Genomic DNA, 144,179 nt, shown 5'->3' with positions numbered 1-144,179 from the left:
CAACACTGACAAGAAGATGGGGCGATTATATTAAGGTAAATTAGTTGTTATTGTCTCGAGTAAAGCGACAATAGGCTCACAATTACAGATCTCTATGCAGACCTTCACTATCACACTTTCACACGTGCGTGCACGCGCACGTTGACGCGCGACTATACGCACACAGATTGGCTCTTGGGGGACTTTTTTCGCACCGAATGTTTATCCTTTTTTAACTCCAAAACAACGACATGTTAGGCACAACTTCATGTCTTAGGACAGGTTTAAGGATGATGTCAGGCGTTTTTAAACTTCAGCTTCTGTGGTCAATTAATACTCAAAGTAAATGAGTAAATTGGTCTTATAGAAAAACAAATCCATTTGGCAACCATAAAAAGGAGGTATCAATAATCATATCATAATTTGTATTATTTTAAACACAAACTTGGATCTCATAGGCTACTAGTCACACCCCCCTCCCCACACACACACACACACACACACACACACACACGCACACACACACACACACGCACACACACCTAGCGTCATCAAACATCAAGCATGTTTCAAAGGCAAAACATGATACATTTTTATGAAGTGAAATGTGATATGGTTAATAAGGGATCCTTTTTTTTCAACATATAAGGGAGAAACAGAGTCACCTGGTGGCTTGAATTCGTACTACACCAACAGCTGCTCAAGGCCAGATGACTGTCACAGTCAGTCAAGGTTCTGCTGTTTTTGTCGATGTGCAAATAAAGACTGATCAAACACAGCCAAGGAACCAACAATGTAGGCTACTTTGAGGGAAATTTCAGTTCAAGTGATTTGACTTTTCTGATGTATGGATAAAGAAAACGGTGCCGAGATGATAAAGTTTGATATTAAAGAAAGTAATTTCAGTGTAATGGAGGAAAAATTAAAGCATAACAGTTCTTGAACCCCCTGGCAGCCAGCAGCTCTGAAACTCCTTCCTCACACATTAATAATACAGAGTGCAATAACCATTTGAAATGCATTCTTCCCAGCATAAATCACAGCTCCAGTCTGATCCAGATGAATATTGGTTTTGCCACAGAGGATTTCCAAGGGACATGAATGAAGATGATTCAGGAGAGGGGGAAAAAAGGCATTTTTTGCTCATTATTTCAAAGGCGTGTTAAAGCTCCAGTAGTTTAATCTGAAGGGGTGCGATGGCATTATCTTAACAAAATAATTCTGAAAGCCAGATGTTATCTAGAATATTTATGTAATCATCTTTATCTAATTCCTTATGTAACCAAACCTGTTGTTACTGCATAAATGATCATCTCTGAACAGCATTGTGACGCACAACTCTTTGACTCTTCTGTGCAGCAGCATCGTCTCAGACAAATTAGAAATTCAGTAACAAGATGAAAATGCTGTTTTGAAGATTACAATCATTATTGTGGATACTTTTCATGAATTAATGACCAATGTTGTGCCAAGTACACAAACTGCAACATGACCAGAATCTTCATTTTGTGCTTTTGTGTAATAAGTATCAAATCAGTTTTAACCAGAATGATTTTCATGACGCTTTTGAAGCTTGCTTAATATTATTTCCTGGAAACTTATTGCTAGGAAATGTTTGAACAATTTTAAAACCCCATAAACACAGTATTTACTTATTTAAAAAGTATAATTAATTGGTTCTGCAACATAATGCACAATGTTATCTTCAGCCCTCTGCCTCCATCTGTTGGCCAAATGGAGAACTTTGCTGTGCTTCTTCTATTGCACTCCATTTTAAACATTTATAAGCAGCAGTGATTGCTTAACCTGTCTATGAAGGTTTGGTCACTCTCCAGTTCATTTGAGAAGAATCATCCATGTATTACTTATTTGCGCAGATATCGCCTGCTTTGTAAATGCTCTCTTCTGGTAAATAGAAAGCAGCAGGAAGCCACAGATTCATTTGAAGGTTCTCAAATTCACTTGATTTCCTTTTTAATATTTCCAGTAACTTCATTCATTCATCATTCTGATGGTCTGCAGCTTCACTTAGATTTTCTTTTTCCTTTTTTTTCCCAATATCTTCAATGGAGCAGTTTTCTGGCTCATTTAGTTTGATTGAAACATAATGTTGGTAATACTGTGATTGGTCCCTCTTTCATACAGCCACCTTGTGTAATATTGGATATAATTGTATGGTTTATTTGCAAGTGGTCTGTGATGGAAAGTATCTCGATGAATGAATGTACAGCTCTGGGTATGAAACTGTGTAAAGTAATGAGGAACTTTACTTTAAACAGATAGCTCCACTAAATTTCAAAGGGAGATATTGGAGGCTACGTATTTCTGTAAACAAACAAAATACTCCATATATTCTTGAGGGATGCTTAGATCCTAGAAGCTCTCGGGCAGTGTATCGAGTGCTTTAAATTGATGAAACTTAAAATCGATGAAACATTAATGCATGAACAAATATAATCTAATATTAAAAGTGACAACAGTGACAGGGTATTCAACACGTTTAAAGAATAGTCATCTTAAAATTGGTTCATAAGTCATTTGTGGCGCGCCTGTAGCGTAATGGTTAATGTGTGCTCTCCTTGTACAGAGGCTGTAGTCCTCCAGGCAGACGGCCTCTCTCCCTCATTCCTGACTTTATCCACTATGCAATCTCTACACTAAAGGCACAAAAAGCCCCAAAATACATCTTTAAAGAATAAGGTATCTTTAATTGCACAAGTGTCCTGCTCAGGTAAATAGCATATGTAGAGGAAAAAAGTGAGAGAGGACATAGAGTGAAAACTTTGGGTTCAACTCCTCCCATCACTGTTTTAAGATTGCATACATGTCATTAACTAAAATTAGTTGATATAAAGTTGAAGTCTATTTCATAAAAATTACATTATGAACTCAGCAAACTGAACATTTTATCTTCCAATTTACTCGTCTGGTATCTCACTCCAAATGATCTGTGAGAGCCCCCGAGAGCTGCCCCCGGGACACCAGAGGACACTATGAATACCAAACAGCTGAGATCCACTTACACCCAGAGAATTAAAAAAAAAGCTGGAGAGCAATATTCATGAAACCTGTCTGAATTATTAATTACCATTTCAAGTTGCAGAGATGGAAACTTTATAAAGATCTTGTTGCTGATTTTCTCCCAGCTTGATAACGCCTTTTTGACCACAAACTTAATGTGGATCTTTACAGAGGCCTCTGGTTAAAAAAGAATTATAGATGCTTTAGAGAAGAGAAGCTTTCACATACTTCTAACTAAAGCTTGTTATGTCCTCAGTAAGGTTTACACGTTTAAAGCCCTATAAATGTGCAGCTCGAGTGTGGAGGGCCCAGTCACATGTACCTTAAGTGAATAAGTTGACTCTATTTTGTAATTTAGTGATGTCATCACTAACAGTAGGCACATATAAGTCAGACAATGATGCTCTGTTTGGTTTATCACACTGGCTGTCTTGTCATTGGTTATGAGTTGAGTTTTTTTTCTCCGTCCTACAGTGTCCAGACACAAAATGCCTTCAAGATGTAGTCACAACATTTGTATATAAAGTTTTTTTTCAGATAACTGCAGGCGGAAATTGTTATATGCACTTGTGTGTTTTTTAAAAATATTTTTCTTTATATAACTTGATTGTTTTGATTTCATAGCCAGTACATGTTTGTTTGTTTTGATTGATTTTGTTTTACATGGCTTTTCATGACTTGCTGTTTGCTGCAAAAAATGTGGTTTGATTCACACACAAAAAAAACCCAAATCAAGTATTGTAAAGGGTTAATAGAAAAGGCTGCTGTTGATGTCCCTTCATTTAGTTTTAGTGTAAACTGCAAAACCAACATTTACAGCCTGAGTCCTTTTTTAAACCTCAGTTTTTACAGAAGGCTTCAAAAGGAGACATTTATTCAGTCAAATGTGGTCACACACATACTGACATGGCTTGTTTCCCATGGACACTACGGTCTACAGAAACTAACGGCTGAATAAGCCCTGTGTCTCTTGTACCTTGTTAAAGAATCTCACACAAGCTTTATTGACACCCCAAGAGACCGTTTCAATAAAATAATAGTTACATAAATGTCTTGCAGACATCATAAACGTTTAAAAAATGTTTGAGAAAAAGAGGGGATCTGAAGCATAAAGGTAAAAAATGCATAGATATCTCAAGGTATAATCAAGTTTTCTTACATGCACAACAGCATAATTTCAATGGCGGGGTTAGCTAGTTCCAAAGGAAACAGATGGCATCTCTATGGATTCTCTTTACTGTATGGTGGCATCAATATACATCAGGTTAATGACCATCTAAGGATGTAGGCAGTGCAAAGAGTCATCAGCCTTCATAAGTACAGGCCTCTCAGGGATTTCTGATAGCTGTTCCAGGGTCAGACCGGTGACATTGCTCTCTGTTATGGCAGAGCTCAATGGCAGTCTCTCTTTCTATTTCTCAGGTTCAATGTATTAAAGCATTTTATACCAACTGAACAAAAGTTCAATGAAACAAGGTCATCATTTTAAAAGCACTTTAATGGAGTTTATCTATCTACCTGTTATAAATTGCTTCTGTGCTTGTGTGGGGGATCACCTTCAACATTATTCCCATTGTTAGCATTCAGCATATGAGTCACTGGTCGCCTTTGCTGTCTGGTTAAAAGTTTCAATCTAATGTCTCAATAAAGTTCACATGAGGCACTGGTTATTAGCAAACAGCTCTCGGATCACCTTGGCATTCAAAACAGTTGTAGTTCATTCTAAAACATAAACTATAAAGAAACTGCAATGCAATCACACAGCTTCACACACATATTAAAGATTACACATACCTGCATGTTGCATCTTTGTTAAAATCCCATTTGGATATCTTGACCAGAGTTCAAAACTAAGTAGGTTTTTGCTTAGACTGTGGATAAGTTTAATAAAACAAGTAGAAAACAATGAAGCCAATGTAACCACTATACTAGAGAACCTGTTTTGTTCTAAATTCTAAATCAAACACACATACACAAAAAAGGATATTTCTGTATGAAACATTGTTTAGTTCCATTCTCTCCTCTAGTGGGTGCTATAGAGCACTGTAGGATTTTGTGGCACAACTTCACCAACGACCAAGGTGCATGAACAGTGACAGGCTTGAAAAAGTCAAAAAGCTCCAGCAACACTTGTACTTTTTTTGAGATCAATTTTATTAACTTATTAGACTGACACTTTTCAGCTTTTGGCCTTCTTTTCGCCGCAGCTGTTTCAATGTCTGCAATCCATTCCACCCAAATCTATTTGTACATCAAATACAACGTGTCATTTTCTTTTTATATATGTTCTCAGCTATTTACAGTCTATGCGTTCTCAGTCACTATTTGCTTTCAAATATGTCTGCGCTGTTTGAAGTGAATTGCATATGATTTTGAAGTTGTTCGAGTCCACAGCAGAAAGTGGTGCATTTCTTCTCTAAGACGGTGGTTTCCTTCTTTTGGAACACAGTCTCGTGAATCTACCCTCACAAGACTGACCCTTAACACAAATGTGTAAGCAACAATGTGGTAGCCTATTCAGCAAACATAGGTATACATCTTTAATATTGTATGTACCATTAAAAACGTTATGTATGAATAGTTCCTGCAGTAAGTACAATTACATGTATGGTAGGGCTGGGTATTTCCCACAACCCCATGATACGATACGTATACGTCCCTAGAAATACATTAAAATATTTTGATCCCAGAGCTATGGTTAAGGTATTAATTGTAAACTGTACCATAGGGCAATTATCTTTCAAAACTGTCATCACAGCTTTGCAGCCATATCGATTCTGTAACATCTGCAACAATACATGTATTTGCAAGGAGCACATGACAATATATTGCCATATCGATTTTTTTTGAGCACATCCCTAATGTGTGGTACTGTTTTGTGCAAGCTCAGTTTCTCAGGGTTAAATGGTTTTCATGTGGTAATTATTTCTCTATTTGAAAGGCTCAACAGGTGTGTGAGGTCACCCTGCACAGCTACTTGAATCACAAGAAAATCTTCTTCCTTTGTACACTGCTGCTCAAGATGACAGCATGAGAGAGGACATTACCAAAGGGCTTAAGGGGCTTTGTGTACAGTGACTGTGACTTTTTCATAGGCTATAACTTGGACTAAAGTGATGAAGTTGTCAAGGGTGATGAGAAAAGAATGAGAAAGAAAGCATACACATATTTTCATTCAATGTGTTTGGGTTTTGGTGGATGGGATACAGTGATCTCTAGAGGTCTGTGCTTAAAGAACAATACAAGGATTGCAGAGACAATTTCCTTTAGTTTCAATTAAAATAAATAAATCAAACAAACAACATACAAACAAAAACTATACTACCTTTTGATTGCTCCATGGCAATTTTCAATAGTTTGTGAAACACAAACACTGAATAAACAGTTAGGCCTATTATAAATATATATGGGGACAAAACTCATCCTTAACCTTTTTCCCAGTTTGGGATCAATAAAGTAATTCTATTCTATTATCATTCCCCAAAATCACACATTCATTTCAGCACATTTATATTTGAACTACTTTCATCTTTGAGACATTTTGGAGACTTGGGAATTTCATTTGTATTTTGTCTGTCAAAAATAAGAAGACAATGGATTAAAACATTGAACAGCCAATTGTGCATTTATTCTGGTCTATGAAACTAAAGGCACGTTAGAAAATAAACATGTAGGCTAGCCTATTGATGTTTTTAGGGATCTACATCAAAGATTTCAGTTATTGAAGTCCTGCCTGTTTTTTCTAACTCGAAAACGTACAATTTGCTAGGTGTTTCTAATTCTTGATTTAATCCCGGTCTTTTTGTTTTATGTACAATATCATAAATGATTCTGAAACCATGGAAAGTTAAAGTTTAATAAAAAAAAAAAAATCACAAAGGATGTCGATAAACCAATAACTAGTACTTTCTCTCTGCAGCGACTCGATGGTTCATCCACTCACTGCAGCCTCACATTAACCACACCCCTTCTCATGTTGCAGCAAAACACTCGACGTCGTTTTTTTTCCTGTTATTTTCCCAGCATACATCTGCAGAAGTACAGTGACGAACCCTGTGTGACGAACACACATACCGAGGGGAAATTCGTCACTGTTTCAAGAACCGAGTCTTTTGTGCCTATTCATTAGCATGCACATCTTTTCTTTAAACCAATCCGTTATTTTAATATAAGCAAGGTTTCGACCGGGGGTGTCCTTCAGGTGATCATTTCAAATACATGGGTTATATACCGCCTGAAGAAGACCTCTGGTCGAAAAGTTGTGATACAATAAAGTTTCTGTGTGGCAGCAACACACAAACAGGCATACACCTACAAAAAAAATATTAAAGATAAAAGGTTTCCACCGAATTTCCCCCTGTGATCAATGAAGTATTTCTGATTCTGATTCTGTTTTATTACAGCGAAGACAGTTGTTACAGAACAATTCAGAAGATTAAGTGATAAAATAGGAATATAACCTGTTTATGTAGCTCATAAAATATCAGTAGAACCTTTTAAAGCAGACTAAAAAAAGGGCAGTTATGTAGTAAAAAAAATATAGCTCAACATTTCATATATTACAGCTTAATTCAAATGTATAAATAACAAACTAGACAGATAGATAGTAGATAGTTAATTGCAGGAACTCATCACTATTAATGATTTTAAAACTCGGCTCACAAGTTTTTTAAAGGCTAATTTTGGAGTGTGTAAATGTTTCACTGCATAGTATTTTATCATCATCACATAATTGTTCTTTCAGTGTGTATTGTGGTGTTGTGCTTTGTTTTTGTTTAACATGATCTTCTCCTCCTCCTCCTCCTCCTCCTCCTTCTTCACCTTCTGGACTGTTATTTGTCTCTTTTTCTCATGTCTGTGCTTTCTTTTTGGGTTTGTCTTATATTTCTTTTTTGCTGCTGCCTTGCTCGAAAAAGAGGTCATTTGATCTCAAGCAATTCTGCCTGGTAAAATAAAGGTTAAATAAATAAAAATATGAATAATAAAATATGAATATTAACAACAATTTGATTTCTGTACGACATATAAATACATTTTTTGTAATATATAATTATTATCAAATAAAAGTTACGTAAATGTGTCCTACCTTTAAATAAGTTTTTGTTTCGGTATCTTCATGTTGAGTCGCTGCTGATCGGATCGTTCACGGACTTCACACCAGCAGATGACAACAACAAAACAGACAGCGCTACAGAGAGGGTATTACAGTTAGCTACCTGAGATAAAGGTGTTTTATCCCGCGTGGAACACCGTCTCGACTGGAGTTTGCCAAATGACAAAATTATTTTAAAACAATATGGTTTGTCAGCGCAACTAAACATGGTTGTTATTTACTCTTTTCTAGTGTAGCCTAGCTGACGTTAGCTCGCTAAGCTAGCTCTATGTATGCCAAGATAAAACAGGGAAGCTAGCTAGCTTAGTCGCTAGCTTGTTAGCTAGCCAAGTCGCCTGGACGAGGTGGATACCAAGAACGGGGAGATGCGAGCTAAGTGAGGTAAGACCAACGCAATAATGTGTAATTAATTCAGTGTGGATTGTCACGCTTGTAGCAAAGTGCATGTCAGCTGGCGATGGGGGCTGTATTGTGTAAGACTTATCACGTTTGTCAAATTAGTCGACGTTAGAATTTGCTCTCTTGCGCTAGCCTGACAGCTGTGTTAGCTAATAGCCAGTTAGCGCAGTCAGTGGGTTATTATTGACCAGCTAGCTTGCCAGCAGCTGCTTGTGCCCCCTTGTTTGGCACTGAAACCATGACTAACTGAAGGCCTCAAGGGTTTTATCAACGCTTTAATGTCAGTGTTATTTTGGTAAAAGTTAAAATGTTGTGTACGCACCCTGAATGATTGGAGGCCGACATTAGAGACTACAATCAGCGTAAACACAAGTTTGTCATTGAGAGCAATTAAGTGTGTAAGTTGTTTATCACCACGCTAACAGTTTCTAGTGTTTAGTTAACACTAAATATGTGTTATTCATCTTGGTATCTCATCAGCCCACCCTTCTGGTTTACCATTCCCCAGATAAACATCAAGACATGTCAACTATCTACTCAAGAGCGTTTTGAAGTTTAACTTGTATGACAGCAACATATTAGGTGACCTCATTCATATTAATCTGTTGTCAGTAGCAACAAAGACGTGGTGAGTCAGCTGATATGCTAGTTACTTGGTGGACAGGACTTTTCACGGGCTTGACAAGTTTAAGGTGGAAGGAGGTGAGATTTGGATGATTGTTAACACCTATGACTAGAATAGATGAATAGATGTTTATTGCCATTTGCACAGGTACAGGACAGTACAGGTACATTGGCATTCTTGTGCGTTTCTCCCTGAGTCAGCTTCTACAAAAAAGTTAAAATTATATATAAAATAGACTAGCATTGTAAGAAAAAAAGAAAGAGTACAAAAAAGTAAAAATAAATAAGTTGTATTAACAGCTAAGTAAATTAAATAAACTGTACAGAAGTTATACACTGATTATAATAATACTAACTTTATTTGTATAGCATTTTTTAAAACATGGGTTTTTAAAAAGTGCTTTGACACATGCAGAAGTAAACATAACAACAAAACAAAAGAGCTCAAATAACACCAAAAAACCATGGCAACAGCGTAACCATCGACAACAAAACCCTTACAGTAAAAGACAGCAACCCGACCGACACCAGAACACAAACATCAGCTCAACCCAAACATCACCAGAATTCAAGCAACATAATAACTCAATAATTCAGGCAACACAGTAACCCAGGCAACTTAGTCTGAGACCAAGAGGATCAAGCTGTAAGAAGATAAATGAACAAACTACATTTCATTGATGATTTATGAAATTTTCCATGAAAATGCATACTCTAGAAATAGTGTTAAAAGAGAACATTTTTTAAAGGCAGTTGTCTTATTTTTTTGTATAATGGTTTAAGTAAATGGAAACATCACCTCTCACCCTCTCGTTTAAAGATGGAAAGAAAAACATAAAATGTGAAAAGAGTTAAATTGCTATCTAATGTTTATGTTCTTTCACAGGGTGGCCTTGAATGACTAAATGAGCAAGATAAGCACGAGCGAAGAACTCTGGGAGATTCAACATGAAGTTGTATGTGTTCCAGGTCAACAATGGCAGCACATTGACATTTGATACAGATCTTGCTGTCCAAACGTAAGATATTTTACCAGTGTTACTCAGAAATAGAGTTAAATACATCTCTTCTATTATGATCTAATTACATTCTTCATTTGTATCAGTGTACTGGAGCTCAAACATGCCATCCAAGCCAAATACAAGATTGCAATTCAACATCAAGTCCTTGTTGTCAATGGAGGGGAATGTATGGCTGCAGAGAGGCGGGTCTGCAGCTACAGTGCTGGCACTGTGAGTGATCATAATTTGTTAGTGTGCTGGAATTACAATGTGATGTTTGGATTTCAGATGTCTCACTGTCTTATTGTCACTGTTTATCTTTAGGAAACCAACCCCATATTTTTGTTCAACAAAGAGATGATCTTGAGTGACCGGGATCCAACGATCCCCAAAACCACCTTCTCAATAGAGAGTGAGATTCAGGTTAAGGTGGAGGAGTCTCTACTGATGCCAGCTGTCTTTCACACTGTTGCCTCGCGGACACAACTTGCTCTGGTAGTTAACTGTTTTTCTTTTAATTACATCATTCTGTCTTGGGTATGTCTCTAGTACTACTCATTTATTTAAGATTCATGTCTTTCCTTGTGCACTACCTTCATAAGATAACACTTTTTAAAATAAATGAGCTATATCTCAATATAACTAAACAATTGACTAACTTGTCTTTTATGTCTTTGCCTCTCCAGGAAATGTTTGAAGTTGCCAATAAACTTAGTTCTTTCTGTGAACGTTTGGTTCATGATGAACACCTTCAACATCAAGGCTGGGCTGCAATTATGGCCAATCTGGATGACTGCACTCTGTCATATCAGAAGTTGCTTGTGAAATTTGACACTTCATACATAAATTATCAACGTGATTTGGAAGAAATTAAGGTGAAACTTACAAAGTAAGTAATGGAAAAAAAAGAAAGAAGAAAATAACAAGATTTTTTACTCTCTTGTAATCTTATCCGAGTTTTTAATTCATAATAATGTAAAATGTTTGGTAATTAATATCTGCACATTGTTTTTCTAAGTAATTTGTAAATTAATTAATAAGTTAACCGATATTACTGTGAATTAACAAAAGCAGTATTACTTTTATTCTAGAAGGAAAAGAAAATGATAAACTGTAATCGACATTTTTTTATGATTGCAGGTTAGGGACAGCAGTCGCTGTCATGGCCAGGATACCTCTGCTTGAGTGTTTAACAAGACACAGTTACAGAGAGAGCATGGAAAAGTCCAGCTCAACTCCAGGGAAGGATTCAGATGAGACAGAAGAAGAAAAATCCACCGACTCTGTGCTCTGTAATGCTGGTGCACAAAAGCCCTCCAAGTTTTCAGCCTCTCTCTCTGCTTCTGGGACACCCACATGTGAGCAAACTGGAGACCACGAAACAAACAAGATGACTGACAGTGGTGGTCTGAGAGCTGCGCTCTTAGACGATGACACTCCAGAGTTTGCAAACCCGTCCTCCTTCAATGTTACACTATTAGACTGGATCAATGTGCAAGACAGACCCAACGATGTGGAGTCTGTTGTGAGGAAGTGCTTTGACTCCATCAACAGGGTGAGTCCTAGCTGTATGAAGCCACATGTGAAATAGTGTTGTTTATTGTTGTCATTTTGGATGTTGAAGTTCATCCAAATATAACTAATTGTTGTTTCTTTTAGCTTGACCCACGGATCATTCAGCCATTCCTGGCAGATTGTCGTGACACAATTTCCAAGCTAGATAATCAAAACATGAAAGCCATCAAGGGGCTTGAGGACAGGTTGTATGCTCTCGACCAAATGATTGCAAGCTGTAAGAAGTTGGTGAATGAACAGAAAGAACTAGCTCAGGTACGTAGTGTAAGAGAGAAACATTACTCAATGACCCTCTTTGTGTGGTGTGTTTTAATACATTTTGCATACATGTTGTCCCCTGCAGGGATTTTTGGCCAATCAGAAGAGGGCTGAAAACCTGAAGGATACATCTGTTCTGCCTGACTTATGTCTGAGTCACACAAACCAGCTGATGATCATGCTGAACAACCACAGGAAGCTGCTAGACATCAAAAAGAAGTGCACCACTGCCAAACAAGAACTTGCAAACAACCTTCAAGTCCGACTCAAGTAACACTGAAAACCACATCTTCTCAAATATTTATTGCCTACTCTACTTGTTTTATAAGTCACTTCTTTATGTACTTTGGTTGTTCTATTGAGGCTGAATGTTTTTTAAAAGTCAAGAGAATTATATTTTAAACTTGAACACTAATAATTCTGTTTTAGATGGTGCTGCTACGTGATGCTCCACGCAGACCAGGATGGAGAGAAGCTTCAGGCTCTACTCAGACTCCTGACGGAGCTGATGGAAAGAGTGAGGGTGGTGGATGCCCTGAGCACAGTGCCCCAGATGTACTGCTTGTCAGTGGTTGAAGTTGTCAGAAGAAAAATGTTTATGCGCCACTACAGAGAGGTCAGTGCTAAGTATCGTTATTAGACACTTAGACACACATTCAGTCGTACCATTAAAAGAAGGGTTCTTCTTTGTGTCACTGAACATGTTTTCACATATGCACTCCTGCAGAAAATACACTATGGGGCTGTCAGGAGAAACTCTGGATAAAGTCAGGGTGAAAATTGTGGCTGTTTTTGTTCACACATGCAGCTCATCAGGAGTTTTGTGCAAGTGTGAACAAGGCTTCGATCTGTAGCTTTTCCTCAGAAATCACAACAAGCTCTAATTGGAATGTTCTCTAATTCAGGCCTATGTTGGTTAATGGGGGCCAGAGTTTACATTGTCTTATATCTTATATCTTGTCTAGTGAAAAGGAAAAGGAGTGTACCTCCTTGGGGTTTTAGAGTGAGTGTGAGTTTGGTGTGCTGCCATTTCATAAGCATAGGGCTAGAACTTAATTAGCACTTTAATTCTTAGCCGAAGGTCCCTGTCTATAAATTAAGCTTAACCTATAATCCCTGCTGACTTTTTAATTGTTGTGTCTAAATTCACAAATGGACTGGGAATAGTTTGATGCAAAAAGGCTATTATGTAATTATTTTTTCTTCTTTGTAGTTGGTTGTTTTTGTGTTTTTAACCTTTGTGCATATTTTTGCTTTACTTTTTGAGTGTGTAAACATTTTGCTCAAAAAGTCCGGACCTTTTTTTTTTAAAAAATGTATGAAGATTGAGACTTCATAAAACATTTTTTGGGTGCTTTTAATGAGATATACATGAAAACGAAAGAAAGTTGTCTCATAGCCACTCTGATATTACAAACCTTCTATGGAATGCCCTGAAAATGTTGAATGTTGACATTGCAAGAAACATAATTAAAGCTTGGTTGTTTGCAATGGCTTTACTAAATCTTAATCTTTTTTTCAGTGGGCTTATGCACTTGTGAAGGATGGAAAACTACTGTATGAGGCAGAGAAGTTCAAAAGGGAGTCCTTTGGGAAACTCTTTAGTAAGTATTTCTTGGAAACGTTCAGCCCTGACATTAGAGTAGTCACTGTTGAGCATAATGTTCCTTTTGAAATAAGTCACAAAAACCCATTCAAAAACAGAGTTTTCATTAATCTCTTTATTTCCTCTCAGGGAAGTCTTTCCTCAGAAATCGTTTGTTTAGAGGACTTGATTCATGGCCTCCAACATCATTTTGTGTAAGTTAAAATTTCACACTATATTTAGAAAGCATGTGTTATCCTAGCTGTTCATTAACCTGTCTGGTCTTTTCTTTTGTTTATTATTGTTTACAGACACGAAAGCCCAGAAGGTTTGATGATGAACTTCCAGACATCTCAGTTGACGACCTGCAGTACTTGAAATCTTGTTGTCCTTTAGAGGTGCAGCCTTTCCTTATGTAAGTCTCTATCCTCAGGTATTAGAATGGTTTAACCTTGTTCTGTGAGAAATGAAAATATACAATTAAAGAAAAGAAGGATAGATCTTTGGTGTCATTGCTTTAAAAATACAAGACTTCCCTAATGAAATAACATTTAATCTATTTCTGTGATTGAAAATGAAATTCTGATTGATGTTAGGTCTCTGAGATTTAATAGAAATATACACGTGTTATTTCTGCCTTTCTTTACACTGAGATCTTAAAACTAGTAAATAAACAGTGAAGTCAAAGTAAGTCAGTGAGAACATATAGCACTATCATACAGCCGTGAAGGGCCCTGCATAATTATCCATTCCTTTAAACTTTTGCATTTTATCTATCAGTTTTGAACTTGAATATAAAATATTTTTTTTAAGTGGCAGAGGTTTTTTCATTACTTTAAAATGCTTACATAAAATAAGTGTTTGTTTTTTTAGATAGCTGACTATCAATAGTTAATCATATTTAACTTTAACAGTTTTTAATTCCATTTTAACAATGTGAAGCAATTCTTACCAGTGTCTCTGCTAAATAAGTTCCTTATTTTCTTCCAAAATTATAGCAGTTTTTTTTCCAAACAGGAAGTAAAGTACCTGCAGCTTAAGACAGTACAAAAATAGAAGGATAAAAAATGGAATTTCAAACATTTGAATAAAAAAGGTGATTAATTATAATTAAATATTGAATTTCAGCGATTAATGAATATGAAAAAATTGGATAGTTTGACAACCCTTATAAAAAATACAGAGCGCCTGAGTGCTCTGCTGGGAAATCCCCACTAAGATCAGGTGTGAGTTTCAGTAGACAATTTAAGTACCAGGTTTTAAAACTTTAAAATCTGAGAGAATGATTTTTTTTGAAAGGCACACTATGTTGGAGATGGTAGAGCAGGGGTTCAAAGCTGTTCATGAGACCATTAGTAAGATAAAAAAGTATTATGTGACTATTTTAAAAGTTGACTTTAAAGCGTTTAAGTAAGTTGTATATTAACAAGACTAAATTGATTTGAGAAATTTGCCTCAACATTTCCTAACTTGCAGAACGATGCTCAGACTGTTGATTTAAATTTTAACCCCCTTAATCCTTTAAAATTTTTCTGCAGGGTACCTGCAATGTGTGACGTTGAGCCCTTAAATCGACATATTGAGACGCTTCAGCAGCTGGTCCAAGCAGCACAGAGCGTAGACGAGATGTCCCGAACCATAACTGAGCTGCTCAGTGAACAAAGGGTAATGATACTGTCACTGAAAACCTTTATTTGTGTTATTTGGTAGGGTTGGTCACTTTAAGAATCAAAAATGTTTCTTTTATACAGCACAGGATTAAATCTGTAATGTTTTGTTCGCACTGTATGGTTTTACTTTTCTTATATATAATGTAATTCATTTTTCCATCACCTCTTCTGTCTTTGCAGTCGTCCTACTGTCAGAGCGCTCAGAGATCAACTGTGTTGACCCCACAGTCTGAGACCACTCCTGGGACCTCAACACAGATGTCCTCCAAAACCCCGTCCTCCCTTAACCTTCAAGGGCCCCAACATGTTCCTGTCCCAGCTCCTCTGGAGGACTTATCCCCGGACAGCATTGATGCACAAACATTTGACTTTGAAACCATTGGCCATCCGAACATGGATCCAGTCCTGCAGCAGGGCTCCCTGGACTTGGATTCTCTAGCAGAGAGCCCTGAATCTGACTTCATGTCTGCTGTTAATGAGTTTGTGATTGAAGAGAACATGACCTCTCCAAACCCCATCAGTGACCCTACCAGCCCTGAGATGATGGTTGAGTCTCTGTACTCTTCAGTCATCAACGCTATTGATAGCAGGCGTATGCAGGACACCACAATACTAGAGCGGGAGAACTCACGGATCGCTGTCCTCAGACAAGTTGTTGACAAGTATCGATCAGCTGCAGAGGAGTCCCATTCAAATTTACAGAGTGTTAAGGGTGACCTGTGTCACTTAAAAGGCCTGGTTTTAAAAGAACAACATGACTTCTGCTTTGTTTTGAGGAGTATGAGCACAGAGGTGCAACACATTGTGAACAACATTTCCCAGACCCAGGAACTGCAATTAAAAGAACAGCATCAAAATGAGCTTCTTGCTGTTCGACAAGAGCTGGAGAAGCAAGTTCAGACACTCACTGAGGAAAATCAAGTAAACCAGAATATCGTCAGAGACGTGCAGCGTGCAATGCTGGAGCTAGAGGGGCTAATGGAGCGCAAAGAGAAAGAACTTACTCAGCTGGAGCATGAGAGAGAGCGGTGGGCTGAGACGGAGAGTAACCAGACTGACCAGATCAAACACCTGGATCAGGTGATTAGGGATCTAGCTGAAGAGATCAAGACTCTTTCAGTCTCAAAAGACTCTCTGACCAGCCAGATTGAGAATCTGTATTTTGAGATTGAACGCAGCCAGCAGACGATCAGGCAGGAGTTGGAGGTTAATGAGCAGTTGCACTTAAAGGAGCTGGGGGACAGAATGAAGCAGGAACACAGAGCAGAACTGGAGACATTTACCAAGAACAACCAGGAAGCTCTGGAACATCTGGCTTCTGAAAGTAGTGCAAAGTTAAGTGAGGCAGCCGATCACCACGCCTCTGCACTTAGAGAGAAGGAAAACCAAATTAAGGACTTGGAGGCTCGTATTACTGAGCTCGCAGAACTCCGCTGCAAACTGGAGGTAGAGCTAGCCCTCAAAGAGTCGGAGACAGAGGAGATGAAGCTCTTAATCGAAGAGGCCAAGACCCAACAGGCTGATGTGCTGAAGTCCCAGGTAGAGGCAGAGACCAAAGTCCTCAGCGAGGAGCTGAACGGTCTAAGAAAACAGCTTCAGGTAAAGAATGAGGAGTATGAGGTGGACCTAGCAGAGCTGAGGACTCTTATGAGGATTGAGAAGGACCACTGCATCTCAGAGTTGGTGGAGCGACATGAGGAAGAGACAATTTTGTTGCGCACTGAGCTCTCCTCCCTGCAGCAGCAAGCCCGCGAAGCTGAGAGGAACCATGCTGAGCAGCACCAAAGTCTGAAGCAGGAGTTAGACCAGCGTGTGGCCGCTCTGAGCGAAGAAAAAGAAAAGCAGCACAGGAGTTTCCAAGAAGTGGAGCAAGAGTTGAGGACTGTTGTCAGCAATTTGCAAGCTGAAAATGACCTGCTATCAAACAAACTAGAGCAGGACAGAGAGAGACAAGCAACTGAGAAAGATTTTGAGCAAGAGGAGGCGTCTAAGGCTGCATCACTTGATGCTTTTAAAGAATTAGAGCAGCAGAAGGAGGAGATGGAGAAGAGACTTTCAGACAAAATTAGACAACTTGAGAATGAGCTACATGAGAGACAATCCTCTAAAAGGTAAATATTTGAATGTAGTAGAGCCTGACTGTTCTGAATATTGATTTCAATGCTTTTATTTGAAATGACAATCTGAGGTTAGATAAATCAATAGTCTTAAGTACTGGATATTAAGAATAGATAAACATCTATTCTTGTCTTTGTGTATACTTGTAAGTCCACATGTCTTGATTCCTTTGTCAGAACTAATGTTGGTGTTTGCTTTTCAGTGATGAAGGGTTGCCGCTGCAGGCTGAGGGCCATGCAGATGCTGTAGCACCTCTGTCTCTGGACTCAGCACTACAAGAGCGGCTGCAGCAGGAGAGGGCCTCCCTGCAGTCCCAGATGGAGCTCATGGAGAAGAAGAAGAATGAGGAGATACAGAACCTTAAGACATCACTAATCGCAGAGCAGCAGGTTTGTGTGTTTGGTCGTAAATAGATGGGACAAGTACTAGTGTCTTACAATGCTTACATGTTGTGATAATGTATCCTAATTTTCTTGCACAACATTTAACAAGCTTTGTTCCTCCCTGTTTTTACTAATATTTCATCCATCCCATTTATATCATCAGGTGAAAGCCATTTTGTGTTGTGTAAGTTATATTGTAAAAAAAAAAAATCAGGAAACCCTTTATTGTTTGGAATAGTTGTAAATATTGACATTGTCACTTTCAGCTACTTACATTCATGTCAACCCACCGCTTTACTTATCAGCAAATCAGTCCTACACTCATGGATTAGACACATTCTTGTTTACTCTTTTGTTGGCTTCATACAGACAGATAACAAAGATGTTTTCCATCTCTACAGATGGTTCACTTGCCACAATTATGAGCAACAACTTTGCTATGTTGTCTCTTAACTGATCGCAACATTTCTATAGATTGCTTTTATAAAGAAACCCATTATTTGAAAGAACAATTGATTCTATATCATTTTCCTTTCCATTTTATTTTTTTAAGTTGTCACAAGGTGTGGTTAAATGTAAAATGATTAGAACTAAGATTGTCAAAATCTCATTTTTTAACGATCAATGGCATCAAAAAGCACAGCCGCTTTAAAAACAAAAATACTACAGATCTTCAGTTATCTTAAAACCCCAATCTTCTGCGAGCAAGAGCATTTTTAGCTGTTTACACTGCACAAATACATTGCCACTGTATTGGTTCAATATAGACAGTTTACAGGAACTTGACTGCATTTCTTGGTAATAAAAAACGATTACCAAATATTGGGTGTCTAGGACTTCTTTTTTGTTGCCATGCTATCAAAACCAGTACCAATGTCTGTTGAATTGTACTTATACCATATCAAAGTTTAAAATGCTGGTACCGTGACAACCCTTCAAGGTAGGGCTAATACAGAAAAAATCTCACTGAAATAGATAAAGCTGGAACTCGCATGGCAACAAGCTGATGTGCATTGGCAGAACTTCCTCTCAAATAATTAGTGCTTTGGTATAAATTATCTCATGTTAAATCCCTAAAGGGTCCTTTTCTTGTCCTTCTGTAGACTAATTTCAACACTGTTCTCACTCGAGAGAAGCTGAAGAAGGAGCAGATTATCAAGGAGCTCTCAGAGAAGTTGCAAAAAGTCACCCAACAGCAGGAGAAGGACAAAGGTGAGTGCAACCATTTTTTTTATGGCCGGTGAGAAAAGCTGTTTGTGCATATTGTGTCCTTGTACTGCTGCTAATGTTTTAGGTTTGTTGAAGGGTTTGAGGCTTCGTTTGGAAATTGTGGCTTCTAATTTACTAATGAATCTGAACCTTTTTGCAGGTCTGATAGAGACGCTCTCCGAGGACAGAGCAAGTGTCATGCAGGAGAAGAAACACTTGGAAGAGGAGCTCAACCGCCTTCGCAGCACAGCTCTGATCTCGTCCACCTTCTTCACATCACACCCCTCAGCTCAGGAGGTCACGGAGGCCGGAGCAGCAGCTAGAGCTCTGCCTGTTGCCGGTGCTTGTTCCTCGGAGCCCATGACTGATACTGACAGACTGGCCTCTGTGGCAGCCATTAGGGATGACGAAAACGTTGATTCAGCGGTGGAGGCTAGCATGGTGACAGTCCAGTAAGCAGCTTCTCTCCAATAAACATGGTTTTGTCGACAGCTTGAGATAAATTGTAGTGATATTAATCTCACCCTATGAAGTTTACATGCACACACAAAAAGGATTATCCGGAACAAACAAGGTTGAGTTAACACATTAACATCTCTAATCTTAACCTGATACATGTATTTGTCCCTACTACACCCAATCTTTTCATAAAGACTTATAAATTACAAGTGTATAAAAGTAGATCCTTAAATAGTATCATGTGTAGCTGAAGCCAAATTCTTCAATTCGACTTAAGTATTGTGATGAATATAAATACATATATCTGTATGCCCTGCCCTTCATGCAGTACTTTCCCAATTCCTTTAGTTTAGTCTAAAAAACTGTTACACACATACTGTGTACATAGCAAAGAAACCAGGTTTCATAAGCAGCAGTCTAACTTTGGTATTCAGGTGAACTTTTCTTCTTTGAGTATACACTGATTGTATTTGCTGTTCAATCAAAGGCTAACTTCTCTAAGCAGTCAGCCTTCACTTTGACTTCAGTGTTTCAGCATCATAGTCCAGGGATTTCTGCCTTGACATACTAACACTATAATCAGTTTGTAAACATTATTCGAGACATACTTTGTTCATTCAAAGTTGCATTTTTTTAAAGCAAATATGAACTGAAACCTGTACATATAATTGTTAAAAATGTACAAGTTACAGTTATTAGCTTTCACTAGTTTTTAAAAGTGATACAGGCTTATTAAGATTTCTGTACTTTTTGAAATATATTTACGTTTTTTCCTTCATCAATTATAATATTGAATGAAATATTGCAAGGTAAAGCCGACCTGGATAGAGGCTGCATTAATATTCAGTATAGTTTTTTATTATGAGGACATGGAAACAGGACGTAGTGAAGAAAGATTTCAAAAGACCATCCTTTGGTTTAATATCCAACTATGGATGGACTGAGAGGACATTTGACAGTGGAAGGAAGAAAGGCAGGCTAGGAGCAGAGAGTGTAAGTTTTTTCTTTTGTTGTATAAATGTTATAAATGACAATTTTTAGATTAATCACAAAAAGAAGTTACAATGCAGAAAAAACAATCAATTTATGTTTCAATCACTTTTAGTTTTCCTCGGGCCTTTTAATGAGCATTTGTCAATAATCTAATTGCTTTCCTTCTTTTTAGCGATAACATCCTGATGTCGGAGGAGAAGCAGCGGATACTCTTACTAGAGAGGGTAAATACACACTGTGTGCTTTTCACTTAGCACAAGATAGCATAAGACCCAGTGTTTCAGGATGTCTGTTTGTTTAATCGATCTGATTTATTTTTCAGACTTTACACATGAAGGAAGAAGAAAACAAGCGCCTCAGTCAAAGACTGGTCAGTATCTTATCTCTGTGGGCTGTGTAGTGCCTTCTCCACTAGGTGGCAGTAGCATCAAAGAGTAAAATCCTGACTCGGGGGCCAAAGACCAAAGTGAAGAAAAATGATTTTTTACAATGAGTGTCATCAGAATATGTAGAATTAAGGATTTAAAAGGAATTAAATGCTTGAAACTCAAACATATATGTTAAAAATAAAAAATACAGGTTTTAGTAAAAAAAAAAAGTATTTAAATGAGATCTAATTTATTCCACAGGATGGTACAGCTGAATATATATTTGAGTATTTTAATTAGTATAGGTTACAAGTGCAAATACTTTTCCTGATCTTTTTCTAAAAATTAACCAATAATAGAAATGTTTGAAATGTATCTATTACCTTTTCAGCCAACATTGTGAGTCCCCCTGTGTAACATGTGTAACGTTGCCCTAATCCTTTCCTTTGTAGATGTCTCAAAGCATGTCGTCTGTGTCTTCACGGCATTCAGACAAAATCGCCATCAGAGAGTAAGTGAAAGGAGAAATAACACACGGCCTAAACGTGTGCTTGTTGATGTGTTTTTTTTTTTTGTTTTAGCATTTTTTTTGCTTTTAGCTGAAACTCTGACCACAATTTTAATGCAGTATAATTATACACATTATTGTATAATTGCCATTAATGTGTTGTCCTTTTTGTTATTAGTTAGCAGTACTCTGTGTCATCATCCCTTTATCTTTTTGTCCATCTTTGTGTGCTGCAGTTTCCAGGTAGGCGATTTGGTTCTAATCATCCTGGATGAAAGGCATGACAACTACGTGCTGTTCACAGTTGGTCCCACCCTGTACTTCCTCCACTCAGAGTCTCTCACTGCACTGGACCTCAAACCAGGTCAGCTTCACACACACCTTTTGTGACCGTAATCAGAGCTGTACTGTTGACAGTTTCACATTTACTAATGAAATGAATGTGACACTGGTGTTGTTAATTAGATTTAATATGGCAGGAATATATTTTTTATAATGGTACTGTTTTGTATGTGTTATTAAAAATTTGACAGTTTATCCTAGGGTTTTGGTATTCTTTCATTTACTTTTCAAACTTTATGCATTTGCACATTCATTTGTTCAACAAGTGCTCTTTATGTTTAGCATCAGGGACCTCAAGACGACCGTGGGTACTTGGAAAGGTGATGGAGAAGGAATATTGCCAGGCAAAAAAGGTATTTAATAAACCTAAACTTTTGACATTTTTGTACTTCAAACCAAAAGTGTAAATGATTAAACATTTAAGAACCCAAAAATTGATTTGGTGATATAATACGTTTTTTAAATACATTTCCAAACTTATTTTAGATACATTAATGTCTCAGTTATGCTGTTTGCTCATGAATGTGCGGTTTGAACCTTCTTTCTGTCTTACTAAGCTTTCTTTCCTTCTGTCTTTTCTTCCTCTAGGCCCAGAACAGGTTCAAGGTTCCTTTAGGAACCAAGTTCTACAGAGTGAAAGCTGTTCCATGGAACAGAAAAGTATAATAGCCAAGTAATGAGCTAAATGTATATTTATATTGCTTAATTTTTGAACAGAAACTTCACATCATAATTCATAACTTGAATATCGAAAGACCTTAAAAATGGAAAGAATTACCATCGTCGTCATGCTCTTTTCAGTTTCAATTCAAAATACCACCTGCTACCACATCTTTTGTTTTCTTTCAACCCAGATTTGTTATTGTGGACCAAATGCTATTAACTTTATTAGGGCATTGCACTATACACTGTTGCATTTTGCCATTTGACCTGTGTGTAAAATTGAACAAAATTTGGATGTTAAATATTAGTTCTCATTATCAGCATTTGTCCTTTTGTGGGAAATACTGTGTCATTATCAACATAATAAAATACAAATATACATTTATTCTAAATGTTTATGGAGGAATGTTCATGGCATGCATATTGATATATTTTCTTTGATTTACTTATCCAGATAAATGTTGTAGTTGGAAATGTAGTTAATGCTGTTTGTTACTCACAAAGCAGTGTGGCCCTCTGTCAATAATGAAATGTACATTATGGCTGACTAATGAAAAAAACAAACAGTCGTTTTTGCAATCCTTGAAATGCACTTTCAAAAACAATGCTTTTGTTGATTTGAAAAGGGAAGTTAATTGAGCTGTCAGAACTAAGTAAATATATCAGCACAAACTTCTCACTATCATAGAATATTGACATGTAGAAAGGAATATTTGTGACTGTGTTTCATTATCAGAGGACATTGTACATTACCCATCAAATCACACATGTAACAATAAATGACTGTATTGTAAAAGATAGAGTTTTGAAACAATAAAGGATTGATCCCAAACGTATTCTGCTGTTGAAGATGGCCACTTATTGTTCCTAATATGAGAATACATGAGATTATATGTGGGGCTTCATGATGCATTAAGACAAAACCATAAAATATTTCTCAGAAGTTTACCAAGTTCATGGACAAAAATATTTTTTTACCACAACAATAGACAACTGCTTTTTTTCTGAGACTCACTCACCTGCTGAGATTTTTTTTTATTAACTAATGAGAAACCCTTTTTATTTTTTTATTTTAAACCTGCTTGTATTAAATTAAATAAAAACTACCTTAAGGACGTACAGTATATAGCTTTTTTTTAATGATGCTTTAAAATGTTCTGGGGGATTCAGAAGTCGATGTGGAATAGCACAGTATAGTGTATTCATTTGATTTAGCATTTTTGCTTTTGTGGAAACATTAATGTTGGCACGCTGCTGCAGGAAACAGACTTCAAAAAGGCTTCAAATCGGGGCCCAAGAACGATGCGGCCCTCATGGAGAAGGAAGCCCACCAACATCACTTTCCCAGTTCACAGCGGGGAGCATAGCAGCTCTCTGCCGAGCACTCTCTACCATGTGGGTCTAGGGGTGTTTTAACAATGTTTAGCTCTATTTTCTCCATTTAGCATAAGCCTGTTGTCACATTTGGATGGCTCCTTCATAAATTGATGGTGTGATTCCTACAATTTCGGGACAGGCCTGAATGACAAAATATGCAACACAACATTCGATACCGAGGTGGCTGGCAAGCACCAACCATGTGCACTGGACAGGCTCTTAGTGTAAATGTTTACAACCCCCCACTGAGCTCAGTGCTGCTGGGAGTCACTCTCATCAGGCTGAATGGGATTTAACATTGCCATGTGTAGTCTCTAGCTAGTTCCACCATTAAAACTGCCTTTGACGTGCCATCAAACTTCTTTCTATAACACTCGACTACTTATCCTCAGTAGTGTTTCATGAAATTGGGGGCTGTTTGGGGCTGTGTGTGTTGTTACTTACAATGAAGACCACATGTCTTTTTTTTGGATGGAATTATGTTATTTAGCAGGAATGTACAATTTCATTAAATTTAGTTTTGTTTTTTAATACAAACATATTTATTATGTTTTAGAATACATAAAGAATAATTAGCTTTGCAGCTTTTATCTTTGACTAAAAAGGATTTATAAAGAACGAAAAAAAGAAGTTATATAAATGTGGATGATCATAAAACCCAAATAAACATGTTGTAGAAGTATAACAAATACACATATACCAACTTAGAGCAATAAACATATGCAATTTTCAAACACCTGTAGGTAAACATTTTTTTAAGAGGATTCTTATTTTCATAGTATGTCCTTACATCACAGTTTTTATATAATAAATACACAATGTTCTTTCACCTATTTATGAATGTTCTAATAAACAACATGTTAATGTTTTTTTAGGGGGTGGACAAATATCATAAACTAAAATGATGTTGACTATTATTGAATCATTGTTTAAGCCCTATTAAAGAGGAAATAACTCTAAATTTGAGCACAACTTCATATTTTATTTACGGGTTTATTTGAATTCATCACTTTTATTGCAATCATGCCAAAAGTTCAAAAGCAACCTGAACTATCTCACGTCTTAAAGCATGAATTCATCACAAACACACCACAATCATTGTATGAGGACAGGTTTATTAATGCAGCTTTCAAATGCTATCAGCTGAAATTCAAAGACACATTATAACAGCCTTTCTTTGCGTGTCAACATGTGCTGCAGGCACTAAATTAAGGTTTAGATGAGTAAATGTGAAAAATCAAAATGATGTCAGAGACAACTCACAAAGAATGTCACACAGTCTCAGATCTCGCCCTTTGTCACTGATATCCTCTGTATTTGAAGATAATACACAAGTTGTATTTGATTTTCCAATATCTCTGACACTGTGCGAGATAGACGGAGCTGCAAATAAACAAGCATTATTTGTCGAGTTAATATATGCATGAACTTCAAATGATGGATAAATGAAAATAAATAGGAAAGCCTTAACATAACATTTATATTTTCGAAAATCTAAATGGAACGAGTGTGTTGAAGAAGAGCCAAGAGGCATTAAGGCTGAAACTGCAAACCAAGGAGTAAATCGACTTAATGCCATCACATTTCCACCCTATTCATGCCTAAGAAAAGGGTTAGGGAAAGAGATTAGGTTATATATCTGCTGTCAGGCACTGAAGACACCAAGAAGAGAACTTCACCTAAACAGAATGATGATCAAACAGACATGCTTTAACAGACATGCTTCATAATCTCATCCTGCATTGTCCTCTCTCTGCCTTGAGTACAGGTTCAGTAGAAAATCTTAGACAGGGGCAGATTAAATGTGTGATGAAATGTCTGCGAAATATGTGAGGATGCGCAATATAAGGATGCTTGATTTTCTACCCACATGACGAACATAATCACTATTAGTAACACATATCCACATAAATATGATAATTCAAAATTTAAACACATTTATTGGGTTCATATTGGAAATCATCACGATCTGATGGCATAGTTTTATGGATAATTACCGCCATAGAGATAATGCAGCATATGAAAGGAAAGCTTTGAGGCTTCTCCACTCTCTGGGAGGAGAGTGCGTAGGTTTACTTGTGCATCTGAGCTCTTCCCAAAAGGCAAATGTGTGGAAAGTTTGGAGACAAGCATCCAGGCGTGTGGTTAACAAGATTGCATCTGCCAAGCAGAAAGTGTAGGATATCACTTAACTCCGTATTTAAAGGGCAAATTATTTTCACATTAAGGTCAATGCCGTCAGTAATCCTTCCAAATATAGACAGTACTATTTCATTTTCAGGAGAAAATAATTATTCAAACACCCTATAGTGCAAATCCCATTAATTTAGTGCATGACACAGTTTTTGATTTCCTACCACAAGACAAAGCTGAGAAGAATCCAGTAAACATTAAAATCTGTTGTTTTATTTTGGTAATCTGGCTGCTTACAGACAAGTAAATAATCAATACAAATAGTTCTGAAGTGTCTGAAAATAGACGGGCGATTTAAACTGTAACTAACAGCCATGCATTTTCCAGCTGCAGTGCAGTATTGAGGAAATGACACCAGCTTTGATGGGTTGTATAGCTTTTGAGATGAGCCTCTTTATGCCGCTTGCAGTTCCATTATGGCTTTGTTCGAAAGCTTGTTTACCTGCTGATAACATACACTGGTGGATTCAGGAGCACCGATCCAAAATCTGCTGCCAAAGTCACTCAAGTCTCATTGTACTGCAGGAGGGGAAGAATGAAATGTTTATGCGGAGGGGAATGCAAATGCTAAATGTGAAATCAAACTATGGGACCAATAAGGGATCAGAATAACTTTGCCAGGTTTTATTTTTAGCCCAGTTGCAATGCTAGCTTTGTGGAACACTCTTTCAGTTTAGCCTCTGTGCATCTGTGTGCTTAGGTTTTACTCAGAGGAGAAATGCTGTTCCAAATTTACTAAAATGTTTTAACTTTGGATTATAATTTTACCAGATAGGCTGAAGAGAGCAAATCCTGATTCACTCATGCTTCATATTACTTTAATTAAACTGACATAATGTGTTTGAAGGAAATCCCTGAATATGCTACTGTCTGTTTCTGATAATATTCAGTATCAAATAACCAGCAGATCAAAAACTGCTCATCAAATCTCCTTGTGCTACATCACTTGAATTTTTTGGATTTCACTGTTAGAAAAGCTATGGTCTCAGGTCAAAGGAATAGACCCTTGGTTTGCATATTAAAGAGGATTTGCTAGACCTCTGTTAGCCATGCATCCCCATGCAGGCAGGTCTCCAGGGGGCCAGCAGGGCCCCACAGACGGGGAACTAGGGGGCCAGGTGACCCTGTCTCTGAGGTTAGCAGGAAACACTAAAGAGGGATGGGCAGGGAGCTGAGGAGCCACTGAGTGCGAGTGTGCAAGGCTGGTGATGGCAGCTGTCAATGGTTTGGAAGGAGAAGCAGACAGATTGTGCGTTCTGTTGGTGCAGCCAGTTCGCCACCTGGCAGGCTTTTCCTTGTTAGAACTTCTTGCTGTTTCTGTTCTCATCAGAGAAATGTTTTTCCTCTTATCCTCTGTGTTCAGGGGAAGTTAAATTTGTCAAAATGTTTAAAGATGTTTACAGAAATGCAATTGTTTAAAGTATGCTCTGTGCATTCTACACAATTGCTGCTGCTCTTGTTTTCGATACAAACAGATGAACAAAAGCTATATCTCTGAATGCAAACCTTGCTTTTGGATGATGAGCAACAAAATGAAAAAAGCAGACACACGATATGAGAATTTAGAAGCTATGCCTTGACCTTGTGTCACAATATTTCACTGTGTTTTTTTTTAAGAAAGCGGGCGTGTTTTAAGGGGAAGGATTTACTTATAAAGAATAATCTGTAACTTTCAAATCCCATCATAGCTGTGAATACTGCTCCATGCTGTTCAGTTGTTAAGAAAAAAGCTAACGTAAACCATGAACAGCTTAAAAGTACATTTAAAAATCAAATTTGGCAGTCAGTCCTTGTTCCAACAGGATTAAAAAAAAAGTCTTTCATTTGATATAAATATATGCAAAGAGAGTGGTGTGGTGATCTGGGTGCCAGAGGTGGCGCTTTACTCTGGATATTCTGGCTTGGGCCTGTAAGGGACATAAATTAACATGAATTAACACATGCATGCAATAAGAAAATAATTAATTCAAGTTATCAGTCACCTCTTCCATTCCAGGAATCTGATTGACAAGATAAAGTAATGTGCAAACTGCTTTTCAAAGCTAACAGCCTGGAGCACCCCTCCTATTAGTTAGTCATTCCCTCAGTATCACACCCGGAATCTGTCATTTCACAATTTTCTCCTATAATGCATATGTGCCGCTCTCACCACTCCACTACAGCAACTGCCATCTAACAAGTTGACACAGAGAATGATACAATTCACGTCCAGTATTCAGTTCCATATACAGCAAGCATCTGAGGCAGACGGGTCAAGAATATGGTACATTCTGTTCTCTCTCAAAAATGCTTTTCCAGGACTCTAAAGACGCTGGATAAAGCTCCAATGATATCCTTTAAACACCTAGGATGAGTTTTTAGCACTTGATAGTGTAAAAATTGTTTGTATTACTGAAATTATACAGTATCTTCTTTTTTAAAGACCCATAACTGCCTCACAAGTTTTTATTTCACCTTTTAGTCTCTGTCATTTTGTAGCATTGTTATATAATAGGATACCAGTCATGCATTTAAATTCTTAACGTTTAACAATAATTGTATTCTAATTTTTGATTTTTTTAAAAATGTTAAAAAAAAAAAAGAGAAAAACAACAATTAGTGATTAATTTCATGTCCAGGGTGCAAAATATGACATGAAGTTTTAAGTTTTAAGCATAGATGGCATCATTATATGGGACCTTTATTTCATTCAATTATTTATTTTTAATCACCATCATGGCATTTCGAAAATGTAATAATATTATCTGTCTTCACAGGTCACATGTAGCTCAGTTTGTGTCTGAACAACTTCTGATAAACATGTCTGGTAAAGTATTTCCATCTTTTAACACCTTATTGCTATGTTAGCTAGCTAGCACTGTTGCATGACGTAGCAGGTTAAGTAAAGACCTGGTTGTGTGTGGTATTTTAACAAGATGACATTGTCAATTAATTGTATGAAATATCTAAATTAAGTGGGGAAAATTGTAGTCAAAACAACTTTTTATGAATAGCTTATTTAGCTAATATCTGCCTATTTGCTATAGATGTGTAGCCTATCCTTAATGGTGTTATCCATTATAAATTGTATAAAGATTAAAACTGTAGATTAATAGGCCATTTTCCAAAGTATTCTGATGTGCAATTGAAGCTAGTTTCGCTAAGTAGCTACTTATGTGTCTTCCTGGTTGTTTTATGTTTCTTGCAATTCTTAATAAATAGGTTTTATTGTTTGGCATTTATTAGTCTTTCTGTAACGTTTTATTAATCAATATGGTGTACCTTGGTTGAAGCATTTGACTTGCCTTAGTTTAGTTAAAGTAAGATGAGTCAGCAGGGGCACATGCTAGAAAAGAAGAAAGCTAGATAGTAGGCTACCTGTGTAAACTAGTTAGCGCCTGGTTTAGTCTATAAGATTAGCACCTGTTTTTTTTATAGCTAAAGCTAAGTATCTGTTTTCAATTGTGTAATGACTTTTTACAAAACAAGTTAAATGTTGTGTGAAAAACTCGACAACACAAGCAACAGTGATGATTAAGAAATGGGAGTGCTTTAAGAATGTAATTATTTTGCTTATGAATTAGTTTGCTGAAGGTTTGTCAAATTGCCACCCTGTTTATTAAGCATGACCAAATGTGCTGAAGCAAAAACAAGCTGCAAACCAGAAAGCACACTTGCCCAATTTGGTTAGAAAGGGGAAAAAAAGCTGTAGAGGAAGAAAGTGTGCACAAAAGTAGTTCTGTAGGCCTTGAGTGTGGTGTCAGCCGGTCCCAGTCACTGCGGCCCTCACCGTGCACTGTGCAGGCCTGACGGGAAACTGACCGCAGCTCAGGACATGGCCTCGTTTGTTCACGGTCCCCCCTCTCTGAAAAGAGTTATGCTGTCTGTTTTGAATGGACAGCGTTTTTCTTTGTGTGCTCGATCAAAACAGAGGGCAAAGTTAGTCAGCAAGTTGCATAGCTTCTGCATTCTGATTCTTCAAGCCTCTTTTGTATGAAGTTTAGCACAATGTTTTACACAGTGTGTGACCTGAATGGCATGCTGGAGGTAGGAACATTTTTTACCCAACTACAAAATAGAAAGGGATAGAATGTATTTTTGATATTAAAAACTACTCATTCATTTTTGTACTGTAGAACTAAAGCAGTAAAAGGCTCATATGGGGTGAAAAAAACTCAGCTGTAATACACAAAATTACAGAGTGCAGTATTGCTAAAATATTTATATGCTTTTATCTGATCTATTTCCTAACCACAAGGTATTTGCCTGCGAATCCCTGGCACTTTTGATATTACCTGAAGGCAAATGGTATATAGATTTATACAAGTTATTTACAACAACAGCCAAGCCATTCCTCTGGAAACTAGGCTGCAGATCAAAGGATTGTTTTGATCTCTACTTAGCATATTTGTTTAACCTAGCCAGTGATTCTGAAAAGTGCACAAGCTTTTCGGTGATATGCAGAGCACCCTTTATCCGTCTTTTTCTTCTGTTAGCTCTGGATTTAAGTACTTTCTGTATTTAGGAGACAACTGGATTTGCCAGCTTTTGAAATTTAGTTGCCCACTGCTAGCAGTCTTGGCACTCAGAAATAGATAACTAGGTATGTTCCACTGCTAATCCTGATCGGCCTTGTAATAGTATTTGCGGACTGTACAGCACTCAATTAGGGCATAATGTGCTATTTTTATTTCCTTTAAGTTGGATTAAATGTGAAAACATGTTTGTTTTTTTCCAGTCTCCTCCACTGTTTACTGTGTGGGTACTTTGCAAAGTATTGTTTTATACTGTTTCAATCAGCAGCACTCTCCAGACAGGATTGCAAAATGTCAGGAGAAAAACAATGTCCAAACGCTCTCTAAAAAAGATGCCAGGGCAATCAGGAAATTTTCTGGAATGCTTAAGAGAATGCATATGCACACAATGCCCTAATTCTCCCTTACTTTGGGTTTGGGAAAGATGAGCCCAGGTTTATTGAGAGCCAAAAAAGGGGGCAGATGGCTCACAAGAGGGATAAACCTGGGAAGTCATGCTGTAAATGTGTTTTACAGAAAACAATGAAAGGAGCGGACAAAGCGATTGTGGCAAAGTCCTTTGGAAAATGGAAAAGCAGCTCTCTAAGGTCCAGGACCATGGAGAAGCCGGATGAGCCGTCCGAGGAGAGTAAGGAGGAGAGCCTTTCCAACTGCACCTGTGAAGCCCCCCAACTCGGCAAGAAACCAGTTGGTAAAAGTAACATATTTACTTATTTCGATTACATTCATACGACTCTGTCTCTCGGCTTATTTTTCTTGTGGCAATGTTAATTATTATTGTGGTGACTTTTCTTTTTCTTTTTTTACATCTGACTCTATGGCCTGCCATATCCGGTGAACAAACAAACCACATTGTTGGGCAGGAGAATTCCTTTTGAGGGAAAGTGTGTCTCCGATGATATAGTGTTGCCAGAAAAAGACAAAGCAAAAAATAGCAAACACAAAAACAGTCACAGGTGCATGGGAAAAAGAGAGAAGCGAGTGAATGGTCACTGCGGTCCCCAGGAGGTCTTTCAGTGTTAGCCAGTGCGGTGGGTGGACTTCTGACAAGGACGTTGGTTAGCAGCCAGGTGGAGTGTGTAACTGAGAATGCCTCTGTTTATTCTTTTCACATGCTAATGTGGCTCCTATGTGACTTTAATGCGGCAAAAACTTTTTCCTGGAGTTAACATTTTTGTTGTGGCGATACCTGCTACTGTATCACAGTGGTGGGCTGATTCAAAGGCAAAATTCTCTTTAATATGGGTTTGGGACTGTGCCAGGGATGGTATAGGCTGTATGTATGTTAAGGTTTTATGTCAGTGGAATATTTTCTGTGCAAACAGTTACAGATCTGCCTTTTTCCATCCTGAAAATGATAAGGGTTAGAGCTACAATTGGAGGCATTTTGTGCAGTTTAAGCATGTGCATTGACATTGAAATTGACATTGAATATTTTGAGCAGGCAGTCGAGGTTGTTCTGTAGGGAATGGTATGTGACAAGGCACAACTTTCTATCAAAAGGGACATATAACTTCAAATTTATGCTGTATAATATTTTTTGTAAAATATATTTTCTGACTCTTTTGCTTCCTTTTATGTTTCCAAAAAATTTAAATGTGGACTACAATATAAAAAAAAACTAATAAATCAGGCTTCTCACTTTGTAATAAAAGACTGCATGAGATCCCAAGTTCTGAGCAAATGCACCCCTATGTGGACAAAGTAAGAACAGTGGGGTATTTAGATGAAACAAACAGGCCATGTAGTATTTATCAGGTCACTGTTTCTCCTTCTTGTTAGTGTAATAGGCCATCAAAATTGCAGCAAACATATTTAAAAATATATCTTAAGCTCTCATTAGTGGTTCATGTGGCAGCCTCATGTCTAATCCAGTAGCACAGAGAAGAGCAATATGGCCTCACGCTATGGTTCTTTCTATACCTTGTAGAGTACAATCTGTAAATAGCATAAAAGGCATTGCATCTGCCATCTGCACTTCTAGGAACTCTTCTGCATAGCCATTAAAACAAGCTGTCTCAGAGGACATCATTCGTATTTCAGCCTCAACCCTGAATTACTGTGTGTTCATTATAATTATAAGGGAGGAGTGTTGCCAGGCTAGCCCGCAGAATGCCAGGTGCACACTTCCATAATCTACCATTTTAAACAACTCAGAGCATTAACAACAGTATCTACATGCTATTCAGCCATTAGTTCACTCTGGCTTTCATGCTAAAACTCACATCAGTCATCTGAGCATTTTGTATGCTGCAACAGACATCATACAGGAAGGAAGTGCAATACTTTGTAGTGTTCCAGTTTCCTAAGCCTGCTTAGGTTATGTGACTGAGCCATGCCGCTGTGTGAAATTTTATCCCGATACTGGCACTGTATCCTTGTGAGGGAGTCTTGTAAAATAGGTTTACTTAGCGCCTTTGCTGGCATTTTCCGAAGATAGCAAATGCACAAACACTGTCCATGATCGGATTAACTGTTCAACAAAATGATGTAACTCTTTGTCTTTCTTGTGTGGCATAGGTTTCTATGCTTAAGTTTAGTGGTCATCCAGCGGAGAATAGACACATTTGAAATCCAGTCACATCATTATAATCCATAAATTGTGAATATAATAGATGACAGCCCTGGTTAGTCATCCTTATGTGACATGTGACTGCCCAGAGTGATTCACTCATCCCCAAAAAAAACACTAGATTTTTTTCCAGATTCTGCTTAAAACTGCGCAACAACATTCCTTAATTAACACAAGTCCTAATTTGTTAGGCATTTAATTTTGAACTTACCCTGATGTTCCTCTCCAGTGTTGAGGCGCAGGATTTAAATTGCATGTGATAAGTGTGAAAGATGTTTTGAAGCAACCATGTACAGTATAAAGTACGCTATGCCAAGTACACAGTGAACATGAATTTGCACCTGAGGACATATAGCTATACATCCAAAGTCACAAGGTATGTCAAGACAAAATGTTAATTACACAATTTATGACAGAAATCTTTTGAAATATCGCCACGGATCTTGCTTATTTACATTTTAATTACTACTATTACTTATTCTTATTTTTTGGATGTGACCATAGCAAGCCCAATTCCTCCCCTACACTAGAAAGAAGCAAAATGACTGTTTTCCACTGGAGGTTTAGATGCTTGTTTATCACTTTTAAATACCATCATCTTTGCTGAAATCCCCTCTCAAAAGAACCTTTCACTTGCTGGAATAAATTCAAATTAAAATTTAAATCCCTCTTTGCATTTCTTCAGCCTTTTTTAAAATAGCTGCCTCCTTTTAGAAAGCTGTTTATGTAGTGATCTGTTCATAATCCAGTTTGTTTCTCAACAGCGAAAAACACAGAAATCGTATTATCACTATCTTGGAGAGATGATGCGAGAAATCAGGAAGTATAAATGTCTGGATCTGGGGAAGTTTTCAAAGTTGTAAAGCTGAAGAATATGGCAAAAGCCTCTCAATAAAGTAGTCTCTAACACTGCAATTTGACTTGCAAATGTAGAGAAAAATAAAGTACATTGTGCCCTGATAACTTTGGCACATTTCTGCAACCTTTAGCATGGCTTATATACAGATAAACAATGTGTGCTCATTCAACAAATACACAACATGTTGTGTTTTAGAAATCATGTACACTGTGTTTTTTCACAAACTATAGATGGATGGTTAATCAGAAATACTGATATGTGACACACTATTGGAAGACAAAATGTCAAAATGTTTGCACTGTGTCTGACAGGTCATGTCTGTAAACAGCTTATTTTTATAAGAAGAGGTGCTCACCTTCTATTTAACAGAGAAAAAAACAATATCTAATCAGAAGTACAACCAATATAAACACAAAAACAGACATTTACATGCAATTCCTTTTGATAGCAATCCATTTCAAATCTAAAATGATGCAGAAGAGGCAATAGGGAAATTTAATTTGCCAGCGCTAGATTGGATTTATTGTTTGGAAACAAATTATAATTGTGTCTCAACAAAGTTACCCAAGATCTAAACAAAAGGAAATCAATGACCCACCCCCATTAATCACTCAAAGCCAGCTACTTGTGCTGAAGAAACTAACTTCATAATCAATTTCTTTGTTTTGCTCAAAGGGCATTTGCATTTTAGTTCATGTCAGCAAGCTTCCTGTATCTGGCGCAATCAAAAATTGCAAGCCATCCACATTAATGGAGTTTTTTTTCCTATTTATTCAAGTGCATATCTCTGAATACTCAAGATGATTTTAGCTTATTATGCAAAATACCCGACAAATATTTTCAAAATAGAAAGAAAAAATCTGTCGAGTGGCAGACTTAACTTTTCTGAGGAGTCTTGTGCTTTCAGTATCAAAGTAAAATATTTGTTCTTTTAGTATTAATAACCCAAATCCACCAATCTTCTTAAGATGTTGCATATGAGCACCCTCAGGACTTTTGAGACCAGACTGAAATGCCTCCTGTTATCTGTGTCTAGACATACTATTACGGCCACCAAGGTCATTATCAAAGCGCGCATTATACACACCTGTTACCATTGTTTAGATGCTTGCTTTTTGGCTGAACATCCAAGCTCCTATCTGGCCACTTATAGGCGTGTCTGCTTCATTGTCTGCCTGCCTGAGTGGAAAAGATGGGCAGGGACCCCCAGAGACGCCCAGATCTGGACCTTACCTCTCAATGACACAACACAATAGGTCCACGGCCTCTGAACTACAAAAGGCACACATTGAGTGACCAGTCAGGCATTGATTTCTTAGATGTGAGAAATCAGATACTGTCATTTGAGGGCAGTAAATGTAAGAAACCAGCAGTGACCATTAATGACAGATGCCTTTATAGTTGTTATTGATTGAATGGATCATTTAAGCAATCGGTATAACCACATATATCTAACCTTTGCCTGATCGAAGCGTATTTACAAATTACAGAAGATCTTTTTATTCCTCCAAAGTCAGAGTTTGGTCAGTTGTCACGTCAATTACAACTGGATATTTTGTCACATAGCCTCGATCATAAGCTTTCATTCTAGGGCAGGAAGTACAAAAACTAAGTAGTGACCAATAGTGACTGATTCATTCATTTTTATTTATAATAAGGTAGATCATTTACACCTGCATTTATGTGAATAATAATGAAATACAACTATTTTAATTTCTAGCCATTCTCGATTCAGGAAGAAGTAATTGTTAGTAGCCTTTAATTCGCATGAGGGTCACAAATAGCATCATTTTGACTTTTACACCACCAATGTCTAACTGGAGTTTTGGAGAGTTTGTCTCAATCATACACTTTAATTTAAGGCTGAAAATGCACGGAAGAAGTAGTGACTGAAACTTTTTATTGTAACTGATAAGGTTTGTTATTTATACTTGCGCTTATATAAGTAAAGAGGAAGTACAACCATGTTAATCACTGGCGTTCACAGTAGTTTACATTCAGGAATCAACTATACTTTTTCCGAATGCGTGCAAAATACAGCCCTTCATTTGGATTTCTACACAACAGTCCATGTTTGGCCACCTGTCACATCAAGTCAATCCGTATCCTTATCAAAATTCTAATTTTATCTTTTATGTTCAACACGAGTATGTTTCACCCTCTGAGAGGAAGACTTTGTGAGTTTGGAGAAGAAACTCCAATATAACAGAGCCCTACTTCCAAAGGCATCCGTTCAAGGCAGAGGAAGAAAAACTCCTATATTTGTCCATAAAACATTTGAGATGTTATTGAAGTGTCTTCAAAGGACACTGAATATACATATTGTAAGGTTGCCCACGGTCACACACAAATCGCCCCAAAGGGGATTGCTGGGAAGTAATCTAATCATTTCTTTTAACTGAGACACAGTGACATGCAGTGTAGATAATGATCCCCATGAAAAATGTACTGTATTTTCAAAAGAATATTCCCTGTCTGTTGACATTAACATAAAGATAGTTCTACATCCTGGAGCCATATCAACAACATGCACTTATGTGTGGTTCCTTGTATTTGCATATGCAAATGTTTTTATTTTATTTCAATTCGGTCCTTTTATGTGACTTTCTGTGATGAACAAGCGGCATCAAGTGGTTGCACAATGAGGGTTCAGAACCACCAGGAAGAAGCGTTTGTGTCATTTTAGACCAAGCTTAAAGCATTATAACCACAGTTTAATATAGATTTTTACACGTCGATCATATTCAATGGCACATTGTGAATATGCATTGTTGTTTGGCTGTACGGGCTGCCATGCGAAATTAGTCGCCGTGCTTTGTTGAAATTACGGGGCGGGGTGTTGAGTGAGGGGGTTTGTTGAAGTTATACTGCTGACATTTTGATCCTGCGCTGCATTAGAAGAATTCAGTTAAACATATTTGTGTAGGTTTACAGGAGTAAGGTATAGTGCTCAAAACAACAGGGTGCTGCGACCCTTCACTTTGCTTACATAATTTGCAGCAGAATGCAAAAAGCTTTTAGACACAGATGTGACCCATTGTAATACCCTTCTAAATGCAATCAAACACTTTCTACAAATATGAGCAGGACTTTTTAAATGTGAACCCTTGTTTGACATGTAATTTTGTCCAACCCACTCCTCTTTCATTTCTCCATCAGCTCTCTCCAGTTATGCCCACATTTTCAGTTGATGAAATAGCTTGACAAAACAGTAGTTTATGTTGCTCTGAATGAGGTCTCTCTCTCTCTCTCTCTCTCTTTCTCTCTCTCTCTGTTTTTTTTTTTTTTTTTTTTTTTTTACAAATTTGAACAGATGTTAGGGCCAAAAGAAAATGTTCCATTTTGTAAAAGCCGTGTAGTGTTTTCCTCAATATGTTGCTCTCTCAAATTTTGTTAAGATTGCTTTACATGAGTTGATTCTTTTTGTGTTTTCTTCCAAAAGAAATGATGTCTGGCTCATGACATGAAATAATCATCCCTAGAACAAGCTTCTTGTGTCCTCACAGCGAGATTGTCCACATCAGCTAACAAAGAAACATGTTATTTGATAAGATGCTTAGATAGACGGCTCTTTACTTTCATATGTTTGTATGATTATCAGGCACAAACAGAGAAAAGAGGGCAAAGCAGTGCAGGCCTGCTCTTCTTTGTATGTCTCTTTCACAGTGTACCATGAATTGGCTCTTGAAGACAGTTAGGAATTAGACTTTCAAATGAGGCATTAAACAAGGTGATGATCAACTGCCAAACCTTAAGTAATGATATTCTCCATCCTCAAGTCCCCGGCCTTGCATAACCAAATGCACAAATCACAGAAAAAAGAGCTGAAAATACATTATTATTACATATTGTGTTCACACGTCTGTCCCAGGGGACCAGGGGGGGGGACATAGCCGACAGATAAGCATGTTTGGGTGGCCCCTACCATCAGCTGGGGGAAAGGGGTACGCTCAGATCTTAAGGGGGGAGGGGGGGCTCCCTCATGGGTATCACTTATTTTAAATCCTGAACCACACCATCCCTGCCCCCCACCTCTTTTTTTTTCTTTTGCCCCCCTTGCCCCAGGCTCCACCCAGAAGTGTGGTTGCCTTTGTCATTGTAATCTGGCCCTGTTTGCTAAACGCTTGCACTGTTTACTCTCTGCTATGGGGGCTTGTATGAACAGGAGTCAGCAGGATGCAGGGTGACATCACTTTAGCTGGGGGGGTGTTTGAAAAGCTGCATTCGTGATTTTCTCGGGGCCCCTCTTCTTTTTTTCTTCTTCTCTGTCTCTATCCAGGCCTGTCTAACGCATGAGCTAACTCAGGAGGCTAACATGGCCTACAGGGAGGAATTACACCTAATTACTTGAATAACTGCTAGGCAGCAGCCTTCCGTAGTCACCAAAAATCATTTCCAGGTCTCTGCCTTTTACTGATAGCCAGACTTCTCGTGACAGGAAAAAGCTCGGACAAAGCTTTTACATTCAAATGGGCCAGGAGAAATGAAACAGACTGACAGGTACAGACATAAAAAAAGGGGGGAAATCAAATTAACAGACAAGGATTTCATATCATCTATTTTTGTTGTTGCCGTAGCGATAAAGTCGCAGACATTGAAACTGGTCTGTTGAGCCATTGTTATCATCCCTGGCCATCTGCTGCTGAGGAGTGACATTCCCTCTCATTTGCATGATGAGTGATGTATGAGGAGCTTGGGAGGGCATATGCCCCGGTCTTATGACAAAGCAAGTGAAAGTTTTTTTTTTAAAGACGGAAAATAAGGATCAATATATGAATAAGGCTGGATCAAGGAGTATGAAAAAAGGAAAAATCACCTGTGAGTGTTTTTTTGTGCATGTGAGTTTTTTTCCTGCATGTATGATACATCTTCACTAAGCGCACACAAATCTGTGCGTGTGTGTCTGTGTCCGTGTGTGTGTGTCTGTGTCCGTGTGTGTGTGTCTGTGTGCGTGTGTGTGTGTATGTCTGTGCGAGCATACACGCGCAGGAGTAGAGGCTAGTGTGCGCATCTGCCTTCTTGTGTGCCTGTTTGTGTGTTTTGCGGATGTGGGAGTAGAGAGAGGAGGAGGGGGGTTGGTGGCTGTTGATGTGCAAATGTGCATCATGTTGAAGGGCTGTGAATGGGGAGGTGTGACGTAAAAAGGGACCCGAACGCAGGTGCTTATCTCGAGGCTGTCAAAGGCACAGTATGTCATATTCCTGGGGACTACCTTTCAAAGCCACAGCACCAGCTCAGCTATCAAGAGACTGGGAGAAAATCAAACTTTTTGGATCACAGCACTAGGTTGGTGTCAAAGTTCTTTTTATTTATTATAATGTCAGTTTGGTCAGCGTTTATCAACACCGATACTCTGTATGGTGTTTGTGACCGGCAAGTCGTTCAGCTTTTATGCTGTCATGAAATGTAAAAGAGGAGCTGAAATTGAGAAGTGTTAGAAACTTATTCAGATTTACTCTGAGATTTACTCAACAGCTAAGCTTGTGTTAGTGGATTTTACAAGATTATGTGAAATAGCACTATCCTGGCAAACATTCTGAGCTGTGTCGGGGAGTATTTAGAAAATATTGCAGCGGTGATGAGCATTGTTTGGTGGATACAAATCAGTATTCTTAAAATCTTTGCTGGAAAGTGAGCGCAGCTTCAGTCCAGGTTACAGACAGTTTGAGAGGAGATTAAATGGCTCAAACTGTTTTTTGAGATGCATGACCTATTTTTGATCATGCAGATAGCATGAGATACTGTCTATCTAGATTAAATTCACAGCATTTGTGTGGAGTTTAAGCTTGTCTTAGAGGAGCACATGTTGGTATTGTGTGCAGAGACAAAGCATTGTCAGGTTGCCTGTGGCTTTGACAGTGACAGCTGTACATACAAGACCACTGAGCCTAATGCACTTAAACATTGACTCTGTGTTCCAATAACATATTTGAACAGTCACTGAAGTATTTTATTGCATCCTGTACTGTTTTTTCCCCCTGTAATTCACGTCGTTAGTCTTACAAAGTTTGAAAACTAATCCCTTGTGTTGAATTTTATATGGGCAGTTAAATATATTTTTTTTTAAATCTTCTTTTGTGTTTATGGAAGAGATTTAAATTTTTATTAATTCAGCAGGGATGAAGCATTACATTCTGATCTGAATTTTTATTATTTGCATCGTAACTATGGCAAAGTTGAAAAAAGCTATATGCTAATCCTGATAGTAGTTTGATCGTAACCGTCTTCATGTGAACTTTTGTGTTATATGCGGCTAAGTGTAAGCTTTGAACAAATGCAAGAGGGGCCAAAGCACTCCACAGTCTCCAGAGCAACTATTGATTCAGGAGGACGGATGCTGGTTAGAAAAGTTCATCATTTACTAGTAAGTTACGGCTGAGATTCTACTCCATGACCCAACTTTGAGTTGATCACTGCAAAACAAAAGTGGGAGTTTTTTTCTTCACACATGAGCAGAGTTCGGGCTTTCTCTTGATTTAAAAAAATATGTCCTTTTTAGATTTTGCCTTTTGTTCTTTCGAACAACTGAAAATGATTTATATTGCCTAAAGTCAAAAATATTCATGTTAACTGCCAACATCTGCTCTATCTGTCACTCATATCTATTCCTTTGTCTTTTAGAGACAATATACTCTGTAACCGCTGTGTTAACTTGTTTTTTTAGGTTTGGAGAATTTTAGTATAAAAACTGGGAGAATCTTCAGGGGTGAAATTAATTTAAATGCTGGTTGTAATGCTGCCTGCTAGCCACCATTCAAAACAAAACTCCCATCAGCTTGTTTCAGTCAGCTCGCATCTCTCAACAACCAAGAAAAAAGAGCAACAAAAGACATTAGATAACACAGTGTTATGAAACAGTGTCATATTTCAATATGAACCCTTTCTAAGTTCAAAGTTATTTCACGGTAATGTTTAAGAGAGAACCGGCAAGTAAGGTTATAAAGTTACACGTCTCCTTTTTCTTTTAATTAGAACAGCAGCCCAGGCATTAGCAGGGATGTGTTGGAAAGCAGTGATAAGTAAGAGCCATTATTCCTGTGGGCTCCCCACCCTCGGCTTCAAAGCAGGATGTTAGTTGCTACACAATACATAAATGTAACCTGTGTTCGCCTCCAGGAACTGTCCATGGTACCTGCTGCTCAGCAAACCTGCACTCTCAAACTTATTCACATAGTTGCAACTACCCTAACTTCTGTAATGGGGGGGGAAAAAAACGTGTCATTTTTTTAATTTATGTTGTGAAGAAATAAAAAAAAATAAAGCTTTTAATTTCAGATAGCTTAGCTAATTTATTAGTCAGCTGCCGCAGCATGAACACGATGTAAACAACAAAACCACACGAAAAAGCTTGGCATACATGTGAGTCTGATAAATATTGTGTTACCTGTTTTGGACCAGACTGAAACTTCAGTTAGTTAATCCAGGAAAATGAATTATGTGGATTTAATTCAACAAGGTCTCAGAAATGATCCATCTGCTGTTGAGCAGCTGGTCAAAGGATAAATGTAATTAATTACTTAACTTTTGAACACTATTCCAGAAAAAACAGAGCTGTTTTTGTTTGACCTGATGGAAAAAAAAATGTAAGGCGACAGTTTACATATACCCTTAAATTCATATTTTTACATCGTGTATTTAAAGTAGTCACTTGCTTAAAACCTCTAAGTTTAAACATGGTCTTGTGGAATTGTATAATTCATATATTTTCAGATATAATATATTGCTTAGAAAAAATATGATCCGTTATTTTATATAAATCAGAGTTAGGTCCATAGTAAATTAAATATTCATGTTATATAATTAATTGTGTAGAAGATCAATTCTATAGACGTACACTGTCATTTCTTTTCTTTTTTTTTTCTGGTAGTTTCTTTAGTGGTGGACGGATCCTATCATGACACTCTTAAACTAGCCATTAATGATCATCACAACATTTTAAAAACTCTTCACAAAATATTCGTTTTTAAATAAATGCAGTTATACGTTGTAGCTTAGGTCTCCTTTAAGGCAAAAGTATCTAAACATGTTAAAAAAGGTTTGATCAGGTTGTTTTTTTTTTTCTAAAGAAAGATGAAATAAAACACCTAAAATACCTCTTTCAGTCAATAGTTATTTTTGCTTGACAGGGCAGGACTATGAAATGTTCCCAATTAATATTACATGGGATTTCTTTTACGCCTTTTCTTTAAAAAAAATATATTTCAGCATTTACCTTGATAGTAATGTACCTCATTGGCTGTGGTTTTGTTTGTTGGCCTAACTATAAAGGATCTGCTTATACCCTTGTGGGTTGGGAAGAATTAGGATTTATGAATTTATTTCCTCTGTTGTATTGTTTAAACAGCTTTGGTTTAGTTTTGATCCCTTCCTCTTGCCTTTGAGGCTGTTCCACGGTGTCAGCTGTTGACTGATAGTAAGAGAACTGCCTCACAGTGTGAATGAAAGAAAACTAGCGGTTGGTAAACACTGATAAGGGATAAATAGAAAGCGGTCAGGCAGAGATAGTTCTGTGGGAGCCCAGATTGTGTGCGGTCTGTTAAAATGAGATTCTGAGCCTGTCCTTTTTATTCTTCCTCCCCTCCCCTCCCCTGTGCGGCGTTTGTCTGGAAAATCTCCAGTGACCCGGCTCGGCAGTCCCAGGCTGCAGTATTCTCTTTTTCTATTTGTTTTGTTTTCTAACAAGGGTCAAGTTGGCCAATAGACATGTCCCTGATGCTTATAGACAGCTGTCATGACTTCAAGTGCTCACAATAGTTACATTTTACACAAATTCATGGTTCTGCACCACTAAGCACTGCAGCTAGAGATTTGCTAAAAACTAAGAAATGTATGCTATTTTAAAAAAACCTCTTTTAATACCTATTGTTTTGATTTACCTCAAAATTGAGCAGAGCAGAGCAGTGGCTCTCTTCTTATGTTAACCCTTACATATATGCTCAGGGTATATTATCAAGTCAGTGCTACATGTATATATCACCAGTGATATTAAATACAGTCCCATAATATGATATAATAATGATTTTACACTCTCTTCTCTTTGGACCCTGAGGAATATAAATGTAATTCCTTAATTGAAATCACTCTGCTGTTTTATTCAATTGTTTTCTTAGAAGAAGCCCGCTCCTCTCTGTAATCAGTGTTTTTTTTTTCTTTCCGGGGTGAATCTATCTTTTATGTGATTAAAAAGACCTTCAGAGGTCTTACCTTGAGGATCTCCACGTGGTGTATTTACACAGAAAATAATTCAGCCTATTGTAGCCCGGCAGCTAATGAGATTGGTTGTTAAGTGAATGACACAAAGGCTACAAAAAAAAAAAAAAGAAAAGAAAAGCTTAGCGTTTCGGGTGAATATCACAGTGTCCCTGCACACACACTCACACTCACACTCACACACACAAACCAAACACACTCTCTCATCAGGCAGCGAGGCTCTGGACTGTACCCCGTACCCCACCTCGATATCCTTCTGCTCCGTCTCCTCCCCGATGTCAGTATGAGAGGCAAAACAAAGGCTAAAAGGGGCATGGTAAGTCGAGCTCGCCGTTCTGCCCTGTCGGACATGTTAACATGAGTGAGTGTAGATGTAGGAGACAAGTGATGCTGTTTGTCTGTGCGAGGATGTGCTGTGCTGTGTAAGCCTCAGGCTCAGATAAGTGCATTCATTGAAGGGTCAATAACAGTGATGCTGGTTTATGTGACTCAGAAGAAGACCTCCACGTTTTTTTTTCTTCTTGACCATTCTTAACTTCTGGATTGCTGCTAAAACTTTTCTGTCTGAGTCTTTTTGCGTGCGGCTTTCTCATCTGCACTTTATGTTTTGTGAACTGTATGTCAAAGCTGTGTTTGGATTTTTAGTCACTAAAGTGTAAAGGTTTATTTTTTTATGTCTGAGACGTAGTTTAATGTTGTTGACCCTTGAGTAGTGGTTGATTAAGTGTTGTCTAAAGATTAATTGAAAGATCACTGAAGTGTTAGCAGAAAAAAAAGCATGAGAGGATCTTTTTAAGCATCTGGACTTTATTTGTATTGCTGCTGAACAGTTACATAGTAGTTTAAAAGTGAATAGACGTTATTTTGACAAATTTTGAACGCTGTGCAGATATCTGTTACCATCCATCGGACTCCTCTTCTTTCTGATCTCTGTATAGTAGCATCGGAGCATCATTACTGATTGCTGTAATATAAAAATTGTAAGTGCATTAGCTTATCATGCTCTACTGTCAGGCTGGAAAAGTGGGTTAAAGTCCATCGTGTATATTAAACCCTGGACTTAAGTCAAATTTACATTTTGTTAAAGATTACTCCTTTTATTGATGCACATAATCATATTCATGGACCATCTGCTGATTTGGCAAGCATGGATCAAACTCACAAAACAGCTCTGCTAACCTCTTAAGTACAAAATAGTCTGGCTTAACTCTGCTAGCCCAGAAGTGTGTGCGCACCAGTGTGAGAGATTGTATGGATATTGGATAATACTTAATTTAGATCCTCCCGGCTGCTCATGCCATATTTTATTTTATCATGATCGCTTTGGTGGCAGACCAGCGCTCGTGTTTGAACAACTGAGCAAATAATGTTTGTCTGACAATAAGCAAAGCAGAATCTTGCTATGAGGAATCTGATTAAACTCTTGACCACGGCGTACAGCGCTGAGTTTATATCTGTCGCCATGGTAACGCAGATTTCTTGGTGCAGCTTTGCACACTTCCACCTGGTTCGTTGAGCGGCGGTGCGGGCCTCACCTCTCGAGTGTAGTAAAACGCTGCTTAAGGTGTTTCTAGTTATCCTGATGTCTGATTTGATCCTGAACTATCCCGCAGTATGCGTTTCACAGAAAAAGAAATTCACCATCGGGCATCCTTACTGCATGAAATACTTATGTTCAACTCATTCCAAACAAAGCTTACGCAGATTGAGAATTCATATGCCAGAGGTAAATCCGAGTTAACACGGATTTATACTGGCATGAGTTAAAGGACTAGAGTTTGTAATCCAGGTGGCCAAGGGATTTTACCATACAGTGGCAAAAATCACTTAAAACTCCCCCAACATCCTAAGCCACTGAGCTCAGTGAGCAGACAGATTGTTCAGAATTGATGACAGCACAACTATATCAGAGCTGGACTCAGTATCTGTGTGTGCATGTGATTGTGCGTCTCTACGTACGCCTGTGTATGTTCGTGTGTGCACATATGTGAGCATGTTTGCTTCCTATATATACTCAATTAGTACTAAAGGGGTTGTTTAGAATTAGACCTTGACAGATTGGTATTATTCTGCTTCAACAGGGTAGGGGAGGTGTTTGGGGAATACTGCCTTCTATCTGCATAAACATCAGTAGCATAAATACAAAGACACCAACCCCCATTTCAACGGCCTCTGACTGATGAGTAAAGTGATCAAAGTGGCTCTAATATTCAAATGATCAACATTTTAAAGTCTTTTCTTGATATCCAGTACATGAAAAAGTAAAAGGCAAACAAAGGTGCGTCTTTATAAGTGAATGGGTTAGTATGTGTGTGTGTGTGTGTGTGTGTGTGTGTGAACGTGCGCACCCATGTGCACATGTGTGTGGAGGACAGAGGAGCACAGATAGAGTGGGGTTGTTTAATGACAGGAACAGCTGACTCATTTAGAGAGAGCAGTGAAAGGTAATTAACCCTGGGAAAACTACAGCTGCCATGCGAGCTGTTCACTTCAGCGCAATCTGATTAGGAATCACTGCTCGAGTCCCTGACTCCTTTCAGACGCTGTGTGTTTCGAGGTAAACTTTTCCTCTTTGCCCCTGAGAGCCCTGGAGCACTGGAGACCTGCCTTTTGTGACGGGGGGATTAGCTGGAGCGGTTACTACGTTTCTCCAAATTGCAGACCACCTGGTAGCATTCATGCCACCTCCTCCATGAAAGGGCCTCCTTGGGCAGGAACAATGAGCAGGATTACTCTGCTCATTGTTACACCAGGGCTGGAACTTCTATTTCCCCAAACACCTGTCCCTAAATTAGACAGGTTTGAAAAACCATGTTCATGACAGAATTCAAAGATTCAAACTAACATGAGAGTGGTTCGGCCGTCTGGAGGCTTGCCAATGGGTGAATTGTCTGCCACTCTGTTTATTATGCTATTGATTCACAGTGTTGTGTAAGAAGATACTAATTTTATTTGTCCCGATATTTTGGTGCTCTTAATTGGATTGAAATTCACAAATAAAATAGCATATCATCTAGGCCCCTTTCATACGATGAGGGAACTAAAAAGCACGAGAAATTTGGTCAAAAACAGAAATTGGCTCTTTGATGTCAGAAGAAACAATCTGGACTTGGTGCCTCCGTGTGGTCCGGCTCCAGATGAACTCAATTTAGAGGGAAGGCTTTGGGATGACTTTGGAAAGCGATTACAGGATTCATAAATCACCTCGGCAAAGGTGTCACCATCTGACTCTTTTATGGGACTCTTGCTAACTGTGTCCAATAACAAGTTTCCCCTGTAGTTATGCCATCATAACAAATCATTGAAGCGATAGTGGCTAGCCAGGCTCCTAATTGTCTGTTAAGAATTCTGTGAGCTGTGTTCTTTTATTGAAGCATCTCTGTCTTGGAGAAGTGATAAGATGCCAATACGCTCCTCTATAAAAGTACTCTTTGGCAAAAGGCACAAACACTTTGCTTGGCCGTCAGGGTAGCTGTGAGGCTGTTATATCTGAAATCGCAGTTGACTTCAAGATTTTTTTACTGTGTATGCTTGAATCCAGAAACCCCTATAAGGCGGAGGAATGCTCATAAATCGGCAGAATAATTTACTTTCAGATTCACAATTTGTTCTCAATTTTGTTTGACAGGGTACTTTATATGAAAGGGACACAGTCTGTGGAAGGTTTTATTCCACAGATATTTTGATTAAACTAAATAAATCCATCCAATCTTTCTATTTTGAGCTTTAAGAGAGAACAGTTATCAGTTAACAGTTATAGAAAAAAAACATCTCAAACAACATTTTCAAGTGTAGTTTAGGGTTGATAGTCTGACAAACATTGACCAATAGTCAAACAATAATAAAAAAAGGACCAAGTTTTCAACATAGATTAGTCACCTTAAATCCTCTTTCCCCCTCCCCCCTTCCGAAATATATCTCAGCTATTATTCTAATGTCCAGCTGGTATTTAGGCACAGTGCGTCTGATGGCTCCCTGGCCACCTCGCAAAAAGGACAAAAAAAGAAAAAGTTGTTTATCTAAATACTCTCTGAACAGAAGTTGATTTTAATCTCTGTGCAGAGCTTAATTTAGTCCCCACAAACACATTTGCATGTCAATGAAAATAGCAAAAGCAATCGCCTGCCTTTTTTTTTTTTTTTTGTTGGTACACAATTTAACCTGCTTTCCAACGACAGAGGCGTTTCCAAGCAGGTATATTCCTGCCAGCTCACCTTTCGCTTGAACTTTGACTATTTTTATGTTCAGCCAGTTCTTTTCAACGACTAAAACTCCCCATAGGGTAAATATAAATTATGATCAGTTCACTTTATCCCGAGACATCCATTACAAGGGAAAATGAAAGTACAAGGTGCTATCTCCTGCCGTTTGCTCTTTATTCTACATAAACAGAAAACACTTAGCATGTAAAATTAATGTGAAAATTATTCCCGGGGTAAACTATAAACACAGAAGTTACCCCGCACATTTACCCTTTTTTTCTCCTTCCCCTAGATCAGAGTGTAATTGCCAGTAATCAGGTCTGTTTGCTGCTGATAAAACCACTCTGAATGCGAGGAACCCTCTTTGTGTGATGACTCAATTATGCCAGAAGTGGCTCATCAAACCTGGCCCATCAGCTGCTTTAATAAATAAGGAGGAAAACTTGCTGCAGGCGCATTATAATTCCATTCATTCCATAATTAAATCCATTCCAGTTTTAACCCTTCGCTCTGTGTGCTTCTGGAAGAGGAAACAAAAACAAGGAGAGAGGGGGGTGGGGTGGGGTGGGGGTTTGGGGGTGGGGGGGGGGGGGTAAGTACACACCAGACAGTGACCTTGCACAGAGCACCCATCCGTTCCCTATAATTCAAAATGATACTGTTGAAGAAAGGTTAAGAGAAGGCTTGCGCAGAAAAGGATGAGAATCAGTTAAGACCTGGCTTCTTTTTTGTATCATGTATGCATTGTTTCCATACGCAGCCTTACACAGTAATTATATTAAACAAGTAATCTAATCATAACAGTTGCTTGGTTGAGTGTGCAGCACTGACATTTTGAAATCTTATTTGGTGTAATCTCATTTGCCTCTATCATCTCGCCTGTACCCCTCTATCTGAAAGGAAATGTAAATAATGTAATTAATTTTATGCTCTCCAGAATCTTACTTTGCTACTCCGGCCCCGTTTTATTGGCTTCAAGATGAGGTATCAGCACTGTGTTGTTGTTTTTTTTTTTTTTTAACTCCACCACAATAATGTCTGTGTTAATTACATGAGAGTGTCCCAAGTGCTCGGATAAGCTGGGAACAAGGGGACACAAAGACTCAAGGTCAGTGATGAATCTCCACAGCAGCTGCATGGTATTAATAAGGCATTATATGAAAAATAATCATAATAGCATCACTTACAACAAAATGCAAGAGTGCGTCGGGGTGTTTTACAGATATTTCCTCTCCACGGTCTCAGCTTGGATCCAGCCTTTCTGATAATGGTGAGAGGCATTGGTTATTCATGACTGCTGGACTGGGAAGGTCTCCCTCTTTTTTTTTTTTTTTTTTACCCCAGTCGCAGCCCATTCTCTTCCTCTGTGGTGGGAATGCTAGCAGATGGGGTTAGGGGGGAATGGGCTGGGCTCAAGGACAGCTAGCATCCAGATTAACACATAGAAAATCTCATAGACCCCAAGCATCAGGCTGCCTCCTTTCCCCCCTGAGAAATCTGCCCTAGACGCAGGGAAACCGTCCTCTCTAAAGCATTATTTGTGTAGGGGTGTGTGCACCAGAGGAGGAGAAGGGGGTGTGGGGGGGGGGGGGGGCCGGGGGGCGCATAAATATGATTCAGCAGATGACGAACCAGCTCAAATAGTAGAGTCTTTTTTCATATGCTAATGAAACTGGGTGAATAACCCCCTTCCCTCCCCATCTTTTCCCCCTCAGTTTTGTTTTTTGTGGGGAAGTGCTCTGTGAGCTATAATTAAGAAGATGTTGTTTTCTTTTCTTTTTTCAAAGCTAACAGAAATAAATAATTCCATAATAAGATCTGTGAAGTGAAGAGGCTTAATGTACTCATTGTGTTCATCCTTGTTTTCCCTCTTGGATGTTTTGTATTAATTAGAAGCAAGCAATTTGATCTCTGTCAAGCAATCAATTTGCATTGTGCTTCGGAGTCCATGTGAGAGTATTAATGCTCTCTTACAATCTTTTTTCCGACTGTATGGCTCTATGTTATGAAGGTACAACGCTAAAAATCTCCAGAAAGATGCAACAGAAGTCAATAAGTAACTCTATTTTATATATGTTGTTTTTGTGTGTGTTCTAGATAATGAATTACACTATCACCTCCTGAGAAAAAACAAGTGTGAAAACATCAACCAGACTGGACAGTGCGGATCGGGCATCTTATCCTACAGAGTGCTTGGGAAACTACGATCAAAGGTAAACACCCAATCAGGTCTTACATTTTTCATTTATGATGAAAGTTACTTTTTTAGGGACAAAAAGTCTCTTGTGATGAATGATTGTGCAACAGTGTTTTGGATAAGTAGCACTCTTAAGTGGTGGAGTGTCACTGCTCCTTTGACCACAGTGAACACAAGCAGAGATTGTTTTTTTTTACTTATGTAGAGCTGTGGGTGGTTGGCAGATAATACACTCTGTAAAAGGCACAGCTGAGTCAGCCTTTTGCAAAGTAAATGTTGCCTGTAGTTGTGAGGTGTTCTCACTTGGATGTGTACCTGATTAAACTTCCTTAATACAAAGTTTAGTGAGATCTTTAATGAGGTATTTATGTGTAAAGGACAATTCTAGACTTTGAACTATGCTGATGTTTAATGGGATCCGTTTCTTCTCATAAAGAAGTGGCAGGTATCTGTGAATGTGAATTTTGAACTACATGGAAATAAATCAGCAGGTAGTAGTTATATTGAGTAATCATCAACCTTAACAAGCGTACTCAGTAAAGTAAATCTGTGGGTGTTTACTTTTGAAATAGGGATCCTACAACAATCCCAACAAATCTCTGATAACATTGACATGAGTAGTTGTCTTCTACACAGAAATGTAATGTCAGAGAAGACGCTGGGATGGCACGGGCAACAAACTGTAGATGGAAACTAGCATTCTTAACTTGTAACTTAAATAATTAAATGTATGTATTGTAAGCAGTATATAAATGGAATTAATAACAAGGTGCGATGTCGTTGCATGCAGATATACTGGGATTTTTTTACATACATGTATCAACAATTCAAATCTATAAAGACATATTTTGTATTACAACTGAGCGTTGTTATATATATTTTATTTTTATACACCACTCTCCATCTATGGGTGCCAACCTGTACAGTTATAATTACTGATGAATGTATGAAAAATTATATTCAACTTCATAATAATGTGTTGCAAACCCTTTATGATATTCAGCTTGCTGCTTGTAAAGATGTCTTATAGGGCTTCAAATTTATATTAGCATTCAACTTTAATACATGGGTGACCAGCGTATTATACAGCCTAGCACTCTGCATAAGAAGTGACCCTCTGAGCAGGAGAAACGTCATACCATCATAGTAGTTAGGGTCCATTATATACATTTCTCATCCAGATATGTATAGGGATATCATCTAAATTCTCCTGTTTGACCCTGAATGTATCTATTTGTTCTGCTTTTGTAAACACTCAGCGTCACATGTTTGTCCATGTTGTTGCCGTGCCAGGACTACCTGTTCGTACGCCAGAGTATCCACGAGGCCTTCACTGATGTCTTGTTACTTGTCACTTCTTATGTGAATTAGATTTACAGTAGCCTGTGCTTTGTCAGGATCAGCTTTGTCATTGTTGTGTGAGAAATGTACATATAGCAGACTTTATGAGCGGTGCTTACACAACAAAGGTTTGGGTTTGCTTGTCAGACTCAAACATCTATAATATGGGAAAATGGATATTCAGCTTTTAAATAGAAAGAAATATGAAGCAATCTTCAGATTTCAAGACTAATTACGTTTTTATGTGAAGTTCTTGAGCAGTATTGAATTATTTGTTGAATCCTGTAGCATTGAGTTTTCTTATGCTATAAGATGATAGCATGCTAACATCATTACAAACACATATTCCTTTATAAATCCAGATAAATACATAAACAAGAAAATGTATAACATTTTTACGATAAAGTACTGTGTTTTACATGAAAAGGGCGCTTCTCAAATGTCAGGCATAAAAATAAAAAAAAACACACCCTGGTAACAACTGTGTGTGTCACTGGTGATATTTTAGTACTCTGATAGCATCATTTGAACTTTGATTAATGTCCATGTTATAATCTCAGGTTGGAAAAAAGTAAGAGCAACATTTTGTTTTCAAAACAACACATTTATAGGAAATGTTGAAGCATGTCTGTGTGGAAAAGTGCAACAAACTAATGAGGTACATTCGTTTTTTTACAGAATGTAATCTATAGTGTTTGTGAGTTGTTTGTCTCAATAGGCTGTAGTAATCAAAAGTAATGAACCTATTATGAGCAGGACCTCTGAGGGCCCGGCGTGGCATTAAGAGTGTGGCACATAAAAGGTTTATTAAAGGAAATTAAGGTCCATCACTGCCACACCTGCTCCCCTATTATAAATGTATGACAGGTCAGTGCCTTCAATCACAACAGCAAACGAGAGAGAGGAGTCATGTTTCCCATTACCAGGGAAAAGTAACAGCATATCCTATGACTCACAGATTTCACTGGCCTGTGACCACTATACGCCACCATCAGCCTGGAATAATTATGTTTAATAGGTTTTATTTGGGACACACAAGCAACAGCCCGCCACAGTGGATGGATTTTAGCAACTATTTCTGTCTAAACACGCACAGGGAGGTTTTGTCCGTACGTTCGTGTCATGTTTTTGGTGTCATTACATGTTCCTCACCTTAAAAGTTTTTTTTTTTTAATCCTAAAATTATACTTAACATGTTTTGCATTTTTTTTTTGAGAGCATTGTGATTTTGAACGCAAAACCGATTGTAAGGCTCACTAGCTATGATTGACAGACAAATAAAATCCCCACTAATCGTCTTCATCTTTTAAATGGTGATACTTTTTTTCATATTAAATAAAGAAACTATATTTAAAAACATGAAATCTGTACGGTTAGAGGATCATTTGTATATTTTCTTTACAGATGGATTCTGAAGGTGAAGAGCAAACATTGAAAGCCTGTAACGGTAGCACAGGTGAGTACAGCTATTTAACTAAATGCACACACACATATTCCACTCACCGCCATGGGCTAGGGGTATCAGTTCAACAATCCAACTTTATAACTGTCAATTTTATGTATTATCTTACCGGTCTGAAGAGCACTGCACTGCCATTTCATTATTCAGAGGGGAATAACTTCATTAAATTGAAACACTGGCTCAAATTAGTTAAGGAGTGTGTCTATATTGTGTGATTGAAAACCTCTAGACTGGATATGTCATTATTTGAGTGTTCAGGGCCTCCGAGGCCTTTCACTATCCGCGCTGCAGCTATTACTACATGTGGGGAAATTCATGAAAAGTGTTATTATTATTGGTCGTGCTTCATGCGAGTAGGGGTAGAACTTGTGAATGAGATGTACGCGGAGCCTCTGGGAAAAATTGATTTAGCCTTTTAGATCATGTTGTCAATGCTGTCAAAGGATGAGCGACTGTTTGTGTCACACTGAATGAAAAGCTTTTTCAGATCAATGAAGAGCCCACTTCTCCATCCTTATACTGATTACACCTGATGGCATTGGACAAGACAATCAAAAAAAACTCTTTGATAAAAAGAGGCATAAAACGATAGAAGCCCAGGTGATACTATCCTTAAACCATTATCTACAAAACAAATATTTACAGAACATAAAATCTTATCAGCTATAGCCAAAAAGTAGTGAGCGGCTTTGAACCTTTGAGGAAGAATAGGTGGGCAGATGCTGTGCCACAGTAGTGGAAATGTAAACATGACTTTTTATCTGATCTTTGTTTTTTGTCTGTTTCATAGGGCTTGCTGACTGCATCACTGAGATTCACAGGTGAACACTTTTAATTTTCTCATCTTTTTTTTTAAATCTTCATGCCAAAATTGATTTATTTATTTTTCCTAGATCATAATTGTGATTTAGAGGGGTTTAACTTTACAAAAACACTTTCTTATTTAACCAGTTAGAGTTTAAAAAAAGCCAACTGAGGCCTTTGTTGACCCTGCTGGGCTTTTTGTCCCTTCCCCTCTTCCCTCCAGCCCATATGGGTCCATGGCGAGGAAGAGGAGTGCTCAGGAAGGGGTGCAGGGCGCCCCCGTCAACAAGAGAAAGTCCCTGCTGATGAAGCCCCGCCACTACAGCCCCAGTGAGGCATGTGAAGAGGAGAGCGAGGACCTGGCACCGCCAAAGGACAAAGAAGAGCTGAGGAACATTGACACTCCAGCAGGTAAACAGATGTCCTGTTGTTTTGTCTGTTTTGATGAACAATTGACGCTGAATTTTAAAATCCCATCTGTTGCATTCATATTTCCCTCCCTCTGCCATCAGCCAGCAGCCGCAGTCATTGTGCAGTGGAAGTGAAAGACTACACTGCTGGGTCCACATTAGTTGTGTCTCACGTCCACAAATTGAAGTTTTGACAGCTGATCTGCCATGATATTTCTGGCGTGGCTTTACCGTCTCTTGATGGGGCCAGATTTCAGACCCCCTCATCTGTCCTCTTTCAATAGCCCGTCCAAACCCATTGAATCCATAGAATGAAAAACTGAGAAAGAAAGGGAGCACCAGTTCACTTTGATTTAAATTAAACTTCTTACGTCCCTTTTAACTGAATTTTTATTGAAGTCCTCTTCTGTGAAATACAAACAAGCTTCAGCGTCGCTTGGCTGATGCTCTGATGTTTGACTGTTACATTTTTACAAAGACTTTACGACAGCACAGGAACATTTCATCGACAACAGTTAGAAATTGTGTATTTTCACTTGTGCCACTGGCCTTTTCACAAGCAAAAATGTTTTTCCTTTTTTCCCAATGAATTGAATTTGGTACTTTTGGCAACAATGCTCGTGGTGTACATGTGCATTCTCGCCCACTATAATCTGCGCTGATTTGGTATATTTTTAACGATGTAACTAAGCAACAAACGTAATTGTCCCTTTCAAAAGCTTTTGTTAGGCCCTCTAACACAGTCTAATACATAATTAGGCATAATGTCTACGGCTCATTATAGTACACATGTGTGTAGTTAAATGGACCAGGAGAGTAGCTCACTGAATTGTGTGGATTCATTGGAAATGGAATTTATTTGTTTCCTAGGTTCATATTACATTACAATTATCCAAGTAATTCACTGTGCATCATCAGTTTTTCCTTTTGTTGATGTGTATTTAAAATACTTTTCCTTTTTATCATCCAACAGTGATTGACTGCTGTATATTTTCCTGATTTGAACCTGATATTCAGCGGAGCAGATTTAAAACAAAACAAAATGCTGCCAGAATAAAATTTCAAAAAAATCTGAGTGTTAAATCATCGCGGATATTGATAAACAATTTCAGAGCATATTTTCCTGTTATTGTCAGTTTTGGGGGGGCTATTTTCTGTGTTAAAAAAAACAACAAAAATTGGAAAAGTGGACTGGAAGCAATAAGAATTTTTGCTGTGGGAAGCTGGTCATATCTGCATTTTAACAAAAAGGGAGAAAAATAAGCCTCTCGTTTGGTTGGGCCACACTGCGTTCAACTCCAGCCAACTGCAGCCCTGCTGCAGAGTGCTGGTAATGGCTATTCTGGAGTACAAACTGTTCACCTGTTCCAACACACAAACCACCGGAGGGATCCAAGTTTTTTTCCTCCATCCCTTTCCTTTTTTTAACTGCACTTCTGTGTCTCTGGGTTTCTATGTGTGTGTGTGTGTGTGTGTGTGTGTGTGTGTGTGTGTGTGTGTGTATATACGTCTGTGTGCCTGTCTGACTGTATGCCGCTGTGTCAGGCCGGGAGTCCATCTGGATGAAAAACAAAACCCTTGTTGCTTCCCTCATATATGTAAATAAGTGGCTTTCATTTTTTATCATTCAAAAAGGTTTGTCTTAACACACCTTTTTCAGACTTTTAGTAGTAACATATCTTCATATTGTTTAAAATATATTTGAAACTCTATATTCTAATGCATTTCATACTGTAAAAAATGACACACTAGCAAACAACAGTTTGTCTTTTTATTAGTGCCACATAATTGATGTTAAAGCTCTTTTAGTGGGGATTAAGTTTGGGGCTTTTTCTCATGAATAAGTAGTAGCTGTCTGATAATGCCTCTTTCTGTGTGTGATCTGATTCTCACAATCCATCTCTATCTATCTCCTCAACACATCGAATCCCACTTTTGGGTCGGGTGTCTAGCCACTTAAGAGGATCTAGCCCTACAGAAAGTAAAAATCCTCACTGTGCAAAGAGCCTTAATCGAGCATAAGTTTGAATGGTGTCGGGGGATCAAGAGAGATTTTGTTGAATCAATCCAGATGATAGCTTTCCATTGTTAATCACTGACCATGACTTACTATATAATCAGTGGTGTTAATAAAGACTTGTTTCAGATGCTTTTTAAGGGATAACATTAACCCTCTTTGTCCACTGATCAGACTTTTTGTGTGGAGGGCTTTGCGATATCTTCTGGCTTTCTGTACATGCGGCCAGGATTTCTGGATTTATACTAAAAAGATTGACGGCCATGGGTCAACACAAATTAAATTATTAAGAGCACTTAGAAGAATAAGCTGGAGAAAATAGATTTGGAGGAAATTAGTGTAGAAATGAAAGAAATAATGTGTGTATACATTTTAATAATTTGCCGTAATACTACTGCATTTTTCATTTATGGTGTCATATCACACCCTGAAAAATTAGAAAAATCATACGACTGAAATGTATCACGTTTAAAAATGTATATATCTCTGTGTGTGAAAGAGTCGTCTCACTCTACAATGTCTGATTCTGATTCTAATGTCCATGATGAGTTTTTAATATTGTCAGACTTTAATGAGAAGCTATGTGACGATCTAAGATGAGTCAAAAATGTAATAATACAAATCCATAGAGGCAGCAGAAAATTAAGAAAACTGAAAAATGTCTTCTTTAAAACATTGAATGGGTCCCTTAGTGATGTGCACTGATAGCTAAGTGACTTTTTAAATCATATTTAATATTTACGTCATGCTATTTCTCTTATTTTATTTTATACTTCAACAGTTTTACAAACACTCGTTTTCTTTTTCCTGAACTATTGATTTGTATTTTTAAGCAATGTCTTTTTAATACTCACAAAGCAAACTACGTGTTTCTTTGAACTCTACTGTGATCACTTTCTTTGTGGCTTGATCTTTTTTTTTGTTTTTTGTTTTTTGACAGAGGTACAGTATGTAAACAAGTTCTGCCACACAGAACAGCAGCAGCTCAGAGATTTCTCTCTTTCATTTTCATGTCTATGCCTTTTCTTCCATCTGTGTCTTAAGGAATCCTCTTCTTTTTCCTTGTTCTCACCCCTAAAAAAAGCAATTATGTGTTTTTAAATTATTATTTTGTTGCAGATGACAACATGTTGCTGCTTTGCTTGCACTTAAAAATACACATAACTAAATCAACCACTGATGTTCAGGGTCCGCCGTACAATAAATCCCTCCATAATCTTGTCCTTAAAATCTTGCTCCAATTGGAGACACAGAAGAAGAAGAAAACAATTGTGTTTCTCATCCCCGGGGTTCATGTTCAACTAGCACAAAGAATAGTCAAAAATGTTATCCAAATATATTCTTGAAATATTAGAACCTTATGATCACATTGCAACATGTGTTTATACTAATCCTCTGGAAGGTTATGAAAAAACATGTTTTTCTCAAGATTTTTTTTGTCAACAAGTAACAGAAGAACTAAAACCTTTAAGGGATTTAGGGAAGATTAAAGAGGACATTCAGTCTTATCCTGGATGTGACTGAAGGGTCACAAACTGTTGTGTCTTGAAAATACAAAAATATAATAAGTCCTTTCCTGTTGTTTCAGATGAAAATGTGACTGCAATCAATGGAGTTGACCACAAAAATGGCTGCTATGACGCAGCAGCAAAGTCTAGCGATTCTATCGGATGGTCAGAAGTTACATCTGATGGCTCGCCACAGTGTGAGCCGGACACATCTGAGCGTCTGATGGATGAAGATGAAGAGGAGCTCCTTAAAAGTAATGTAGAAGAAGACCAAAGTCACGACAGGATGAGCCGTACGTCGTCCCCTCGGAGTCTATACGAAGACATGAGAGAGGCTGAATGGGAGCCGCTGTCTCTGTCTGCCAAGGTGAATGGCCCCGGCTACAGCCCCTCCAGAGCCTCTGAAGACCGGAACGGCCTCATGAAAGAAACGCCTCACCCAGAGTTCGGCGGATTGTTGGCTAGAGCTAACCTTTTTCAGGCCGAAGCTCTAAGATACAAGCCGCTCCCAACAGAGGAGGACAGTGAGGGGGAGGCGGAGGCAGAGAGGCCTCCTCGGCTGGATGGCTGGGCTCTGGGCCTCCACGAGAGAGGCCTCGAAATGAACCATGGGAGGGTGAACTTCAGCCTGTTGGAGCAGGCCATAGCGCTGCAGACGGAGCAAAGACAGGTCCTGCACCACGCCTACAGGGAGATGGACCGCTTCCTCCTGGAGCAGATGAGTAATGAGAGAAGGCACCACAGGATGATGGACATGGACGGCAGACTCAACTATCATGGAGGGAAAGGTAATGGGAAATAGAGTTTTATCTAGAGATAGACACAATGTGAAGAATCAGAAGTTATCATATTATTACTATTATTTCAATAATGTAGCTTCTTGTAGCGTAAATCAGATGAACCCATTGTGATTAGGCACTCCTCAAACATTAAAAGAAGCATACGCATGTGAAGGGGGGGAGGAGGAAAACAGAGGGGGGAAATCCTCTTAAGTATTAAAACATTTTGGCAACAAGTGAAGTAATAAATTAACAGACTAAAATAAAGAAGAACAAAAAATTGTTCTGATGGAATTGCTACTACTCAGAATATTGGATTTTGATAGGAATCCACTGGATATTTAACCATGACCATAAGTCTTAAATCCTCCTAAAGTACCTCTCATGTTTCCCTCTGATTCTTCAAATGACTGCAGCTAAAAGTGTAATCCTAGATGTAATCTTTCGATGGATGGGCATTAAGAAGTGAATGCTCTGTGTTGAACTGCAGCCTTAACTAAAATGACAGATTAAGAGAAAAAAAGTCTCTTGCTTTGCATGATATTTCAATCTGTTGACCTCTGTACAGTATGTATAAAGGAAAGTGCATTATAATTTTTTTTACTTTTAAGAATATTTTTTTTACATTTCTTTAATGAATACATGTAAACACAGAAGGGCTTTGGAAGCAGCTTAGTGGTTGTATTATTTGTACGCATTGTTAAATCTTGTTTTACTGTGTCCACAGACTCTCCACGGACAGATAAAAAAGATATCAAGTGTCCCACTCCAGGCTGCGACGGCACCGGTCATGTTACCGGCCTGTACCCACATCACAGGAGTTTGTCTGGGTGTCCCCATAAAGTCCGAGTTCCACCGGAGAGTAAGTCCAACGCAGTTTGTGTAACAGAAAGTCAATTATACTTATAACCGCTGTCAGTTTTAGGATTTACTATCACACTCATTGAAATCCTCTTTAGCACAAACCCAAAGACAAAAAAGACATGCTTACACATTCACTTCAATTCAAAGATGTACGAGAAACTTTTCAAACAAATTTACAGGATTTTCTCTCCCTCTCCTTTTCTCATAATGCGTTGTAATATATGAATGTTGAATTCTTCCCCCCGCCCCTCCTCACGTTGGCGATTGTTAAGTCATTTCAATATAACTCAACAAACATCCGACATTAAACAGTAATGTTACAAAAGGAACAGAAAAAGTAATTAACTTTTTCAAAAAAGCGCGTGCTCTTAGTCTGGAGGCAGTATTTGCAAATCAAAGGGCTAGCTAACGCTGCATTCAAAAATAAATAGACAACTCCAACAAACTAATTGGAGAATGTGCACAGAGAAGAAGTTTCTAAGGATACAGAGCGGACCTTTAACGACGCGTTTGTTTTGAAGAATATAATCAGCTGTCTTGTTACGCTCCTCTTTGCACTAAGCTATTTACATTTCAGCCACATTACAGAATTCCTCACAATGAGGAAGCCTTTTGCTTTTTTCTCCTCTTTCTGTCTCTGTAGGATCTTTGCTCTATAGGCTCTAATGCACCAGCCACCAACATAAATCACCGTTTAGCACATGAAAATGTGTTTGTTTTATTTCCAGAATGCTCAGTATATGTGTTTAAGCTTGATTACGTCTTACATTCTCCTAATCTCCTTTGTCTCTCCTCGTCCCCTCAGTCTTGGCGATGCATGAGAACGTCCTCAAGTGCCCCACCCCTGGGTGCACAGGAAGAGGCCATGTCAACAGCAACCGTAGCACCCATCGAAGGTAAATCCACAGGAAATAATCTTTAAAAAATCTGCACAGTATTCACAGATGAGTTGCAGTATGAGGCTAATGTGTTTGATTTCCCCTCAAAACCAGTCTCTCAGGCTGCCCCATCGCCGCTGCAGTGAAAGTCTCCAAACCTCAGGACGAGAGCCTGAAATGCAGACAAACACCTGACCGCTCACCCAGGTACACACTGCCAGATAACATTGAAGATTTCCACTGCTTTCAATGTGGTCACAAAATAATTACAACACGCATCCAGAAATATTTTTTTTTAGCTCCGTTGTGGACTGAAGTTGTAAAAGCAGAACTGAGGTTATGCAAAAAAAAAAAAAAAAAAGAAAAAAGTGATAAACACTATTATTGTTGAGGAGAGTGTGGGATATTTTTATTCCCTGATCCCAGCAGAACACACACAGACTATTTCCAGCTTTCCAAGCAGACATAAGCAACGGTTGCTGGTCCTGTGAGTTCCTCTCTATTAGAGATGATAAAAGAGCAGAACTCTTTGTTCCCTGTGGATATATCATGGGCAGCATGCCCACTCCTACTATATTAATTAGTCTGGCAACCTGGCTGTGGATCTACAACACACATCAGATCCCAGACTCTATGTGTACAAAAGCACTGGCATCCCTGAATGCTTTAAAACAATGTCTATGCTTAAGTGCTTAATACGAGCCTGTTGGGCACTTGTTATTGCTTTTTTATTGCAGGGTACCAGTTTTTGACAATACAATATATATTTATTTGTTTTTTAATTTGTCTCCTTGTAGAGCCATGGGCCTGATAAAGAAGTTTGAGATGAACCAGTTGAACTACAGGCTCTCTCACCCAGTAGCAGCCTTGCAAACGAGCCTGACAAAAGACATGGACAAGTACAAGTACAGCAGAATCCGCTTTGATTATGCCAGCTTTGATGCGCAGGTCTTCGGCAAACAGCCTCTAATGGGGACTAACCAGGACCCAGAAATGTCTCATTTCCCTGACTGTAAGTGTTGTACGTTTTATTTTACTTAGAAACAAGGAATTTGTTCCTTAACATATTGTATGCACACCCTCTTTCATCGTGGCTTTTGTTTAGCTTCAAGGATGCATCTGTTGGAAATGTTTTTGCGCTGTTAAGTTTGAGTAGAACACCTGGTGTCTCAGTAACTAAATTATTCGCTAATTATTTGTCTTTAGCACCACAGCAGTATCCTGGCTTCCTTGGAGCTCCAGGTGGCCGCCTGCCCACCTCTGGTCAGCACAGCCCCCCGAGTCAATTCAAAAAAGAAGATGGTCTCCAAGCGGCAGCAGCGACTGCCGCCATCCTTAACCTCTCCACTCGCTACCGGAAGAACATGGAGGCTGTCGCCGGCCGGCCCTTGGCAACCTCCACAAAGGTAATCAAATTAGACCACTTGGAAAGGTATTTAATGTGGTCATTTTAAAGGAACTCTGATTTGTGTATAAAAAGGGAAGACATCAAAAGACAGAATTTGGCAAAGGGAGCTGGGCTCTGGTGGCAGAAAAACAAGGAGGGTTCCACTCTATAAAGCTTTAATGTACACAAATGAAAATTTGTGTAATCACATGAAAAGAAGAAAAAACAATCAGCCTTCTTTCCCAATTACAACTTGAATATTTTTTTTTATTAAACATGTGGTGGTGTATTTTGTTCGACATCAGCTGGCATGTAAAAACCCTGAACTGTTGTCTGAAACTGCATCTTGCCCACTGCAGATGGCAGAGGATATTTTGCTTAGTTATATGATCCAGCATAGGCTGTGTGTCTACACACGAACGTCTTTAAGAGCGTTTTACTGGATTAAATCAATCAGCTAAAGGAGTTAACATCTGAAAAGTTTAATTCACACTAAATCCAAACTCGTCTGCTGTCATTATCTCTGGCGATGTGGCATTGTGTTCACATTTCTCTTAACTCTCTTTATGATTAATATTGATTGCATTCTGTGGGTTACATACGTGCACACTGTACTGTAGATGATTCAAGGTTTCCACACCTACACAGCACAGATCCTTGTCTCCCAGCTTGTTGAGCTGAGAATGTGGCCTTGTACCAGGTACCAGCCCACTGAATGAATAAAACAGTGTTAGCAAGTTAATCATCTGTTCTCGTTTGCAGCTTAGTTGTCTTGGAGAGACGTACAAAATAAAGAACAGCTTTCAGGTCTGAAAAAAGAGGGGCCATATTTAGAGTGTTATATGTCGTCGGATGCTTTAACTTATCTGCATATGTATATGGCATGTTGAAATATCACGCTGAGAGGGCCAAATAGCTCGTCTTAAGAGTGTAAATTCAAGCTCATTTTATTTATCAGGCGCTTAGAAGACATCATTGGGTCTTGAATCATTTAAGAACTTTATCCTGAGTTTTTGTTTTTTGATGCAGTTAAAAAAATACTTATTAAAATAAATGACAGAAATTCTTTTAGTTTTGCACTGGTGTAATTTTGACTATGTGCACACAAATGGCTGGATAATTAAAGTGGACAGCCACATCCAACGTCCATGTAAATGATCCCCTTTAATTAATTTGAAAAGCTCCCCTTTGTTACCAAAAAATAATGATGTATAGGGTTTAATGAAACATATGCGTTGAATAATTGGTTTCGTTTATGGAAAAGGGATTTCAGTATTTAATGAGGTAAAACTTTTAATACCATAAAACAGCCATAAGTCATCATGCGATTGCGTTTCAGCGCAGAAACGACAAACACATCTGTCAGCGGGGAAACTTATGCCACATTAAGCTTTTTAATTTTTGCTATAATAACGATGACCTAAAACCAGCCTGCCCCCCCCCCGCTCCCAACCCCCCTCCCTCCCAGCTGCCATCTTGGTTGTGTGTCCTAGAAAACAGATGACACAGCTGTCACTGAAAAACTACACACCAGTGATTATTTTTTTGTGTTCAGCAGAATTAACGCTGGCTTAGTTTGGTACTTTGTCTGGTGTGAGATAACCGCTGTATGTATTATTTAAATGCATTGTTTGTTTGTGCTGCGTTTCAAGACAATTTTTTTCATGTTTACAGAGAAATGTTGTCTGGTTCAAGTTTACCATATCGCTGCTGTCATATAAATGAGAATCATACTGTTTTATTTACATTGCTTTAAGTGTAATTAGAAGATAGGTTCTATTTTTATCCCCCAATTTATTTGTTTTCATATGGTAGCACACACTGCAATGATGTACCAGGCATCCTTTTTGTACACTTTTACAGCAGTGTGTTGTTTTGATGTGTAATCGTCGATTTGACATTAAGAATTCAGCTACTTTGTCCTCAGGACATGCTTATAGAGGTGGATGAAAATGGAACCCTGGACTTGAGTATGAAGAAGTGCAAAGAAAATGTCAAAGCAAAAACACCTTTGGAAGACCCGCTGTCCCTGTCCGAGCCCTCTGTGGCCAAAGGGGGGAGCATGCTCATCAGCCCTGCCTTCTACCAGCCACTGTGTGAGAGAGACAGCTGGGAGAGCCCCGTCCCTGTCAACTTCAGCAAAGCACACCTTTTACAGGAGCCAGAGGTAAGGGGAAAAAAAACTGAACAACTGCCACATTAGATGTTTTTCCTACAAATGTCAAATATGCACCAAGTGCTGGGAAATGTGAACGACAAATAATGAACATTTGAGGCTCAAAAGGAGGGTACCTACATGTGACCAAACAAAGAAAGTTCCTTTTACAAAGCAAAAATAAACCAGAGTTGCTCACTAATAGACCAAAAAAATAAAATATTATTAAAAAACAAAACAGTGTAGGCCTTTACAGGAAGTTATAGGAATATAATCAAGTTATCTGAGTTAATTTGACATGAAACACTGTTTTAAAGTCCTTTCGTTGTTTTTTAGGAATTAAAAAAATACTCACTCTTCTTGTTATGGACAAGTTTGTGGCTTAAAAGTTGTCAAATTGAGTCTAAAATACTAAAAACAATCCATTTTTTTCTTGACTATAGATAGTTTTAGTTAAAAACCCATAGAATAAAGACACGTGAAAATAGCCAGATTTTTTGTCTCTTTATCATATAAATACTAGAATCTTGCTAAATAGTTTAGTGACTTTAAAATATATAAATACACTTAGGTTCTGAAATCACCAAATGCCCAGAAAAAATACAAATGTGGGAAATTCATGAGAATATTTTTACTTTTTAAAATATGTTTTACACTGAGTACAGGTGTTGATCAGGTCTCCAGATATCACTCTGGGTCTAAATAATTCTTAATATTGTTTATGTAATGTTTTCCTCTCATTGGGTTTTCATTTGTAGTTCATATCCTGAGTTATCAGACTACATTTGACCTGCTTTGGAAACATAGACAACATCTAGTGACTGCACAATCTTGGCTGTTGAAAAAAAAAAAAAAAAAAAGGAAGTCCATACGTCATGGCTATACATGATAAATACTATGTGGATTAAGTGTGACTTTAAATGGATGTATGGTTTACTACAGTATAAGTATCCTTAAGTATAATCTCTCTGCTTTGCACTCTAACCCTCAGGGTTTGTGTTTTAAGAGTATTATTCAGGGCTTTTCATTAATTATTCACTTTTAGGTCATTGCAGATTGTGGTCAGGCCCCTGATAGACAGTTAAAGCCATGTTTTTACTTGTTTCTTTCTCTGCAGGAGGATTACGATCACATCTCTTTGGAGGACCAGCACTATCAAGGAGACGGCAGCATGCTGAGTCCCAAAGCCAAGCTGCTGTTACGAGATTCAAAGAAAGAGCTTTTGAGGTATGAAGAATGGAAACATCTCGAGGCATCTTTATCCAGTCAGCTGTGTATAATGTGAGCCTCCCTTCTAGTTGGCAGATGGTCAGCATTTACCAAAGGAGTTTAAGACAAAAAAAACAAAAAAACCATACCTTTGTTTCAATAGGATAGTTTGATAAAGTGAGTGAAAACACACTGAAACTCACACATCGTTATAACTGGTTTCTGCAGGTTCTTGTGGAGCAGAAATGTATCTATTTGAAGTGAGTTTCCTCCCTGTATGTCCTGTAAAAGCTTACAACTCTTCACTCTTGTAGTTAGAGTGCATGCTCTGCTGGCTCTCCTCTCGAGAATCACACTACAAGAAAAAGTAGGATCCTGTAGTTTCCGCAGCACAGCAACCCCCCTCAGATCTCTTCAGTCACTTTCAGAAACATTAAACCCGATGTTGAGCAAAATCATTTTCTACTAAATTTCCTGCTGTACTAACTCTCTGTAATACCAATGAAAAGGTTGTCAGTGTAAAAAATAAAATAAAATCAGTTCAAGCCTGGCAAAGTCTGTGGGAAGTGGAGTAATCTGTGCATTAAATGCTTTGTGTTCTCCTGCAGCTGTCCGACCCCAGGCTGTGACGGCAGCGGCCATGTGACGGGGAATTATGCATCACATCGGAGGTACCATAATTAATTACTATCTCATTAGTACAAGCTAGCAGATATAAAGACAAGAGGGGGGAAACAGTGCTGAGTGCTGAAATGTTGTTGATTATTACAGTTGCAAACTTGTCACATAGCTCGTAGAGTTTAATATCAAACGTCACTTTTTAAAAACATGCTGACAAGAAAAAGCTTTCTCCTGACAAGGAAGTGGAATTGTGTTTTCATATAATGTAGTATAAATATGCATTGGGACATTGTATTAAGATTATTCAATTCAACTGTGATCAAAGAGTGCATTAAAATGACTGTTAGCTCTTTATCCTCTCTAGTGTGTCTGGATGTCCCCTGGCTGACAAAACACTCAAATCACTGATGGCAGCCAACTCTCAGGAACTAAAGTATGTGTTTTGAAAACTGTTATTGTTGCTAAAGGATTTATCACGTTGAACTAGGCAGCTTGTTTTTACCTCAGCTTTGGGTCAATGCTTTCCTTTTTTTTTTAAACTTTTTTCTTCCCTTTTTCTACTAAATATTATGCGCCAATTTCCATGAACTCCACATGAAGTTGTTTTTGCTTTTTCTACTCTCTTTCTGCATATTAGCATGAATCCAGCGCTCTGCTCGCAGTCTTTTGCTGTAAAAAGCACCTGGTCTCTGTGTCTCTCAACCTGCAGGTGCCCAACACCTGGTTGTGATGGATCTGGACATGTGACTGGGAACTATGCTTCGCACAGAAGGTAGCACAGAGAAATCGTCGCAACTGAGCATGAAATACATTTATCAGATGCATGACATTCAAACAGATGGTGAAAGTCTCACTTTATGCTGCAAACATGCTGCACTTTTTGATTTCTTGTGCTTATTGATTTACTTGGCTGTCTTTACCATACATCCTTCAGATGAATTTCTCTGCACAGGATTTTCTTGTTAAACAATCAAAGTACACTCAGATTTGAGACTTTGTCAGGTTGCTTTAAGCTATGCGAAAGAATAAATTAACTTAATGCTTCAACATTTTTATTTATTTATTTATAGATTCAGATTTGTTTAAACATAAACTCGACATACCTTATAAAGCTGCCAGTAACAATTCAGCTGCTTTATTTTTCCTCACATTAACCCGTACTGTCTCCAATCGTCTTTAGCTTGTCAGGATGTCCACGTGCCAGAAAGGGAGGTTTGAAGCTCACACCAAACAAGGATGACAAAGATGAGCAAGAGCTTAAGTAAGAGATTTTTCCCCCTCATCCCATGCTGTCATGTTTTTTTGTTTGGAAAATAAAACAAGAAAAACATTGTGAAAATGCGTTATGTGTTTGTGCCTGTGGCTTTATACCTGGAGGCCATTAAGTTAAACAAAGAAAATAATTCTTCTCTTGCCGTAACATTAGTGAATTATTTCCTAAGGATTAGCTGCGTGTTTTTGTGGGATTTTTTTTTTCCCGGGGTTTTTGTATATTTCCTATTTTCTGAATGGACTATCTTGCTTATTACTCCTCCCTGAGTGCTTTTTTGTAATTATACTATATTAAGAAAATGTTGAATTGCCCGCTCTGATGGCATCGCTCTCATTTGCAGCTTAATCACTGTCTGGGAAAGTGTTATTGAAAAAAGGAAATAATGTAATTGATTTGCAGTTAAATCCAAAGTCAGATATATGAGCTCTTGTTTACTTATACATCTGGACACAGATTTTTTCTTTTTAATTACTAATGCAAGGCCACGAGCTTAGGAATTAGACTGGAATAGATCTCACACACACTAAGAGAGAAAGGGAGAGAAAGGGGGAGGGAAGCAAATGTCCCTAGATTATTGTAAATAGTGGGCCATATGGCATGGCTCCATTGTCCTGGTGCCTTGCATCAAGCTACCTACCTGTGCTGGTTGGAAGTAATGGGACTGCTGTTGTTTTGTCCTCTAAGTGCTGCGCTGCTGTCGAGTAACAAAATGCTGAAACAGGCTTTTTGCAGCAGCACTCTGCAGCATGTGTGCTATTTGTATCATCTCAGGTGACCTCTCACCTTTATCAATAAGGGAAAGGGTTAGCCACCCCCTAAATTACGTTCTTTCGCATGAGGGGATCCATGACAATTATCTGTAATTCATGTCACTCCATTACTGACCTGCAGAAAACAGGCCTGGATTCCAACTGACAAACTCTTAATGATATTCAGAGTTATGTTTTCAAGCACAAATATCAGCAACCTCCAAATGCACGCACTGAACAGAGCGCGTGTTCCACCCCAAGTTTTAGTGGATTAGTAACTTATAGTTAATGCGATTATTTCTAGTTTTGGCGACTTTATTTTTAATCAGCATTTGGCTGGATTAATCAACTTAATGGTTAACAAATCTTCCGGTCTAGTTATTGAAAGAGAGATTTTTTTTTTTTTTAATGATGTGGTTATTTTTCTCTGAGCAGTTAAATGTTCTTGTTTTTGTCTGCAGCTTAGAAATATTATTAAATGCAAGTTAGTCATATTTTCCCCCCCCGTGTGAATCAGCAGCGTTTGCAGGTTTACAGCGTCGCTCTTAATGTCTTTCTCTGGTAGGTGTCCAGTAATCGGATGTGACGGGCAGGGCCATATATCGGGAAAATACACATCCCATCGCAGCGCAGGCAGTTGTCCGCTCGCTGCCAAAAGACAGAAGGAGTCGTCCGTCAATGGGCTGCCCTTTGCCTGGAAGGCCAATAAACAGGAACTGCCCCATTGTCCCTTGCCTGGCTGCAATGGCCTTGGACATGCCAATAATGTGTTTGCCACTCACAGAAGGTGAGGTCGCCTGTCCTCCATTTTATCTTGAAACAATACAGCCGGTCGACATGTTGCTTTCTTTCTATGGCAGCTTCACTCTCATTAACAGTCTCTATTGATGCTTAACTTTTGTGATATCCTCCGACCTAAAATATTGTCCTTTATGACCTGCTCAACTAGCTTGTCGGGCTGCCCACTGAATGCACAGAGTATCAAGAAAAAGCACTCAGAGGAGGAGATGATGACTATCAAACTGAAAACAAGCAGTGGTAAGTTACTCTGACGTTCTTTGAAATACTCAAGTAGTTTAGATCCAAATACATACCGGCATTGGGATCTGTATTTTCGGTTTGAACATGAAAAATGTAATGTTGTGCTTTAACTCAGGTGTTGAAAACAAAGAAGATATTCAGTATTTGGATCATGAAATTAATGAACTGAATGAATCCAACATGAAAATAGAAGCCGATATGATGCATCTTCAAACCCAGGTAAATATCTACTCTGACAAGTTTCTTTTTAAGGACATAGAAGAAGAAAAGTTTGAGATCTCAATTTTACACTGTTGTCTTGTTTTTTTGTACCCGAAAGCAGATCTCGTCTATGGAATGTAACCTGAAGACAATTGAAGAGGAGAACAAGATGATCGAACAGCACAACGACAGCCTCCTGAAGGAGCTTGCTCGCCTTAGCCAAGCTCTCATTAACAGTCTAACTGACATTCAGCTGCCTCAAATGGTACAGTAAGCCTTGACCACAGACTACACTACCACTCATTATATCTAACCTGTCCTGCAAGATATCTCATTTTTCTATAAATTGTCTTTTCTGCTCTGCTGTTTTCACTAATAGTCGCACATGTTTTTGTTGCAGGGACCCATCAGTGAGCATAATTTTGAAGCCTATGTGAACACATTAACTGATATGTACAACAACTCGGAGCATGAATACTCTCCAGAGTGCAAGGCCCTCTTGGATAATATCAAACAGGCTATTAAGGGCATCCATGTTTAAGCTGTAGAGCTACCAAGAGGTTTCTTTGACTTGGGATAATGGCACTAGATAGCTCTATTTTACTGAAGAGTGCTGGCTTGGCTGCATGTGTAAGACGAGGCTTTTGGAAATGTGTTTGGCATTTCCCCGGTAAATACACTGCAGAGAAAATGACCAGCCGGATTTGTAATGCTTTCTCTGTTTCTGCATTCACTTGATATGTTTATCCTGGTGAGATTTTTACCCCCTCTTGCACTTAATTATTTTGTATGGTTTGCTTGATTTTAATCTGTATGTGTTCATGTCATTATTATATTATTGCTATTTATTATTATATTTGTTCATCAGTGTATTTATTTCCTTGATTTTTATTTATTTCTAGAATTGTAAATGATTAATATTTAAGAAATCTGTTTCTGCACATTGTAAATTACATAGAAGCACATTCCAATTTCATGGCATACTTACGCCATCTAGTGTTGAGAACGTATATTATTATTATTATTATTATTATTATTATTATTATTATTATGATTATTAGACCCTAAGTTGGATCTCCCTTCAGAGTTAGAAAAAAAAACTACCAAAATGATGAAGCTTCAATATTTGTAAGCATTGCTTTTGCTTTGTTTATTGGAAACTGAATGTAAGACAAAGTGACCACTGGGATTAAGAAAATGCAATGCAAATGTACTGTACCTATTCCTTCTCAAACAATAGCAGCTGAATGCAACAAGGTGACAGTGAGCAAAAATGCAACATCATTTAGTGACCTGAATGTCAGATAACGTGCCACAAGAAAAGTGCAACAAAAATCAAAAAAAGTCCACTTTGTCAAGATGTCTTTTTTTAAATATAGATATTAAACTGCCTTCTGTGCACACACTCTGGAGTGTGCATATAGTATGTGCCTAAATGTATATGAATCCATAAAAATATACGAGTAATCTGTTTTGTGGTAGGACAGTATTATGTGGATGGTGTCTAATTTATTATACAGTACAATTATTTTCATAGGAGGAAACGTTTCTGATGACTGTTTGAAATACTGTTGTCTCAGTAGCTGTAATCTCAGAGCCAGGTTTTGAAAAATCACGACTGAGATAAAAAATAATAATCTGGTGTTTATTTCAACCTTTGCTAGCATTCAGAGGGGAAAAAGAAAGGAGTAAACTTTTTAAAACAAACATCTACTTTAGTTTTTTTCTGTTAAACTGCTTACAAGCCTTAACATCTCAACCATTCGTACACTTTGAATACCGGTGTAACGCTTGAAGCAGATTGGAGTAGTAGCTGTTTGAAAACCGAGCGCACTACCACCTCAACTCACATTTCAGTTTCAGTCAATAAATGCAAAAGAAAAAAATAGACAAAAAACATAATGACAACGTAGACAAATGATAGTTGTTGGCTAATCAGTTGTTCGTTTGCATCAATTGCACTTTTGTATTTGGGTTATTTGAAATGTTTTGTTCACCACACTGCCCTTGACTTTAACAGAACGAGGGGAAAGAAATGCTGAAGTCATGTCACCATACATTATGTTCATTTCAACAGAAAATAAATTGAATTTATTTGAGCCATATACGTTTTATTTCTACTAAAAAAAAGAAAGAAGTCAAACACATGTAGCCTAGGAAATTTCAAAGAAAAACAAAACAATGTAACAGCAAAAGAGCCAAATTACAAAAAAAGGACCCTATTTTATCCAAATACTCAAAATGTTTTAAAGAAATTTAATCTTGAAAAATTTGAATCACATTCTTTAAACCTAACAATCCTTTATTTATTGATGATTTCTTCTATTTAATTCTCTCTACCACACATTGTTTGCTCAGGAAGTTTTGTGAATAATTTTTATTTTTCCCTTAGTATTTGATGTTTTGTAATGTGAAATGCTTTTTTTGTGGAACGATAGTATGATATGAAATTGTATTGTATTTTCTTTCTTTTACATGAAAATGTAATGCTTTTTTTCAGTTGAAGTAGTTTGTAAATTGAAACTTCCTATTACTTTTACTATTTCATAATAAACAGATATGCGCTGTGTTGTACAGTTTGTGTATGGTAGAAATAAACTTTTCAAATGCTCGTGTGCTTTCTCAAAGCTTCTTCTGTTGGTGAAATGTAAACCCAGTCACCTCTGAAATATCAAGCAAGGTTTGACATTTCCTTTGGTACTAGCACCCCTATGTGGTGAGTTCATGGTATTACATCGAGGGTGGCGGGGAGTGGTCAATGGAGTCCATACGCTGAGCTTTTCAGGTTAGATATCAAAATTAAGGGGCTGTATCTTTGACCTTAAGGTTTTAAAGAAGTTCAACATAAGACGAAGAAAAGTGGCAAATGATGGAATATGAACACATTCATGGATATTTCCCTTATTTTTAATTTAAGATATATGCATAAAAACAACAATAAAATATAACTATTTACACTGGGTCATCTATCAAGATTAGTAAATTAATTGGAGTAATAATAATATTTTGATAGTGTTAAAGGATGTAAGTAAAGTGGAAACTTTAGTGCATCAGATACTCAATACATACATTTTCTATATAACATTTGCATACTTTTATTAGGGTAACATTTTCAGTGCATTACTTTAACCCAATGGTCCCCAACCTTTTTTGGCTTGTGACCACACTTTGACTTCATAAAACTCAGGGGACCTCAGACATCCAGATTTTTGCAACAATGATAAATATACATGTGATCCGGTTTTTTTTAAAATTGTGTTTCAAGTAAACATTCATTTTAGACCACAATAAGGCTGTTTCAGGTATATAATTGTGGCTGGGGCAAAAAGGCAGAGATGAGATTTGTGCACAATGGGAGGATTTTTTTTTTCTCAGTGTACAATGTGTACAGCCCGGTGAGCTTGTATTTACAAGACTGGAAATGAATGCTGGACGCATGAAGCACGGATGAGAGATAAACCAAGATACTGCAAGTTTTTTTTGTTTTTAGCATGGGCTGCGACCCACAGTAGCTCTTGCTGAACTGAATAACATCTTGTAGCTTAATTAAATCAAATATATATACATGTATATATAATTAGAAATTTCATGGGACCCCATTTGAATACCATCCGACTCCATGCCTGCTTTAACCTGTAGAATAGTATTTCTATTTAAAGTACTTTTACTCAAGTAGAGGATCTAAATGCTAACCACACCACTGGCAATTCCTTCTTTCCAATTTAGAACAAATGTTCATTCCTTTGACCTTCATAAATACAGTTTATATTAAACATAAATGTTTAATCAATGACCAAAATGCTTGCATTGAAAAAAATGATTCAAATCTTATTTACTTGTTGATTCAATTAATCATTCATTTTACCTTACCTTAAAAAAACACTATTAATCCTTTCTTAGAAAGTACTAAGCTAACCAAATGTGAAAACAGACATGGTGGTAACATAAACACAGTAGTTAGACAAACTCTAAGAGAACATTTGTTCATCTCTGGTGTAAATACTTCTCTCCGTCCCTGAATCTATAAATGAAAGGCTTGTCAAATCAACTATAAAAGTGACTACAAAAAGAGAAATAACAACATAAATCTCAATAAACAAGTAATTACATCAGATGTGTGCCACTCAACAAACCTGAACCTGTTTGAACCCTGAAGGAGCCAATTGTATTTAATTATGTGTTTGATTTAAATCGTTTGGTTTGTTAATTGATTTACTTAATGTTGACACTAGGTGGTGATAATCCATAGTGTGGGTTAATTAGTCAGCTGGTATGGTTAAGTGTTTATAGGTCCCAGATGAACTGGAAGTTGGTGGCATGGGGTGTGGGAACAAACTGTTCTTACCATAAGCGAACAATTAAAATCATATCATCATCACGATTTGTCTGCTTCTTTTACAATAAACCAGAACAACACCCAAAGTCATTTCATTGTGGACATTTGTTTAATATTTGGATATTCTTTAAAGACGAATTCCTTACACCTATGCAGGTGACTAAAAATAGAATTTAGAAAGGTGGACATTGCATAGACACTACAAGCCCGCCTCTCTTTTTCCTTTCAAAACTAATGAATGAGAAGACGCCGTTTTTTAAGAGCTGCCTTTCTGACAGACTCTTAATCCCGTCTCTTTCTCCAACAGTAATGCCGCTGTTCTGGAGGGGAAAGTTATGCAAATACTGTCTTACAATATAAATCTCTGTGTTTTTGATGCATCTTTTGACCTTCACTTCAGTGAGAAACAAAAGTCAGCATATGCACATGCAGTGCAACTAGAACAAAGATATATAGTAACCCAGATAATAAACCACAGTTTAATTTGTGGTGTGGTAACAACACAGAATGCAAAATATGAGGCTGCTGGCTCTCACCCAACACCACCACAAACATATTTTCCACTATGCCCCACGGGGACTGGCCGTAATGTATATTCTGCAGAGTGCGCTCCTGGAGGGGTGAGGATATATAAAGTATCTTGACAGTGACATACACTCCTGGGGTCTGACCTCAGCTCACCCTGCTGTAGTAAACAAAGTCTGTTTACATTTATCTAATGAAACAACAGGCTACAAGGTGTTTACTTTAATGGACCAAGCAAGTGTGGGCACATCCAGAAATCCTGCTGTTGTGTGCTGCAATGTTTTTTTTTTAAGAAATATACTGTACATTTTTATGAGGGCTTTATAGCCTCTATTGAGGACACTGAGGTCGTGTCCTGATGCAGTGCTATAGTGAGCTGGAGGGGTTTACACTCTGGATAACACAAGTAGCACACATGTTTTCAAAGTGATATTTTGTAGTTATCATCTTTAAAAAAATATATTAACAAAACAAGGAGCGTTGCGTTTCACATTGTTACCCTGAAAGAGTGGATCAGAAGTGTAAAAAATATGATACAAACTTTTTTTGGTGGTAGATCCAGTCTTTCTGCAAGGGGTTTAAACTCTTTCCCCATTATGTGTTATGTCCTGTTAACAGCCCTGATTTGATGTATAATAGCTAATTATGAGGGTAAAATAAGGCCATCCCTGGAATGGAGATGCTGAGAAGCTATTATGGCCGTGAGTGACTTGAGTAATGTCCCTGAATGAGTTGCTGCCGACAGTATTCAATTACTAAATGATTGCCTAAAGTCTACATCGTAGTCTGTTTTGTTGTCATGCACCCAGGGTGCAGTACCTCACTGTTATGCAATGAAAACAGGAACACTGAAGTAGACAAACGATTCACCTTAGAGGAACTGAAGGAGAAAAATGATCTCATCCTGGAAAAAAGCAGTCCAGAGCGTAAAGAGTACTGAGGAGAATCCAGAAAATTAACATTGAATATCTTTGTGGTATAAATATAAAGTCTATATAATAAAATATATATATATATAAAGTCCTTTCTTGAAGTCATCAGCAGCCTATAAGTAGCTATCATAACTAACATATCTACATAAAATTAGAAAAACACATTATGAATTTAATTTAGCAAGTTGTACCATTTTTAACACAGATTTTGCACACTAGAGTTCCTTAGCATGATCAAGAGATGAGGTGAAGCGAGGCCTTTGAAACCTAGCCTGTCTGATTCAGAGGAACTACACTGTACAAGAAAAACTCTATACAGTGAAAGCTGACCGTTCCAGACCCGAGTGTGTCTGCTGAGCACGTCTGTGTCCTTATTAAACCTGACCATCATCCTTTCCCACACTTCCAGAACAGGCAACAAACCAGCTGCAGGCTAAATTTAGGCCCTTTCCTAAAGGGAACTGTGTGAGGTTACAAGGTGGGTGAAGCTTTCCACGATCTTTCCAAATTTATACTCTCTTGTTATTAGAGGGAATCATAATGGACAGGCTTGTCAAATTGGGTCAGACATATAGCGCCTGGACTTTTTCTTACTCTGTATGTATGGTACTTGGACTTCTGAGGAAAGATATCAAGCTATACATTGTTTTAACTAGAAGATAAATTAAAGCTTCTTAATACAATTCCATACCAAATCTTAACAATCTACCATTTTCTCTGGAGTGCAGTACAACACCTCTTTAAAAGTAGAATTGACTTCACCTGACTCTAAACCATGAATCAATACAGGTGATGATGTCAACAGTTATAAAGTCATCAAAATACACTTCATAGAGTACCATAAGTATTCACTATGCAGAATGGCTCATTTAAAAGTATATTTCACAGGATAATAATTACTGATTCATTTCTGTATCCCTTTAATGTTGCAGCTGATAAATGTGGTGTTATTATGTTCTGTGATACCGTGGAGTAGCTTTAGCTATAATTATCTTTAATAGGCTATTGTATATAAAAATAACGTTATTAAAGAAATTAATTCATCTGTGAATGTGGAGTGGATAGTGCAATATTTACTTGTTAAATTGAAGGATTAAGTGGCATATAATGTAAATACTCAAGTAGGCCTATAGTAAAAGTGATTTTAAATTGCACTAAAGTTCAGTTGGATCAATAGATTGATGAATCTAAAGTAGCCTGATGGATACACACGTAAAAAGATAGATAGATAGATAGATAGAAGAGAGAGAGAGAGAGAGAGACAGACAGATAGACAGACATATAGATAGATAGATAGAGAGACAGACAGACAGACATATATATAGATAGATAGATAGATAGAGAGACAGACACAGACATATAGATAGATAGAGAGAGACAGACAGACAGACAGACAGACATATAGATAGATAGATAGCTAGAGAGACAGACAGACAGACAGACAGACATATAGATAGATAGACAGACAGAAAGACAGACAGACAGACAGACAGACATATAGATAGATAGATAGATAGAGAGAGAGACAGACAGACATATAGATAGATAAACACACAGACAGACAGACAGACAGATAGACATACAGACAGACATACAGATAGGTAGATAGATAGATAGATAGATAGATAGATAGATAGATAGATAGACAGACAGACAGACAGACAGACAGACAGATAGATAGATAGAGAGAGAGACAGACAGACAGACATATAGGTAGATAGATAGATAGATAGATAGATAGAGACAGACAGACATATAGATAGATAGATAGATAGATAGAGAGACAGACAGACAGACAGACATATAGGTAGGTAGATAGATAGATAGATAGACAGACAGACAGACAGACAGACAGACAGACATATAGATAGATAGACAGACAGACAGACATATAGATAGATAGATAGACAGACAGACAGACAGACATATAGATAGATAGATAGATAGATAGATAGATAGATAGATAGATAGATAGATAGAGAGAGAGAGACAGACAGACAGACAGACATATAGGTAGGTAGATAGATAGATAGATAGACAGACAGACAGACAGACAGACAGACATATAGATAGATAGATAGACAGACAGACAGACAGACATATAGATAGATAGATAGACAGACAGACAGACAGACATATAGATAGATAGATAGATAGATAGATAGATAGATAGATAGATAGACAGACGCAACAGTGCTTCCCTCTAGCGTCATCATTTCTCGTCACGTGACCTGTGTTTACATCCTCCTCAGCTGTTTCTTTCTTCTTCCACTTCGACACAGCGGCTCACAAGCCACTCACTTCTTTGCCTTTCAACACAACCTGCAAGTTTCGCGTACAGTAGCCTACATTAAACAGTGGTTGGCATCGGAAGGGGCGGCTTGTTGGCGCGTCTGGAAGCACTGTCACTGACCGACCGTCGCAGTGCACATCCAGATACACCGAGTGAGTTAATGCGACACTGCATTGTGAGTATTTTTTTTTGTTTAAAATGCAGACATTTCTTAATTCTAACATCCGCGTATGTGAAGTTAGACTGCACTTTTAGCAGCTTGTGCGGCTGTCTGCTTCAATAGATTTGACACACCGAGTTAACTCGCGTTGCAGTGTGTTTGGTAGCTGAGCATAAATAGGCGAGCTTACCTAACCTCCTGCTTTGTCTCTGCTCGGATGATGGCGCACTCAGGCCCACAGAGCTAACGTTAGCTCGGTTCATTGGCAGATGGCGACATGGACACTTAGAAATACTTTATATTGACTTTTACTAAAATCATCAATTTGATCGACCACTGTGACTGACGGCTGAGCAATGTGCACCTCGTCTTTCGTCTTCCTGAGTTTAACATTACGAAGCATCACACAGTACTTTTCTGTGTCTACAGGCAAAAGAGGTTCAGATGTGTTGTTGTTGTTGTTGTTGTTGTTGTTGTTGTTGTTTTTGTAGTATTATGCACTGCGCTTTCTCCAAACCCGCAGGGATATTTCAGCCCTTTAATAATAACAAACCGGTTTATCCAGTCGCTGCTAAAGATTGAGGTTAATCGCACTGCAGAGAGCTGGCCAGCAACTGCGTTTTACTCGACAAGTAGGAACAAAAGCTGAATGATGAATGCTCAGAAACACACACACACACACACACACACAGGCCTCTTTTCAGTGTTTGTCAGCTGCGGTGTGTTCAAGTTCTTGACTCGCCGTGTGATTTCCCACAGAAGTGGACTGGCAGGAGTTATGTATTATTGATTTATTTTTTTATAACGCTTGACAACATTTCATGATAACGCTGTTGTTGTTTTGCTCCATCGTCACACGCAGTGCGAGGAAAGTGTTCCGGGCAGCTGATTGGCTGACAGGCTGCCGTCTGTGTGGCAACTGCAGCACGTGACCAGGAAACGAGCTGATTGGCTTCATCAGGTGTCAGTTTGTGTGACTACAAGGAACATCTGTGAACATCGCTGCATGTACAGCTAGTGAGCAGGGAAATATAAAACAATATGACAACCTTCAAACCTGAGTTTAGCTGTTTCTAAAAGTGTATGATTTTAACGTGTTACTGATTTATTGACTTATTTGCATAGATGGAGCTTAAACATCAATACACCATATCGCAAACCACCATGGAGTTTAATATAAACAGCTAAGGCTTTGGATCGATCATTTAGGGGTGTAATTATCAGTTCAAGCATTATTGATTATTCTCTTTTTGATTTATTTGACTAACTGATTGTTTGGCCTTAAAATGGCAATCAATTTTTCCCAAAGCCAAGACGACATCCTCAAATGTCATGCTTCATTCACAACCCAAAAGTATTCAGTTTTCCCGGTGTAGAGAAAGAGAAAAACTCAGCTTCTATACAGAATTTGTGTTGTCTTTGTTAGTGTATTCTGGTGTAAAGTTTCCTTGCGTGTCTTGAAGGTGCAATATAGATTCAATTATTATTATTACTATTATTATCAACAGGCTGAAAACAGTAATGATGTAAAACAAATCCCCATCAAGTTTCTTAAGTCTAGTGAAAATGTTGTCACAGTGCTTGTTTTCCTTTTAAGCTCTAAGAAACGAAGCACATCCTCACAGATGAAATCTTAAACCATTATTTCTAAATCATCAGCGTGACCGAGAATCTTAACTAGGACTATAACCAACAATCACTGAAGTATACTGGTCATTTTCTGAAGTAATTTGTAATAGTAATCTGAAGTTTTGTCAATAAAATGAAAGAAAATAGTCCTACAATAATATTCTGGGCCTCAAGGTGGCACCTTAACATATCTTTTTTTTTTTTGCCCTACCAGATTTCCAAATCCAAAAAACATAATCGTTAAGTAATATATTTGCAAAGAGCAGTTGTAAACTTTAACTTTTAGGAGCATAAATCAAATAAATACTGAATTTCTGCTAATGAAAAACCCATTCAATTTCACTTATATGCTATTTAAAACCTCCAATAAGCTGCATCTGTAGTCTAAGGTCCACTTCTGTGGTGACAACAATTAACAACAGTTCAAGTCTAAAGCGTTGCTGGCAACCCAGTTATTATTATCTTACACCTCACCGATTAGGAAAAACAAAGTCGATAGCGAGATGCAAACAGTTGCATTGAGGCAAAGACAACTGACTGAGTCAAACATTCATGCTAATAACAAAACTGTGTGACCTCTTTTTTATTATGATGCAAAAACAACAATAGACAAACTGGGGAGCAGACGACAGAGAACTAATGGAGTTCTTGTTATTTCTTTATCTTTTACACACAGACAAACTTACATTGAATCACGTCCTGTTGTTAGGCTCCACTGTCACATCCCTTGGCTGTTTGTGACTAATTAACACAGAGTCCAGTCAAACTGCTCTCACACAGAGAGAGTCCAATACACTTTCCATTTAGTCTGAAGATGCTTACAAAAAGCCCGGGGATTGAGTAAGAGACAAAGCCATACTATTATGTACATGGAAAGGGTTAATTTACTGCTGAACATGAATATGTTCAGAGGATCTTGGGGGGCGATCTTATAGTCTGGTCTGAGGATGAAAGTTAGGTCATTAGACTCCAGGATAACTTAATATTTTTTATTTAACCTCCAACATAAGCACAAACTGTGTAACAGTAGAGTAAGACAAAATGTATTCATAAAATATTTAATTTAATATATTTTAACAATAAACTAGGAGAATTGTGTAGATAATTAAAAATGATATCCTGTCCCATGGGATGGTATACATTAATGGGTTGTACCAGCACAACAACATGCAGGCTAAATCGTAAGAAGTCACAAACTAGAAACTGAGAGAAAGCAAAGCATTAAATGTCGCCATGACATATATTTCTGTAAAGATTATTATTTTGCTTCTTTAAACTCACTTAACTTTAACAGGAGTGGGTAAACAGCATAAAGCCATGATGGAAAAGAAATGATCTTCCTGTTGTGAGAACTCTTCTGACCTTTTAGAATCAGTAGTGAGAGATAATGTGTAAAAGTTTGTATTGAGATGACACTAGAGGAAGGGGCAGTAGGTAAAAAAAACAATCCAAAGGTTGTATCCTGCAGGGTCCTCTTAGCAAATCTTATCATCTTCTACTTTTCAGATCTGCAGGTATATAATGTAAAATCTTACTATTAAGTGTAACGATGGTGCCAGAAAAAAGGGGTCATAGGGTGACCGAAACCATAATGATTTATCTTCTTAGTGCTATGGATGACCACAGCAGGTTTAATGGAAGTGGGTCATAATTCTTTGAGGTATCCTGAACAAGTGAACCTGCTGGTGGCACTACATTAGCACCCAGGCAATCATCAAATTAATAAGGACCAGCAGACTGCCTGACCAACTAACAAACTTCCCCAGAGCCATACCATTAGCCTAGCTACACATGAGTACAAGTATTAGTAATAATATCATGTAAACATATATAATAGTAAAGGGGAATTCTGTGTTTCTTTTCCAAAAAGAACAGTGGAGATACATCTGTACACCCTGATGTATATGACATAATTAACCTATATGTTATTTGGTGTTTGAGCTCAAAGGAGTTTCTGATTTAGACGGTAAGAATTAACAGATTTCTTATTTTGTTGCCAAAAGTTGTTCATTTATAGAGCCAGTTTTTACAACGATAGTGCACAGATAGAACTTGTCAGTGTACTCAAAAAGCTCCATCTTAGACAAATGCCTTAATTAAAGGTAATTTGACATGATAAAAACAAATAATTTTGCCGACTAGCTTTTCCCCGCTGTGATGCTCTGCTACGTGGTACTGCAAGAAGAAAAACTGCTGCCTGCTGAGAGCAGTGCAACAATATGGTCAGATTGCACTCTACTAGAAAAAAAATGTGATTACACAGTTTGTAAACCACCCTAACCACTGTTTCCTGTATTACATGTTCTGTAACAGAAGTTTTCATATCATTAGAAAGCATGATCACATATCTGTGTTAGGCCAATATATGGCCCACAGTATCACAAGCTGACAAATATGTTGACTGGACTATACTCGCTACTGTGCACTTAGGAATAAATCAGCTGATTTTTTTACATCTGCATATTGGCAAATATGTTTTGTAATAATAAAACATTCAACATCACAGAGGAGAAAACGTAGCTGAATTTGTTTCCTATAAAGGCAGATCTCAGTGATTACACCTCTCAAGCCTTTAATCTAGTATCTTATCCTTGGATGTGAACATGTTCACATTTTTTGCTGCAGTGAATCTGGGACAAAACAGTCACATGTCGGCCTGAAGAAATGTACATTCACTAGCAGGATTTGTATATTCACAAGTCGTATTGGGGGAAAAAAACCAACCAGAAATTGTTCATCAGAAATATATTTTTCATGGCTATTGTCGCTAGAGGTGGAACACATGACATATTATAAAAGCTGTCATCTGTCAAAACAACATCACATATTAATTCTGTGTTCTCCTGATAGCAAATGTCAGACTTGTGACTTTAAAGATTTATAATGAGAATGATGTATCATTTTCCACCAATCCAGTTCTATCTCTCAGGTATTTTTTGAGGTCTGGGTAAATAATTAATTTAGCTTACAGAGGTTTAATTAAGCTGATAAGGTTTCTTATTCACACTGGAGTAAACCACTATGGTTATCTTCTTACCTCATGCCGCGTGCTGATCAGCAGTATGTGTACACATCTGTGCGTGTGCTGGCCAGAAAGGCCCCTGATATGGAGTTACAGCACTAGACTTGATATTGAGTTGCATGTTTCGTCATCCTGCATGGTTCACAGAGATGTCCCTAACCGGGTCATGACAACACGGCATGACCTGAGATGTTGTTGCGCTTTTTATACACACAAGGGGGCCAACCAAGGCCATGGGTTGTATTTAAATAGTCAAATTCTGGGTATAGTTTCCCTTTAGCAATATGTTTGATTACTTACCTGGTCCCTTTTTGATTTGTATTAAAGAATTAGATGCAAAAAAACAATTCACTTATAAATATATGTTTCTTTATTATTTTCTGTTTTGGATGGTTAAGGTTGAAAGACGTGGTTGAACCTTTCAAGAGATTCAAAGCAGAATCAAGAAGGCAAAAGGGCAAAAGAGTGTTTGATTTTTTTGACTACATTCTCATGTTTTAAACCCAAAGGCTAACATTTTTGCTGTTTGCAGTTTTCAGGCTGGTTTCATTTTGGCAAAACATGTAATTTCATTCATTTTCTTACGCCGCTAGCTCGATAAGCAGGAGCAGCAAAATGTAGCCTAGCAGTTACCTCAAAAAGTATGTATTTCTTTCGACCACTTATTTTTATGCTGAATGGCACAGAGCTTTTGAAGTCAAACTCTGACAAGCAACTGACTGACAAGTAATGTGCATCCTTCTGGAAATGGCTGTCATGATATGAGTGTCTTGAAGTCAGAATCTGCCTTATTGGCCAGGCGCGTGTACACACATACAAGCAATTTGACAGCTTTCACTGTGCTGTCAGTGTTTGTAGCCTACGGGAGAATAGACATTGTGTCGATTAAAACACGCCAAGTCTGAGGAAGAGCGTGTTGGCTCGAAACGTCACTTATATGTCCTTCAAATGGGAGCTTCTTGGTGTTTGGATCTTGTTTGCTTTTCGAAAGAAACAAGGTAAACAAGCTTAGCAGGGGAACATTCAGAAGGCCAATGAGTTTGCTTAAAACTTTTGGAAATCATAATAAGATATATACCCAGTAGTGGGTGCCTAGGACTTTTATTTCTGTTGCCGTGGTATTGAAACAGGTATCAATGTTGTTTGAATTTGACTAATATTGAGTTGAAGTTTAAAATTGTGTTTTTTCCACAACCCTTCTGTGTCCAGGCCAACTGATATAAATGTAGAATAAGGGACTGTAAGAATATTATATTTCAGTAGACCTTATAAAATTCACTCCTGTTTGACACGCTATCATTGGTACAGCAGCACCCGAAAGTAATTTACCTGTAGGATACCTCTCCTGACCCATTTTCCGGATTTGAATTTAAACTATTTCCGACTCACAGGACTATGCATTACAGAGAGGGTAGAGGGAAAAACTAAGATGAGAAAAGTACACTGCTGTACAATCATGGACGGTGAGCGAATCAATAATTATTTTTTGTTTGCATGTGAGAAAAATGCGATTACCTGCTACATAGTCACCTCCGAATGTAATCTTTATGAGCTGAGTGAGATGTGGAGATGCTGAATAGGCACAGAGGGAATTCAAGACTTGACTCCCTCAGCTGCTATACCTATTCAGTCAGTGCTGGTGTGGGGTATTTGAGTTATCGAAGCATCTGTGAATTGTTTAAAGACCAGCATGTGTCTGGAAGTTCCTCTTTATTGCTGCACGTTGGTACTTCAAAGCAAAGTATTACATAGTAAAGCCAGTAGCTCAGTGCTTAAAGAGAACGTTTCAAAGCACCAGAGATCAGTGCATGTTTTAATTGACCTCTTCCATTAACCTTGCCCAGAAGTGTTCTCGGACTTTCAGCATCTGCGGCCTAAAATGAAAAAAAAAAAAAAAAAACAAAGACCTTAAAGCTTCTGAGATGAGCTAAAGGGTGAGCAGCTTAAGACATATTTCTGCACCTTTTCAGCATTTGTCTTTCTCAAGAAAAAGAGTCTTTTAATGGTTAAGACGATTTGAAAGAACGCATCTGAAAACATTTGGAGATCAAATATACATTAAAGTCATTTTTCCAAACAAAAACACACACCTCCTTAAACTTCCAGGCTCCCAAACATGTGGATTAACTTCCTTTATTTGAGTAAATAATATATTTTGTAGAGCCCGACCGCAATAATTGGCCATCTGATAATATCGGCAGATGTTGGCATATCCAGTCACTATTGTTATCCGGTAATTTTATTTCACATATGCACTGATATTACTAGATTTATTCACCAGTCAAATATAGTATTTGAGTTTCATTGTAATAAACTAATAGTTCTCTTTCACCAGCAGAGTGTGCTTTATGGATTACAACAAGCATTATCACCCTCCAAGCGATGATTCACGTACATGCGCAGTTACTTTCCTGTTGAGTGACCATCTTGTCTTCCTTTTACTGTATATCTTTTCCACAAGTGTTTGGTAACTGCATTTGAGGGATCAACGTAATAAATGTGTATATCTAAATCTATCTATCTCTAGAGATCGAACATAGATCTAAGATATCGGCCGATAAATCGTCTTCTCAATATCGATATCGGCCTCAAAAATCCGATATCGGTCGGGCCATACTATTTTGGTTTCAGACTTTTACTCTGACACACGACATCACCTTGTGCTCTAGGATATGACAAAAGACATTTAATTCCACATTATTTATTCAATTATTTTGGGTGGGTAAACCCCTTTTGTAAACCCAAACATTTGAGAAAGTCATCAGCAGTAAATGAAAATAACAGATAATAATAAACAGATAGCTCTAAGGACATTTAAAAACAGAAAGTAGTCATTTTCAGTACTTAACAAGAAAAAAAGCGAACATTTGCGAAAGGCAGAAAAAAAATGTTCTGAACCAGATGTGTATTTTTCTCGACATGACCTTCTGTGTTTAAATCTAGAGTATTACAAAAAGTCCCTGACTTAATCCAAAGCATGGCCCCGGCATTGAGTTGTGTGCATCTATAAGCTGGAGTAAGGTTGTAAGAAAACAAATATGTACCTTATGACAATTGATCCTGAAACCTTCTGTCGTAGCTACTTCTTTATTATTCTTGTAGATGATCTGTTTTGTTGTTAGTATTGTTGTCAATCAATAAGTTGAGTGAATTTTTAGGAACATTGATTAGCAATGATTTTTGAATCAATAATGATATATAACACATCAATTAATCAATGCATTTTCCAGACACTTAATCATTCGATGATTAACATTGATTTTGTACTAAAATAATAAATGTGCCAGCATAGGGTTTTCTTTTCTTACCCTTTTTTTTTATTGATTTTTTTTAAAGTATCAGCCTCTCCGTATTTCAGCTATTTATCTCCTAACCTTGAACCCTCCCTCTGGACAGAGCAGTGCTGTACAGACGTAAGCCCTATGAAGCACAGTGTCAGCAACAGATGGCTTACTCCAGGTTTACGTTGTGACATTATGAGCAAGAGTCAAAAATGTGAATTAAATGCTCTTCTAAAAGAATTTGAGCTACAACCAATGTCTGTTGTCAGTAGTAGTTTAAAAGGTTATAGTTTTCCAAGGCTCGTTGACCTTTCAAATTGCCTGGATAGTCCTTCCAACGGTCTTAACGTAAACATGTAGAGACAAAAGTTCACTAATATAGAAACAAATAACATTCACTTTTAAAAAGCTGGAAGCATTGAGTTGCTGTCAATTTTCTTTAAGGTGTGGATTCATTTTCTGTCTAGTGAGAAATTCAATAAGGTATTCGATTCCGCTCTAAATATGCAGCCCAGGGATTTACACATGAAGGGCATTATTCTCTGCTAGCTATATTGTGACTCATACTTCATTTAACCTCTATAACATGAGGAATAGAGAGCTTCTTCACATCGGACAGTTTTTAATGTGTTTACAGGAAAATCAGAGGTGTAACAAATGACATCAGTGAAGGCTCTGATCCATGAAGCTCGTGAGCCTGCATGTATTAAACCAAGGCCTTTGCACGTCTAATGAATGTCCCCATCATTAAGGTTATTAATCACAACTGTGCTCGTTCTGCTTTACAATGTCAAAATGTCTGTTGTGAAAAAGGCCCGCATGCATAAAATAAACACAAACAACTGGAATAGAAAGAGTAATTTGTGCTTAGTCGTCTTAAAGTTGTCTAAAAAAGACCGTACATTAAACAGTCAAACATGCCGTTTTGATAGATATTTTATTAAGTAGTAAATATTTTTAAAAAATCTATCTAGAGATATACAGTATAAATCTCTGCTTCAATCAGAATATAAACGTTGCGTTTGTCTCGTAAATTTATTTAATAAAGACATGTTCCCTTGCAGCCATATTGCCATGACGTACCTCTATAATTTTTCACAGGTTACTCCCTGCCTGGACATGACGGTTGTCTGAGCAAACACTCGAGGAGTCACAGCGTCCTTCAGCCACCCGTTCATCTCCATGCCACTCTGAGGAGGAAGAGGAATCACTCATCCTGAGTAAAAGTTCTGCCCTTGTGTTTGTCTTCTCTTTTCGCCATGGGGGGAGCCGTGAGCGCCGGGGAGGACAATGACGACCTCATTGATAATCTGAAGGAGGCTCAGTATATCCGCACAGAGAAGGTTGAACAGGCTTTTCGGGCCATAGACCGTGGTGACTACTACCTGGACGGCTATCGGGACAGTGCCTACAAAGACTTGGCCTGGAAGCATGGCAACATACACCTGTCTGCTCCGTGTATATACTCAGAGGTGATGGAGGCCCTCAAACTGCAGCCAGGACTGTCTTTCCTCAACCTGGGCAGTGGAACCGGCTACCTGAGCACAATGGTTGGTCTTATCATAGGTGAGCATATTGTAATCTTATCACACAGCTTTGATTTTTCAGTTGTGGGAAGTGCACAGATACATAATAAGTTTCAACTAATTTTAGGAAGTACACCAAGTGTGACAGCAATTCAGAACCCACAGTCATTTGAATGCAAATGTAAATATAACAACACATTTTTCAATTGATTGCTGATTAATTTCCTGATTAATCAGTTACTTTTTTGGTCAATATAATGTCAAAAAGTTAGTAAAAGATGCCCATCTCAATTTCCTAAAGCTCAAGGGACCATCTGCAAATAGTTTTTTTGTTTGCCTGTTTCCCTAAACATTCAAAGAACATATTAATCCAACAAATTTAAATCTATCATTTGACAATTATCTGTTTCAGCTCTGAATGATACCATATCTGGTAGTAAGTCATTCTGTAAAAACCTGTTTTTTTTCATGTGTTTTTTCTGCCAGGACCATTTGGTGTGAACCACGGAGTTGAGCTTCACAAGGATGTTGTTGAATATGCCCGAGAGAAACTGGATGATTTTATAAAGAATAGTGAAACCTTCGATAAGTAAGTACAAGTTTGTGAGGAATTTCAGAAAATATAATTTTTTTTTTAGCTGAGAGTAAGAAGAAAAATGTTGATACCCCCTCAAAATGTATCTTTTACATATTAACCTGCAGCTGATTATCTTGGGGACATAAACAACATCTGCCTCCATTCACGTTTAAGACGCACAATCTTTTCATTTTCATAATATAGGTTTGTGTTTAAGTTTCAGGTTTTGATGCCTGCTTTTAAGTGAGATCATCTTTTCTTTGACAAAAATGTGATGCCTTCAATCCAGAGGCACAAACATCTGTTCCATCATTGTTTAATGTATTGTACCCACAACCGTGTATTATTATATTTTCACAGGTTTGAGTTCTGTGAACCCGTCTTCGTGGTGGGGAATTGCCTTGAAATCTCAACAGACAGTCATCAATACGATCGCATTTATTGCGGCGCAGGAGTGCAGAAAGACCACGAAAATTACATGAAAGTGCTGCTAAAAATTGGAGGCATTCTGGTGATGCCCATAGAGGATCAGGTAAGTGCTGCATGCTGCCACAAGGACACACATTTAACACATCTTGATTGCTACTCGAAATGCTAACACATGAGGGATAACGTGGACAAAAAAAAAGCTTTGACTTACAAGACTGGTTATGCAACTTTCACATGCATTATTGAGACACAACTGGCCCTGGATTTGAGTAGCTGTATAAGAAGCACACACTGTGCTGTATAAATACATTTTGGATTTGAAATTGTGGATTTGTGAGTGTGGAATGGCTGCCGGGCGTGTAAAGGGCATTTAGAATATTCTGGGAAGTTGGTGGTGAAAATGGTCGTCAGGAAGCTTAACCAGCAACTAGGCAAGGCAAGGAACGTTTATTTATGTAATAATAATAATAATTAAAATAAACTTTTATTTATTTGGCACCTTTCAGACACCAGGCAATTCAAGTGCTTCACACAGGAACAAAAATCATTTCACAAGATAATGATAAAATAGCCTAGAAGACGGACAATAAAATTTGAGGTAAAAATAGTATGTAAAAAGCTCAAACTGATGAATCACGATCAAGCAGATAATTAAATATCATCAGATAATCTATTTGCATCAAAACAACAAAGCGCACATCCACTCAGCTTATGTAAACACCAATGCCAACGATTTCCAAACCAAACCTTTTTAGTCTCTTTGTTGTGGCCTTTCATCGGCACCAAGCCTGTGTTTACCAAAACAACAAAAACCAAAAAGGCTTTTTCAAATGACTTATCGGGAGAAGAGAGACTTTTGAAAACGCTGACACACTGTGTAATTGGGCATCCTCGAAGACACGGCTTTGCACAAATGTGAAGCCGCAACATTAAGAGATTGAGTAGTTTTCCCATTTTCTGCCACTTTGCACCACTACTCCACTGCACTTCAGAGAGAAATATTGTACTTTTTACATCACTACGACAATTTTTACACTTTCAGCCACTAGTTATTTAAAACATTCTGCTTTAAAAAAAATCTGTACTGTTTAAAATAACGTTTTGTATTCAGGACTTGTAGTAGCATAAAGCTTAGTCCCATTTTTACATCTACTGAAGAATCTGAGTTTTTCCTCCACATTTCAGTCTTTTGTAACTAACATAAAATGACATAAAGATGTAATCATCAACATATTCTATCTTCATGTTTATACTAATAAATGCTCTGAAAAATCATAATGCATAACATAATCAGCTCAGGGATTATTGAGAGCCTTGGTCAGCCTGCTGCAATCACAACCTTCAATCAAAATGGTATTTAAAATATGCACATTTTCAACACAACTAAAAGCAAATGTAAACAACTACGTATGTGATAGTGAAAGAAAACGTAATCACACAGAGACCTTGTGCTGTGACAGTGAGTATTATCCTGTTGAATGAAGTGCCTTAAAGATGTATATGAATGCATGTATAGCGGGCCTCCGGCAGTCCAGTCTCTGCTGGTATTAATGGACCCGTTGTGTGCCACTTGAATGACCTCAAACCATTAACCCTCCCCCTACTAGATTTATACTCGCCATATTGTCATGCAAGATGAGTCGTAAGCCTCATGCGCTTTAATTGTGTTTTGATGGCTGTTATACTTTGGATGGATAATTACATGTTATGGCCGGAGCACCCAGATATCACTCACATACCCTGAAAACCATTTGTGACATATCCGACTCCTCACACCAGCGTATATATGTAGATGACGTGTCTGGTCGCAGTGTGTGATGTGCTGTGTAATATTACTGCCACGATTGGTTGAATCATTACTGAGCCAATCCACAAAATTGATTGCCTGTCCTATAAATAAATAAATAAGTCTTCGTTTAAGACAAACATTACTTGGTCCCAGGCCCTTTAGCACTAAACTTGACAGTTGCTGTCTTCTGTAACCATGGTAACCCAAAAGCTTGTCTCCTATGGACCAAAAATGTATACCTAAATTGAGAAGAAGAATTGTTTGAATGATCAAGAAATGAAAAATTGAATCATTAGACACCAGAGTTTTTCTACCATTCAGAGTCTTGCTGTTCTGTTAAATCGATGACATATAGCCCTTTAATATATTTTTATATTTTTAGTATTAATCAATTTCAGGAGAAAATCTCATTATTATGAGCTGAACTTATCAATGGCAGTATTTGATTTCTACAGAGGATTTAAATACAATGTTAAGTTTAAGTTAAATGCAATGGATTAATATAAACTTCCTTGTTATGGTGGAGATAATGATTCTGTGTGTGTTGTATGTCTTACCTTAGTTCTGGTTTCCTCTGAACTCTGGTGTTTTTTCAAAAGAAATCTCGATTTCAATTTTGTAAAATTCGACCTTATAATATCACATTTGCTCTATTCATACTTCCCAGATAAGAAAAAAAAACAGATTCATAACCTTCCAACTATTTGTCAATTGATTTCCAACGTGAAAGCAAGGATAATGTATAACAGTCCTGAAATATTAATTTTAAAGTGCTTTGATAAAGGAGTTTTACTGTCCCTAGAGTCTGGATATTTTTGTTGTACACCATGGCTATTGGCAGTAATTTATTCTCACTGAAAGACAAGTGTAGAAATGGAGTTAATATTTCATGCACCCATTTGATAAAGCAGAGTATATATGCAAATGTCAAGGAGGGGCCTTTCCTCCTCCAGGGGTTTATATGGTAACACAGTGAATGTACATCTGCCAGCCCTAATGAGCACCTTTAATATTGAGCAAGATGATCAAAAGTGTTCAAATCTTTAAATGAACTCACAAATAGTCTGTTTAAACAGCATATTACTGGTAACTGCGTTGAATAAAATAAGAAAAAAGTGCACATAGAATCACCTCTGTTCTGGCAACAAATTGGAAAAATACATCAGAAAATAACAGAGGGGTACAATATTCACATGACCAAGATTTAAATCCACAAAGGTATAAAGTAAAACCCAATTTACAATGAATACATACACAATAAAAAAAACTGTGCTGTTGTTAGCTGTTACACAGTATTCCATATTTATAAGTGCTCAGTGCTGAGTTCAGGTTTTGTCTCTTAATCCAGCTGACCCAGATAACCAGGACTGGGCAGTGCACATGGGAGAGCAAAAACATCTTGGCGGTGTCCTTTGCCCCCTTGGTCCAGCAGAGCAGAGCTGATGGAGAGAAGCCTGACACTGTGCAGCTGCGTAAGTTTCCAGCCTCTGTCCTCAACAAAAAGCCTTTGTTATGTTTTATTATGTCAAGGGGCCTGCAAGTATAGAGCATGCAGTATTTTACAATCAGACAGTACATTTGAAGTGATTTGTTGAGATGTTTCCTAAAGCAATATTTAGTTTGACATAAGAAGCTCCCCTTGAAGCTGCCTCATTGAGCCACATCTTTTGTTTCTGTTAAAAAAAGTGAGAGTCACTTTTCTCTTGGACAGCCTCACTTTTTTTATGCTGACCTAGTTGAAGGAGCGCTGCAGTTGTATGGATTATTTTTTGTTTTTGTGGTGCACCTCCCTGAAGGACTGTGTCATCTCTCTTTGTCCTCAGCGCCGGTGACTGTCCGCAGCCTTCAGGATCTGTCTCGCATCTACATCCGCCGCACGCTCAGGAACCTGGCCAACGAGGACAGTCAGGGGAAGGGGACGGTGCAACGGGTTCCCCAGAAGCGCAAACGCAGGCGCTGCCGGCGGCGACGCATCAACACCTATGTTTTTGTAGGCAATCAGCTGATCCCCCAAATGGTGGAGAGCGAGGAGGAGGAGCACAATGAGGAAGAGCACAAGGAAGTGGAGGAGGAAGAGGACAGAGACATTGGCGACATTGAAATCCTCAAGCAAGTGAACATGTTGAGAGACCAAATAATGGCTCTGCCGCTGCCTGAGTCATTGAAAGCATATTTGCTGTACTTCAGAGAGAAATGACTGATTCACTTAATGGGTGCAGCGCCTGCTGAAATGTTTTTTTTCATCCTTTTCAGTACAAATGTTGCATTATTTCCAATAAATCTTAATGGCAAAACTGTAATGGAAAAAGACATCATAGATATTATTGGATTATAATGTTATGATTGCTATGAGTTCTTTGATTTTGTTGACTTTTTTTTCTTTTGAATTGTACACCAAGAAACAAAAAAACTTGTAAGAAGTATTCTTTATGGACTTAGTGTCGGAAATCTGTTTCGCAAACCAGATTTTATCCCAATGTCAGGTTTTCTGCAGAAGTGTGCAGATACAAAATTGTACAAAAAATAAAGATCTTACTATATTTGTTAAAATATGATCATGCTAAGATGAAGACTTTTATTGCAGCTTTAAAAAAAAAAAAAAAGAAGAAAAAAGAAAGGCTTTAACTTACTGTCAGTGTCTGAGGATTCACTAAAGCTGAAAGAAGCAAGAGACACTGAGAGGCAAATTAGGACAAGTCCTCCCATCTTGAGTCTTAAAGTAAGATGTTCTTGCATAATCATGAATGGGACTCTTAGGTCATCACTTATCTTGATATTTCACTTTCAGTCAAAACGTTTGTACCTTCCTATTACAAGAAATCATTGAGCGACCTGAGTGGTTCATAATTTTTTCTACAGGGCACCTTTTAAGTAACTTTTTCTACAGGGTGCTGACATATTGTGTTTTCTCACTTTGCATATGACTAGCTGATATCCTGGTTGACATAATACGGTATTGTAGGCCCTCTCCTCTTTCCAGTGTTGATTCAATTTGTATAATGGTTAAATTAATCATGTCAGAGGTTCAAAGAATTGATCAAGGTAATAAGGGTTCTTTTCTTTTAAGGGGATTCTGTTTGAAGAGGAGATGTCAGTCTATAATGAGTACATGCATGAATATACTGTGTATGTGTTGGGTGTTCCTGACTTTGCTTCACTTTTTATGATTGGTCACTGGAGGTGATGTCCCAGGTGATCAAGTTTGGAAATGTTTTGGAAAAAAAAAATACAAAAAAGGATGAAAATAAAATCAATCAATTTGAAGGCCTTGAGACACATCTACAATTGTGTATAGTACTGCATCCTTTTTACTATTAGACAACAATGCAAATCAGAATCACTGAGGATTTTGAAGCCTTTTTGTATCCTGGACTGAAGAAGTGTCCGATAAAGCACCTTATCATGCAGTCCTCAAGTGAAAAAAAAAAAGACAAATGAACAAAGGTGCCATTTTTGGCTAATTTTTTATTGTGGACTGGACTTCTTGTCATGTTCATCCTGTTAAATCAAAGTACAATTTGCTTGCACAACTTCCCGGATAGTGATGGCCTTTAAGTGCCAACAAACCCCATCACTTTAGGACTTTTGAGAGTTCCCTGGCACAGTAATTTACCTTCCTAAAAATGCTGTAAAAAAGAAAAAGAAAAAAAAAAAGAAAACATTCCACATTGAGAAAGAAAATAGCGCATCACTGATAGATGTCACACTTTTTTCTTCGTGCTTTACCATCACAGACTTGGAAATTTTCTCCATCATAGTTTGAATGCATATTTTAGTATTCCAGAAGCTGAGTTGAATGTTGTTGATATTAATTCTATTCAATATAAGAAGTGATGATATAGATGTATTGTTTTCATATGATTCTGCATACTGTTTAAGTTGCATTTGGTTTGTTGTAGCGCCCTCTTGTACTGTATTTTGACACTGGGAACTCTGTAGATCAAAACTCCACTGCTGTCTGTTTAATAGATAAGACTTTTTTTGTTCTGGTGTAATGAAAAAAAAAATACTTTGTTTGAAAATGGGGGTGATAATTATATTAGTAATTTGTGTGTGAATACGTTTACTTTTTTTCTGTCCGTTTTTCTTTTCTTTTTTACATTCATCAAAAAGCTTTCCAAGTAAGCAATAATGGAACAATTCCTCTTGTAATTACCCATAAGAAAATGACCCCATTTAATTCGCGTAGCATCCATTAAATTTCACATGACCAATTACAGACATGCAGCGGTTTGTGCACCATTCTCTGAAATGTAATAGCTAATTAGAGAGCACATGAAGCATTGAAAGCAATGGGGCCAGCCACGTCGACTCTCAGGTCATGTCTTGCACCAAAGTTAACGGGACTTCTGTGATTGTGTTTAAATGTGTACAAGAGTCGACTACAAAATTGGCACCCAGAACAGAATAAGTCAGGCTTTATATTAGGTGAATTCGTCAAGAGCACGTACAGTTGTGTCACTGTTTATCAGGCCTATAGGTTCATTTCTCATAGAGTGTGCTGTTCATTTTGAAAATGTGTTGTTCCTTCATAAATGTTTGGCACAAAAATAAAGGTCACAATCACATTATGCCTCTTCCTATCATTGTAACCGCTACGTGTAGTGTTTAATTTGGTTCCCAGAGTAGGTCTGATGTAGTACAAGTGTCAAATGAGTCATATTTGCAGGGAGACATGAGGTAGAAACAGTAGTAAAAGTGTCACTCTGCTGTCTCTGCGAGGCTTGTGGTGACCTTTTTTGTTTTTGTCACTGCTGCTATATATTGATAACACAGAGCAGCCCATTCTTTCATGTGCCTGGAGCCTTTTTGGATGATGCCTTGAATATCAATCAATGAAAATATGTATTGACAGGATGTGAGTGTAATGCACAAATACACATTAGTTACATGTCTCTCTGCAGCACTTAGATGCTCATCAAATAAGAAGGCACTTTATAAACATCAAGACTATGCAGTAAAAATGAATAGTGTGATATACTATACTTCATGTCTGACAGAACTCTACATTTGAATGCAGGAAACAGAAGTAATATGGCTGCAAGATGCACGCTTTGATGGAAACAGAAGCAGCTGTTGTTTATTCATTTATTTTTTTACATTAACTGCTCAATCTGAGTTTTTGACAAAATATGAAATAGTGAAGCTACATTTTGTCAGAAGGAATTGACAAAACTTTAAGCTTGTGTTGATATCCATAAAAAAGATATACGAGAGTTATGGCAGCTATGGCAGGTCAACAACCAAAGAAACAGCAATTAGATGTTTCATGTATTAGACCACCAGAAACAGGTAGACATGCTCCTTCTGAACATATATTTATATTTGAATATTAACTCAATCATTTCAAACATGTAACATACTTTAAAGAGTGAAATATTCCAGCACAATACTCATTTATTCTGATTTTATTTCAGCATTTAATCTAGTAAAATGATTTTTCCTGCTAACATTTGACACACATAGGCTACGCCCTCAAATTAAGATAGGAATCAGGGGTTCTATTTGAATACAGTTTTGAGGGTTTAAACTTTATTTGACTACACAGCGTGAGTTTGTAATGAGTGACCGGCCATTCAACCTCTGCTTGTGAAGAGGATGTAAATTATTGATGCAAAACTCCCCCTACTTCGCATGCAGGAAACAGAGGTAATAGGCGCAAGATGTTTGATGGAAACCAAAGCTGCAGGGTAAAATCAGTTTTTGAACTTTGCATTAATAAGAAAATCTTGAATTATATATGATGGGTAAAACTCAGGATATACTTGATCAGATTTAACCGTACACTTTTTGCAATAATTAAGGATTTTACCACACTTAAATAAAGTCTTTGTTTTAACTTTTAAGATGCATTTAGTAAACTAAGAAAATAAATTAAAAAGGCTGGAACTGTAAATAACTGTTGACATATGGACTAATTAAACTGGCTTGTGTTTTACAACGTAAACAAATTAAATTATATTTTACTTTAGTTGAATTTAAGAGACGAGGGAAGGGTTGACAATGGTGGTTGTTACAGACTTCTAACTCCAGCAATGGGAATACTAACGTGCTGTAGACTGTATGATAACATACTGTCAATGGTGTTGCCCCAAATGAGGGATAACAAGGACAGCGAGGAGGATTAGAGGACTTTCAGACCATGCTGCATTAATAATGTAAGTTAAAGCGTCATGAGCTGAAAATTAACGATTTAACTACGTTAGCTAAAGCTAGCCTCTGTTTATATGACGAATCTGCTTATCCAATATAATTTGTGCTACACTTGTTTTTGCTCTAAGCTGAAGTTTTTTTGACTTTTTGGTGACTTTTACTTTGAATTTCTTGTGGTATTTTATACTTTCTATGTATTTGAATTGTTTGTTCACATTGTACAGAATTAAGTTCGCTTGCAAATAATAATAATTATTATTATTATTATTATTAATAATAATAATAATAATATAATAATTAATCTGTTAGGGCAATACAGTGACACCATGACACACATGATACTTGTTTTGCTTGTTGCTACAAAAATATTAGTGTATTTAAATGGTGTCTAAAAAAACTAAAACAAGTACACCTAGGTGTAGTATGATGCATTTTAAGAAATACTGCTAATGGGAGCTTGAAGGTGATTTTGTTGACTTTGTTGAGATTTCCCCTGTATCTCATCATTGTGTTAAGTTAAGGCAATTCTTGGTTCCAGCTTCATATTCAAGGCACAAACATGATAGTGGCATCTTATAACTCTAAAATAAGACAGCAATGAGGAGTATTTATCTGAAAATAAGACACGTTTTGTCAAGAACAATTTCCAGCTGTCCATTTTATACTGTAAATACCCTATATGCAAAACCACAAAGTCATAAAAGCAACTTTTTGCACACAGAAACATTGCACACTTTGACTGCAGACTTACCACTGCAGAACATTCAGTGCCCAAACATAAAAAATACAACTGACCACAAGTGAGCCATGTTATAAAAGGTCTCATTTATTAATTTATGACACAGCATATTTGTTAATAAAACATCTGCTAAAAATAAGATAAACCTCACTCTTTAGATCCTGTGTTATAAGGGTATGTAATCGTGATCATTTTGAAGCACAAAAGCATCACTCAGACTTTCTTTGCATAGACTGCACCACCATTAGTCGCTCTCAAACACACATGTCATCTCAACAAGCCCCACACAGTACCAAGCACTTTACTGACCCCATTTAATTTACTATCCTCTAGAGTTTACTTACCCATGGGCCTCTTGTGTTTGGATTCTACTATGTAAATGGAAGGTAAGAGCATGACTAATTACACTAATTGACCTGAACTCTATTTGAAAATGATAGTTAAGTTGTCACTCTGCTGCATATGCAAACTATTTAACAGAGAGTGCAGTTTAAAGGGGCATCTCAAACCTTTAGAGGACATGACGCTACATATTTCTATTCCCTCCTCGTGGTTTGTTTTTTCCTTGTCAATGAAAAAGTATTCTTCATATTTACAAGCTGAGGTCAAAACAGATAAAATATTCCAAACGATACACCATAGTTGATTTTATTCTCCTAAATTGGTCCATATAGTAAATGTTGAAAAGAGCACAAGGTTATGAGCTATCTACCTAGCCATCTCTGGTGCACATCAAATTAACAAATGCAATAATCCCTACAAGTAATCCCTCAAGTAATCGCCATAATTCATCATTCTTTGAGTTCATTTGAATGTCACTGTTTATTTACATAATCAAGTTTGTGAGAAAATGCTATAAACATGATGAAGGTGTTTCTAATCATGTTTGGAGTGCATGGTTTTGTCTGATTGTGGCTGCATGGGTGGTGAAACTGATTATCAAAGTGTCACTCTCATCCATACAGTCAAAACTACACTTTCATACAGCTTTCCTGTCCAGTACTACATCAAAGAGTTACTCTGACATGGGTGTTCAATATATAGAGAAAAATATGAGGTCACTCTGTATAATCGTCCACCTATGCTTCTAGCAAACTTTCGGGTTACTAAATGTGGTGTTGCCATTTCTTTTTAGTTTGAATATAGTGAAAAATAATTTATTTAATACTATTTGACTGTAGTTAAAAATTCCACCTCATGAACACACACCTTGAACTGGAAATATAGAAAGCCTCCTCACACTTAGTAACCATAACCAGCGTATAAGATAAGTCTTTGCAGATGTTCAAGTGATAAAACATTTGATGTGGCACAAAAAGGTGAAAAATCTGCTTTGTTGAAACTCTCTGTTGAAAGTCTTGACTAAAATTTCTTAAAAAGGGACGAGAACTTCACTTTTCTTTGAGATGTGTTGATTATAGGGATGTCTGAGGATCAAGAGAAGAACAAATACACTTAAAAACATTTGCTGATTGGCACCTTTTGTGTCCATAGAGTCTTTTTTAGGAAGTTTCTCAAAGTAGAGGTACTTCTTTAGGTCCACAGTTATTCAAGGAATCTGAAACGTCTTTTGAGATATCAAGTATATAGCTCCAAGAGAGGTGTCTAATTCCACTATGGTATGCAGCTGTCCTCCATAGTGTCATATTTTTAACATTTTCCAGTTCTCCTGTCCACCCATTTAGGCCACAGTCTCGGCTAAGTGCAGCATCCCATCAGAGGGGGTGTGGGTAGAGCGGTGCCTGTCAAGTGGCGTATTTGAGTTTAGGTGTCTGTGAATTACATGAGATAGAAAGAGAATGAAACCCGGTGGTAGTTGCAGTGCCTTGGCTTTCCACAAACATGGGGTCCAGGCACGCAACTTTGGCAGCAAAGAAAGCGTGAATACAATGAAGCACGGCAAAGAGGTTTGAAAACTCCAGCTCCTGAAAGAGAGAGAGAGAAAATCAATACTCAAGTCATACATGAGCAATTCATTTTCTTTGACCTAGCTGCTTTGAAATTCTTGTTGAGTAACTTTCCTCTTGACATCCAGCATTAAATATCCCTCTGCTTTACCTTTGCTTCAATTGATTTGGAGTCTTGGTTTTGGAATAAAAACTTGATCTTGCTTTTCCCATCATCCGACGATCCTTTCAGCTGGGAGAACTTGTATCTCCACAGCACCGCCTGAAACGTAGAAGTAACAGATTTTGTGAGAATGATTTTAAACTCTGAACCAATACAATGCAACTATGAATCTGTATTTACTTTAATCTAATATGTGAATTCCTTCTTGTGTCATTTTCCCATGAATAAATCATGTCTACGTCCACATGGATCCAGTGAGAAATGGGGCAAGTCAGCAGATAGCAGATAGCAGTCCTTCTGAGATATAAACATGTTATTTTTGCCATTGGGAAATTTAACAAGCCACAGCAATTTCACCTGAAATAGCAGAGCTTCAGTGATTCAATTAGTGTTGAAGTGAATAAACAAAAGCTGCACAGTGAGCCTAACGACAGCCAGCTTCCAGACGGACTCCTCAGGTAGACAGCTGGCCGCCATGAATATGGATCTGTTTGATATATGCTGCGATACTGTACCTGTAATAATTACGCCGACACCAGTCTCATTAATAATTGCCCAAGAAATCATGTTCAACATACCATACGGGTTAGGGTTATATGACATCTCATTGTGATATGGGAAACAAACAAATATTAGACAAAGCTGATATTCTATAGTGTGACAGCCTTTCTACCAGACTTTGTTGCTCGTTATAGAGGTGATGACATCGCAATCTCTCTCCTGTCAATCATAAGCACCTAATTTTCGAAAGGTTTATTTGAACTTAATGGAAAAAAAGTTAAGAAAAGGTTATTATGCTTCCTTGTGAGGTTAGCTTCTTACGAGATAATTGTATGATAATGCAGAAGTAGCTACACTTGAACTAAACCTCATTTTAGAAAGAAATACTGTATGTATATTTTACTCAACTTAAATTATGTTCCAGCTGCAGATACTAATTACTTTACAACTTAGGGTTCATATAAATAAATGCCATTCATAAACTCTGATACATTTCTACAGAAACAGTAAAACCCAACATAGTTAGTTTCACTCCATTCAGATACATTAAGTTAAGACGTCAGCAAAACGCATTTAAAAAATCTAAAATTATTCATTTTTATACGACACTTACAGTAGCCACTCTACTTTTTGTACCAAGAGCTCGTTTTCACTTGTATTTGATTTGTTCTAAATTCATTTGCAGTGGGTTTTACTGTTTTGTAAGATTTTTGCAGCACTACGGGCACTTCTACAGAGGTAGGTGTGTATGTAATCAGCATGCACCAGGGGGGAGGGGGGTATTTTGGTTTTAATCAGAGCAACAGAGCCAGCAGGCGCCATGATTTCTTTTTTGCTCTTTCTTTTAAATTAAGCTCAAACAAATGCTTAATGTCTGCATAGATAATGGATTTCTGATGATGTGTTCTTCACATTTCTTTTGCTCTTGAGGTTTCAAAGGTTTCAAAATGTTATCCTTGTTTGATTTTGATTAAGGCCATCTAAAGGAAATCTGAATTGTGATGTGTCACTCAAGGTACATGGTGTACATTTGCATTGTGGTATTACTAATTTTACAGTGTTAAATAATATGAATTCTTAGAATAGATCAAACAAGACATTTTCCACTCTCAAGTTATGGTTATATTGTTTTTTTTAAATGTAATTTCCAATGCATGTAGTTACCTAATCTACTCGATATATGTTCAAATTCAGATTTCTTTTAAAATACTTTCCTTAATTCAGGATTGTTTTTTTTTTATATAGAAACATCTCACTCTGTCTTTAGCCAGCAGATTCCAGCTTAACTTGTTCAACAGAGTTTATATGAGCTTCAGTTTCAGATTGAATATTATTCTAACATGTTTTTTTTTTCCATTTCCCAATAGCAGATTTTAATTACAAAGTTATCCTGCCCAGTGAATTGTGTGCGATTTCAGTCTACATATGGATCTTGTTCTGTATACAATACGCTGGCAACATTTTTACCACCCTTGTGGGGCATTGCTGCTTCACATTGCAGGAATTAGGGCCAAAATCTTAGAGAACAATATGGCAGTGCTTGTGTCCTGCTCATCCACATAATGTGCACCAGCGGAGTTGTCTGCATGGCTCGCAGACTTGGGTAAAGGCCAAAATGTACTGCAGGCTGGAATGAGAGGTTTGTACTGAGGGGGGGGGGGGGGGGGGGGGGGGAAGCAGCCGTCAAAATAAATGTGCTCATGCTCTCAAAATGCATACAGTGCAGAATAAGTTAGTAGCAGCAAAAAATAGAATAAGTGAGGCTGAGGAATTGTGATTGATGTCATCTCACTATGTACAATACAATCGTCTGAAATCTCCCACTGAGAGGATCGTTCTTCCATATTCTTATTGATGATGAAGTCGCACACTCACCTTTGAAGCTGCGTCAAAGCACACAAAGCCCATACTGAAGTCAACTGTAAGTCCCATGAGGTGGCTCTCCATGATACAGGCATATGTTTTACACTGCAGAATATGAGAACAAGATGTTACCCCAAGGACACGACAGGCACTTTTGCTCAGCTGGAAATGTCACATGAGCATTATCAATCTTTGTACTGAAACAACTGAGCCGGAAACAGTGTGCTAGATTAGAATCATCACTATTCCCTGCACATTGTTCAGGCGCAGACCTGTATCCGCTCCACCTCCAGGAAAGTAGCCATCTGAAAAGCCTTTTCCCAGGTCAACAGCTCGCTCTCCAGTTCCACGCTGAAGAACAAGTCCTCCCCCGTCTCTGTCTGGACGCTGAAGCAGTGCTTTCTCTTGTCCAGAAGGTCATTATCCTAAGATAAGACAGTGAGGCTGCCAATGCCGATCAGGTACAGATTGGCAGAGATAACAAGAAGCAACAGCAATGCAGTTTCTTGAAGCTAAAGCGAGCTTTACTTACTTTGACATCCAGTCAAGATTGATTACTGCGGCTTTAAGAGCATTTGAATTCTTCTTCTGTGTTTGCTCAACACTTACATTAGCTGAACCCCAAAGCCCTGATATTTTTTCATATAGCCTTATGGAACCAATTGGTGCTGTGTAATAGGTATGGCAGTGAAGGTCAGCTTATATCTAATTCAGTACATGAATCTGTATGAATAAGTTTAACAAAATGAGAGTCAAGATAATGAATTGCATATAGATTCCCATAATCCAAGTGGCCTCGAACCTGCAGAAACTGCACAATACAATCTGAACCCTCAGCATCTCAGTGGGAATAAAGGAGAACAAATTCAAATAAATCAGTGATTTATGTAGATTAAGTATATTCTCTTAGTTTTTTTTCTCTTGGGTGAGGGTTTCTTATCCAAACATAATAAAGTATTGAAATAGACTGCCTTACCTTTAAGATCTTGCACATTATCTCATACACAGTAAAGCTTTTCTCTGCCCTGGTCCAGTCCCATGTTGTCACCTGAAAATGTTGCATACATTTTATTTTTGATTTTAAATGTTGTTTTTATAAAGGATGCCCATGCATGTATTTGTACAGTTGGCTTGTTTGACATACTTAAAAAAAAGACAACCAGCATTGACAGTTTGCTTAGTTACCTTACTTATTGTTGCTATACCTGTTCAAGCTAACACATCAGATGCAGTTCTTTTTCAAATATGGGTTTTAGAGTTCACACAGAAGAAATCAACAGCAGCCTTTAGTTTTGTGCTAGCACCACATTGTTTTTGTTGGCTGAAATGAAAGCTACTGATTAGCTTTTACCATAGACTTGATATACATGGACATAGTCTCAGTGATGTCACCAATTTGTATCTGAAGCCACATTTTTTAAGCCTGTTGATGGCATCCGCATATTGCTGTCTCAAATAACTTTCGGTCAACCTGGTAACAGGCAAAGAGCTGAAGCTTAGGCGGGCCTTAAGCCTCCTGACAAACAGCTAACAAGCCCGCATGTCACTCAGATCATACACACCCTTTATTATGAATAACTCTAAAATCAAAACAAGGAGTTATAAAATAAATTCACTCCCTGTGCTGTGTGTGCGGATAAAGACATGAGACCAAAATAATTCTTTTGTACCAGGCTGTAAAAATATTCATTTCTGCAGTCAAATTAGACATTTTAATATGGGGTGCATATTGGACTTTTTGGAGCCAGCCTCAAGTGGACACTCAATGAACTGCATTTTTTTGCACTTCCCACTGCCATAATTTTCACCACCGGAGGTTGCTGCTTGACTTGAATCAACTGTATTTAGCTAGCGTCAGCGATTGCTAAGAGCAAAACTTTTAAGTCAGTTGTAATATGGATACATGTTCTCTAAAAGACATGTAAATGCAGGGCTCGACATTATAACTGGCTCGCTGGCCCGGATGAATGATTGACAGAGTCCAGGCCAGCTGATTGCACGTTCAGCTGGCCAGTTAAAATACTGCCTGAAAAAGAAAAAGACTGTAACACGTTCTCAATTTCACAGCGCTATCCTGTCATACCGGTGTTTTGTCAGTAATGACACGTTACTGACAAAACGTTTTGTCGTTTGGTAAAATGGTTTTAAAAATATCAGATTCCGTCAAAAGCCAAGCTTAAATCAGCATTCAAAGGGAAAAAATCACCGGAAGAGTCGAGAGTGACAGCAGGGCATGACGAAAAACAGAAGGGAGAAAAGTTTCAGCCACAGTGACAGACAGCTGGAGGAGCTGGAAAGTTAAAGCTAAAGTTAAAGACTAGATCTTGGTAAAGATAAAAGTTATTCACAAAGCATCTTAGCCCTTAAGAGAGCTCCTAAAGTAAAGATCTAAGGATGAAGAGTTTCTCACAGAGAAGAAAGAAGGAGAGAAAGTTGATCATAACAATTCCAGCTCTATCACAGCCTCATATTAATATCAATCAGATTAAGTAGACTCAACACCAGCATGTTGAATAAACATGAACTCATAAATATAAAAACAATACAAAATATTTGATATAATTAGAGCTCAATTAAATAGAAGTTGTAATTTAATTTTGCATCAGAATGGTTCAAGATTAAATTGGTGACTGTTATTTTTCGAATGAAAAGTAACGTTCCTGGGCCAGCGGTTACAATGGTCGGGCCAGTGATCTTTGAAAACTAGTGGGCCATTGGCAAATTTAACTTAATGTCAACCCCTGAAATGTGATTATTTAATTTAGTTTTGTTGCCCAGTAGAGCTATAAACCTTTTACAAAAAAAATGGCAAACTTAAGTTACTTTTGTAGTTAGTTTAATTAAAGTGCGTTCTAATTCAGGCTTAGTTGGTTTCAATGCTTAGCCTTTTTGAAGAAAATAATAGTTAAGAATTAGGAATGAGATAAATACTTTGAGCATTGTTTTTGAAAACAGTAAACCTATAATAAATAGATATGCTGCTACACTGCTGCTGTTACAGGGAAGCAAGTTAAGCCTTTAAGTGATAATGATTGTAGAGTACATTAGTGCAGATAAAAACACTGATGTTGTCCTCAAACTTTGATTCTCAGGTTGTTTATATGCTATACAATGAAATAAAAAAATATACACTATAATCATTTGATGTCTTGCTGAACACATTCCCAGGCAAATTACTTCAGCATGTGGAAAAATCAAAATCCAATGCTTGTCATTAATACCAACCATTGCTATGCTGTAACCGCTGTTTGAGGTTTAGCTCACAGTCAAGTATTGATGAATGGCTGTTGGGTTCAAAACTGTCATCTTGCTGCATGAGAAAGAATTCATCTCATAGGGAACTGTAGTGTTCAGTGATGAAGAGGTTTGTCATATCGTCTGAACAAGCAGGCTGCTATATTACACCATCCACTCTAATTAGCATATTCCATTTATATCAGCATATTCAAGTTGAGCGGGCAATTTCAGTTATCTATCAATCTTTTCTCATCCCCAGTGCCATCGACAGCTTATCCCTCTTGTCATAATCACTTAAGTGGCTGGCAGAATGTAAACAGATTTAATGATCATCATCAATCAAGAGGAAGATCAATGCAGCACAAATGATTATGAGTGAGCTGCGTCCTTTTTTTTTCTAACAGGAAAGCATTTTATCCCTCGATAAAACATTAACATCAGATGAAAAATCTCCCGCAGAGTTGAATGACAGCTCAAACACAGAAGTTCAATGGTTCACAGAAGTACGAAACTGAATCTAAACTTACAGGAGGTGCTGAAAACTTGAAGAGTGACGAACCCCTCAAAGCGAGGAACTTTGGTGAATACATTCGGTCCTGAACGGAGTCCTGCTCCTTCTCATCGACCCAGCCCATATAGATAATCTATCGAACAGTGGACAGACAGATGTAAACATGAGGGATGTGGTCTGTAAGAGCAGGGATCTTGGGAGACAGTGGGGATAGATGATATTAAAAAAAAGCAAAAATGTGATATTTAGTCAATGCAGGAATATTTCCCTGTGATTGACTGGCAAATTGTGAAGGGTGTGCACCGCCTCTATAACATCTTGGATTGGCTCCAGCCCCCCCACCCACTACATAGTCCTTATTGGTGATAGATGGATATTGTATTTTTCTCTTAATTCAACTGTTTAAGGCTGTGAAGCCAAGGTATCTAGGATGCTGGCGTTCATATTCATCTGCACGACATTAAAATCAGATTTTGCAGTATTTAACATCCTGTATTCCTTCATTTATGTTCTTGGCAGTGCTCAAAGTCAAAATCAGTCTCAGTATAAAAAAGTTGTGCTAATTGTGAAGTTGTTAGCTTACATTCCAAAGCAAATGTCAATCCAGTTTGATTGAAACCACGGCATTAAACTCTTAAATAATATCTAAGGAAGTTTTTGTTTCCCCTGATTTGAAGTTTAGTTGTTGCTTATTTAGTCCAGACTTCATTTTTGGAATTTGAATCAAAGCTGTCAGGGGATTTTAAAGATAAAGTATGCATCTAAGCCTGTTTTGGATTCACCAACTGTGGTAGATCTCTACACCGATGCAAAAATCCAGTTTTATCATTCAGCTCTGATGTTCATTGATTTGTAAAATTGCCCACTATAGTCTCGTGAAAACAGAGGTACATGTAGCTAAAACATCATGCAAAATCGTATTGTTTCCCCAAAATTATAGTCATTTTTCCATCCCCTACATGAAGTCAAACTGTATTAACATTTTGGCTGTTCAGTATTCAGGAGAAAAAAGAGATTAAGCCAGCAGGGAGGTGAAGAGAAAGAAGGCAAAGCGTCAACTTCAAATGCTCTGAGATTTAAGACATCAACTGAATCTCAACATCAGCGCTCATTAAACTCAGGGTGATTGTAGCCCAACTAAAATGTTCGCTTGTTTTTCAGTTTTTTGACTGATGACAAAACAAGCAAGTGAAAGATTCGGGGCAAGTAGAAACCCAGATAAATATGTAAGAAAAAAGGGAACCCTGCAGTCACATTAGCTCCACATGTTTAGACTGAAAGATGACACTGCCAGTTTAATGACTGAAGTTGTTTTTCTGATCATTTCTCAGCGGACTTTAATGATGCAAAAACTCTGCTTGTGTTGCAATAGTTGGCGAGACATGGACGTGTCCTTTCTCTGACTGACTGACCTGGTTACACTTACCTTTTGATTGTTAAGATAGCCACAAAATACATAAATTAAAGTCAAAGCAAAAAGAAAATGAGGAAAAAAACCATCTTACCTGCTGGTTAACTGGGAAGTTCCGGTTAATCTTCTTGACCTGTTAAATTCAACGAGAACATCGATAACTCGTTAAATTGTCTCCTGCTAACAATGACACACTAATTACTGTAGAGTTTATTATCATTGTTTGACCCTGTAGTGAACCAGAGAGCATCCATCAAGGAATGCGTAAACTATGAATCCCAGTATCCATGCTAACATGTTAACCACAGCACTGAAGGAATATTGTTGCTTCATTTATTCAATGCCAGCAAATTAGAAAATGAGATAGAGTCATTTTCAACAAAGACCTGGGGCTCTTCTTTAAAAAAAAAAATCCATTTAAAAGAGTCCATTCTGCGTGTGTGATAATAAAAGCAAATGGAACTACAGAGAGAGCAGTCAGGCTTTAAATTAAAACCTTGTGCTCACGTCACAAGGTATCGCTGGCTCCTAATCCACGCCATATCATCAAAATAAGTTGTTCTTAGCAAAGAATTCCCAAAATTAGGATGTCTGGACCTGATCCTCTGCAATACAAGTCACAGCTGTTTACGGAGTTTGCTTCAGATGGCGAGAACACAATGTTCTCTCAGTGCAGAGGCTGAGAGGAAAATACCAGATAACTGTCAGGATGTGTGCTGTCTTCAGATTCATGCTGTGGGCAGTGACTGAGGGTCTAACCTAACTTGGACAAGATGTGTGAATCCAGATGAGTTTTTTATATACCCAGTATATACCCAGAACCAAACTACCTTACTCTTCCTAAACTAAAACATACATAAATACTTAAATACTTTATTAAATCCTCTTTTATTAAATATAATTTTTATTTGTACTTTGGTATGACTCAACATCAATTCCATGTTGTCGTAGTAATTGCCAAATTGAACAACAGTAAGGTCCATTAAAACATCTTAAATGCAGTCCAGTCAAAGGCTATAGGGCTTTAAATCAGAGGAACAATACATGTTAACTTTTGTGTAATTTACAGCCATATATTTTATTGTATAAGGGTTCGAAAGGTGGGGATGAGTGATTATAGTGTAGACCTTCCACAAAGTAAGTGTTTCATAATTGTATGCTTTTTTTTTAGTTTAGATAAGAGAGAAGCTGATTTTGATTGCCTGAAATTGACATCCAGTTCAGTTACAGTGATCTTTATATCTAAAGTTATCATTATGGTTGTTCTGTGTGTGAACTTTCCTCTACTCCTCTACATCAGTGATACAGCTGCAGCTTATTGTAACATATAAGTACCTCCATCCTCACTCGCATTGCTGTAGAACTATACAGAACTTAATGCACTGCAGTCACTCATTTGGTATTCTATCAGACCTGCTATTTGCACTGGATGCACATGTTCATCTTCAATTGTGCAAGATAATGAAGGACAATAGAAATTTCAAAACATGCAAAATAGAACATGAAGTAAATTATGAAAAGCTCATTAAATTGCTTAAAAACAGACATAATTTTACTTAAAGAGGTACATCTCAAAAAACAAAGATTTAAAAGCATGAATTTTTTTTCCTGTCATGTGTGCAACTCTACATATGCACCGCATTTCTGTGGTATTTTTTGCACAGGAAACCAATACATGTAATATGATTTTTATTTCATGGTATACTGAACATTCCCTATTTTATCTATTGATTTTTTACTAACACATTTTATATAAATGGCGCGCACAAAACAGATTTCCTCCAGCATAATCGCTTTGAGAATTGGAGACATTTTTCACCATCACATTTGACTACAAAAAGCACAGTTTGTATCACAGAGATCCATGAAGAGCTGAGGCTGCTCTGAAAGCAAAAGATGACCCTACTCTGAATAAGATCTTTCATATCCATATATTTTTAGGTGTTTGTGCTATTTTTGACAGCTTCTACATCTCATTTGCAAAGTTTCCTGTCTTAAAAAGTGGGGCCCTGTAATTTGCATTTCTTGAAAAAGGTCTCTATTTGAATATTTATTTTGACTTTCAAAAACAGAAAAATTCATAAACACAAGTTCTTCAAATACATTCTCCAGCCTAGAGGTTTATTGTTTGTGTTAAGGTTTTTGTGGGACTGTAGCTGATCCTCAGCATGATTTAACAATCAATAAATCCCATTATTGGTCCCTGAGGGGCAGCCAGCTGTGCAGCAGTAAAATGAAAATGGAAAACGCATACACATAAGACTACAAATAAGTAATATTACAAAGAAATAAGCAAAACACATGTTTTGTCTGAAATAATGCAAAAAATAGCAATATGAAATATCTTTCCATTTAAAATGATATGTCTGCCTTTTGATCCAACACTTTGCGCCATGAGCAAGTTTTCACATAGACTGTGTATCAATGCCTGAATTTTTTCATGATCACTGATCATTAATCCTTCTGAGATGTCCTCTGACTTTTCTTTAAATGCCATTTTGAATTTGAGGGACTGTTGTCCGGATTACCATGAAATCTCTATTGGACATTCATGTCTTTCTCATGATCAGTTCTGATTCAGTGATACTTTCAATTTTCATGTAAACCAATTAGAAGGTTGAAATGTCTGTCTGATTAATAATTTAGTCTTTCACTAAATACTTAACAAAAAAATCAAAATACATCACTATCAGCTTCAGCCGTACTTTGTGTTTGGTGCCACATAGCAAATGCCGCTAAAGCTAAACTAAGATGATGAACATGGCAGACGTTATTACTGCTAAACACAATGAGTCATTGTGGGCTTGTTAGCGTTAGCATTAAGCTCAAAGCACCACTGAGCCTAAGTGTTGCCTCCCAAAGCCATGGCTGGAACTTGATGTTTCTTTTGATGTTTCAAATTAATTTTTATCACTGAAAGAAATAGGAATTTTAATCAGAAAATGTGCTTTTACTTAGAATTTGGAAAAAACCTTCATCAACAAGGGACTTGAGAGCGCAAGCCCTCTTGTAAACAGACAAGATAAAAGTACACAAAGGTTTCAGTAATGCATTAGCTAAAGTGTACAAAAAGCAAGCACAAGACACGAGGGAAAACATCAATTCAAAGAAAACATGCATTCACACTGCTGTATGTCAGCCAATAGAGATTTGAATTGATTTAGAGCGATTAGCTTGTTCGATACAAGCTTGTGCAGATTGTTTCCCAATGCGATGCTGTTCTCTTCTCACTGCTAACAGTGACTACCTCCAAACGTTCTTTTTGTAGTATACCATAATGCATTTAACAGCCAGCATACACTTCTATTCCTTCAGCAGAAATCTTAGGATCTTTCATGCATCACATTCACACACTTCTCCCCATATGCTCGAGCGAGTAACGCACTCTCTACTGTTGAGGGCATTCAGGCAGAGAGTGATCAGTGTTATGTTTAATATGTCCCTCACTTAGTCCACTCCAATTAACCAGGGCTCTATTATTACCCGGAGACTCTCACACAGGCAGCCATTGGTCACCCACACACACACACACACACACACACACACACACACACACACACACACACACACACGCACACACACACACACACACACACACACACACACACACACACACACACACACTGAGCCACGGCAATGGACAAAGGATAATTAAAAAAACCCTGTTTTTCCCTGCTGCTCGCTCTATGTCATATTCATGTCTCGTTAAGAACCTGCAATCACTGTCTGGTTCTATTTTCTGACAGCAGACTGTAGAAATGTAACATATAGTTTACTGCATTCAAACACACCTTAATGTTTCAAAATGAGACATTCTCTGTAAGGGCATATGAGTCACCGCACATGACGGTGCTTGCTAGCTATATTTCTATTTGCGCCCCCCTGCTGAGCGTAAAATCAAATTTCAAAACACAGAAACACACTTTGTTTTTTACTGCTGGGAAAATATGCACACAACAAGAGAAGTATACAGCATTGTTGTTGCTGTTTTTCATTTAGCCTCTTGTTATTATTAAATAATATATTATGCTTAATAATAGATAAGTGCATGGGTTTCGCAAAAGGCAGTAAATAAAGAACAGCGCAGTTGCTGTTATTGTGACCTTAGGCTCTCAAAAAAAGTGTGTACTCTACTCATAGTGTGAAAAGACATTAGTAGGTGTCTACTTAATGCCGTGACATTTGCAAAGGGACTGTTGGACTATCCACAAATTGAAAAGTCTGTTGTATAAAAGCCCGACCCCAATATCTTTCTGGTTTACATGGGGGATTATGAGAGGGGGCAGAGCTAACAAGTGTTATTGTTTCATACTCACATTGTGCTTGGTGAGTCCGGAAATGTTGCCTGCTATTGCCTGAAGCCAGTCCAAGCAGTCTTCAGAAGCGTGAAACTGTATAACTCCACTGCAAACTCCATCCACAGCTATTACCTGGAAAGCATTCTTCCTGAGAGATGCAAAAAAAAAAAAAAAAGAACACAAGGCTATTTTAAATTTCCGGCCTATTAACCGCAACTCACGTTCAGTCCCTAATTCTTTTGATCGATCTACAACATTCAAGGAAGCCTTTTGTTTCTTTTGATCTCAGTAAGAGATGAAAAACAACTGGCGAGGACCAGAGCATTTCTCTCAATATGTCCTCAAGCTATTCCATTTCATTTTAACCCAGCATGCAAAACTCTAGGCAGATTTTTCATTTCCATCCAGACAATTTAAACGCAACTCTTCTCACTCAACTCTGCTGAATAAAAGCCACATTTTCCAAAACAATTCCTTTAAATCTACAACAACTTTGGGGAGACGGAAATAAGCTGTGTACATGAATACACACCGTTTAAGTTGACATGGCAAGCATGCTAGCAGACAAATTGCCTGTTTGTTCTAGCAGTTACTGGAAAACATAATCATGTTAGTGTTCAGCTGATGAACGCAATTAAATATATACCTTCATTTACCTCTGTTTTTGGTCTCTGCTAACTCCTGAGAAAGCATCCGGCTCGTCTGCCATCAAATGCTTCACTTTGTTTACAAGCTCATTGCTAACTGCCTGCTTACTGTCTGCTGCTTTTTTGCTGAACAGGTATTGAATAATGGGTGCTGGGAACTATTTCAGTGAGAACAGATGCCTGCTACATCTGAACATGACTCGAGGACAGCTGTTGGAGGGAAACAAAACTGTCAAATTGTGGTCATGACAGATACAGTATACAAGGGCATTAAATTCATTGTAAAGCTTCATGAAGCTGAGAGATGCTGCAGATTCCCTAGATAATCGTCTGTACTTTTTCACTGTTAGCAACCCCTGTCCACTGTCATATTATTGGAGATATTGGTATTATAAAAATATTTGATCGTAGCCCCTCTGAATACATATTTTTTTTATTCTAAGTGTGGATTATAGTCACAATTTCATCAACTAAAAATAAATAAATAAAGCAAACCCATTTTGTTTTACTGACCAAGTTAATCTTCATTTCTTAAAGGCAGAATATGCGATTTTTTGATCCAGCAGATGTCGCCCTTGAGCACCAGCATGAAACGAAAACAACCCGCGCTGCATTGTTGTGTTAGCATGCTAATGCTAGCGATCTTTATTACGCTCGTATCTTCACACTGCATGTAATTTTACCCGAAATGAACGTGTTCTAGAAAACCCAGTTTAGCAGTGAGTACAGTATGTTATTCTTCTTTTCTCTAGTCCCTCAATTAAACAACTTGTATACGCCGGGGGATGAGCTGGCCGGCCGTCCCGGCGATGTAAACAAAGTGAAGATAGGACTCGGAAAGCTCAGAAAGCATCACAGACAGCGGGACTCGGGTGTCACACTCATTGTAGACGGTCATTACTCACAGAGTTATTTCAGAGGATATACTTGATTTCATTTAAGTGCGAAAAATCGCCTTTAAATTAAGAATGTGCAACATTTTACACATAAATCGAGTATATCCTGTGTAAATGTCTCTGTGAGTCATGACTGTCTACAATGAGTGAGAAGTATGAGTCCCACCAGCTGGATTACTGTCGGGCTGTGTTTATCATGTTTACATGCACAGTCGGCCTTGCGTATGAAAGCTGTTTTAGTCAAGGACTAGAGACAAGAAGAATAACATACTCACTGTTTTTGTGGATGTCACGTAAGTGTCTTTAGATCTTTGTCATTCCATGTCCATTTATGTGCAATGTGAAGCTACAAGTTAACCAAAGTGTGCTAACATTAGCCTGCTAACACAACAATGCAGGCCACAGGCGATTGCAGCTCGAGCAAAGGACAATTTTGTCCACTGCGTTTAATGATGCTTAATTACAGTGCTGTCGAATTGATAACTCCTTCGTGTGATCGTGTGTGGAGAGGGGTCGGAGGTGTGCCGCTGGAAGAGAGCGGAGGCTTCAGAATAGTGGAGGTGTCGCTAAACAGCAGTTTGTTTTGGTTTCATGCTGGTGCTACGGGGGACATCTACTGGATTAAAAAGCTGCACATTCTTCCTTTAAATAAACTGAAGCAATTTCCAAATTCATGGCTACGAACCTAAAAATGAAAGATATTCTTATGCAACTTTACAGTGAATGGACTAAAACAGAGTCAATCAAGATGACTGGTTCTATCATTCACAATGTTCCGATCTAAGAAATGCATTAATAGTCATCCTAATGATGTATTACTTCACTAAACCATTTTCTGGAAGGTCTATCCTAAGTCTGATCCACATGCCTATTTTGATTATTTATTTGGTGTAAAAGGGATATATTCAATAGCAGAATTTGAACGGATGAAGGCAATCTGCTCCTTTTTTAAGAATTTGGAACGATCTGAGCACTCCTGTCCTGTAGTGCCTTAGAGGGTGATTTGCAGCTCTGCGGCTGAGAACTGCCACCGACCTGAACCTTCCCCACGAGGTCCCGCAGCTCACCTACAGGCGTCAGAGCCTGGCATGTACTGCGAGAGACGCGAGTGAAGAAGCGGAATGAGGCGCAGGTCCACCCATCTCTTCTCCCAGCGCAGCCCGGGGGACGTGGGCCAAGACGAGCAGGACAGCGTGTCCTGTAGAAGTGTGAAACACAATTTAGAAAGGCTTGTCGTTTCACACCTTGCACATTTCAACCAGTTGACATGTGAAGAGCTCCGGTCCTGCTTCTGCTGCTGCCACTGCCGCTGCTGCTGTTTTTGCCGCAGGTGCATAGGCAGGCTGAGCGAGCAGGAGCTGCAGGGAAAAGCTGATTCACTCTTGCCTCAGAAGATAAAGATAGAGCATCCAAACAACTATGTGACACCAGGAAACGAGCTACTGCATGTTTACAGATTGACAGTAATAGAATCAGCAAGTCAAAGAAGTATGATGAGAAAAGTACCGTGTTGTTTGGATGGTAGTTCAAGTGCAGGCCGCTATCGCACAAAGGAGAGGAAGTGCCACTACTCTGGTCACTAGGGATGCCTGAAAGTGCACACACAAAAAGCCAATAACATTAAGTAACACCTCCATCTATTTCAAGGTTTCCAACTGTAGTGAATCACCGCTATCAACAAAAAGTGTGTTACTTTGTCTTCTCCAACAATGTTTGCTCTCTGTGCCAATTTGTATTCAGCCTAGTGGTTGGATGGCCAGTCAACCTGGCCTATATACCTGTATGAAAGGATTTGATAAAAAGCTTTTATGTTTGATGACGGGCTGAAGCGTTCCCATGCAAGAGCAATCAATTGAACCACAATGAGAAACGTCAATTATTTCAGTCAAGCATCTTAGAGGAGCTTGAGATGTGTCCTTTTCCTTTATTCCTCCCTTCCCTTTAACTGAGCCGCTTATTTTAGTGCTTGTCAAGAGTCCAAAATGTGAAGCAACGGAATTCTTTTTTTTTTTTTTTACTCAAAGTGGCTCTTCAGGCTCGAGTTAATCGTCACCAGGACAACCAATCCTTGACAGAAAATAACACCAGTTATAAATACTCTCACTTAATTACTTTGCCCTGCTGTTGTGGTTGTAATATACTTGAATTAAAGAGGTATCTTACAAGTGCAGTCCTCACACAGGGGCAGTTTCAGAAAGGCTGGAGTCTTCTTCAGGAAAGAGACAGTAAGCGTCACCTCTTCACCTGCATTTCTTAAAACCTGGACCTGTGAGGTAAAAACGCAGGAAACATTTTCAGAGCAGGAGCTGCAAAAAAAAAAAAATGTTTTGCAGATAGCTTGCTGTGATAAAACATGGAGTGCAAATGTCTAAGTCAGAACGAAAAAAACAACACGAGACAAGAGATTTCCACAGACAGAAGTTATCCTGCTTTCATGCTTATTTTTGCAGCTTTAAAAAGGAAAGGAGGATGAGAAAGAAACATCATGTCAAAAAGATAGAAATCATAAAATGAGACCAGATAAGCTGCTGAGAGTGCTGTTACAATGTATGAAAAAATATGAGATATGAGCTGACAGCTTACCACTTCCTCGTGGCGATAACTTCTAACGTTTATTCCATTTATCTAGAAACAACAGCAGTAAAAGGGTTAGGCTAGACAATACCGCTACTATCATATCACTCCAGCTCTATCTTCAACATGATTAATGAGGCAAGCAACAATAACTGTTACGGCATCTGTGCTGAAGTCTGTAAACAAGCAAATCTCATCCACAGTTGCCATGAATACAGAGTGCCTTTGGCTGGCTTGTAAATGTTGCTTCTGCATCATATGAGCTGAGAGAAATGAGATTGGGGAGACTTTTTTTTCCGGCAGTACTCGAGCAAATAAAGAACCCCGGATGTAGCATTCATACACAGGGATGCATACTTTTTTCTTTTTTTTTTTTTTACAGTTTTGTGGACATGAAGCACATGAATTATTAAAGATACTCTGCGCGTTCTTTTGCAGCAGGATGAGGTGTGTAAACAGGCATAATGTGATTTTTCTTTTGCATTTCACCTGAAGGATGCCGTCTCCAATGAAAAGCAGCCCGGAGAGTTCAGCTGCAAACAGAAAATCACTGCAGTCACTTGAAGAGGAAAATAGGATGAGATGTAAATCTTTACCAGAAATAACTACCTACCTTTTTGTTCCTTTGATATTTTTGAAATCACAACAGGGATTTTATGCTCAGCTCCACCCTGAGGAGACAAATCAAGTTCAATTGAATAAGAAAAGGTTTCACAAACACAGAGTGAGTCAAACGGCACTCAAAAAGACACTGAATTTTCTGTAAGTCCCCCAGCCAGCACTGTTTTCGGAGGGAAACGATCAATAACACTTGTTCAGAGTTAATTTAAAGTATTTGGGAGGAGCAGTCTAATCAGGCTGGGATCTAAATTACCTTGATGCTCAGGCCGAACCCTCCAATAGTCTGCCTCCTGATCGTTACAGTCCTCTCCTGCAAGAGATTCAGTTCAAAAACAAGAAATGAGTTCAGACTGAGGATGAACCTGAGGGAGCTCTTGAATCAAAAGGAAAAGAAGGGAGGAGTTGCTTTGTTCAGTACTAAGATGATTCTGAGGAGGGGGATGGGGGGTGGGGGGCAGAGGATGGATATCTTTAAGAGAAAACTTTGAATGCACATTTTTTAGACCTTTTTTCTTCTAGTGTGTGCTCATTTTGCCGAGGAATTTAACAGATATCTGTTAAACTTGTATGTTCAGCCCTTGGAGTACAATTTGCATGACTTATGCTTCATCAATTTAGTTCAGGTGATTATAATTTAATTATAGTAGAATAATGTTAATGGGTGGTAATTAGTATAGTATAGTTTCTACCTGCTTCCAGTCTTTGTGTCTTACGCTGGGCTAGTAGCCTTCTGGATCACGCTTTCCAACACTTTTCTTAAATGGACATTTTACATTTCTAACTGAGGCACAAAAGTCTGCCCAAGGACTTTCTGACACGCTGAGGTCGAATTGGCATACACACGTCTTCCTCGTCATCCTCTCTGTTATTACTTTTATATGTTTCATACAGAACAAGCACTTCTGTATTCGTCTCTAAAGAATTAACCTGCTAAATGTTATCCTTATAATAATGCTTGTTTGGGAAAGGTCATGGGACTGAGCTTCAGTGAAGAGTATTTATGAGAAACGGTGAAAAACTCCAGATCCAGAAGGTGAATTACTTTTTAACAGCTACGTTTGATTTATGAGGTGTAGATTAAAAGACTGACTGACCTTAATTTATTGTGCAGTTCATGTTCCTGATATTAACACAGGAGATTTCAGAGTGCAGTGTCAGTATTGAGTAATTGTGAGATGGACTGTGTTACTTACACTTGAATAAAAAGGCTCTCCTGACACGCAGATGACGTCTTGTTCTTGAATTGTCAGAATATCTTTGGCCAAGTGTAGTCGAATATTGAATGGCTCTTCATTACCTTCTTGCATCAAATAAATCCCAGTCTTTGTCTGCGAACAGTCAGAAATATAAAATCATTCATCATGCAGCCATGACTAAATCAACTGGCCATGAAATTGAAAATTATTGAGACTACTCAGTGCAGAATGAACATAGAAATCAGGATTCAGAGCTTTAGCTTTGTCAATTTTTTCTTTTTATTTATTTTAATCTTATCTCACTGTTAATGCATATGTTGGAGCAGGATTGAATACACATACAAAAATGAATGGAATATTTTGATTAAGAGCTGACTTTAAAAAGCAGTGTTTATGTGCTGTGATGATTTTTTTTTATGCTCGCTATATGCTTTGTATACATCAAAGCCGAGAGTTAAAACATTCATGATAGCATCTCATTTACTCTCTCTGCTGCTGATGCTGATGGTGATGATGATGATGACAATTAGGAACCTGTGAAATTAAGAGTCTGGAACCAAGCTCGCCCTCTACATTTGAATTTCCACAAGCGGCTGTGAGGACTGCGTCTGCTTCCAATGATCCATTTAAAACATGCTAATCCGCATAAATTTGCATTCCGCGTATCCCTCCTCCTCCCTGGCTAATTGCGATGCCTGTCTTGTCCTTGACTTAAAAAGGTCTAAATAAAAGAAGCACCTTCACCTGACGAGACTGCTAATAGAAAACAGACGATGATGTCAGCATCCTCGTCATGGGGGATACATTGCCTGTCAGTTAACAACACCCTCGTCATGCACTGTTGATGCTCTAAGAGGGAGGTTTCTAAACTGCAGGTCAAACTTGAACCAAAGTCAGTGTGGAGCATATTATCTTTCACACATAATGAGGAACGTGGAGAAGCGTTCCCCTGCCTGCAGCAGCAGCATGAAAAATGAAATGGGCGACATATTAATTCCCATTATTTGAAGTAATGTGTGTGTGAGAGTCATTAGCCGAGCAGAATGAGGGCAGTAGGGCCTGAAGTGTGCGTAGCTGGGTCACGCGGTGTCTCACTCGGTTGGGTATTGTTTGGCCTGTTGTAGCGCTCACATTGTACATAATTAGCCTTATCTCTCGTTCTGTTTCTCTATTACTCCCCCTTGCAATCAGCCCTCTATTATTATCTGCATCTTGATCAGAGCAGATATGCAACAAGGACATCTCTTTCTAACCCAGCGGCGGTATAGTAAGGGGAGGAGTGAAACTAAGAACAAGAAGCTCAACATTAGGAGGGCCCTCAAACAGACTAGTATAAAGAGTATGTATTAACTCTCAAAATGAAAATGCGTTTTATGTTTTTAGCATTAAAAGTATACTCTCACCATTAATTAAATTGTGTTGATTTTTTTGTTGTATTCCCCCATAAAAAAGGTGGTAATGGTGTAGTCCACTTCTGCACAATATTGGACAGAAGCACAGTTATTGAGCTCATGCTGAGGACTTCAGGTTAACTTTGAAGTAGTGGTGGGAGGTACCACAAAATTTGGCTTTGAGCGCATACCAAAAAATATGAAGGCCAGGTTCACACATTTAGTGGTTAAAGCAGCTAATGTGCTCCAATAGAAGAGAGAGAAAATACAGTACGTCATGATTTATAAGGTTCTGAATATACTTTTAATCATCAACAAATAATGAGGAATTCCTGATCACTTTTCTCTGTTAATGACTTGAACACCTGCTGCATGTGAAGGGGCAACAGCAAAAAAGAAAAAATATTTCAGCATTAAGAGGAGTTTATGTCCCCAGGATGTGATCTAACATGCGGACGGTCCATATCTTGTTTGACCCCAGTCTCTATAATAAAAAACACATTTTTGTATCAGGAGATCCATCATCACCATGTTCATGTGTTATTGAGGATATTATACAGGTTGAGTTCATAAAGTAGATTCTAGTCATTTTAAAGCTACAGTATGAAATATTAATCATAAGAATGTTTGGTTAAAATGTTGATCTTTGCAAGACACATTATTGAATTAATCCTTTAAACGGCTGTGTGTCTGATCTGTGTCTGTGAGCATCGCCCCTTTGAATTTAGTTTATTTACCAAAGGAAATCATCTGGTCTGAATGTAACAACCAATCAGGGTTAGCTTGCACATAACTGGCTTCGACGTGACTTGTGTCGGCGTCTCTCTCTCCTCGCCTCAGTGGTGGTGAGAGCACAACAGCTGTGCTGCACACATGTTGCTACTTTTTAACTTGTATTTTGATGTACAGTATATTCATCAGCTGTCAATGTCTCAGTCCTCTGAGTTCTACATATCCAGCTGAGTGGAACGGTTTTCAGTGACAACGGTTGGCATGCATGTTCGGTGCATTATATTGTGGGAGGGGCTTAGCGGAGTGATATGAGGTTGGGGAGGAAGGGGCGAAAGGTTCTTTTTCATTGGATTGTTCATGTTGCTTACTGCCACTTTAAGCATTCATGTGCTGCAGTTTACACAAGCATATGGAAGGCAGTTGTATTGTATATTCACCCCATTCATTCAGCTGTATGTGCAGATGTAACAATGGGTGTATTAAAGGGGGGGGGGCACTGAGGCTGCAGATTGATGTGCTTTTGCTGCTGTTCTAGCTGCATGCTTTCAGGCACTCAGAAATGCAAAGGCTGTTTCCACAATCAAAATCAATCCACTGTCAAAACGTTACATTGATTGAATCCTACCAACCTCTTCATTTGAAGTCTTGAAATCCATGTGCTACTACGCAGTGAGGGATACTGCAACAGAGAAAAAGCCAGTTAGACTGTGGAGGAAAAACATTGCTTAATGATGTGACCGACTCGCTGCAGCAAAAACCTGTACAGCAGACTCACGCTAGCATTGTTAGCAGGAAGCCTATTTTCATTATAGTTTGTCCCTTTCTCTTATAGACAATGGAGAGAAATAGATTTTTCATTGAAATGTGCCTCATCTAAACCCAACTGTGCTTGGTGAAAAAAAAATCCCCGCTGAGCAATCTAGGGAGAAAACCAGAGACCATTAAGCTTTAATGAATAATTCATTAGCAGAGGTGAGAGCCCAGGTATCCTAATAAATGTTTCAAAATCCAATCCAGGGCTCCCAGGAATGGACTCGGTTACCACATCTGATGTCTTGTCAGGAAGAAACCCAGCAGGAGAGAATGCCACAACACAACCTGAGTGGTATTTTACACTACCATTGACTTCCACATGCTTTAAAGTCATGTGACTTTAATGCAGGCAGACAAACAAGTAGAGCTTCATTTACATAAACCAGTTCCACTCAGTTTTAATCAGACATGACTGCCACTCGACTCGACAAAACGAGTGCAGCACAGAAACATTGCACACTTGAATTATAGAACCAGAGCTGCAGAGGGACTTACTTCAGTAGAAAGGCCCCCAGCTCTTTGTACGGTGAGATCTAGCCATCGAGCAGTGCGTTGACCCCTGATCCAAGCCGTCGTAGAAGAAGGCCTCCCCGAATCATGGCTGTCAGACTGGGGGTGGTGGTAGAGCAAACGCTGTCACCTCTCTTGGCTGGTTGTAGGTGTTTCACGATTATTCCCGGAGGAGGTGACGCTGAAGAGCAGAATGAGGCTATCGAGTAGGGAGGCTTCACTCCTGGTGATGTGTGCTTGCTGCAGGAACAGAAAGATGTGGTTCACTGATTAAAAAATAAATAAATATACATATATAGCTTCAATTCAATAACAGGGCTGAATATTGTTGACTAAAAGCTTCTGAGTATGCCTGAAAAGATGTAATCGGCAGTTGGCAGCAAAAACGATAAGAGCAAGAATCTTCAAGTATCTTCTGCATTTATGCGGAAAGATGAATCAGAAGCTTTTATTTCCCAAATAAACACCTGGAACAGAAAATTCATTCAAAAGCAAACAGTGAGTGTCTTTCCTCAGTGTGGTGAAGGATCCTCTCAAAATACATCGCTTGTAAAAACAACAAAAACCTGTGGCTTCATATGTACCGATGCCAAAAATGCAATTAACTCATATTCTTCCATTTTCTTGGATTTTTGTAAGTCGAGTACAAACAACTCTCTCAAACGGTTTATTAAGTTCCAATAGCAAACCCTTGAGAAAACCTCCTCGTTAGTATGCATTGTTGGCTCTGTGCCACTTTTTTGTTGTTGTTGAGATGCAGCGTTGCTACTGTGATCATTGTTCTATAGGGTTGAAAAGAAATGTACGGTATCTGCATTCCAAGTTACGTTTCAGTCACAAATCATCGTGTCCTGATAATGCAGTAAGAGCAGCCATAATTAAACGTGCGCTGAGATGGAAGAGAGAGGGGGATTTATTGTTTCTGTGTAACAGTCAATGGAAGAACTGGAGAAGTATGTTGTGTTTGTGTGTGTGTGTGTGTGTGTGTGTGTATTAGATGAAATAGCTAGCTTTACTTTTTGTAAAAGAAAGATATCCTTTAAAAACAAAACAAAAGTATGTTCCTTGAGGCAACATAAAATTGATAATGGTCAATGGACTTGAGCTTGTATAGCGCTTTTCAAGTCTTCTGAATAGACAAAGTGCTTTAGCACCACAGTTCACACCTACACATTCACACCATGATGGCAGAGGCTGTTATGTAAAGTGTCCTTCAGTATTAACTAATACCATTCATACACCGCTGTCCAAGCAGAAACTTGGGGTTAAGTGTCTTACCCAAGGCGTTATCAGACATGGCTGTAGAGCTAGGGTTCGAACATACTGCATACTTACTAGCCGACCCACAGGCACCCTTGGTTTTGAGTTGGGCTTTTTTGTAAAGGTGTTTGAAGGGGGTTTTCTGTCTTTAAAAGTTACGCTTTTAACACTGTAAAGAATGTTATGGCTTTTATTTGCTTTTTTGGGGGGTTGTCTTGAATATCTGTCAAGTTAAACTGGATTGGCAAATAACTGACCACAATGTCAACTAAGTTTTACTCAATTTAAGTGAAGGCCTATATGTTGATCTGACATGTGCACACACTGTACACTTAGGTCTGCTTAGAATTGAAAAAAGGTATGATGTGCAATAGTCTGCGTAAAAGTAGTTTGCAAAGCCATTGTGTCATTTCATTGTGGACTACACAGACAAGTTATCACTTTGTCTTTATTCACCATATTTTAAAGAAAGTGAATAAGCAGTGCTCTGTTTCCGTCTCTATTAAAGGCAACTGATCGATTACAAGCTAGTCACGCACAAAAGCATTCCCTATCATGTAGATCACTCTAATTGAGACCGTAATTTACTGATGAATATCATGCTGTAGTGACAAAGACTCATGTTTGAGACTTTTGGCTTACTAGGAAAACATTTACTGAGGTCATTTATCAAGTGAGAAGTAGGGTCAATTACTCTGAGACTTCTGTATATTCTGACTACTATTTCACAACCAGTGGAGTTGCTCCTGCAGATAATAAGGCACTTCCACAGTGAGGAAGTGCTGATTTAACATTCTGGTCACTGTAGAGATTGTTTTATTTTGTGGTGCTGTTGAACTGTTCATAAAGGTGAAGTTGGATGTACTGCATTAACTTAAATAATGTGTACCCGACAGACTGAGAGTGCATTTAATATGAGTAGCAATGTAGTGAGGAATGTGATATTTCAATACTAACTCAATGACTACTGCTCATTGGCCTTGATTTATCTTTTGTGGCTGAAAAATGCACAAAAACATTTGTGAAATGAAGCTTTCAAAGATATTCAGCGCTTCCATTTCGTATCTGACCGTAAACTGTAGATCAGACAAGACAAGCAAATAAACATGTCACTGACCCTTTTTTTCATTATCTAAAGTGAGAAAAAAGATCATTAGCTGGCACTTAAGCTAAACATTGTAAAATGAATTGTCCTTTTATTATATAGTGGATAAATTATATATTTACATGTACAGTAAAAATAGATGATGCACAGTCAAACTGTATTTGGATTAATATCATGAAATCAGTCTCTGATGTATTGGCTAATCCAGGATATTGTTTTTCCAATATGTTTCTTTCACTTTCACTGATTTGTTGTGTAAGTTTTATTGACTTTAGAAAATCAATCTGAAATACAATATCTCAGTTTATGTCTTCAACCTGCCTCCTACACTGTTCACGAGAAGCCGTCTGTGTTAGAGACGAGCCAGCTCTCTTCCACAGTATCTAAGAGGGAAAGCCTGACATCATCTGTGGACCTGCTTTAAAAACTAATTTCTCCATGTGGTCAGAATCTGACAATATGTTTCTGCAGCTGTGAGACGAGCACTTCTGTCTTAGCAGGTGCCCTCCTGTACATCCTCTCATTGCACGTCCTTTTTTTCCCTTCCTCGAAGAGATTAAATAAGCGGAACCTTTTGTGGCATTTAAGCCGACTCAGCATAACTTCCTTTTGCGACCATCAGATATTTCCGGTCCCACCAATTTGCCAAGCAGTGTTTTTCAAATAAAGCTCTTGTCTTTGACACAATGGCAGAGAGAACAGAGGGAGAGGAGCAGAGTTAGATTGGCTGGATGATGTGGAGATTGTAACGTGACATCTCCATCTCTTAAAGCTGAGGACAGCTGGGGCCCCATACAGGATGATGGATAGCCGTTTGTGCGTGCAGGTGCAGCAGCTGTCTGCAGAGCACTCCAGCAAATATAGTTTTACTCCCTGAAAATTGATATCAGTTTCACTTACTGTATGTGCACTTGTTCTGCGACCTGGAACATATGGTGCCTGAGAGTAGCAGCTTTTTTTTTTTTTTTCAAATTTGCAGAGTGATGATAGTGGATATTATGTTGCTTAAATATTATGGCATCCCTAAAGAGAGGTGCTCAGCATCAGCAGCACCACACTGACTGGTTTTACAGGATTGGCCCTGTTCATGTTAGGACATATAATGTTTTGTTTATTTTTGCTGCAAGCTTCCAGCAATATAAAACTTCCTTCAACAATAGCAAAAGTGTAATTGATCAAATATCACATTTTTATCCACAGAGACATTAACTGAAGAGACACAGAATTGTGGGACATTTTTAAAGATGTTTCATTTTCAAGGATACATGATGTAGTTTGTGTATACTTTATGTGTAATGACTTAAATGTATTTTACTCCATGTTTTCAATTTATTTATTTTTACTGGTATTTTTTATTTAAATAAAACACTGCTTGGTGCTGGATTGCCGAATATGTAAAAATGTTTGGTTCCAAATATGGGCACACTAACAAAAATAGTTAAGCACATTATGGAACAAGTTCTTATTTGCACATACTGTAAGTGGTTGAGTGCGGTCTTTGGTCAGTGTATTGAGGTGTATTCATGTCTTGAACCCGATCGCTAACATATGTTAAGGCTGATGATTGAAATGCAAGTTTTAATGAAAGTGCCGGCGCAGTAATATGCTGAATGTTTTTGTGTCTGTGGAGAAAGACATGTGCCCACAGAGTAACCAAGGAAGAAAATCTACATTTTAAATGTTCTTCTGGGGTTTCATAGCTGCAGTCATTTAAATAATTGACTATTCTGCTGATGATTTTGTCATTTCATCAGAAGTAGGTTTGGTCTATAAAGCGTTGTAAAATAATGTCAATGTCAGAGCCTGAGGATTGTATGTTTTAATCTATAAAAAATGTGTACCAAAGCAAGACAAAAGCACTTCTTCAGCTGTTTTTTTATACAACTAGGAGTCTAAAACCCAAAAGTAATGTGTTTTTAGTGATATAAACTATAGAGACAAGCAGAATATCCTCACAGTTGAGAAGCTGGATCTAGACTAGATGTTCTTTTTAATCAATCACCCTTCCCCTTTTGATTCTTAGACATTCATGTCTGTACAAAAAAATCATTTCAGTTGTGAACGTTGAAAGGTGTTTAAATGTGTGATGTGCAGGTTCCTCCTCACCTGTCATTCCCCGACACATTAATAAACTCTGCCTTCAGTCTGTGTGCAGGCTGGTGTCGCGATGCAGCTGCTTGAACAGTTTTGTTTCTACAGAGCACATATTGCATTGAACACGACCTGTTTGTGTGTAGCTGGAGGTGCTGCTCCTCCACGTCTTTCTTGTTATGTTTAAGAAGGATCATTGAGGCGAGATGGAAACAGTATCTCATCATGTTTTCGATTCTTTTGAAGCATTTGTCACAAAAAAAAAAAAGTCTATCATTACCTTTAAAGTCAATACCTGAGCCTGAGATAGAGCCGGCGGAGCTCTGAATGCCAGATGCACATGAGTGATAGGCAGAGGAGTAAATTAGTGATGGACACATTTATAGACTGTGCTCTTGACCTTCCTGACAATGATCTATCTTTTTGGCATCAGGGAGCCACCAAATATCTGATAGGTGCCAACTTAAATCAGCGGGAATAATTTCACAAACTGGTTGCGTGTTACATGGTGTGATATCAGGAAGCAGAAATAGACACGCACAGAAAAATAAACTGTGGCTGGGAGAAAGTGATCCTGCAGCATTGTTGCTATGATAGGCTCCTTAATGGCACAGTAATCTTTTGTGTCCTTTAGCATATCATATGATGATGCAACGTCTGTGGATAAATGGATTGGGCTAGTCAAGCATGATATCTTACATGAGGGTCCTAATTAGGCTCAAAAGATGAGCACTCAGCCTTTATACCACACTGAATAATGTAATTCAATCTCCTAATTGATTAATGTAATTCACTCTCTTTATTTTATTGATGTCTAAATACACATGCATATAGACATTCCTGTATTTAAGGCCTTGCAGGGGATGACTCGGGGGCCTGGAAATGGCACCACGCTGTGTCAAGTACATGAAAGGATTAGAAAGCTCAGCATATTGCTGAAGGCGAGGCTACATTTAAATGACGCTGCACAGTCGAGGGACACATCTGCTCACTTGCTAAATATAAAGTAGGGAAATGTAGAACTATCTCTCAACCACTCTGACAAATTATTTATGAATTCAAAATGCGTGACATGTAGCCAATTACTATTTTTAGGAAGATAAATCAAGATGTTTAGATCAATGTTTGTTTTCAGTTCTTTCCTGGAAAATTTGCAAGATTCCTTTTGGGTGATTTCCAGCTGCAGAATATGACCCAATCATTTGAAATTGCAAACAGAATCTGACTACAAACATGCAGGGTTACACGTAATGACTCTATCCTTATTCACTATGCTGTTATGACTAAGGAATGTAATAAAAAGGCCTGAAGTTATGTCTTCAAAATTTCTTTTTGTTGGAACAACAGTCCAAAAGATAGACATGATGTACTTAGTGTGATATTGTGCAGAAAACAACCCATTATTTAATGCTTGAATGCTTGGGTTAAATTACCTGAGGACTAATCGATTAGCAGCATACACAGCGATTATGTATCTTTCGATAGACTAATTGTTTTCCACTTTAAAAATCCTTTAAAAACACTTCAGTTAAGGACAATTACCCAACTCTGTAAGTAAACACAAACAGTGATGTCCTTCCAGTTTGTTCTGCCTTCATAAGCAAAAAATAATCGTAAAGTGTTTTTTTTTTTAATTACTGCTCAGGGCTATTTCACTAAAAACAGGTTGAATGAACTGTAAATGTACCAGGGAAGCACAGTCATGCAATTTACAGTGAACAAGACTGCTTTCCATCAAGGTTGAGCTGCTGTGCTGTAGCTGTCAAAGCAGCCGTGCTTAACGAATAAGCAGAGTCACCACATTAATCAAATGTGACCTAAAATTGTCCAGCCTGTGCAGTACTTACACATTGTAAAGCAAAGAGGAAAATACTTCTCACACTGAACTGTAATGCAGTTCTGGAGGTAAACACGTTATCTGTGGGGTTTTATCACTAGTATGCAAAGCAGTGTTCTAGTATCATGCATCATTATATATGATCTAACCCCTGATCTCCTTACTTTGTGAAGCTCTCAGTGCATAGCCTGTGTTGCAGTCCTGAAACTCTAAATCAGATGGGCTGGTATATGAGGCGCATATAAATGAGTTGTGTCTTCTGTCTTCCCCGCCACGAGAGTTCGGTGTGCACTCGCTTCATTAACCATCGGTCTCCACTAAACCACACTAATGCTTTTCTGGTTGCATGACAGTGTCTTTGTGGCACAGACCTCTAATATTCTTTCTCTACACTCGGAGGCAGTTTATTTTATCGGTGCTGCTGGTGCAGTACATCACACCACAATAAAAGCATATGGCCTGTTTTCCTCTGCGGTTTCAACATCTGGAGCTGTTTGTATGGATGGTCGACCAAACAGTTGCTCTAAAAGCCCCACAGACAGAGCAGGCGTGATGCATTTCTCTCTCTGTCGCTGGGCTCTAGGGCTGGATTGTAATGAAGATGTCCGGCCTTATGGTGACAAACTGTATACGCTCTCCAATGCAGCTGCCCTTTAACAACCTCTGCTGGGAAATGTTCCTTTCACCGCTTCAAGATACCAAACTCTCTGATTTGGATGCACAAAAATCAGTAAAATCATGTTGCTACTTCTCCATTATTCTCTGGTTCCTTGTCATGTTTCTTATTTCCAGGACAGCACTCCTTGTCTTACGGTCAAAATAGGTTACTGAATAAAGCCACATGGCATCCAAAAAGTGAAACTAATGCTTCACTGGGTGCACAGAAAGTGTAACGCTTGAATATTCACAACAACTATTACATGTAGAGCCACTGCATGCAGGCTGCTGGGGGGGGGGGGGTATAACAGCACTTTGAATGTGTTAACATACATAATTAATGCCAATGTGTACATTCACTGCTTCTAGTAATGCCTTAAGACAAGCTGTCCCACTTGTGCGTTTTCAAGACGTTTAGCTAGCTTCGGATTTTTAACCGACCCACTGGGATTGAGTTGCAGGAGAAAAAAATCAGGTTATTGATTGGAAGAGAAAAGGGACAAAGTGAGGAGGAACTCATATGTGCTATTCTGGATCTGGACATGCTTCAGATCAGGACTGCTTTGGGCAAAATTTTGTGACAGTCTCCTTTTCCTATCATCGGCTGATCCAGAATGGCGGATTCAAACAAGTTGTCCCTCTCGCTCTCTCTGACATATTGACCAGACGGGCCTGACACCATTTTACTCTCGCCTCTGTCACTCAGCCAAACCGCCCTTTGATTGAGGACATAGGCTGAAATGAGGGGGAGGGGGGCGACGTGTGTGCCTGGACATAAAATCGTCAATGACGTGTGAGCGTCTTCCCCTGTGTACGAAGTGAGACCTCCACTACATCAAACAGATTGCTCCTGACCTCTGACCAGAGGAATGGACCAGCTCAGCCCGTCTTGGCTCCGCTCAGCTCAGCTTAGCATGCTTGTGTGAGCCTGACGATGTTTCAAACATTGACAGAAACCAGAAATCACAGCTGTGGAGTCTGACTTCTTGTATCTCAGTGGGATTCATGGGTACTAACCTCTCTGACTATGTGTCACCTTGCAGAGCATGAGGGGGGAAAAAACAGCTGCAGCAGTTTGTAGTTAAAGAAGCAATGTAAATTTAGTGACACACTGGAGGATTCGGGAGCTTTGTGCCAGGCTAATAAAACACTGACTGTACCACCAGCAGCAGCAGCATCATCATGGGGCTGAGCTGAAACACTCCTCTGGTGAATCTTAGTTGGACATTTCCTGGAAGCTTTCTTGAAGAAGAAACTAGTATATTAAGATATGAAAATAGCCTATTTTCATGTCTCTTCATAAAGTATCTTGAGGATTAATGACATGGTATGCAGAGAGAGAGAGATAGAGAGAGAGAGAGAGAGAGAGAGAGAGACTTTAACGCAGCTGAATAGCAGCACTGTGGATAAAAAAGAGGTCTGCTGCCTCTGCACTGGCTGGAGGAACTGCGGGTGCAGCTCCTGTACCTGCACTGAGGCAATGTGAAGCTTTCTGCCACATATTCCTTGCAAATCATACCATAATTAAACCCTTCTTCATAATGTGGTCCATCAGAAGTGAACTGTTCATGTCAGTGTGCAGAACACAAATATGTATATAAGAGCATGTGGAGCTTTATCATTCATAGGATCATATAGGTGCTTAAATCTGATTGCATGCGCAACATTAAAGCAATTACATCTCCAAAAAGTAAATTGTAACAGGATTAATGTTACGTTTAATGACTGTTTGGCGTAATTATGAACTACCTGCGTTCGTCATGCTCTGTATTATGAGGTGGTGTAAATGTAAAGAGGCAATAAAAGGTCTGTGAGGCTTACCTGATCTTCTAGTAACAGGTGGTGAAGTCTTATTAGATCCCTTTAGACTCCAATCCCTTAGGTGACGGCTCGTCTTATTCTAATTTATGCAATGGTTGCTAAAACATCCCTGCGAAATCACAATGTATCCCTTGTGGCAGCATCGCCCACACGGCATCCTGGTCCACTATCACTCTGTGCAAGAAATAAAAAAAAAAACCGAAAGGATAACAGCCCGCACTCGCACACAGAACCACATTTGTGCATATTTCCTGGAAAAAGCGGGCGGTTTCAGGGATTCCTCTCCGTCGACATCTCTGGCAGAGGGTCCAGTTTCACATCTCCGAGTCGGGCTCTGCCTCTCTCTCGCATCGTGCTGCCAAGATGACTGAGGCTGGAAATCACATGCAGGCTGCCTTAGCGCGCGCGTCAATCCACTTCGTTTATACAGTAGGTACCCAAAGCAACCGCACAACTCCGGTTCCATAAATATTACATGATTCTACTTTTCTGACTGTTTCAAGGGACGTTTGTTGGCGTTTTCAACATCACACCACTGCTAAAGACGTTGAAAAGATCTCACAAAGCGATTTCCCCCCAAGCTCTTACGTTTTCGTGCACTGCGGGTGGGTGTGTGTGTGTGTGTTCGTGTGTTCGTGTGTGTGTGCGTGCGTGCGTGCGTGCGTGCGTGTGTGTGTGTGTGTGTGTGTGTGCGTGTGTGTGCGCAAATATTCAATCACTCGAGATTCAAGGTTTGAGATCTGCATCACAAGAATGAAGATACAATGTTTGATTTGTTCCACAGTTATTTTGGCATTAAAGTCAACTGTGTGCCTGCATATAGCCTATGTGTGTTACAACTTTCCTCACCTACATGGCACATATAAAGATACACAATAAAAGCATGGGTGGATTGTCTCAGTCAGACCGTCATGACTCAGTTGGTGTTGTCAATGAATGAATGAACACACACTTGCATCTCTTCACACACGCTGGATGTGTTCAGTCACTCGGTAGTATTTGGATTCCTTCCCCGAGGCCCTCGCGTGAGCAGCAGCTGCGCGCGGCTGACCAGGTGCACCTCATTTTCCATGCTGTCATCTTGCCAGATGAAGACTCCTGATGTTTCCCCCAACGTGATGCAAGTTGACTACTCTGACGTCTCGTGTTGTCCGCCTCTCGCGTCATGGACAGCTCTTTCTCATAAACTGAGGAGCACGTGTGAAGTGTGGGAATTACAACTCAGGTCAAGACTCTTATTCTGAAAGGGTTGTTAATTAAAGGTAAATGGGTCCTGATGATCCTGCAGCTGCGCTCACGGTTATTTGCTGAGTGACTTCCCCACTTTACAACACTAACCATTGTCTCCACTGCTCTGCTCCTCATCACTGTCCCTTTAATGGCTTAACTGTGATCCATCAGCAAACCAAGGCTAATTCACACCTGGATTATGGCTCCTGTGAAGCCTTCAGGTGTCACCTCACGCCTGGTACTATTGCTACATTTGACATTATTATACCTTTAAATGGTTGCACATGTCAAGTATATCTGATGATAATACTCTGGATCAGGAGATTTGATCTTTTTAAGTGGAACAGTTGTCAGGCATAAAGTGGCTGATCCACTGTAAATGCAATTTCAATGCTGACCCACAACGACATATTTATCTTTCCACCATTCTTTTTTCAGCTAAGTCTATGACAAATGATTTTCAACAGTGGGATCAGCATTTATTCCTGCTTCTTTGGTTATGTTTGAGCTTATATCGTTGGTTTAAAATGGCAGGGACTCCATTGGGGAAAGGTGACATCAGGTAGCCAGGAAGACTCCGAAGCAAAACATATATAATCTTTTTTTTACTAAGTGACTCACTCAGTCTTTTTTTTTTCATAGTTATATTTTTTAAAGAGTAAAATTAACAACTGCCATGGTCCAATCAGAAACGGGCCAACAACAACAACAACCTGGCAACACTGACAGCATTGATTGTTCAAACCAAATCTTCACTGTGTTGGAGATGCTGGTTAACAGAACTTTCAATATTTAAGTCTTTATAAATATTTCTATAGCCTATTTACTAGCTTTTATTATTGATTAAACCTTGGATTTTTAATCATGTTTTGTGGGAGCTTTAATAATCTGTCCTAGTGTACATTCTTTATATTGCTTTTATTCAATTTATTGACCCCCCCCCCCCTTTTGAAATTATTCAAAATATGATACACTCAAAAAATATACTTAACAGACTAATTTTCTCCTAACCATTCCCACAAATTGTATGGATTAACAGTAAACAAAAGCCTGAGCAAGGGAGGTGGGAAGCTAAAAGCCGACACAAGAAAACTAAAGGAAAGATAAAAAGGATTACAGAAAATAAAATAAAAATAATGAGGGATGGAAACGCAATTAAAAAAAAAGAAAACAAAGAGAAACAGAAAAAATAAAGACTTGCTGCTCATTCCTGATCCATTGTCAATTTAATGAGGATGTTACCAATGTTTGTTTTAGATGTCTTTTTTAGGAGATGATGAAAGATGAATTCAACAAAACACTGCCTAGATAAAAAATGTCAACACACTGCTGTCAAAGAAAAAAGAAGAAGATGAGGATTTTGTATGCATATAGGATAACACCTGGATGCTGTATCAAAGAGCTGCTTCTTCTAAAAGATGATTTTACCTGACCAGAAATCAAAAGCACGTTCATGTTTTAAGAGAACACATTTTTTGCTGCTGTTACACCAGCCTGCTCTGACACAATGTGCGGCCAGGGATACTCTGCCTTTTCTCTGTTAATTAATTTCAAGCTCGTAAACTCGGGCCTCTGCTTTTCAGAAGAAGTGATACGAAATTTGGCCTTCTCACCGTGCTTCATTGGTGTCAGTGGAATAGCACCCACATGCTCTGAATGCAGACAAACAGCACTGAAGCATAAAAACTGCAGGAAGGCATTTTTACACCTGGCCATGCATGCTCTGCTCCTCTCCGATGTGGTTTGGTCTGTGGGTATTATTGATTTTAAAGCATTATCTGTTCTGCTACACAATGTTTTCTGCTCATCACCTCCCAACACCTACCATCCCTCACAGTGGTATAAAGTGCACTGAACATGTGACGGTAGCCAGGAGTTCTTCTGCACAGATAACCTTCCCTTCCCTTTATAATCCAAGCAGGCACAAAGGGAAACTATTCATGATCTGCAATTATGTTTTCTAGATAAGATAAGCGGTTCACAATTAACTTAAGGCCTGCCCCAGACATAAGGAGCTTTTCATATCTGCTGACCTAGCCAATCAAACTGCTCCAGGAGCTGCTTTTCAATATCTCCATAGCTAAGCCTTTGCCTTCGTGTGTGTGTGTGTGTGTGTGTGTGTGTGTGTGTGTGTGTGTGTGTGTGTTTTTTTTTCTTCTGCCTTGTTACTTTTCAGATGTTCACCTCTCAGAGGCGCTGAGTCGAACACAAGGGGGCGTAGACTGCTAAGTTTGACTCTCTTTGTCCAGTTCAGCAGCAGCAGCAAGAGCAGCAGCAGGAATAAATTTGATTACTGTATCACGTCTGACCTTGAGAGGGAACTTCATTTAAAATTTACATTTCAAGAAGGAATGCCCTTATTGCATTATTAGTGAGGAAATATGTGGCTTGCTGCACACAGAACTGCATTAGGGTAGTTTATATTTAGATGGCAGCATGCATCTTGGTCCTGTTTAGTTCCAGCATAAATCACAGTCAGATCTGCTAGATTTGGATGCACATATACAGAATAAACCTTCCCTTTCCTTCAGTCGAGCTGTTATCATCATCATCATCATTAGGAGTGCTGCTGTTAGTATGAGTTCAAACATGGCACTCATACAGGATAATCAAGTCCCCAGAGGTTTATAACACAGCAATCATCTGTGGCAGCACGCACACTCTGTGCAGTGATTGCATTAGAGATGGCATTTTGAATAACGCTGCCTATCTCACCCAGCTCTTATTGTTTCTTTTTTCATTGCACTTTCATGATCTCTTTGTAATTGCAGGAATATTTACAAAAAGAATCTCTGCATGTCTAGTTGATTTAAATGTTGGTACTTCTTACTGTTGGATTTGCACTCTTGAAAACCACACAAGTCTTTCGCCAAAAGCACCTGTCTAACCGGCGTAAATGACACTGACCCAGCCTCTAGAGGGGGGTCACGCGCTCCTATAGGCTAAAGGCAAATTTGAAAGCTGTGTGCTCAAAGCGAGATTTAATTGGTTTGAGCTCCTAGTATATGTAGATGGCAGAGGATGGCTCCTCCCATGCACCTGATGGGGAGTATTTACAGCTCTTAACAGCTACTCAGTGCACTGTTTCTAAGAGCACAGCGCAGCACCATGACACTCCACTGGACTTAAGAAATAAGGATTTCCGTCTTTACGCACTAAACTGACGCTCCCTGCCGCTGTGATTTACAAGACAAAAGTTTGCCAAAAAGTTGTCCACTTGTTCTTCAAGATGCCACGCTCTTTTCTGGTCAAGAAACACATAAACTCCGCAAAGAAGCCAAACTATAGTGAACTGGAGAGCCCAACAGGTAACGTTTTCAAAATAAAAGTTTTTTTTTTTTTTTTTTTTTAAAGTTGTTTTTCTTACACGAATGAGCTTTTTGTTGCTTAAGCTTTCAAACTTTTTTGTCGTACTTTGAAATATGTGCTCAAAACTCAAGTGATGAGAGGGATCACATGACCATTCATTTAACTCTACTGTCCTTATTTCTAGTGTTTATCACGCCGCACATCTATCGGGGCCTCCCACTGCCCGTCATCCCGCAGACGGAGATCCTGAGCCCGGCAGTTTACAGCCCCATCACCGTGTGGACTACCAGCAGCCTGCCGCTGTCTCCGCTCCCCAGTGACCTCTCCCCTATCTCTGGATACCCGTCGTCGCTCTCTGACACCTCCTCCAAAGACCACAGCGGCTCCGAAAGCCCGAGGAGCGATGAAGACGAGCAGATGCTGCCCAAGCTGACGGACCCTCATGGGGTGGAGGCAGAGAAATTCACGTGTGGTTTGTGTAGCAAGTCCTACTCCACGTACTCTGGACTGCTCAAACACAAACAGTTGCACTGTGACGCCCAGACGAGGAAATCCTTCAGTTGTAAATACTGTGAGAAGGAGTACGTGAGCCTGGGGGCTCTCAAAATGCACATCAGGACTCACACCTTACCTTGTGTTTGCAAAATATGCGGGAAGGCTTTCTCCAGACCGTGGCTGCTGCAGGGACACATCAGGACGCACACCGGTGAGTGGATGGGGAGTAACAGAGGGGCCTTCTGGGTTATGACGATTTGTTGTGGTCACAGACTTAATTGAAGTCAACTTAGAACTCGATGTGATTGCATTGAAAGCAACTGGTGACCTTGTTACAGAGTAAAAAAACGGTTAATTGATCTGTCAGGTTGCTTTTGTTGAATACATTTAGTTGTAACTTACAGTCATTTTAGTGGTTATGTCTTTTATGACACATAACATGTCACAATCAATAAGCAACTGATTATAAAGTAACAGGGGATTTCTCTAAAGCCAAACATAGCAGACCAAGACGCCTTTGCATAACACTTTTTTTTATTCACAAATGTCTATGTGCCGTCTTTAACAGTGTCTTTTTACATTTTTTCTTCATAGGAGAGAAACCGTTCTCCTGCCCTCACTGCAACCGCGCGTTTGCAGACAGGTCCAATCTCAGGGCTCACCTACAGACCCATTCGGATGTGAAAAAATACCAATGCAAGAACTGCTCAAAAACCTTCTCCAGGATGTCTCTTCTGCACAAGCATGAGGAATCTGGTTGTTGTGTAGCACACTGAACTGGGATACTTTTCCACCACCAGCAGCAGCAGAAAAAAAAAAGAAGAAAAAGACCCCCCCCCCCCCCCCCCCCCCCCCTCCCTCTGTAACTTCCTCCAAGTCCAGGAGAACTGTCAGGGAATCTCATGGAGGGGGTTTGTGCTCCAAAGACTTGGTCAATTTCATTTCAGAGTGAGAAATAGCTCACGTGCCTTTTCGTTTCAAGCAGTGTTTCTGTGATTGCAATCAGTGTCGAGCTTTGTCATGCCATGTACTTACCTACCTGTGCTATTCATGCACTTTTCTGCATGTTTAGAGTGTTTTTTTATGCCTTCAAATTGTTATCTTCTGTGTTTGTAATGCTTCTCATAAATGGCTGTTATGCAGTCCTCCACTCTTTAAACGATACCAAAAAGTCACATTATGAATGACAAGATAAACCAAACTAGAGGAATACTGAAGCCATTGTAACTTAGGGAACAAGTGCAAACTTTTGAGGGTGAAATTAATATAATTATGAATTTTGCACAGACATTAGAAACAGTTTGCCAGCACTCAACAAAAAAAAATCTCAAGTGCCTCAGTTTTCCTTGGCAATAATATGTATGTTTCCTTTTATATTTTTATATATTGAATGTAAGTGTGACTGAGATGATTGTATATTGACAGTGAAAAACTGTGATGCTGAATGATTTTGATATTTTCATATCCTCATGAAACTTTTGTAAATAAAGTCTCATGACATTTTGTATAACTTTTGGCATCTTTGTAAAGTTGCTTTTCACCTGTTGCTCTGCTGGTGCGAGGGAGATCCTCAGACATGCAAGACTCAGCAGGATTGTCACACGCTTCAAACGGAATAACTCGCATAAAAGTCAATGATATTTAATCCTGCTTGCACCATCTCATGTTGTGGTGGTGTAGAAGAAGAAGAAGAAAAAAAACAAGGGGAGAGGTGACTCAGCTCTGAATCAGGCCTGAACCTGCTCTCTGTGAACCTGTCCAGACATCAAACAATCTTGAAATTTAACACATACTAGTTATATTGATCTACACTCACTTGTTATCCCCTTTGAGGGCCTCTGTCTTTGCAGAGGATGTGCAATATGAGGGCGTAGCTTTTTTTTAGAGACTTATCCTGCTTCTGAAACTCATGTCATTAAACTAGACATGCTCCTTTTTTTTTATCGTCCTGCTCAATCACAACAATCACTGCAGGGCCGCTCAGATATCTAGATTTTAATATGTTTTCACATGAAGGTCCAATTTGCATTTGCTTTGACAACCTCCTTGAATTTCTGGGATGCCTGCCATCAAGGATTAAATAGACCTCCTCGGGCTACGTTTTGTTGTCTTTTTCCATATGCCATCTCCTCGCAGAAGATAGAGATTAGAGCGCAAAAAGTGCAATACCTCGAGGGGATACAGTCAAAGTTGAACTCTTTCTAACAAACCTAAGATTGTGTTCCCGTTTGGCCCTAATGCCCGAAAGCTGCTGACCTGAAAGATGGGATCTGACAAATAGACACTTGTTTTTCTCGCTGTGCCGCTCTGAACTCCCCTGTAGGTAGACTCTGCTCCATGTGAGTCATCATCAAGCTATTCCAGGTGCTCCCCAACACCACCACCACCTTGCTCTGGATTGGGCCAGGTGGCTGCAGGGCTCTTCAACAAGCTCTCTGAAAAGCAGGTGCAAACCAGGAGGAGACAAAACCACAGCCAGAGGACCTCTGATGCTGCAGAAACCTCAGCTATGACCTAATGTGGGAATGTTCAAGGCAGCAGGTCCTATTATTCAGATCATTTGCCTCATAAAAGCGAAGTGGCATCGAGAGGGCACTCTAAACTCTAACACTGCACAGAGTGAAGCTGTTTGTCCTCGCTGTTGTTTGCAGAATCTAATAACTTTCATTCCATTGGCTACAATTCATCATGTAAGTGTCAGAGAGAGACAAAAACAGCAATTAGCTCTATCATCTTGCAAGATTTCCATTTTTACAACAGCCATTAACTGCATCACTGATTTCTCAGATAACAACATGGTGTTAAATGCTTTCCCCTTCAATATGAATATTTGATTTAGCTGTCTGTGGTGACAGTGGGAGGAGACAGGGAGGAGAAGGAGCAGGAACTCATTTGTTTGAAAGCATGAGGCTATTAGAGGATGTGTGAAAGAATGTGAGATCAGATATTTGTCAGGTGTGGCGAATTCTTAATAGTCACACTATTGTGTTGCAGACGCCAAGTGCAGGTAGAGACAACCTGTGGGTGTTTTTGCAAATAGATTAAGTAGAAGAGGAATTTCTGCGCTGAAATGTTTTGAAGATTAAGTTTGATTCATTTAAGAATTAACCTCCCTCAAAAATATCTGAGGGGAGAATTAAGTCGTTTATCTTTTGCATTGAGAATTTTTTTTTTTACCTTACTTTGACTGTTTATTCATTTTATTTGGCAGGGAAGTCTTGTGATGATAAGTTTGAATTTCGCTCCCAAAAGCCTACTTATATGACATTATCTGAGGCATGGATTAAGTCATTAATCCTGTTTAGAATAAGTTAAGGCTGCAACTAACAACTGATGTCATTGTTGTTTATCTGCCTGTTATTTTCTGAATTAATTGCTTGTTGGTTGTCTTTTTAATGCCAAAAAAACATTTTAATAATTACTTCCCTGAACTCAGAGAAAAAGCTTTTATTCAACCATCAATCAAAAACTCAAACAGTCTCAGTTCACATATTACAAAGAATAAGTTGTCACATCTAATAAGCTGGAACAAAATACTTTTTTAGCTTTTTAAAAAAAATTTTTACAAGTAAATTAAAGTAAAGTAAATTACTGAAACGTTTAACCAATTGTCAAAATATTTGCATCTGTCTATCACATTTTGGTTAATTGAGCTTAAGTGCCAATATCTTAATTTGGCCTTTCTTTATATTTAATTTGGAAGCCCATCTTGTTGATTATTCATCATTACCAGAGTCTGAAATCTTGTTAGTCTTTATTCTATCACATACATTATATCACGTGTAAAATAAATGTCCTCACTCTGCACATATTAGCGCTCAGGGTGACATAAAACTCCTGAGTGGCCTCACAGAGCAGCTTGCTGGATGTAAAGCTCAGCTCAGTTCTCAGAAACCTGCTGACTTAATGGTGAATGGGGGGGTATGATTCCTTTATGACCATCAAGTGGAACAAATAAAGTTAAGGGTGTCCTCTGAGGGCTGATTGTCCTAGCCGAGGAGTGATCCCAGCCCTCCTCGTCTCACCCCGCCTCATCAGAAAGGAGATGGTTGTGTATTCCCTTCTTCTCCTCTGACTGCCTGGAGTTATGTTTGCCTGTTTATTGAGCTCCCGCATCTTGTTAAAAAAAACTATCCTCTTTCATTTCTGGTGTCTCCTCAAGTGACTGGGCCGCTGAATGGCGCTGCTTTTTTTTCTCCGCTGGAGGTGCATATTCTCCAGATAATTCTGTTTGCCTCTAATTGTGTAGCGGCCTCTGCATCAGCGCTCTATTTGTTGATAAATTGGATTCATGCAGATCAAGCGAATACAATTTAATCACCAGGGAAGATCAATTCTTTTGAAGTGTTGCTCTGTCTTATAGTCTTTATCTCATTAAAGTAAAATGGTTTGAACAAAGGGAATAACGCAGCTGTTGAAAGAATTTAAAGAAAAGGACTGAGCGAAGATGATGATTTGATGCGTTTCAGCCTGCTGTCGTGTACTGAGCGATGGTGTCTGACCCTGTATGTAGGTCAGAAATGAGTCCAGCTGAGACAGACGAGCCTGTGTTGTCTCAATCAATAGCTCTGTGGTTTCTTTTTCTTGCCTTCATGTTGAGCAGAGGTCAGAGGAGGTCAAAAGATCCTGTGATCATATTTACTTGATTGTATTTCCTACTAAATGTTCAACCCGCTAAAACCCCATGACCACAGCTGTAAAAGATCATATCTGGAAACAAACATGTCCTTTGTGGCCACTGAGGACTTGACAAATAGAATGATGTCCTTTATGTAGTTTTCTTAAAATATGTATCTCGCTTGCAAATATTTCATCCTAATTATAGGCTGGTTGCACTTTCTTTTAAACAACAGTAATACACGAACATACTAGAACATATATTTAGCCTTGAGAAGCAGGGAACTAGTGGGGTCCAAGAACTGAGACTGTAAAGATGGGCATTTAAAGCCTTTGGAAGAGTAAAATATAGTCGTCTTAAAATCACAGCATTGTAATTCTTTAAAGCAATATCTAATGAGAAACATATAAATGGTTGCAATATCTGACCCAGGCTACAACCTGCAAGGACAGCTGTGTGATTTGTGATGAACCGTGTCTCCTGTGCTCTTCCGCTCATCATCCTTTCATGTCTTCACCTGCTCCATCCCTCGCCCTCTTATATCCTCTTGTTTCTGTGCCTAAAACATCTTCCTGTTCATTTCTCCCTCTGTCCTCTTTGTTCTTCCTCACACTCTGTATTCACTGGCTGTCGTTTTCTCTGTGACTCCTGACTTGTCTCGCCTGCCAAAGTGTATTAAAAATAATTTAGTACGATTATAAACAACTCCTTTATTGCATCTTTGGGTTTGTGTTTGCATCATTTTGGATTTAGATGACAAAAAATGTGTCTCAAACAGCATATCAATGAAGCAAAACTTGTTATACTGTACTGTATTCATAGGGCAATACTATACTTTAACACTTTAATTATGCCATGCACTGTTCTTAATGAAGTGCAGATGTATACCTCTGTGACTTGGCTGGGTTTGATCAGTAAGTTTTTGTTTGTGTTAAACAGCTCAGGTACAGCATGCCAATCATGGGCAGTTGTTTCTTTTCTTCTCATGTCTTCATCACCTTGAAAGTTTTTCTCTTTTATTTTTGATTGTGTTAAAAAGCACTGTAAAGGCACCATAAATAAAAGCTGCCAGGGTGACTGCCAATGAGCTAAAGGTACAACAGCAACAAAGACAACAGGGACACACAAAAAAATATATATATAATAATAATAATAATCTTATTGGCCTATTAAATGGAATAATCTAATAGGAATTTAAAACAGTCACTGATCAACAAGAGGGACAGGTGTATTAAAAAAAAAAAAGAATAACCAAAAAAAGTATGACGGTAGAACATGTATTTTGTGTTGAATGAGAAACATACAGTATATGTAAGGGATAATGTGTAGTGAGCAGGTTGTTATATCAGAATGGAACACGATGAGCATGACCCTGACTCGACATGATTTTTTATTTCTTACATTGTCCATATTCTCTTCTTTTTTCTTGTTGTAGGCCACCCCCAGACCCTTGGGAGGTTGCAGGCCCAATTAGGAGTCACTTATTTTTTTTCCCTTTCCCAAGCTGCTGTCCTTTTTGTCTTTGAATTCTTTTTCTCTCACTCTTCTTATCTTGTCACGTCTGGAGCTCTGCTGCACTACAGCTCAGCCAATTCTTCAGATGAAGGACATTGATGTTCTTTATTTACCTGTATCACGCTCTGTAAAGATTAAGCTGCCTGTCTGGTTTTCTGAAGTTGTCGACATAATCAGAGAGCCAATGTGTTCAGTGAAGACTCTGAAGTAAGAAGGCTCACACCCACTCCTCAGCAATGACACTCACACTGATGGCCTTAGTGATGAGTAGGCAATGGTAAGCAGATATAATGTCCTTTTCAAGTGCTCATTAATGTAATAAACTGCAACAATGAGCTTCAAGAGAGCATTGGGACTCCTTTAAATGAGGACTTGTGTACCTTTTTTTTTTTTCAAGAAGAAGAAGAGTCATTTTTAATGCATCCTTCTTGTGTTATTCACATCCTTGGTCGTGTAAAAGTTCTTAAAGCTCGAGTTCAGAAGCGGTGATGTGTTTGCTGTTATTCAGGTGGAGTCAGTGGAAATGTATTGTTGGTAAATATAAGGTAACTATTTCATGATTTATGTAATAAAGAGTACAATATGTATGGAGAAAATGTTCCTCCACTCTGCTAGCTTGCTAAAAATATAATTATCAGCTGCTTCAAGACGCTGATAAGCAATGCCAATTGTTACCATTGTCTTCTCACAACTTAACCACCAATGGTACATTTATTGTGCAAGCAACAGTTTCTTTAGAAGCTGTCAGGTTTACTAGTTATTGTACATAATTTATTGGGAATGAATGCAGCACTGCCTCTGCTTTCTTAGCATCTGTCTACAATTTATTTAAATGACACAAACAAATCAAATATTAATGACAACACATTTGTAAACAGATTGAACAGTCGTCCAGCAGTCTTAGCCGCATAAGTAACAAAAAATTCACTGTTTAGGTCGTGAAGAGCACTGCTGGTTACAAACAAATATTTTGTTTGTGTTTACATTCTTCTCTCTGTTGGATAGTAAAATATTTTGAAGCATCTTTAAACTGTTTTTTTTTTTTCAATCTAACTTGAGTTGTTTTGTTGTTTGGCAGCATCTCAGGGAAGTAAGGTTCATCTTAACGTTTTAACTTCATGTTATCTACAACCAGCAGTAAAAACTGAGGTTGATAATGTAACAAAGCAATAGGTGATAACTATAGCCAACTGGAATATACAGTTTGTGTAAAATAAAAACGTTGACATTGAGCGTTTATTCCAGATTCATTTATATCTGCTTGTAGAAAACAAGCAAAGTCATCATACATTTCAAAAAGGGACGTTATTGCAAATAATGTGTTGCAGAAACCAAACAGCTTGTAAAGTCCTTTTCTCCTCACCCCCTAATAATCAAATGCTCTATGACAATCAGTAGGTTTATTTTATGGACGACGTTATACCTACTAAGAGCTGGGTGTAAATTTAATTTAATTTCTCAGCTGGTACAACACCTTACAGTAAATGTCTGCAGTGCGTAAACTTCATCCTCAATTAGAAATAATGTTCACGATTTAACTTATCCATAGTTGGAAACCAGTGCTTGCATGTCTATTTGATTTCAAACTCTTGCAGATGATTTTTTTTTTCATATTTCAGTGCTCAGTAAAATCTCAACATATGCAGGATAAGCTGTGTGATGAATATGTAAAGATTTGAGAAAGTTAACTGAATGATTTTCTGTAGACGACACGGGTTGTTATTCATTTGGATTTAATCTCCTTCAACATGCTGCTCTCCAGAGTCGAGTCTTGAGTCCTTTCCTCTCCACAGGAAGAGAGAGCATCCAGGCGAATAATGTTTTCATAGAGTCCTCTCTGCTGCGTTTTTAGGACAAGGTGGTGCAGGACGAACATCTGAGTTATCAAATATTACCCTGAAGGGCCTCTGAGTGGTTGTCAGCTCCACAAAGTGGTGCAGGAGACTTGTAGTTTGATGTGAAGCTTGCTGTCAAAATGAGTGTAGAGAACCTGCTTTTAATCTGAATAATGATGATGTCATGCATTGACAAGTTAATGCAGAAAATTGCTCATTTTTAATCCTTTTAGACCTCAGAGCTGCCTTTGACACCGTTGATCATCCAATTTAAATTTGAATGCCGTAAGCACTGGGTGGTATTACCTGCCCCGCACCTGACTGATTCATCTTCCTCCACTCAATCACACACTTTTTTTTTAACCCATGGAAACTCACATTTCTCATGAGCTAACATGAAATCTGGAGTTCTTTAGGGCTACATTTTGGGACCCATCCTTTTACATTAATGACTTCTTTCCCAAGGGCCATAGAATTTGCACAGACAATGTTTAATTATGTCCTCACAGTGTTGATCCTGATTACAAACAGTCTTGTTCAGTTCAACAACTTCCCAACAAGTTCAGGGAGTGGATGTGTCAGAACTTTTGAGCCTAGCTGTTTGGCACAATGGATCTCAATGAAAGTCTTTTGGTAGATCCACCACTTTTTGGGCCAGAGTGAAATATCTAAAAACAAAAGAAATCATTAAATGGACTTTGATCGCTCTGAGGATGGATTTTTGGAACCATGGTGATCACCCTGGTTGACCTTTCAGGAGCATCAGGTAAAATACATAACTTGACAAATATTTTCATTATGACCAAGTTCCTGTAGAACTAATTATGTGGCCAGCAGCCTTGGATTAGGTTAGTGATTAGTGCTAATTAGCATATGTATGCATGCCAACGAGCCAGACAAATGTATTAACCATGTTCAAGATAACTGCTATAGAACTACATCAACAGCATGTGAGCATGCCATTGCCAACATTTAATTAAGGGTGCAATCTACACTAGGCCCAGTTGCTCCAAACCATGCTAAAGCATGATAGTAGTGGTAGTGGTCCACACAATGTTGCCACAATAGCCGATCCGTAGCTTTCAGGTGCATTGAACAGTTTTCATGGAAAAGTTTTTCACAGCACATCAAGGACTTCTCATCCACATTCTCTAATTGCTTGGATTGAGAGTTTGATTGTATCACTGTAATCAGCAGCTGGAGCTCAATTTTCAATTCAATGCAGAAGCAAAATCGAGGATAAACCAAGGTTATATCCAAACACAAACAAATTTAAAGAATGAACTGCTTATAGGTCCTCAATGTACCATGTCAACCAAAAAAAATTTGATGAAAAAACATCAAGTTAAAAATCAATTTTTATTTCTTTAAACATGGTTTGTAGTGTAGTGTCAACAGGGAAAATATAATTTATTAGAAGGCTACTTGTGTCACGTGTTTAAACAACCTCAAATAGGCCATAACATCACATAATCATTATTTTGGTCCAAGTGATCTACTTTCCCATTTTAAATAGATAATGAGGAAATATTACATTTGGTATTCATAACAAGAGGGAGATTTTGAACATGATTTTCAGCAACCAAATGTATCAAAAACATTTATTATTTATATTTTTCTCATTTGGTAAGACAATACAAAATGTGCCTCTTCCGTATCCCAACGGATTTTTACATAGAATAACAAAGAATAACAATCTATGTTCAATCATGTCAGTTAGTTCATCAAAATTAATTTTAGGCATCAATAGTTACTTTGTTTATCTAAATTACAAAGGAAAAGATCACAATCATTTTAGTCCGCAGAGGACATGTAAGAAAAAAAAGACAAAAGTAATTAAAATTCAGAACCTCTGAATAACCGAAGCGTTAAAATGTTGACTTTCATTCCAGCAGACATCTCTGTTTGTCATCCAGTTTAGCTTTAAGGTAACTTCCTCCAGCTTGTGTTTGCCGTACAGATTTGTACAGAAGCTCCACATCCTCACTCTGCATCCCAGCTCTAGGGGGTGAATTAACTATTTCCTCATCCATTCTACATGCTAGGCAATTGAATATTTACTCGATGTTTGGGCCCTTTCACAGCCTGATTAGGAGGGAGATTACAAAACAGACCCCACCAGACTTTTAAACACAAATAATCATCAGGGGAATGAGATTGGTTTCTAATTGTGCAGCTGTGTCCTAAGTAATTTATTCAAATTCATATCCTCTTTGTGTTTACCTGGTGTAAGAATTTCTGTGCATCTTAATGTCCTTTTCTTCTAATCCATTAAATACTCTGAAAATAGAAAATGTTATGGGCACTCTTTGTGACATCGGCTGATGAGGTGAGGCGAGGTAAAGCTATTATCCTTAATTGATTTCACTGCCTGGATATTTACCAATAACAAAGGAGAAAGGAGATAAACAGCAGCACAAGGAATCACAAGACAATAAATAGAAAACAGATTGTGGTTTAAGAAGGTTGCAAGTAAACAAGACAAAACTGATGATAACTGCACTTTCAGTGCGTATTATTTTGATGGCAGGTTATTTCTGGGCAGCAAGGCAGTGCACAGTTGTGTTTCTGAGATTGTGAGCGTGAGATGATCCCGGAGAGGCCAGCAGACCGAGCCAGTGACCTAATTATGATGAATCAGGGCTGAGAGAAGCTGTCTGGCCACCAGCCTTTTCTAAGTGGTTTTTACTCTCCACAGCAACAGCATGAACAGCCTCAGCAAAGCAGAAAAACACAACAGAGATGCTTCAATCTCCACAGGGGTAGCAGGAATGATGGAGAAAGAGAAACTATTGAAAGAGACCCAGGTTTTTTTTTTACAGAATGTAATCTGAGGAAGAAAATCAATAGAGGAGGAGATTGTGGATTAATGCTAAAAGACGCTCCGCTGTCTTCTCCTAATCCTGTCATAAAATATTGAGTTAACTTGATCAAATATTACTGCTGTTTCACTAAAATTACTGCCCCAGAGTGACAGTCGATTTTGATCCTGATACTAATGTTGTGTAATGTTAACTAGCTCATTTTAGCTGATTAGCTCTCACTTATGCTTTGATGATGAATTTACTGCCCTTCACTTCTCAAATAGCAGCATATATGACCCAGCCACATTGAAAACACATAAAGCTGTCTTTAGCCTACAGCAGTGTAAGGGGAAGGATTCTCCACTTAAGATAAACAAACATCACCTGAGTTTAAGTTCAGGCTAAGACTTTGCAGAGTCCTGTATGCTGTATGAGGGTCGCAATGGCCCAAAACTAGCAGTTTATCTTAATATCTCTGTTTTTCAATGGTTATCAGGTGAGCAAAGCGTGTCATTTTGAAGAGATGGAAAATCAACAAGCCCTTGCTGCAAATCCACAGTGTGTTCAATGGTGGCAGCTACTTCCCTGAACTCTTTTTGCCCTCCCTGCAGGGCTTGTGACTGAAAGTTATGAATAGCAGCAAATATAACTTGCCAACAAACATTTAATAGGCCTATTTATGTCTTTTGGAAAAGCAACAAACATTATCATGTGGTTAGTCACAGTAACGTAAACCTTACAAACCTAAACTATGGTTAGTATCTTGGTTGGCTACATTGGAGAGGGTCATTTATTGTATGCTAATTGAGATATTGTAAGGTTCCAAACTTATAAAGCTAACTTAAAGAT

At 38.3% G+C, this 144,179-nt stretch overlaps 5 protein-coding genes across 13 annotated transcripts; 4 read left to right on the top strand and 1 right to left on the bottom strand.

Moving 5' to 3' along the window:
- Nucleotides 1–8,153: 8,153 nt before the first annotated feature.
- Nucleotides 8,154–23,104, top strand: rb1cc1 (RB1-inducible coiled-coil 1). The gene is made up of 23 exons (XM_061044890.1): nt 8,154–8,494; nt 10,023–10,155; nt 10,242–10,368; nt 10,462–10,632; nt 10,824–11,026; nt 11,278–11,692; nt 11,797–11,967; nt 12,056–12,240; nt 12,400–12,586; nt 13,493–13,574; nt 13,706–13,770; nt 13,867–13,970; nt 15,094–15,220; nt 15,406–17,336; nt 17,546–17,732; nt 18,830–18,938; nt 19,096–19,387; nt 20,560–20,611; nt 20,710–20,757; nt 21,208–21,266; nt 21,500–21,627; nt 21,888–21,958; nt 22,194–23,104. Exons 2-23 carry the CDS (start codon nt 10,085–10,087, stop codon nt 22,269–22,271), a joined length of 4,863 nt encoding a protein of 1,620 aa, XP_060900873.1. The 5' UTR covers nt 8,154–8,494; nt 10,023–10,084; the 3' UTR covers nt 22,272–23,104.
- A 15,756-nt stretch (nt 23,105–38,860) lies between these two features.
- Nucleotides 38,861–69,900, top strand: st18 (ST18 C2H2C-type zinc finger transcription factor). Of its 9 annotated transcripts, none has more exons than XM_061044881.1 (22): nt 38,861–39,069; nt 49,293–49,408; nt 52,138–52,189; nt 52,986–53,016; nt 53,223–53,410; nt 57,015–57,722; nt 58,441–58,575; nt 59,383–59,473; nt 59,570–59,662; nt 60,253–60,467; nt 60,662–60,861; nt 62,770–63,009; nt 64,115–64,224; nt 64,815–64,877; nt 65,192–65,260; nt 65,465–65,599; nt 66,008–66,088; nt 67,415–67,636; nt 67,799–67,887; nt 68,006–68,109; nt 68,210–68,356; nt 68,492–69,900. In XM_061044881.1, the coding sequence occupies exons 3-22, from the start codon at nt 52,138–52,140 to the stop codon at nt 68,630–68,632; spliced, it is 3,114 nt and encodes a 1,037-aa protein (XP_060900864.1). In that variant the 5' UTR covers nt 38,861–39,069; nt 49,293–49,408; the 3' UTR covers nt 68,633–69,900. The 9 variants fall into 9 exon arrangements, with proteins under 9 accessions (XP_060900864.1, XP_060900872.1, XP_060900868.1 ...); XM_061044889.1 differs by having other exon boundaries at nt 38,938–39,069; nt 65,537–65,599; XM_061044885.1 differs by lacking the exon at nt 38,861–39,069 and adding an exon at nt 43,157–43,309 and having other exon boundaries at nt 65,537–65,599; nt 68,213–68,356.
- A 6,219-nt stretch (nt 69,901–76,119) lies between these two features.
- Nucleotides 76,120–93,158, top strand: pcmtd1 (protein-L-isoaspartate (D-aspartate) O-methyltransferase domain containing 1). Its single transcript, XM_061044879.1, has 6 exons — nt 76,120–76,352; nt 85,371–85,835; nt 86,282–86,384; nt 86,733–86,904; nt 89,939–90,062; nt 90,414–93,158. Exons 2-6 carry the CDS (start codon nt 85,529–85,531, stop codon nt 90,785–90,787), a joined length of 1,080 nt encoding a protein of 359 aa, XP_060900862.1. The 5' UTR covers nt 76,120–76,352; nt 85,371–85,528; the 3' UTR covers nt 90,788–93,158.
- A 2,390-nt stretch (nt 93,159–95,548) lies between these two features.
- Nucleotides 95,549–128,093, bottom strand: sntg1 (syntrophin, gamma 1). Its single transcript, XM_061044878.1, has 19 exons — nt 127,525–128,093; nt 118,739–118,993; nt 118,060–118,109; nt 115,305–115,439; nt 114,365–114,421; nt 114,104–114,161; nt 113,980–114,023; nt 113,500–113,541; nt 113,080–113,182; nt 112,423–112,505; nt 111,984–112,114; nt 109,392–109,521; nt 105,170–105,208; nt 103,681–103,797; nt 100,893–100,964; nt 100,189–100,341; nt 99,929–100,021; nt 97,541–97,651; nt 95,549–97,407 (listed from the first exon to the last, which is right to left on the bottom strand). The coding sequence occupies exons 3-19, from the start codon at nt 118,084–118,086 to the stop codon at nt 97,228–97,230; spliced, it is 1,575 nt and encodes a 524-aa protein (XP_060900861.1). The 5' UTR covers nt 118,087–118,109; nt 118,739–118,993; nt 127,525–128,093; the 3' UTR covers nt 95,549–97,227.
- Nucleotides 128,094–131,826: 3,733 nt separating this feature from the next.
- snai2 (snail family zinc finger 2) lies at nt 131,827–134,068 on the top strand. Its single transcript, XM_061044876.1, has 3 exons — nt 131,827–132,062; nt 132,248–132,769; nt 133,153–134,068. The coding sequence occupies exons 1-3, from the start codon at nt 131,984–131,986 to the stop codon at nt 133,332–133,334; spliced, it is 783 nt and encodes a 260-aa protein (XP_060900859.1). The 5' UTR covers nt 131,827–131,983; the 3' UTR covers nt 133,335–134,068.
- The last annotated feature ends 10,111 nt before the right edge of the window (nt 134,069–144,179 follow it).

The sequence above is a fragment of the Labrus mixtus genome, chromosome 8, assembly GCF_963584025.1.
Source record: "Labrus mixtus chromosome 8, fLabMix1.1, whole genome shotgun sequence".
NCBI lineage: Eukaryota > Metazoa > Chordata > Actinopteri > Labriformes > Labridae > Labrus > Labrus mixtus.
The sequence above is the reverse complement of the archived record's forward strand: the minus strand, read 5'-3'. Positions and strand labels throughout refer to the sequence as shown.

Excerpts from the sequence above, each read along its gene's own strand:
- rb1cc1 (XM_061044890.1), top strand. The coding sequence starts at position 10,085 with ATGAAGTTGTATGTGTTCCAGGTCAACAATGGCAGCACATTGACATTT. Across the intron at positions 10,633-10,823 it reads CGCGGACACAACTTGCTCTG|GAAATGTTTGAAGTTGCCAA; the intron begins GTAGTTAACTGT and ends TTGCCTCTCCAG. Across the intron at positions 11,693-11,796 it reads GCTTTGACTCCATCAACAGG|CTTGACCCACGGATCATTCA; the intron begins GTGAGTCCTAGC and ends TGTTTCTTTTAG.
- st18 (XM_061044881.1), top strand. The coding sequence starts at position 52,138 with ATGGATTCTGAAGGTGAAGAGCAAACATTGAAAGCCTGTAACGGTAGC. Across the intron at positions 59,663-60,252 it reads ACACCTGACCGCTCACCCAG|AGCCATGGGCCTGATAAAGA; the intron begins GTACACACTGCC and ends GTCTCCTTGTAG. Across the intron at positions 65,600-66,007 it reads AACTATGCTTCGCACAGAAG|CTTGTCAGGATGTCCACGTG; the intron begins GTAGCACAGAGA and ends AATCGTCTTTAG.
- pcmtd1 (XM_061044879.1), top strand. The coding sequence starts at position 85,529 with ATGGGGGGAGCCGTGAGCGCCGGGGAGGACAATGACGACCTCATTGAT. Across the intron at positions 86,905-89,938 it reads TGATGCCCATAGAGGATCAG|CTGACCCAGATAACCAGGAC; the intron begins GTAAGTGCTGCA and ends CTCTTAATCCAG. Across the intron at positions 90,063-90,413 it reads GCCTGACACTGTGCAGCTGC|CGCCGGTGACTGTCCGCAGC; the intron begins GTAAGTTTCCAG and ends CTTTGTCCTCAG.
- sntg1 (XM_061044878.1), bottom strand. The coding sequence starts at position 118,086 with ATGGATTTCAAGACTTCAAATGAAGAG. Across the intron at positions 113,542-113,979 it reads TTGGAGACGGCATCCTTCAG|ATAAATGGAATAAACGTTAG; the intron begins GTGAAATGCAAA and ends TGTTGTTTCTAG. Across the intron at positions 100,022-100,188 it reads TGGAGGTGGAGCGGATACAG|TGTAAAACATATGCCTGTAT; the intron begins GTCTGCGCCTGA and ends CATATTCTGCAG.
- snai2 (XM_061044876.1), top strand. The coding sequence starts at position 131,984 with ATGCCACGCTCTTTTCTGGTCAAGAAACACATAAACTCCGCAAAGAAG. Across the intron at positions 132,063-132,247 it reads TGAACTGGAGAGCCCAACAG|TGTTTATCACGCCGCACATC; the intron begins GTAACGTTTTCA and ends CCTTATTTCTAG. Across the intron at positions 132,770-133,152 it reads ACACATCAGGACGCACACCG|GAGAGAAACCGTTCTCCTGC; the intron begins GTGAGTGGATGG and ends TTTTCTTCATAG.